This window comes from Vipera berus (genome assembly GCF_964194415.1).
Source record: "Vipera berus genome assembly, chromosome: W".
NCBI classification, from domain to species: Eukaryota; Metazoa; Chordata; class Lepidosauria; order Squamata; family Viperidae; genus Vipera; species Vipera berus.
In genome coordinates, this window is record NC_138210.1 from 35,470,734 (window position 1) to 35,614,912 (window position 144,179).

Below are 144,179 nucleotides of genomic sequence, written 5' to 3' on the forward strand. Positions count from 1 at the left end.
AAATATTAGCCAAAAATATGACAGCATCGCAAAAGGCCCTTTTAGAAGGGTTAACTGGATTCGAGATTGTTAAAAGGGTTAAATATTTGGGGGTGTATTTGTCACCCTCTAATGCAAAGTTATATAAAAATAATTATGAAAAGTTATGGGGAAAAATTCAAAAAGAATTGGAGAGTTGGGAAAAATTGCAATTGTCTTTATTGGGAAGAATTGCAGCAGTGAAAATGAATGTCTTGCTTAAATTTTTATTTTTATTTCAAATGATACCGATTCTTAAAAAAGACTCAAATTTGGAAGAATGGCAACGGGGTATCAATAAATTTGTATGGGCAGGGAAAAGGCCACGAGTTAAACTTAAGATTATGCAGGATACGCGTGAAAGAGGTGGCCTTAAAATGCCCAACCTTAAATTATATTATGAAGCTGCTGCGTTGTCAGGAATAAGTGATTGGATTAATTTGACACAAGGGAGATTATTAAATCTTGAGGGCCACGACTTGTTATTTGGCTGGCATGCATATTTACTGTATGATAAGAAGGTAGATAATGTGTTTAAAGTGCATATTTTAAGACAGGCATTGCTGAGAGTTTGGAAGAAGTATAGACATAAGTTAGACTACAAGATACCGTTGTGGGCAATTCCGAAACATGCAATAGAAAATATAAATGTAGGCTTCAAACATGATGTGACTACGTACAAGGAGATCTTAAGTTTGGAGAGGAACGTATGGTGTTTGAAGCCGTATAATCTTTTACGAGATGAGAAGATTGTTCAAACTTGGTTTCAATATGGTCAATTATGGGCCAGGTGGAAAGAAGACCAGAAAATTGGTTTCTCAATGACTGACGAAAATTTGGTAAAGCAAATTAGAAATCAGGGTCCAGCACATATCAAACGGATATATCTTGCATTGATAGAAATTGATTCAGAAACAGAACTTGTTAAAGATTGTATGATAAAGTGGGCTCAGAATATTCAAGAAGTTATCACAATGGACACTTGGGAAAAGATCTGGGTGAGAAACGTAAAATTTACACAAGCTCAAAATCTAAGAGAGAACTTTTACAAAATGTTTTATAGGTGGCATTTAGATCCTAAAAAGCTTGCAAGTATGTATCCGAACTACCAACCTAAACGTTGGAGATGTGGTGGCGAAGATGCAACGTATTTTCATATATGGTGGACCTGTAAAAAGGTTAAAGCTTTTTGGATTAAAATCTGGTGGAATATGCAGAAGATATTTAAGCAAAGGATAAAGTTTTGTCCGCAGTTGTTCTTATTGGGCATAATTACAGATACTACTGTTGTGGATACTAAGTTGATGCTGAACTTAATTACGGCAGCAAGACTTTTAGTAGGTCAATATTGGAAGAAGGAGGAACTGCCGACTATAGAAGAATGGACTCTAAAAGTCTCTGACCTGGCGGAAATGGCAAAGATTTCGGCCTATTTGAAAGACCATTCGCAACAACGTTATTTTATGGAGTGGAAAAAGTGGATTGATTATATCCAGAACAAATATGGGACCAAAAAGTTTCATTTAGCATTTGTATAAGTTTTTTTATATGATATTAGTATTGTTTGTAGTCATTTCACATGAGCTAGAGTGCGATAGACTTAATAGTTTATTGTTGTTAGCATATGGTTGTTTATGATTGTTTTTTGTTTTTATACCTTGTATTTAGCTCTGGGAAGTCGGGGGGGGTGGGGGGAAGGGGGGGAGGGATAGGGAGGGCTAGGTAGGGGTGGGCGGAGAGAGGGGGGGAGGGATTATTAAAGATAAAATGTATTGTAAAACTTTTCAATAAAAAAAAAAAGAAAAGTAAAAAGTTGAGGTTCAGTGTTAATGCTTCCTTCTACTCCTGCAACAGAGGAAGTCAGAAGTCAGTGCCTTTTCTTTTTCCCTTCTCCCCCTCACTTTTCCCTTTTTATCTCACCCTTCGCTCGCAAAAGGCCCCCCTCACTCGCACTTTGCTCACAAAAGGCTCCACTCGCTGTCACTCACTTCTCCGTCTCTTTCAAAGGCACCTCGCTTGGTCTCTCCCCCACTCACTCCATCTCTTTCAAAGGCCTCTTGCTCACTCGCTCACTTACTGCCCTGTCGCTTCCAAATGCTTCCAAATGCCATTTGCTCATTCACTCCCTCACTTACTGCCCTGTTGCTTCCAAACGCTTCCAAATGCCACTTGCTTGCTCGCTCACTTACTGCGTTTGGAAGCAACGGGGCAGTAAGTGAACGAGTGAATGAGCAAGTAGCATTTGGAAGCGTTTGGAAGCGACGGGGCAGTAAGTGAGTGAGTGAATGAGCAAGTGGCATTTGGAAGCGTTTGGAAGCGACGGGGCAGTAAGTGAGTGAGTGAATGAGCAAATGGTATTTGGAAGCATTAGGAAATGACAGGGCAGTAAGTGAGCGAGCGAGCAAGAGGCATTTGAAAGTGACAGGGCAGTAAGTGATTGAGCGAGCAAGTGGTGTTTGGAAGCGAGAGGGCAGTAAGTGAGCGAGTGAATGAGCAAATGGCATTTGGAAGCGATGGGGCAATAAGTGAGCGAGTGAATGAGCAAGTGGCATTTGGAATTGTTTGGAAGCGATGGGGCAGTAAGTGAGCAAGCAAGCAAGTGGTGTTTAGAAGCGACGGGGCAGTAAGTGAGCGAGCGAGCAAGTGGCGTTTGGAAGCGACGGGGCAGTAAGTGAGCAAGTGAATGAGCAAATGGCATTTGGAAGCGACAAGGCAGTAAGTGAGCGAGTGAATGAGCAAGTGGCGTTTGGAATTGTTTGGAAGCGATGGGGCAGTAAGTGAGCAAGCAAGCAAGTGGTGTTTAGAAGCGACGGGGCAGTAAGTGAGCGAGCGAGCAAGTGGCGTTTGGAAGCGACGGGGCAGTAAGTGAGTGAATGAGCGAGCAAGAGGCCTTTGAAAGAGATGGAGTGAGTAGGGGAGAGACCGAGCAAGGTTCCTTTGAAAGAGACGGAGGAGTGAGTGAGAGCGAGTGGAGGCTAGGGCTTCACTTAGCAAGCAGCATGTTTTCTGCAAGCCCAGTGAGCTGGGCAGGAGCCCAGGATCAGTGTCAGGCTACAGCTGATACAGCCGCCCAGAAGTGCGGATGTGTGCGTGTACTCACCCATTGTGCCACCGTTGCTGTGAGTGTTGTGCAGGCAGCTGCAGCACCACTAGTATCATGCGGGTAGCAGTATTGCCACAAATCTTGTGCAGGCAGTGTCAGCGCTGCGAGTGGCACGTGGGCTGCAGAACAATCCTCACACTGGGGCAGCGGCATGAGCCTCGTGTTGGGGCAGTATCACTGCGGGCTGCGGCACGATCCTTGCACCTGGTGACATTGCTGCGGGCCATGGCATGATCCTAGCACAGGTGGTAGCATCGCCGCCAGCTTGGCGGTGGCAGTACCACAAGCCTCACACAGATGCCACCATTGCTGAGAGTCTTGTGCGCATGCTCGCACCCCCATTTTGCCCCATTTTATGAATTTCTCTTGCCATATTTGTTTGGTGAATCCCTGCAGTTGTTAAGTTAGTCCCAGAGTTGTTTAACTGAATCTGGCTTGACTTTGCTTCTCAGAAGGTTGGAAAAGGGGATCACGTGATCTCCCTGGGACAATGCAACTTGCAAGCAGCATGTTTTCCACAAGTGAGCTGGGCAGGAGCCCAGGATCGGCGTGTGCAGCTACAGCTGACCCGCGCTTTTGGGCAGCTCTGCAGAAGTGCGTCTCAGCTGTAGCTGTAGACGCTGATCTTGGGCTCCTGCCCAGCTCATTTGCTTGCGCTTCTGGAAAACATGCTGCTTGCTAACTGAAGCTCCAGGATCAGCGCCGGGCTACAGCTGAGCCGTGCTTCTGGGTGGCTGTATCAGCTGTAGCCCCCACTACAATTAGCTAGGGCTCGCGTACCACCAGGCAGGTGTTCGTGTACCACCGGTGGTACACGTACCACCGGTTGAAAAGCCCTGCTATAGTCCATTCCATTTTTTTTGTTGTATCAGAACCCTGTAGATTTTTTCCTGTTTGTGTTAAATTGTAATTCTTTTCCTTTGTTATTTCATCAATTTGATCATACTCTTATAATTTGTAGTCTGTTATCTGGTTTATTTGTTAATTCGTTGTTATTTCCTGGGTGTTTTTTAATTGTGGATTTAGATTGGAAATATGCTTATTTAAATCATCAAAGTTCTTTTGAATTTCCTCGTGATTTCAGTCTATTGTCATTTGTATTTGTCCTAAGATTACATATATTTCCTCCTGGAAAGTATTTATGTTGCCTTGAAGTATTGCTTCTGGAGGCCCTTGATTTTCCAGGCTAAGTCCTTCAGGAGAAAATATTGAATGTGGCATCCTGTCATTTTTTGATACATATTTATTTATTTATTTATTTAGATTTATATACTGCCCTTTTCACAAGGGACTCACATAGGTGATATCCATGTTGTCTCCCTCCTTCAAATAATCTTTCATCAATGTTTTAATTCAAAAGTCAATTGATCAGTCAGTCAACATTACAGTTCAGTGTGTTAAGCCACTTTAAATCCTTCCTGTAGATTCTCCTCTAAAAGATTAGCCAAGAAGCCAAGGTTTTTCTTTTCCATAAATAGTTCTTAGATTTAAGCAACAGTCCAGGTGTTGTTGTTTTTCTTTCAGACACTTTTTAATCTTATAGCTGGCTCTTCCTTTGTTCCCAGCTGTCTTCAAGGTAATTTGCAATTCAAAGGAACAGCTTTTTCTTTATTTCTGGGCATTCTGCCAATTTCCCAGTCCTTATTGTTAGTGTTCTATTCTCTGATTGTCCACTAGATGTCAGCAGTTATTTCTTTTTTCAGTTTTTTTCCAATCAAAAAGGGGATGGAATGTCTCACCCTTATCTAAGAGACGGTTTGTGCTTGGAGCCACAAGAAGTCGAAAGTGGGAAAGACCTTGAGGAGCCCGCCAAAAAGACCAGTTACCAAAACACTATGCCACTTGTGGATTGGCTGGGATTCAAACGAACACTGGGACACTGGGGAGAGGAGTATTGAATGTTGCTTTTAATATACTGCTTCACGGGTTTTCCTCTCAGACCTCACCTTGATTCCCTGCTGTAACTAGCCGCTAATAAAAGTTCCTTTTGAGACAATGCCTGTTTCAAGAGTTCTTCTTTCTTGGTTGGCTTAGCTGAGGTAGGTCCTTACATAAGGCGAGGTCTACATAGTGCCCAGACCGGAGAGGCAGCTGCCCTACCAAGGTGGGTCGCAACCAATGTGTCCCTTCCTAACGGCAAAATGGAAGAGGGTGAGATGGAGAGCTTGAGTGGAGATATTCTTCTGGCAGACCCTGGGGAAAGCACTTCCAGGGACCTGGGAGTGGATGAACCTCTGGCAGAAGGTGATCAAGCCAGGTGGTCGCTCAGGGTCAGAAAGAAAGAAGGCTCTGAAAGTAACTCTCACATGAGGTGGAAGAAAAAAGAAAGCAAAGAAGAAAAATCCAGAGCCTACCCCTCCTGAAAAGGAGTTAGTGGATCCAAAATCGGAAATGATGAAAGCCATCTTAAACCAGACAATGAAATATGTGCGAGAGTCCTCTGAGGAGCTAAAAGCCCAGCTGAAACAGCAATCAGAATTGGAGGAAGAAGCAGAGGAAGAAGCAGGTGAAGAAGAACTAGTGGTGCCTGTGGCGGTGGCGACCACCGCTCCCCCTGCAGCAGCAGCACAACAGGCACGGCTGCCCCAAAAACCCAGAGGGGCCATACCCCAACCAGCGGAGGTGAAGCTAATTCTGAAGGGGGTGAAATTCGACGGGAAACCCAAGAAATTGGGGTTCTTCCTAGCGCAGGTATTGACGTACATGGAGATATATGGGAGAACGCTGCCTACAGATGAGGAGGAAGTCAGAGTGGTTACTCTAGCGCTAGAAGACATAGCAGCTGACTGGATGGTGACCCTCTATAACTGCAATGCTCTGGAGCTGAGAAATTTTAACTGGTTTTTGGCACCCCTCCAGTGATGTTTTGAAGACCGCCTTACAGATAAGAAAGCCTGCGAGCACATAAAGATGGTGAAGCAAGGGTGATGACCAGTAGTTGAATACACTGAGGAATTCTGGGAGTTGGCCAGCTGCTTAAACGAGGGCTTTTCAACCAGTGGTATGGGTACCACCTGTGGTACATTGGCACCTGGCAGGTGGTATGCGACCATCCTAGAAAAGTGGTAGCGGGGGAGGGGAATGAGCTGAACTGGTGGCAGCACCACACAAGCCTGAGTGAGAGATGGCGGGAGCTGCAGGGCTGTCAGGGCTCAATGGAAGCACCAAGATCAGCGCTTCTTCGGGGCTGTCAGGGCTCAGCGAAAGCGCCAGGATCAGCGCCAGGTTCCAGCTGGAGCTTGGCGCCAATCCTGGCACTTCTGCTGAGCCCAGAAATGTTGTGGAACAATTAACATTCCAACCAGAGGAGGATGGACCGTGGTTCATTTGCATGGTCAATATCAAAGAAAAGAAATCCAAGGCATATTCTATTGTAAAACTTTTAATGAGAAAACAAAAGACCTAAACTGACTACATTCTCTCATCAGGCAGAAGAGAAAAGTAAGAAGAAACTGTGAGAAACTTTTTCTAGGCATGCGCACAAAACAGTCTAAAACCATAACATAGCTGGACATAGCTGGATTCACTATGGTTACATGATAAGATAATAACACAGGTGCAGAGAGCGGAGGAAAAAATGTACAGACAGAAACGAGCTGCTGACAAAATTAAAAAAACGGCAGTGACATCTTTTGTCAGCAAAGCAGAAAATCAGATAAGGCACATCTTCTTGCGCAGATACTCGTGTTGGGCTGTAGGAAGTGGCTTGTTCAACATATCAGCAATTTGGTCATGTGTAGGCACAAAACCCTGTTTAACTACTTGTCTTATGTTTTGGTAACGGATGTTAATGTGTCTAGACCTGGAACCTGTAAAGCGATTCTCAGATATATAAACCACAGATTCGTTGTCCTCCATCACAGTGATTGGTCGAATCGGAGGTGTCCAGATATCTGTGACTAAGGCATCAAACCACGTTAGAGAATTACATGCATCTGAAACACAAGCATATTCAGCTTCAGTAGAAGAACAAGAAACAAAAGTCTGTTTACGCACATGCCAGTAAACAGGACATCCATTTAAACACATCATATAACCTGAAGTGCTTTTACGTGATATTTTATCACTTGCCCAATCAGAATCTGCATAACAACATAAATCTGCATAGTCAGTATGTGTGGGTTCTAACAATAACTTCATGTCTTTGGTGTGTTTTAGGTATCTCAATAATTTCTTAACACATGTCCAATGAAACTGTTTTGCCTTGCCTACGTGTCGTGATAGGAGATTAACACTAAGTGCAATGTCAGGTCTAGTCCAACTACTAATATATAGCAGCGACCCAATGACTGAGCGATAAAGTGTTTGATCCTCGAACTCAGGACTTGGTTCATGTGTCAAGTTGTGAAAATCGGTTTGCATGGGTGTACCCACTGGTTTAGCATCCTTCATGTTGCAGTGATGCGATAGTTGTTCAATCTTATCTTCTTGTGTAAGGCTGAACCCCTTCTGAGTTTTGGTAACTTGAACACCTAAATAAGTGTTAATATGTCCTAAAGACCTCAATGTGAAAAACTGTTGTAAAGCTTTAGCAAAACATTCACTCATCTGCTTATTTGGACCAATATAAACAATATCATCAACATAAACAAGAATTATCTCATACCTTTTATCAGAACTTTTTGTAAACACGCATTCATCTGTTTTGGACTTAATAAAGCACATTGAATTTAGTTTGTCAGAAAGACATAAGTACCACATTAAACCAGACTGTTTCAGACCATAAAGACTTTTGTGTAGAAACCAAGTATCCCTTTCTTGCTGTCGGAAACCTGGAGGACCTTTCACATAAATTTCTTCATCTAGATCAGCGTGTAGATAAGCCGTTTCAACATCAAACTGGAAAACTTCTAGACCAAGGATAGTTGCAGTGGCTAAGGCGATTTTCACACTCTCAGTCCGCACTGTGGGTGAATAGGTATTTGTGTAGTCCTCAGGATAGTGTTGAGCGAAACCCTGGGCTACAAGTCTGGCCTTGTACAACGACTCACCATTTGGCTTCTTCTTAATTCTGTAGACCCATCGAGTGCCAATAACTTTCTTGTTAGCTGGAGGGCTTGCAGGTGTAAACACTTGAAGTTTCTTTAGACTGTCCATTTCAGCCTGCATTGCCTCAAACCATTTATCTTGCTCTGATTCAGGAAGATGTTTGATCTGTGTGAACTTCTCAGGAGGAAGTGTAACATTACAAATCAAAGGTACAGGTGTTTTTGTTACTTGCCACGAATAACGTTTTGGAGGGATTCCCTTTGTGGTCCTCTTGGAACGTCTCGGAACAACCGTCCATTCTTCTTCCGTTTCGTCCTCGTCTTCATCATCGTCGCCAGCAGCAGCATCGGTGGCTTGTGAAGATGGAACAATGGTTTGAGAAGAACTCGTGGAAGGAACATTCGCCTGTGCATCTTGATCATCAGGCTGCGTGGCATCAGCAGCATCATCTCTAGGAAAAAACACTCCAGGATTGTTAGAATGAATCCTGGACCAGTCAGCATCTTCCTCAAAAATAGCAGATTGTGAAATCACTATGACATGATGAGAGTCAATATATTTGCTCCATTTTGAATTATCATCAATGCCCATAAATCTCATTCTTTTTGCTTCTTTGGGCTAAAGGAATATTGACCATAGCGTAGGAACCAAAAATATGAAGATGTGAGAGGTCAGGCTTGTGTCCATATAACATGAAATAAGGGGTCTGATTTATCACACTACTCCAAGTACGGTTGATGATATGATTAGCATATTTAATAGCTTCACCCCAGTATGGAAGACTGAGGTTAGCATCTTCAAGGAGGCAATGCATCATGGTTTGCAGAACCCCATTTCTGCATTCTGCCACTCCGTTTTGAGCTGGAGTGTAAGGAGCTGAGGTCTGGTGTAGTATGCCGTTCCTACGCATCCAGTCCTGAAAACGCTGAGACATGAATTCAGCACCACGATCACTCTGAATCCTGGCGATGCCGACTTCGAATTGGGTATAGACAAGATTGGCAAAGTCTTTAAAGATCTGAAAGGTGTCAGATTTTTCTCTCATAGGAAATACATATCCATATCTAGAGTAATTATCAACAATTGTCAAGAAATATCTTTTACCACCAATTGTTGGTGTAAAAGGACCCACTATGTCAGTGTGTACCAAATCAAAAATGCGTGTTGACAGGCATGTAGCGCGTTTTGGAATTGTTGCTGCTTTAGATTTGGCTTTCTTGCAGACAGCACAGTCCAAGAACACCTTACATCCCTTTAGATCCAAACCTCTTGCGAACTCTGGCATCTTCTTCAGAACACGGAAACTGGCATGACCCAATCTTCTCTGCCACTTATGGATACACCTGGAATGCAAAGGTTTACCTGTTAGTGAATTCTCAACATTAGCATGTTTATTAGGAACCTCAGGCTTGCTGTGAGCAACCTGTGTCTTATTTGTCCTTCTATTGGCTTTAGGAGCCTTTGGAGTAGCAACAGTATCTCTCTCTGGGATATCTCTCACTGGGCCTGTGCTCTCCCTTTTTGGAACTGGTATACTTGCCTGCTCTTGCGGCTTAGCCTTTGGCTTTAAGTAATAAACACCACCAATCAACATGGTTTCAGCAACAATATCTCCATCTTTAACTACATAACTTGCTTTTTCAAGATGATGTACCTGGAATTTTGACACCCTAGACAAGTGACTCTGACTAAGCAGACTACTATTAGCTGATGGTACGTACTAAACATCAGGAATGAATGCACCGAGCTCTTCAATATAAACAGTTCCTTTTCCCATAACCTGAACAGGATGATTTGAAAAAGAGTAAAGTTCACGAAGTTCAGGTTCAGGCTCGTGCATCTCTGTGTAAAGCTCTTTTCTGTAGGTAACATGTAATGCTGCTCCACTGTCCAAAGTCCAAAGAAGTCGTCTGTCGTACTCTGGTTGAGGCTGTGGATCGTTGGTTACGACCAATGTGGCAAGTGGAGCTTGTGGATCACACCTGGGACCACGACCACGACCTTGTCGTCCGCCTCTACCTCTTCCTCCTCTGGAATCTGTTCCTCTGGGCTGGTACATGACGGGCGCTGGAAATCGTTGGGGACAATCCCGGGTGGCATGTCCCACACGATTGCAGATGTAACATCTTGGCATCCTTGGAACGTAGGCTCTTCCACGGAAGGAACGCCTCGCTGAAGCTTTTGATGCAGGTGGTTCCCTTAAATGTGGCGCGGCTTGCATAAGTGCCTCTTCTTCAGTCAAAATTCTGCATACATGATCCACTGTGCGTTGAGCAATAGGCACTTGATTAATCTTAGAAATAGCATCTTTCCATTCATAATTCAATGAGTTAATGATAATGCTGATCATTTGAAAGTCATCAATAGGATAGCCTTTTTCACCCAGTTCTTTTCTTATTCCTTTCATTTTAGTTAAGTGTTCTCCAATATGTTCACCAGGTTTTAATCTGGAACCATGGAACTCGGACAAAAGCAAACATGTAGACTCAATGGACGTAGGCCGGTAACATGCTTCTAATTGAGCCCAAATTTGTTGGGTAGTTGCATCTTGTGAAAATGTGAGCTGCAATTCAGTGTCCATGGACATCAATAACATTGTGCATGCTCTATTATTCAAGTCCCATATGTCAGGAGGCCATGGCTCGGCAGGAGTATCATGTGGGTACCTTCTCTATGAAGCAGAAGTCCAACTTCACTGACCCATGCCCTGTAATTCTGTCCTGACCGCTTCAATTTTGAATCACCAGCCAGTGGTACAATAGAGGGTGCCTGTTGAGGAACATGCAATTGGGGTACTGGCTGTGCAGGTTGTGCGAATTGGACTCGGCCTGCAGGAAGCGCTGGTTGTGCAGGCTGTGCCATCCGGACATAACCAGCAGGGGGCACCAGTGGCCCCTGTGCCAGGGCTTGTGGCAGTTGCATTGAAGCTGCTACAGGTACTGGTGCTGGGGGTGGCTGTACCTAAGCTGCAACGCCACCCTGGCCAGCAGAAGGTGCTGGTGCTTGAGCTGCTACATTAAGTTGGCCTGCAGTTAGCACTCGCCTTTGTATTTGAGGAACCAGTGGAGGCTGCACTTGGGCTGAAGGCTGCTGTGCTCCATCTGAGACAGGAACCTGAATAGTAGCAGTATTAATAGGCATTCTAGCTGAAGCTCCCAATGAATGAGGAGGTGTGGCAGCTTGGAGCGATGCCTGATGAAGGGACATCTGTGAAAATGCATTCTGCATTCTTTGAAATGCATCTTGTAAAACAGGCTCACCAGCAGATGGTGCTATAACATTAGATTCAGGCACCATTGTATCCTCGCGTGTCATTTGACACAGCAGGCAGTCAGGCTCCCATTCATCTGACACAAGATTCCACTGTGGGCGTGCCTCTGTCTTTGAGGAAGAAGGCAAAATGGCGATCCCTTTTGGGTGCAGCTTTGCTTGTGAAGAGGGAGGCAAAATGGCTGATTCTGAAAACTCAATGCCAGCAGAGGCTCTCCCATGCTTTTTATACCATGTTGCACACAACTTTGCGTTTTGCAACTCTTGCTCAAAAACTTCAATTTGTTCATAATAACTTTGCAAAGCCTTCTCCTGCACAGTTTGCTCAGGGCTTGGAGGATAATACATCACTTCCTTCCCTAGTGAAGCCTTAGGTCTAGCACCAAATCTCTCATAATCAGCCTGATCCCCATGAGCATAGGTTACTACTGGGGCATCAGCTTGAGAGTCTGCAAAAACAGAAAACGGTGAAACTGACCTTGGCTCAGAGGCTGCTTCTCCAAGACGTGTAGCCGATGCCAACGGAGTCTGTAAACTTGAAGGGAGATCCCTCTGTGAAACGGCTGTTTCCTCCTCAGCAGACTGATAACCGGCCTTCTTCTTTCTCCTTTTCCTCGGCATATTTGCAGCAATTAATCACAGCCTCCTCAGTGCCGGACTAACTGCCTGGCTAATTGCCTATCAATAAATCTTGAAAATAAAAACAAACCATCCTCGATACCAAATGTCGCAGAACAATTAACATTCCGACCAGAGGAGGATGGACCGTGGTTCATTTGCATGGTCAATATCAAAGAAAAGAAATCCAAGGCATATTCTATTGTAAAACCTTTAATGAGAAAACAAAAGACCTAAACTGACTACATTCTCTCATCAGGCAGAAGAGAAAAGTGTAAGAAGTAATTGTGAGAAACTTTTTCTAGGCATGCGCACAAAACAGTAAGAAACCATAACATAGCTGGACATATGAGAGTCACTATGGTTACATGATAAGATAGGAACACAGCTGCAGAGAGCAGGGGAAAATGTACAGATAGAAATGAGCGAAGCTGGCAAAACTAAAAAAATGCAGTGACAAGAAGAAGCGCTGATCAGCTGGAATGTTGCAGCATCACCAGGGTCTTGTGATTTACATTCAGATGCTTGGCAACTGATTCATATTTATGGTGGTCACAGTATCCCAGGGTCATATGATGTGACCAAAACCTGTTGCAACCACCCAGCAGACAGGGGGAATAAAAAACAAACACCCCCCCACCCCACCCCCACTGCCAATCCTCAACAGAAATGCTCACAACAATGAAAACCTTGAACAGGAGAAAGAGCACCGTTGGGTGGGCAGGCAGGTGTCTTGCTTGGCTGTGGCTTGGGGGGCACATTTTTCAGTGGCTTTGTAACTTCGAACAGTCACTAAGTGAACTGTTGTAAGTCGAGGACTACCTGTACTTCATCACTTTGTTCCTTTTTTTTTTGGTCATCAGGTTTTTGACACCTTGCTAGGCGACTGGTGGTACTCGGATGTTGCCATATCCTAAAAGTGGTACAATGGGTGAAAAGGTTGAAAAGCCCTGATCTAAGCATCCCATTTTCCCAAATCTACTCTGATCCTATTTCAAAAAACACCCTTTTCTCTGTTTTAATTATTGAACATTGTGGTAATATTGTCTAGGGACCACTCTCACTTATTTACTTAATACTTTCTAGTTTTTTTGAAAAATAAAAATAAAAACAACTAAGGAGGAGTCAAGGATGTGATCTGCACTCATGATATCATAGTGGAGAAAGTCAACATCATAGAGATCCCACTTGTGTTGTCGTGACCTAAACACTCAAAAAGTGCTTGTCAGATGGATAGGTGTTATTTGCCTTGCACTGTGAGCAGTTTGAGATCCTCTAAAACAGGGGTCCCCAACCTGTGGGCCATGGCCCACTACTAGGCCATGGCCTAATTGCCACTGGGCCATATGAGTGGCCTGTCACTGTGCATGCGTCCACACCCACACTGCCCCACTTGCGTGAGGGTCGCTGAAAGGGTCGTGGGTGGTTGCAGCCCCACTCACACTAGCATCATCATGGGTGCTTGCAGTCCAACTCACACTCACATCATCACAGGCACTCATAATCCCAGTTGTACGAACCTCGTTGTGGGTGCTTGTGGCCCCACTCATACGAGTGTCACCACAAATGTCACAGGCATTCACGTGGCACACGTATGCTCACATGCGCCTGCCTCCCCCACAAAAAAAACATCCCCTTTCCCTCTCTCCCCCCCCCCACTCCGGGCCACCAACCTGGAAAGGTTGGGGAACTCTGTGTCAAGACTGATTCGCCATTTCACCTACATTTTCTCCCTCATATCTTTTTTTTATTGAAAAGTTTTACAATACATTTTTAAATACAAAAAACTCCCTCCTCCCCCTCCCCTCTCCCCAACCCTCCCCTCCCCTCCCCTCCCCTCCCCCCTCCCCGACTTCCCAGAGCTGAATACAGGGTATAGTGATACAAACATAAGCTAGAATATGCTAACAATAAAAATAAAACAATAAATTCTATCGCACTTTAACTCTCCCTAGTCATAATTATATTACTAACAGATAACAAATAACTAATAATACATCATATAAAACCACTACTTATTCAAATGCTAAATGAAACTTTTTAGTCCCATATTTATTCTGAATATATTCAATCCATCTTCTCCATTCCACAATATATCTCTGTTGCGATTGTTCTTTCAAATATGCTGAAATCTTTGCCATTTCCGCCAGGTTAGAAACTTTCAGAGTCCACTCTTCTATAGTCGGCAGTTCCTCCTTCTTTCAATATTGCGCTACTAAAAGTCTTGCTGCCGTGATTAGATTCAACATCAATTTAGTGTCTATGACAGTAAAATCTGTAATAATACCCAACAGAAATAACTGTGGAGAAAACCTTAACTTTTTCTTAAATATCTTCTGCATGGTCCACCAAATTTTAATCTAAAAAGCTTTGACTTTTTTACAAGTCCACCATATATAATAATACATTGCATCATCACAACCACACCTCCAGCATTTGGGCTGACAGTTCGGATACATACTTGCTAGTTTTTTAGGATCTAAATGCCACCTATAAAACATTTTATAAAAATTCTCTCTTACATTTTGGGCCTGTGTAAATTTTACATTTCTAACCCAAATCTTTTCCCAAGTATCCATTGTTATAACCTCCTGAAAGTTCTGGGCCCACTTTATCATACAATCTTTAACAAGTTCCGTTTCTGAGTCAATTTCTATCAATGCATTATATATCCTTCTTATATGTGCTTGACCTTCATCTCTAATTTGTTTTACCAAATTTTCATCAGTTATCGAGAAACCAACTTTCTGATCCTCTTTCCATCTTGCCTGTAACTGCCCATACTGGAACCAAGTTTGTACAATCTTTTCTTCTTTTAAAATATTATATGGCTTTAATTGCCATACATTCCTTTCTAACCTTAACATTTCCTTATATGTAGTCTCATCATGTTTAAATCCAACATTTATATTTTCTATTGCATGTTTCGGTATTGTCCAAATTGGTATCTTATAATTTAACTTATGTCTATATTTTTTCCAGACTCGCAACAGAGCATACCTTAATATATGTATCTTAAACACATTATCCACCTTCTTATTTATTTATTTATTTTTTATTTAATTATATTTTTATATCGCCCTTCTCCCGAAGGACTCAGGGTGGTGTACAGGGCAATAAATATAAAAAACAGAATATAAACGTTAAAATACAATTAAATATAATGCCCAAATTTAAAATTTAAAACAATAATTAAGAACATGTTTAAAACCCCAACCCTAACCCATCAGACCAGGTCAGATTGCTCAAATAGATAAGTTTTTAGATCGCGCCTCCCAGTACAACTCGCGCGGCTGCATTCTGCACCAGTTGAAGCCTCCGAGTGGGCTTCAAAGGCAGCCCCATGTAGAGAGCATTACAGTAGTCTAGACGAGAGGTCACGAGCGCATGAGTGACTGTACACAAGGCATCCCGGTCCAGATAGGGTCGCAACTGGCGCACCAGGCGAACCTGGGCAAAGGCCCCCCTAGTCACAGCTCCAATATGCTCTTCCAAAGAGAGCTGTGAATCTAGAAGGACCCCCAAGTTGTGTGCCCTATCTACAGGGGGTAATAGCTCACCCCCCATGGCTAGAGATGGAATAATTGGAATTTCCCGGGATGCCGGCACGAACAGCCACTCAGTCTTGTCAGGGTTGAGCCGAAGCCTGTTCCTCCCCATCCAGACCCGGACCGCCTCCAGGCAGCGGGACATCACGTCGAGGGCATCACTGGGGTGGTTTGGGGTCGAAATAAAAAGCTGGGTATCATCAGCATACTGATGATACCCAACTCCAAAACCACGAATGATCTCGCCCAGCGGCTTCATGTAGATGTTGAACAGGAGAGGCGAGAGGACCGATCCCTGAGGGACTCCACAAATGAGAGGCCTCAAGGTCAACCTCTGTCCCCCTGCCAACACCGACTGCGAACGTCCCAGAAGGTAGGAGGAGAACCACTGGAGAACTGTGCCTCCCACTCCCAACCCCCTGAAACGTCGCAGCAAGATACCATGGTCGATGGTATCAAAAGCCGCTGAGAGGTCTAAAAGGACTAGGACAGAGCAGCAACCCCTGTCCCGAGCCCTCCAGAGATCATTCACCAGTGCGACCAATGCCGTCTCCGTGCTGTACCCGGGCCTGAAGCCCGATTGGTACGGGTCTAGATAATCAGCTTCATCCAAGAACAAAGGGAGCTGTTGTGCCATACAATAGATATGCATGCCAGCCAAATGACAAGTCATAACCCTCAAGATTTAATAATCTCCCTTGTGTTAAATTAAACCAGTCACTAATTGATGATAAAGCAGCAGCCTCATAATATAATTTAAAATTAGGCATTTTAAGACCACCTCTTTCACGCGTATCTTGCATTATCTTAAATTTAACTCGTGGCTTTTTCCCTGCCCAAACAAATTTATTAATACCTTTTTGCCATTCCTCCAAAATTCTCCCTCATATCTTGACAAGATTGTGGAATGGAGGTAGGACAATAGAGATAGGCGCTCCTGGCGCGTAAATGAGAATTTGTTTAGAAACCAGAGAAATGTGGAAGAATGTAAAAAGCAGATGAAGGATTTTTTTGAAATTAATATGAACAAGGATACCTCTATGGACATGGTTTGGGATGCTAGCAAAGCTTATATGAGAGGGGTGTTAATATATATGAACAATAAATATAGACGTAATTTGGAAGTTAGAAGGAAAGAACTGGAGAATGAAATTAGGGAAAAAGAGAAGGCCCTAATTTTGAACCCATTGGATGCGAAGATTAAGGAGGTTATTAAACTGCTAAGAGGACAATTTGATAAGCTGATGGATGATCAGGTGGCAACTAACTTACGGTTTGCTAGGCATAATACTTTTTGCAATGCCAATAAACCAGGTAGGTGGCTAGCCTACAGGTTAAGGAAAAAACAAAGGGCTTCTAATATAGATAAAATTGAATACAAAGGAAAGGTTGTGTTTCAACAGGATCTTATTAAGGAAGCCTTTGTGGATTTTTATTCTAAACTATATGTTAAGGAGAAGATTAATGAAACAGACATTGATGTATATTTGAAGAATGCTAGCATCCCGGTCCTTACACAAGAACAAAAGGAGGAGATTAATCAATTGATAACAGAAGAAGAAATTTTTATAGCAATTAAGGAATTGAAGTTGGATAAAGTGCCAGGTATGGATGGTCTGACTGCGATCTACTACAAACATTTACAATTGGAGCTGATAAAGCCATTAAGGGAATTGTTTCAGACAATTCAGAGGGGGGAAAGGTGCCTCCGTCTTGGAGAACTGCTTTTATTTCTTTGATTCTGAAGGAAGATCAAGATGCTACTCAAGTAAAAAACTACAGACCAATATCACTTTTAAATACAGACTACAAGATATTTGCCAAGGTGTTAGCTAATAGACTGATGAGGGTTTTGCAACAGATGATTCATGGGGATCAAACCGGGTTTATTAGTGGTAGACAAATGAAAAATAATGTGAGGCATATAGTTGATGTGGTGGAGTTTTTGGAAAGGAACAACCAGATCCCTGCTGCGCTAATTTTTTTAGATGCTGAAAAAGCTTTTGATCAATTGAATTGGCAATTTTTGATGAAAGTTTTAGATAAAATGAATTTTGGGGATAAATTTTTACAACCAATTAGGGCATTATATCAAAAACAAACTGCCCGAATAATAGTTAATAATAGTTTGACTGAAGTATGCAATATTGAGAAGGGCACAAGACAAGGGTGTCCGTTATCACCTTTATTATTTGTTTTAACATTGGAGATATTATTGATAAAAATACGGAACTCGGAAAAAATTAAGGGTATTCAAATTAGAGATCAGGATTATAGACTGAGGGCGTTTGCAGACGATCTGGTTGTTACGGTGACTCAGCCAGAAAACTCTGTTGTGGACCTGATGGAGATAATAATGCAATATGGGAAGGTTTCTGGATTTAAGGTTAATGTACAAAAAACAAAAATTTTGGCTAAAAACATGACAACACCGCAAAAGGCCCTTTTAGAAGGATTAACTGGATTTGAGATTGTTAAAAGGGTCAAATATTTTGGGGTGTATTTGTCACCCTCAAATGCAAAGTTATATAAAAATAATTATGAAAAGTTATGGGGAAAAATTCAAAAAGAATTGGAGAGTTGGGAAAAATTGCAATTGTCTTTACTGGGAAGAATTGCAGCAGTGAAAATGAATGTCCTGCCTAAATTTTTATTTTTATTCCAAATGATACCGATTCTTAAAAAAGACTCTAATTTGGAAGAATGGCAACGGGGTATCAATAAATTTGTCTGGGCGGGGAAAAGGCCACGAGTTAAACTTAAGATTATGCAGGATACTCGTGAAAGAGGTGGACTTAAAATGCCTAATCTTAAATTATATTATGAAGCTGCTGCGTTGTCAGGAATAAGTGATTGGGTTAATTTGACACAAGGGAGATTATTAAATCTTGAGGGCCACGACTTGTTATTTGGCTGGCATGCATATTTGTTGTATGATAAGAAGGTAGATAATGTATTTAAAGTGCATATTTTAAGACAGGCATTGTTGAGAGTTTGGAAGAAGTATAGACATAAGTTAGATTGCAAGATGCCGTTGTGGGCAATTCCAAAACATGCAATAGAAAACATAAACGTAGGCTTCAAACATGATGTGACTACGTATCCGAATTATCAACCTAAATGTTGGAGATGTGGTGGTGAAGATGCAACCTATTTTCATATATGGTGGACCTGCAAAAAGGTTAAGGCTTTTTGGATAAAAATTTGGTGGAATATGCAAAAGATCTTTAAGCAAAGGATAAAGTTTTGTCCGCAATTGTTTTTGCTGGGCATAATTACAGATGCTACTGTTGTGGACATTAAGTTGATGTTGAATTTAATTACAGCTGCAAGACTCTTATTGGAAAAAGGAGGAACTGCCGACTATAGAAGAATGGACTCTAAAGGTTTCTGACCTGGCCGAAATGGCAAAGATCTCGGCTTACTTGAAAGATCATTCGCAAGAACGTTATATTATGGAGTGGAAAAAGTGGATTGATTATATTCAGAACAAATATGGGACTAAAAAGTTTCACTTAGCATTTGAATAAGTTTTCTTTTCTTTTTTCTTTTTTTTTCTTTTTATATGTAACATTAGTATTGCTTGTAGTCATTTTATATGAGCTAGAGGGCGATAGAATTAATAGTTTATTGTTTTTAGCATATGGATGTTTATGATTGTTCTTTGTTTTTATACCTTGTACTTAGCTCTGGGAAGTCGGGGGGAGGGGGAATGGGGGGGAGGGATAGGGAGGGTTAGGTAGGGGTGGGGGGAGGGGGGGATTGTTAAAGATAAAATGCACTGTAAAACTTTTCAATAAAAAAAAAGATTGTGGAATGGAGGGCAAAGGTGGGAAGGGTTGGTATTTAGGCAACTGAGGCATCTTTGAGATCTTTCCAGAATGCCACGGTCTCTAATGTAGGTTACTCACCAGGAAGCAACTCACTAGGAATTCCTCTGGCCAGTTTAAGCCAGGGCTTTTCAACCTTGGTGGAGCCTTGGTGGAGCAGTGGGCTAATGCCTCCTTAAGTAACACCAGCTGCCTGCAATTAGTGAAGGTTCGCATCCCACCAGGCTCAAGGTTGACTCAGCCTTCCATCCTTCCGAGGTAGGTAAAATGAGGACCCAGATTGTTGGGGGCAATTAAGCTGACTTTGTAATAATGCCGCTTGGGGGGGAGCAAAAGCCCTAATAAGCAGGCATATACATAGAATGAAGGCTACTGCTAAGCTTGTAAGCCGCCCTGAGTCTTCGGAGAAGGGCGGGATATAAATGGAATTAAAAAAAAAACCTTTTCACCCATTGTACCACTTTTAGGATATGGCAACATCCGAGTACCACCAGTTGCCTAGCAAGGTGTCAAAAACTTGACCAAAAAAAAGGAAAAAAAATGATGAAGTACAGGTAGTCCTTGACTTACAACAGTTCACTTAGTGACTGTTCAAAGTTACAACGGCACTGAAAAAGTGCCTCCCAAGTCACAGCCAAGCAAGACACCTGCCTGCCCACCCGATGGCGCTCTTCCTCCTGTTCAAGGTTTTCATTGTTGTGAGCATTTCTGTTGAGGACTGGCAGTGGGGGTGGGGGTGGGGTGTTTGTTTTTTATTCCCCCCATCTGCTGCGTGGTTGCAGCAGGTTTTGGTCACATCACATGACCCTGGGACACTGTGACCACCATAAATATGAATCAGTTGCCAAGCATCTGAATGTAAATCACAAGACCCTGGAGATGCTGCAAGATTCCAGCTGATTGGTGCTTCTGGGCTCAGCAGAAGCGCCAGGATAGGTGCCAAGCTCCAGCTGGAGCCTGGTGCTGATCCTGGCGCTTCTGCTGAGCCCTGACAGCCCCGAAGAAGCGCCGATCAGCTGGAAAGTGGTGTTGATCCTGCCGCTTCGACTGAGCCCTGACAGCCCTGCAGCTCCCATCATCGCTTGCTCAGGCTTGTGCGGTGCTGCCACCGGTTCAGCTCATTCCCCTCCCCTGCTACCACTTTTCTAGGATGGTCGCATACCACCTGCCAGGTGCCAATGTACCACAGGTGGTACCCGTACCACTGGTTGAAAAGCCCTGGCTTAGATTACATTCCTTTCCTCACATTGCCTGCTACTCCTTCTTGCCAACTAGCTCTCCTCATATGGACCCACAGATGATTGGGGAAGATAGTTGTTGGAGGCAACATGTCTTCTTGGTTCAGAAAGGCCCATTTGCCCTGTATTCTTCTTTCAAAAGCAAAAGAAGACACCCCAGTTTGGGGGTTAAATTATGGCTTCCATCACCCTGGAAGTGATGGAATGACATGGCCTTTAGAATGAGCTGGCTGGCCTTCTTTTGTTTCTGAAAGAAAAAAGGAAAAGGAAAAAGGACAGTTCTAGGCCAGCTGATCCTTCTGTTCAGATAGTTGCATTGCTAGAGTGGTCACTGCTGCTCTGCAGCAATAGACTGTGTTGCATAACTTGGTTTGTTAGTGTTATGAAAGACCAATCTTTCTAAACTTGGTTAGCTTTAATTTTGGTTCGGTTTTTTGTGGCTTAATATATTGTTCTTTTTTATTATGGTGAAGGTGTCATCTACATATCTGATGCATATTTTGGGTTGTATTTATGGAAGTGCTATGGCTTCTAGATGTTGCATGACAACCTCCACTATAAGTCTTGAAAGCAGTGATCCCACAAGTGTCCCTTTAATTTGTTGGTAAATTTGTCTATCAAATTGGAAGTACAGTATGTAGTTAATCAGAGGTTTATGAGATCCATAATCCTGGGTGTTTTGATCTTTGTGTATTCAGTTAAGTCAGTTGTGTTGTGAAGCAATGCGGTCATGGATTCTTTGGCTAATTCTGGATCTATAGACATGAACAGGGCTGTGACATCAAATGAGACCATGATTTCATCCTTATCTATAGTAGCAACCCTGATTGTTTAAAGACACTGTAGGGGAGAGTTAATGGAGTGTTTGGTTCTTTTTGTTAGGTGCCTAAGCCTAAGAATATGATAGGCTTTTATGCTTGTAAGTATCGACATGTCCAAATTGTGTAGCAACTATGATCCCAATCCCCACCACCAGTCATCACCCCAACCATCTCCTGGCCTTCCATGACAGAAAAGTCTAAAGAACAACTGGTGTATTTGGATCATTTCACATGCTTTATTTCAGCAGTCAAAATAATTAAAAACATCTCAAATTATTATACATAAACAAAATAGGTATAAAATCTTTGGTCAGTCATACTCCCTAGAACATCTCCTTCTTGATACAGAAAAGAATGGATTTGCTTGAACTTGAACCCACAGGATAAAAAGAAGAGTTAAGGTGACCAGAGGGATGGTGGTGAAGACCTGGATGAATGGGAAGAAAAGGAAAGCCAAAAGGGAATCTACCTGCTTTACAAGAGAACAACAGAAAATATTAAGACCTGGATAGCTTGTAGCAATGTTTTTTTTTGTCATCCTGGATTTTTTTGCTTGTTAAGAAAATTAGCACCTTTTGAAAATTCACAAGTATCTTTGGGCAGCAAGAAATTAATTCTACTTTTTCACCTTCTAATGCTTTAATTTCTATAACACTAAACAGGGCACACTTAGCAATAGAATTTGCTTGGAGCAAAAGTTGTTATAGTTTCACCACTTCAGAAATAATTCTATGGGACCTGAACATTATTAACATACAGTAGCAGACTAAAAGAATAAAAGTAAAAGTAAACACAGTTAGCACCATTCACTAAACTTCACTAAATCTGCCCTGTTCCCTGCTCCCCCACAACCTGGTGATAACATTGAAGAAAACTCCAAAACTACCCCATATTGTTGTCCATACAACAATAATATACGTTTAACATTACATTTTCTCTGCTTTCTGTATTAGTCATTTATTTTTCTTCACTTGTTCACTGACAACATATTTGTAGCTCTTAAACCTATTTTCTCCACCTGTTCTGCTTTTTAAAAAATAACCTTCAACCTTTTTTGCAGGTATACCAGGCATTATTTACTGTTAACACTTATCAAAATTGGTATTTGTGTTGAAAATCACTCATTGTCACACCTATATTTAAGGTTAATCAAATTCCTATTACCGACTGAACAAAACAGGAAAATATGTACACTTACAGTGGCTGAAAGAATAATCTTTTCTGTGGTATTGCTCTGTATAAAAACAAATAAAAATGTAAAATTGCCAGTAGAGAAAGAGGGCCTATAGGGAAATGTTTGGGGTGGGTGGATGGGTGGTTTACCTCCAGGTTAAAGGGTAAATTTATAATAATTAGGAAGAAGTTATGGGCAGGCTGTACCACTAGTTTACCATTGCTTTTTTGTTGGTTTGGAAACAACATTCCCCCCCACCCCCGAGTTGTAGTTAATATTCAGGTGTTCCTTAGTTGGTACTGATTTTTATCATTTTGTATGGTATCTCTATATATTTATTTGGAATGTGCAAATAGTGATCACAAGATATTAGATGATTTAAATAATGAAGAAAGTAAAATCAGGCCATTCTGTCTTTGGTGATTTTAATTTAAAAGGTCAAGTAAATGGATGCAATTCCTTAATTATTTTTCAAAAGTCTTTTATTTTTGCTATTTTGATTTGATACTTTTTCAGTTTTTTTAATGGAAATGAAAATAGTTTTAGAGATGATGGATAGAAAAAGACACAAATTTAAGTCCATGTGAAATTTCCTTCTTTTTTAGCTGTTTTTTATTTTATTTTTAAAACTGTCAGGTTTCCTTTGGGGTTTACAAGTAGCAGACTGGTCCAACATCAAAGCCAAATTCCTGGTCTGGAGCACCAATGTCCATGGGAGCCACATCAATGATGGGCAACCGGGAAGTTTTTGTTGTCTTATATTCAATGACTGTCTTTTTCCAACTGTTGGTGTGACTCTGTAAAGGAAATGAAAATGGAATGAAATTACAAATGCTGTATATGTTTTCTCAGGTTTCTTGGTATAAGTAAAATGTCATCTAGAGATCTGGGCTATAAAAGAACTGGAGCTTTGAAATTTAAATCTCTTAAATTTGCATAAATGGTTAGGGGAACCATCAAGCCTTCTCATCTTGCTCTATTCCTTAACTTTCAAGTGCATAGCAGCTCCCAGCCCTAAGAATCTTGGTTGAGACTTAGCTACAAGTGTGGACATTTTGCTGTTCTGTAAAGATCTAAATGGAGGCGATATCTTTTTTTTTAGACTTTTTATCCCACCCTCAAGGTAGCGAACATACCCAATACTCCTTCCCCTTCCTATTTCATTCAGAAAAGACTTGTTATTTTCCAGTCTTTGACTTGACTGTTACATAATTTCTGCCTTTTAAATCTAACATCTTCCTAGGTATTAATTCCGGATTCAAAATATGGCAAAAGCTTTAGTAACTTGATGCAGGGAGAAGAAAAAATTTCCTTTCCACACATACAACAATATATAACATATTCAGGTATTTCTGCTTAGGTCTAGGACAATTTTAAAAAGCAAGTGATGTCCTTGTGTTTTGCTTCAAGCCAGCTGCCCCAGCTAAAGGACTTGAAGACTCACTGTGCAGCCATCCTCAATGACTCCATAGGTGAAACGGCTGTTGCCCTCTGCTCTGATCTCAATTTCGTTAGAGCCCTGGAGGAGCAGCGCCTTCTTCAGGTTTCCAGTCTGTTGGTCCATGTAAGCTACACTGTTCTTGCAGTGGTAGGTGATGTTCTGAGAAGCCTCAGTAGACATAAGGCGCAAGAAGGTCAGTTGAATGGCAACATCAGCTGGGATGGATCCCTCACTACCATATTCAAACTAACAAAAGAAAAAGGTGAAATAGCATTTACCTTATCTCCTGTAGAAAAAAAACTCAGCAACATCTAGAAAACAACTTGTTTCTTAATCTGTCCTTTCTCACCTGGAAACCATCAGTCATAGTCTCTCCAAACCAGACATGTTTCTTCTCCTTAGAGTTCTTGCTGATGTACCAGTTCTTCTGAGAAATAGTGGCCTGAGTTGGGTAGACACAACTCTCTCCACTCTCCATATTACAGTAGACTTTGATGGCATCCAGATTGCAGCCTTGGTTGGGGTCAATCCAATACATGCCTATTTATGAGAAAAAAATAAATGAGTAATTTGACTGACAATGATCTTGGAAGGGACACAATTATCATTTATTTCAGCCTCTAAAGAAGACTGACTGGCTAAATATCTTCCCTGTTCCTTCCTCTCTATAGCATCTTCCTATGCTATGGGTTCTTTGTTCTCAAAAATTGTCCAAGTGGCCTCTCCATTTCCTAAAATATATGTAACATTTGATTGTGGTAGTGGTGATGGTGGGGAATATCCTTGCATGAAAATGATGCATGCAAATATGCATCTATGAAAATAATGGGCCTAAGGATTATAGGCAGGGGCATGACCATGTGCAATAAAAATAGATGTTCAGAATCAGAATAGAGCTGGAAAGGTGGAAGTCTTCTAGTTCAGCCCCCTGCTCAAGCAGGAGGTCCTATACCATTTCAGACAAGTGACTGTCAAGTCTTTTCTTAAAAAACTCCAGTGATGAAGCACCCACAATGTCTGAAGGCAAGCTGTTCCAATAGTTAATTGTTCTCACTGTTAGGAAGTTGCTCCTTAATTCCAGGTTGCTTCTCTCCTTGATTAGTTTCCATCCATTGTTTCTTGTCCTGCCCTCTGGTGCTTTGGAAAATAAATTGACCCCCTCCTCTTTGTGGCAGCTCCTCAAATACTGGAATACTGCTATCATGTCCCCCTTAGTCTTTCTTTTCTCTAGACTAGCCAAACCCAAATCCTGTAACCGTTCTTCATATGTTTTAGTCTCCAGGCCTTTAATCATCTTAGCTGCTCTTCTTTGCACTTTTTCCAAAGTCTCAACATCTTTTTTCTAATGTGGTGACCAAAACTGGATGCAGTATTCCCGGTGTGGTCTAACTAAGGCTTTATAAAGCAGTGCTAATACTTCACGTGATTTTGATTCTATGCCTCTGTTTATACAACGAAGGATTGTATTAGCTTTTTTGGCTGCTGCCGCACACTGCTAACTCATGTTTAAGTAATCGTTCACTAGGACTCCAAGGTCCCTCTCACAGTTACTGTTTTTAAGCCAGGTTTCACCTAATCTGTACTTGTAACTTTGGTTTATCCTACCCAGGTGTAAAACCTTGCTTTTCTCCACATTAAATTTCATGTTGTTGGATAGGGACCATTGTTTAAGTCTGTCAAGATCTTTTTTGATCCTGAGCTTGTCTTCTGGGGTGTTGGCTATTCCTGCCAGCTTAGTGTCATTGGCAAATTTGATGAGTTCCCCTTCTATTCTCTCATCTAAGTCATTTATGAAGATATTGAAGAGTACTGGGCCTAAGACAGAGCCTTGTGGTACCCCACTGCTTACTTCTCTCCGTGTGGATGTAGTACCATTGAGGACTACTTGCTGAATACGGTTTGTCAGCCAGCTACAAATCCATCTGGTGGTGATGTTATCTATTCCACCTTTTTCTAGCTTACCAAGCAGTAGATTGTGGTCTACTTTGTGAAATGCCTTACTGAAATCTAAGTATACTATGTCCACAGTGTTTCGCTGGTCTACTAATTTAGTCGCTTTATCAAAGAATAAAATAAGATTGGTTTGGCATGATCTGTTTTTAAGAAACTGGTGCTGGCTACTAGTTATAAATTTATTTGTTTCTAGAAGTTCACAGATCTGTTTTTTGATTATTTTTCCCACTATCTTTCCAGGTATTGATGTTAGGCTGATTGGTCTGTAGTTTCCTGGGTCTGTTTTTCCCCCCCTTTTTTTGAAGATGGGAACCACATCAGCTCTTTTCCAATCCTCTGGTAGTTCCCCAGTGCTCCAAGATTTTTTAAAGATATGATACAATGGTTCTGAGATAACATCTGCCAGCTCCTTCAGAACTCATGGTGATTTATGTTCATCAAGGTCAGACAGGTGCTCTCTTACCATTTTCTTGCTTATTTTAATTTTTATTTCTAGTCTGTCTTTTACAGTTATGTTTTTGGTATGTTGGGCTATAGTTTTTGTGTGAAGACTGATGCAAAGAATTTGTTAAGCAGCTTTGCTTTCTCTCTACTGTCTGTTACTTCCTTGCCATCTTCTCTCTTTAGTGGACTGAGTGTTTCCTTGACTTTTTTTGTTATTTATATGTTGAAATAAACTTTTTTATTATTATCTTTGACTTTTGTTGCAAGTCTTTGTTCATTCTCAGCCTTTGCTTTCCTGACTTCATCTTTGCAGTTTCAGGCTATGTGCTGATATTCTGCTTTAGGTATGTGTCCCTCTTTCCATTTCTTGTACTTATCCTTTTTGTCTTTCAGTTTATCAGAGAGATCTTTGTGCAACCATGCTGGTTTCTTCATTTTCCAGTATTAATAATCAACAGAAGAAAGAACATTCTAACTTAAGTGACTTCTCTTTTAAGAGTTGGAACGGGCAGGAAATAGGTAAGAGTTGTTAATTCATAGTAACTCTCCTGGAAAGAGAACCTCACTAAAACAAATGCAGATCATACTCTGCAGAAAGAAAACCTTCTTAATAGAATATTTTTGTGAAATTGCTGAATATTCTGCTGAAAGAAATAATTTATTCCTGATCCCTGCTGAGTCAATAGCTATGTTGTGAATAACTAGTTATGAAAACATGCAAGAAAAAGATCAGCAGTGCAAAAACAAAGAACAGCAATTCTGACAGCACAAGGCAACATGTTCAGCCACAAGGATCATTCATAGCAGTAAATACTGTTCTAGAAGCTCAGATATGACTTTTCTCACACTTACCACTCTTCCAGTCTCCATGGCACATCTTCAGGTCACGGCAACTACGGGCTGGGTTCTTACGGGTTCCTTCAGGGCTACGGATGTTCTCAATCTGGAGAGAAAGACTCTTGAGGGTAGTGTCAACTTCCAGGTCACGGTCACGCATTACATTAGCATCATCAGCTCTGTAGTATCGGCCACCATCATGTGCTTTCTCCTGAGGAGGTTGGGGCAGGAAGCTGAAGTCAAAGCCACCACTAGGTGGGCCTGGGGGACCAGGTGGTCCAGGAGGTCCAGGAGGACCCTGCAGGAGGAATATGAGGAGAAGAATAAGAATTAAAGACAAAGATCTTTTCAACTTACTGTAGGTCAGTTATGATATTTCTAGAATTATTACATACAGCAGGGCCAACATCACCAGTACGCCCACGGGGTCCAGGTGGGCCAATGGGACCAGGGAGACCATTCAGACCATCTTTGCCAGGGGAACCAGCAGATCCAGGGGGACCCTGTCAAGAAGAGAATTATTAGTGAGCATTTGGCATAAGATGGAAAAGCAAAAAAGCTAAAATAATGGCATATCCAGCTTAACACATCCAAATCTCATTTTATAACATGATGTATCTCTTTTCTTCTGAAATAATACCTGTGTGTTTGCAGAGCATTAGAATCTAATTCAATACAGAAATACATTTCTGAGATTTTCATCAACAAAATTACAGCCTCGTTTTTTCTCAAGTGGCTGTACTAGAGTTTTATGTTAACCTCATCTTGCAATAATTTCTTTCGTTGATCAGATTCAAGATATTTCAAGTTGTTCTCAGAGTTCCCTTATTCATCCTGGACAGTTATAACACACCAGATAGTGTTACAGAATAATTATGCTTACTCTTGGACCAGCAGGGCCAGAAGCACCAGAGGGACCTTGTTCACCAGGAGAGCCCTATACCAGAAAAGAAACTGTCAATTACCAAATCATCTACATGGATATCTGATTATCCTAATACAATGACAAGTGGGAAAGCTGAAGTCATGACCTTAACAATGGCTTAAAAATCAGTGAAGTGTGTCTCATAATGATTAATAAGAAATGTTGGGCTTCTTAATGGCCCATAATATCTCTCACTCTCTGGCAAATGTTGAGAACACACAGCTTCTCTCATGGACACAGGGAATCAATACATATGCAGTGTATATGTATGTATGTACATATCTGTTTGTCTGTATACAGTTTTTGTGGTCACCTAAATAAATGTTTGAATATATCACACTATGGAGGAATGCTTTTCTGCATGAAGGGAAAACATATTAACCAAATGTTTATGTTTTTGAAAGTCTGTATTTCTCTGCCAATTGGGTGGCCTCAAACTTGTGTCTATTATCAGAAAATACAATATGCAAGACATTTTGAGGCCTACTGCACTATACTGGTCTCAGAAACAGTCCTACCTGTGTTGAGCTCAAATTGGTAAATTTGAATTTATTAATTTTTAGATTGATTTGTAAAGAAGAATAGTTGATGAGGGCAGATAGTTTTGGTATTCTTTGAAAGCTGATGTCCCTATAGGACAGCTTGTAGAAGTAGTTTTAAAATCAAAATGATTTTAAAAGGCAGCATTTCCTTTTAGAAACAAATTGTAGTTTTTGTATATTATAAATGCAGCTCAATTGAGAAGTCGCATCCAAAGCAGAAAAATATACAGCCATTCCTTGCTGTCTGTGCTCAGAAACCTATCTATGTTCTAAACATTGGAGGTTTCATTTAATCATTTTCTACAAAATGACAGCATTGAGTTAAACTCCTTAATAAGATATTTGGGTTCTCATCAAGAAATTTGTTTGAATTGTGTGGGAAGAATTTATATATATATATATAACTGTTAGAAATATTATATGGGGAATCATATGTTAACTAACCCAGGTCTCCACAAAGTTACTGATCAACAGTCTCTGAAATCTTTTAAACTTACACAAACATAAAAATTAAACACTTATTTCAAGTTGTAAACACACACAAGCAAACATACAAAACTCAATTAACACAATGTAAACATAATTATAACACAGTTCAAAGGCATAGACTCAATCCACATCACTTAATTTAATCAACGTCTTCTCTCTAGGGTCAATACATACACACACACTCCTCAAGTGTCACCCTAGAATCATCATGTACACACTTCCACACCCAGGACAAGCTCCCCTATAAAGCAATCTTTCTGTATCCCATTTTCTCTGCAGCTGCCCCTAAGGCAAAGCAATTTGCTTTGCGGAATAAGCAATTCTCCTTTCCTTAAAGCTGTCTGGATTTCATTTTTATTTATTCTTGTGCAACCCCAGCTCAGCTTGGAACCCCAGATTATTCTTCTGACAATTGGAATACTCTTTTCTAAACTGTGAGTGTGAACAACTACAAAATCTGTGATTTTTTAAAAAGTCTACATTATAATACAGTAAATTACACATGAATTCAGATCTGATATTTTAAGACAAAGGGATTGACATGGAAATTGACTAACATAATGGATTAACATAGAGCCCATGATATATCCCTCCCCTTTTTTAACCAACTAGAGCTAAAAAAGATTTCAGAAACATAGAGTTGTATCTTGTTCTTGGTGAATTACAGATACTCACAGTGGGGCCAGGGGGACCCTGAAGACCAGAGAATCCTCTATGTCCCTTCATGCCTCTTTCACCTTGTTCACCAGTCTCACCCTTGTCTCCACGTGAACCTTGTGGGCCCTGGGGATAGACCAGAAGAAAGTTTAAAAAAACAGTTTTTAACAAACAAAGCAAAACCTATTAATAACATTTCTGTGTAGACATTTTGGCTATTGAAAATATTGTTTGTATTAGCATAAGGGAAAAATAAGAAATATGTGAACAACGACAAACTCAGCTACATTCATTCAGTGCTGTGCAATGGCAGGACTCTTGGAAAAACAACTAACATAATAACCAGAGTATTATGTGGTTTCTTTTAAGAAAAAGAAAAATTTTGTAACTCCAACTTACAGCAAGACCACGAGCACCACCAGGACCAGTGGGACCAGCCGGGCCAGCAGGACCCTTGAGAAGAGAAAAGAAAATGTTCACATCTTTAGTTAAGCATCTCCACTTGCCAATCCTTTCCTTGGAAATTCAGTCATTCTATGGAACTATTTCTTTTCAAGCAAGAAGAATTCTGGGATGTGAATTATATTTTATTTTACAAGGAGCAAATATATTTTTTATGAGACAATAACTTTAATTTCTCTTTTGTTTCCACAGTTACGAGTCCTTCGGGAGAAGGGCGGTATATAAATCAAATAAATATAAATATATAAATATATATAAATATAACTGGACATTTAAAGAAGAATCAATAAGATTTTTTCAATAAGAGAAGTAAGCCTGATCTTTGGAACATGAAAATCAGTTGGAAATCAGTTGTTTTGGATTAATATTCTCTTGTGCATATGAAAGCACAACTCTTGGAGCAAGAAAGGATGACTCTGGTGTTTGGAAAAAGGTTTCTCTTGCTACATTTAAAACATGATCTAAGAATGAAAAAAATGTCACTTACACTCTCACCACGCTCTCCATTCTTGCCAGCAGGGCCAACAGGGCCAGGGGCACCAGGGGCACCAGGAGCACCAGGAGCACCAGCTGGGCCAGTCTCACCACGATCACCCTATTTGGGAAAGGCAAAGGGAGACAAGAAGATCAAAGCTCATAATCAGTGTGAAGTCAGCCTTTTTTTCAAAATCATTTGAATATGATTATCTTGTAGCATTGGTCAGTTCTTGATCCTTGGTGTGTGATTCATTCAAATACCTAATAACTCACCTTGTGACCAGCAGCACCATCACGTCCAGGAGCACCTTCAGCACCGGGAGCACCCTGTGAACCAAGAAAGAAGGGAGACAGATTAAGCAAGATGGCAAGACTAAGGAGAGTTAGAGCTTGAACTTGACCACAATAGAGAATTTAGAATCCTACACTGACAAGCAACTCCAGACTCTCCAATAAAGTATTTAATTAGAATGCAGACTATATGAAATGGCTGTATTCCAACTCAAACCTTGGGATATTACTTAGGATGCTTAGGGAGAGCATCCCTCCAAGGTCTCCAGGAGAAGTCTTTTAAACAAGAGTTTTGAATGCTAAAAACTGAATTCAAGATTTTCATATATCTTATCATTAACTGTCTTTTCCTGAAGCTCCCTTGCACTGAATCAAACCATTGGCTGATTTAGCCTCCACCTGTCTGATACATTAAAGCTCTCTAAGGTCTCAAACATAGAACTTTCTTGAATTTCCTACCACTCTTTTAGTTAGAGGGCTTAGGAATTGAACTGAGGTCTTCCTGTATGACACTGAACATATGTTCTACCTCTAAGGGATGTCCCCTTCCAAAGCTACAGACTTCTAGTTTTGAAATTAATAGTAGTAGGTTTGATGAAACTAAACTTCCACACAGGAATGAAAAAGTTGAGAGCTGGAAGCATCAAACTCCCTTGGAAATATGAAGACACACCTCACGTCCAGCTTCACCAGGGGGTCCAGCCAATCCAGGGGGTCCCATTGGGCCAGGAGGACCACGTTCACCAGGGGAACCAGATGGACCTTGTTTGCCAGGCTCACCCTATGGACAGCAAAAGAGAATGCAATGCTGTGACTAACAAGAACTGCTGTTCCAAAGAGAGAAAAGAGGAACCAAATCATATAGATTATGAATGATATTCTCTAGTACTCAGTATCTGGGAAAATACTAATAAAATATGTTCAAAATTCAAGGCATGAGATACACAGTAAGATACGGCATTTTGCTGCTTGATTTGGAATTGCTTAAATCAAAATGCATTGTCAGCCAGGTAACTTGATCATGGATCTTTCATTTCTCTCCTAGTATGTTAAAACATTTGCTTCCCTTTTGTGACATCCCAAATCTCATCAAACAAAAATCTCACTCTGCCTAATGGAACAGCCAGCTCTGGGGAAGGCGCTTGTCCTTTGGATTAACACAAGGCAAGATTGTTCATTTTGCCTAAACTCTAAATCAAGCTGAATTCTGAGAGCCACACAACATGGACTTTGTCCTGTGTGAAATGTTGAATATATATTGCTTCTTCAGGTAATACTGCTACGTATCTTTTAAGTGCAGCCTCAGCATGGAGGCAGATCTACCACTAGTAGAAAACAAAACTTATCTCTGCAGCAATGCACATTAATACTATCACAAATGGGGAAACAAATCAAGCCGATTGCTATTGTGCATTGAAAGAATGTGCAGAAATAAAGAACAGCAACTGGGTTAAAAAAACACTCTTGCCTTGAGACTTCAGTTGCAATCCGAATCACTGTTCCTTGGAAATATACCCTGTATATCAACTGTGCTTTCTATACAAACACATTTAGCACAGTATTATTGAAGAAACAACATACAGGTGAAACTCGAAAAATTAGAATATCGTGCAAAAGTTCATTTATTTCAGTAATGCAACTTAAAAGGGGAAACTAATTATGAGATAGACTCATTACATGCAAAGCAAGATAGTTCAAGCCGTGATTTGTCATAATTGTGATGATTATGGCGTACAGCTCATGAAAACCCCAAATCCACAATCTCAGAAAATTAGAATATTGTGAAAAGGTGCAATATTCTAGGCTCAAAGTGTCCCACACTAATCAGCTAATTAAGCCATAACACCTGCAAAGGGTTCCTGAGCCTTTAAATGGTCTCTCAGTCTGGTTCAGTAGGAATCACAATCATGGGGAAGACTGCTGACCTGACAGTTGTGCAGAAAACCAACATTGACACCCTCCATAAGGAGGGAAAGCCTCAAAAGGTAATTGCAAAAGAAGTTGGGCGTTCCCAAAGTGCTGTATCAAAGCACATTAATAGAAAGTTATGTGGAAGGGAAAAGTGTGGAAGAAAAAGGTGCACAAGCAGCAGGGATGACTGCAGGCTGGAGAGGATTGTCAGGTCTGTTGCTCAGTGGTCCAAAGTCCTCTTTTCTGATGAGAGCAACTTTTGCATCTCATTTGAAAACCAAGGACCCAGAGTCTGGAGGAAGAATGGAGAGGCACACACTGCAAGATGCTTGAAGTCCAGTGTGAAGTTTCCACAGTCTGTGTTGATTGGGGGAACCATGTCATCTGCTGGTGTTGGTCCACTGTGCTTCATTAAGTCCAGGGTCAACGCAGCCATCTACCAGGAGATTTTGGACCACTTCATGCTTCCTTCCGCAGACGAGCTTTATGGGGATGCTGACTTCATTTTCCAGCAGGACCTGGCACCTGCCCACACTGCCAAAAGCACCAAAACCTGGTTCAATGACCATGGGATTACTGTGCTTGATTGGCCAGCAAACTCGCCTGACCTGAACCCCATAGAGAATCTATGGGGCATTGCCAAGAGAAAGATGAGAGACATGAGACCAAACAATGCAGAAGAAATAAATGAACTTTTGCACGATATTCTAATTTTTCGAGTTTCACCTGTATAAACAAAAGGAAACCTTCATTGAGTTTGCCCATATTTATTTATTTATTTATTGGTCTGAAGAAAAATCCAGTTAAATTTTTCCTTTGCCACTTGTGTTTGCAGCCCTATGTATGTGTGAACCCTCCTAGGAGACCTCAGATACTCTTTTCTTTTTTTTTAGTACTCTGCTTCTTTCTTGGAGATCAAAGTTTATGTCATAAAGCTAATGAATGAAAATGGATTAATATTACATTCCTGAAAACTCCAGATGACTGAATTGAAGAGAAGTACTCACAGTGGGACCAGGAAGTCCAGGGAATCCTCTCTCGCCTCTTTGTCCAGGAAGACCAACTACACCACGTTGTCCAGCAATACCTTGTGGGCCAGGCGTACCAGGTGCACCCTATAAAACAAAATAACAGATTTTAGAATCAAAGCATAGATTTAAGTGGACAAACAGGTTTCTTTCTTATGAGTAGCATGGTCTACCAGATTTCTCCATCTTTTTTCTTCAATGATTTATGGACTGCACATCTTCTCCTCTTCAGCTAACATAGTCATTGGTCATCAGCTTAAGGAAGGTGATGGAACTAGACCTCAATAACTAAGTAACAAGCAGTGTGTTGTCCCTTCTATGACTGGATACAAGAATCTTGGAGGGCTTACATGAATGAGAAAACTGGTGGATGCCCTGATATTTTTTAACATTACAAGTAATATTCCTTCCTAGTTTTCCAACCCATATCCTTCCTAAACATGAATCCCCATCTTCTTGATGCCTATATGTGAAATTCTCTACAGAAGAGAGACTCTTTTACTACTGAGATTTTTCATATGTCATGCTTTTTATTCAAAACAACATAAGCAAACAAACTAGTAAATATAACTATAACAAAGGTAGGAAACCATTTTTTTAAAAAGAGTAATTAAAATGTAACTAATTTGAATAATGTTTCTAACTTGGGAGGTCCCCAAGTTGTGCGTAGTTTGATTTCCAGAACTGTAAGTTTAGCAACATGGCTGTTATTACCAATTGCCATTAAAATGGTCATGGGTGGTAGGTGCATGAAAAGGCATGCTATAACCACCAGGAAAGGATACCTTTAAATGTCAGTTTCAGATAAATTTGCTTTCAAAACTGTTATTGCTAGATGTAATAATAGGGAGACTTTTCAAGGAGGAGATACCCAACTTGGCTCAAACACTTCATTTAAGAGAAGTGAATTTTAGGTTTACTTACAGTGGGTCCATCAGCACCAGGAGATCCCTTCTCACCAAGAGGACCAGGTGGGCCAGCAGGTCCAGGTTCACCAGGGCGCCCAGCAGGTCCAGACTCTCCACGGGGTCCTTTGTTTCCTTCCTTTCCACTAGGGCCAGGTGGGCCAGGAAGACCAATGTTGCCCTTTGAGGGGAAAAAAAAAGTAACAGACATATCAGTCACTGCAACATCCAGCCAAAAGGCTGAGTTGTATGCAACAATATTTTTTTAAATAAATCTTCATTAATTGAGGTGCTGTGTATGGGGATGCAATTATGCTTCCAATCAGACAGATCACTCTGGATGAGCAAAATTTTCTCTCCCTTTGGCTAATTATTTAGTTGTATGTTTCTTAAGGCCCCTTCAAGGAAACTAACTAACCACATTCTGAACAAGTGGCATGTTGAAAAAATCCAGCATTTTTAATTGACAGGCATTGATTCAATGAAATTTGAGGGTTGCATTGTGAGGGTTTTAATATTTTCCTCTTAGAGATCTTAGCCTGCCCTCTCTAACAAGAACTTCCAGAAATCTCTGGGAAATAAGGTGTATCTATATCAGTATATGTCCTAACATACATTTCCTGTCCATTCCTTCATTTTGTTGTGTATTTCTGAATTGAAACATCCACAAAATATCCATAACACTGAAGTAGGTAACCTGCATTCTATTACAAATGTTTTAATTTTTGTGCTGACCTCTTTCAGTCAGCAATTTGTAAAAAAAAGTGGGTGCAAAGCCTATTTCTAAGTAGAGTATTTTAAAGCTTCCAATTCAGAATTAAACATTAGACTGAATACTCATTGAAATTAATAGATGTTAGTCTCAAGAAAGGGAAAAAAGAAAAATAATTTGGGTATAACTCATTGGATATTAAGACCTGAATTTCTTCAGCCTTTTCTCACATTGGTAACATTTCCTCTTTATAATTAACATTATGGTCCTCATTTGCCAAAGGGCAAAAAATTCTCCTGGTGAATGATCTCACCCTGATGGCCATTTTGAGGTTTTGAGGATTTTTCCTCTTATTTATTGCCAACAATGACAAACTGTGTAGTTACTTACAGATGGACCAGGAGGTCCAACTCTTCCAGCAGCTCCAGGGAATCCAGTAGCACCCTATAAAAATAAAGAATTATTCCATTTTCAATTATCCTTTCCTACAAAAGAACACTAACACAGGTTCACTGTATACCATGTTCCAGTGAGTTTTGCAATTGTTTAAAGGGGTTTGGTTTTATTCAAAAATGTGAAAGCTGGCCTGAAAAGCTCTCTCGGACCTTTTTAGCACCTTGTCTGCATACATCACTGTTTCTTATTTACATGAAGATGCTTTTATTTCTGATGCAGTAAGTTTTTTCTGAACTGCCAACTGGGAATCCCAAATATTTCAGACAGGTAAGAGTATAGGATCTAGGTCAGGGCTTTTCAACCAGTGGTACGGGTACCACCTGTGGTACATTGGCACCTGGCAGGTGGTAAATGACCATCCTAGAAAAGTGGTAGCAGGGGAAGGGAATGAGCTGAACTGGTGCACAAGCTTGAGCGAGAGATGGCTGGAGCTGCAGGGTTGTCAGGGCTCAGCGGAAGCACCAGTGCCACTTTCCAGCTGATCGGCGCTTCTTTGGGACTGTCAGCTGGAGTTCGGCGCGGATCCTGGTGCTTTTGCTGAGCCATGAAGAAGCACCAATCATCTGGAAAGCAGCACTGATCCTGGTGCTTCTGCTGAGCCCAGAAGAAGCGCCGATCAGCTGGAATGTTGCAGCATCTCCAGGGTCTTGTGATTTACATTGAGATGCTTGGCAACTGATTCATATTTATGACGGTTACAGTGTCCCAGAGTCATGTGAAGTGACCAAAACCTGCTGCAACCACCCAGCAGACGGGGGGGGGGAATAAAAAACAAACACCCACCCCACCCCAATCCTCAACAGAAATGCTCACAACAATGGAAACCTCGGACAGAAGAAAGAGCGCCGCCGAGTGGGCAGGCAGGTATCTTGCTCAGCTGTGGCTTGGGGGGCACTTTTTTCAGTGCCATTGTAACTTTGAACAGTCCTTTTTTTTTGGTCATCAAGTTTTTGACACCTTGCTAGGCGACTGGTGGTACTCGGATATTGCCATATCCTAAAAGTGGTACAATGGGTAAAAAGGTTGAAAAGCCCTGATCTAGGTAATATACTATCAAGTAGTGCTAAGATTTGCTAGAAGGAGTTGGTGACAGGATCTAGAATAGGATTCTTTCACTATCATACTTGGTATTAAGCTGGCTAGTGAGACATTTTTAATATGGGCTGTCCTTCACTTCCCTATCAAGTAGCCAATGCCTTATATATATATATATATATATATATATATATATATATATATATATATATATATATATATATATATATATATATATATATATATATATATATATATATATATATATATATATAAAAACCATATTTATTTAAGGTCCTGTCTCAACTACTTAGTGTAGATTAAAAGCTATTAAAGAAAAGTTGCCTTTTTCTATTGTGTTCAGCAGTTCATAAGTGCTGAAAAATTTATTAATTTCCTAAATCAAATTAGAAAACCAAAGAAAATTAAGAATCAGGCTTTTTTAAAAAAAACTGTTACAATATTTTGCAGATTGAATTCTGCATTCTTCAAAACCAGGAACAATGATTTTAATCCTTAGTGAACTACCATTTTGTTGGAAGTCAGCACCCACTCATCCTGCTAGAGAAGGAAATATTTTGGGGGGATATTAAAAAGGACAGAATATTATATTTCCCCAAAGGAATAATGAAAAAACGTAGGCAAAGACAGCCCCAAGTCTCCCTCCTCCAAGCAGAAACCAAGCAGGCCAGCTTTTAGAAATGCAGATTTGATCATCCTTTCAGAAAGACTGTAGCCAGGAAGCTTGGAACTGATGGGATTAGAAAGACAAAGATCCTTAGAACCAACAACCCCTCACCCAAAAAAATCCAACACAGGACATAGCCATCATCCACAGCCCCAGGGAAGCAGGATATGACCTTTAGGACATAATAGGATTAACCCACCACCATCAGAATACCAAAAAGGACACTCAAAAGCTCAGGTCAAAGTTCATGCCACAGGAACAGGAAACAACTCCAAACACAAAAGCCCAAGAAAGTATAAAACCCACCACTCCCAGCTACATGTGGTCAGCTTTCCCAGAGCCACATTTCTGTCTGGCTCTGCTTTTCAATAAACTACAACCTTCATTCTAAAGCAGTCTCCATTTTGCTTATTCCCGGCTTGGACTGGAGCCTGATGAAGATTTTTCTTTCAACAATTTAATAATATAGCATCTGATTTAATAATACAGAAAGAACTCTTACTGACAGGGGGACCGGCGTTTCCACGAGCACCTTTGGGACCAGGAGCACCAATAGGACCCTGCAATCAATAGGGAAAGGTTAGCATGAAACTAAAGGCTGAGAGAAGGGAAAATTTTCATGGAAGGGACTGGGAAGCAGTGCAGGAGAACTTACAGCAGGGCCAGCAGAGCCAGTAGCTCCAGCAGGACCAGGAGGACCAGCATCACCTTTAGCACCAGCATCACCAGGTTCACCTTTAGCACCTGGTTGTCCATCAGCACCCTATTGGAGTAGAAATAACACAGATGGTGAAGATCAGGGAGATGGGGACAGAAACATAGTTGTATATTGATTCTATGAGATTTAATTTCCACTTTTCTATGCATTTTCCAAATATATCTAACTAAACCAACCCTTGAACCAAAGTAATTTCCTGTTGTATGGTTTTCTGGATCTTCCATAGATGATCAACCAGGGAAAGGTAATGCAGAAGGCCTAGGATGTGGGATTTGATACGTTTTAAGAAATTTGCTTGCAGATTTATATCTCTGTTACTATGGGCAGAACTGCTGATTACAACCCTTTACCCTTCAGTTACTGGCTGAAGTAGAACAAAAAAAAATCAGATGCACAAATTAAAGAACTTGCAACAAAAATCAAATTGTCTAATGTTCTTGGGAATCTCAATTGAACTGGTTCTGTGACAACTCTCCATTATCATCCAGATCATTTGCTTCTGAAAAATACTCCTAACATAGATTTAGGTGGACACAGTGACTTGCATTCTGGACTTCTATTGGTTTGTGTGAGTTCCAAAATTGTTCAGAGTATCAAACTTTATTGGGAAAATTATTTGTATTCATTCATATATATCCAGTAACTGTAATTAGGTTATACATAAGGACAAATTGACTATGATCCTAACTCTGGAATTGATTGGTTCAACTTTCTTTTCCTACCAAAGGTCATCTGTTGGTAATCTATGGCTGTTTTCTGGTTCACTTCCTATGCTCCTACAAGAATACAACAAAGTAAACTGATTTTTTTATTGAAAAGTTTTAAAATACATTTTTGAAACATATACCCCATCTACCCCACCCCTCTCCCCATCCCTCCCATCCCAACACCCCCCCCCAACTTCCCAGAGCCGAATACAGGGTATTACATCATACAATCTTACTCTAAAATATTCTAATTACTATAATTACTCTTTAAACCCTATCGCACTTTAACTCTCCTTAACCATAGAAAAGAAAAATAATATAGCCTCTAATTACAATAACTAATAACTATTCAAATGCTAAATGATACTTTGTAGTCCCATATTTGTTCTGAATAAAATCAATCCATCTTTTCCATTCCACTATATATCTCTGTTGTGAGTGATCTTTCACATATGCCAAGATTTTAGCCATTTCTGCCAAGTTCGAAACTTTCAAAGTCCATTCTTCAATAGTAGGCAGGTCCTCCTTCTTCCAGTATTGCGCTACCAAGTGTCTTGCAGCTGTTATTAAATTCAGCATCAATTTGGTTTCTATAGCAGTACAATCAGTGATAATACCCAACAAAAACAATTGTGGTAAAAATCTTATCTTTTTCTTAAAAACCTTCTGCATATTCCACCAAATTGTAATCCAAAAAGCTTTAACTTTTTACAAGTCCACCATACATGATCTCGTGCCTTCAAAACTGTATTAAGACGATATCTTATTCCAGCAAAATTCACCACAATCCCCATTGGAATCTCCCATCTGAACTGAAGCTGTTGTTTTTTCAATTCTTCTGCCAAAAAAGCAAATTCTTTCCTTTTTCTCAAAACCTTTGGGGGAATCTCTTTCAGAATCAACACCTCTTGACCAGTAATTGTAAATCTCTTATTATAAAAAATTTGGATAATCTCATTTCTTATCCTCCTCTTCGTAAAATACACCACCACATCTCTTGGCAATTTCCTCTGCCTGGCAATCCAAGAGTTAACTCTGAAGACTTTATCTATCTCCCCAAAGAATTCTTCGGGTTTAAACCCCAAAATAGGTGCCAAAGCATCCACCAGCATCTCTTGCAAGTTCTCCTGAGAATTCTCTTTCAAATCTCTGATCCTTAGGGCAAACTCCATATCTCTATACTGTATCATCAGAACCTCTTCCTCTGTTTTATCCATTTTAAATTCAGCTTCACCCATTTTAGCCTCCAACAACAAATTATTTTGTTTCACTTCTTCCACCCGTTCATTCAAAGTCTCAATACATCCTGCCAGCACCTGAAGTGCTAAGAGAATGTCCTCCCGCATTTCCTTGTTCTTCTCCTCAATAAGCTCAGCCACCTGTTCAGTTATTTTTTCAGTTATTTTTTCAGACTGAGTGGCTAAAGCCATTTTTAAGGCATCTTGCAGGTCCTTTAACGTTACAGGTGGAGAAGCTGCAGGGGATGATGTCAAAGACTGCAGTCCAGATTGCTGAACAGGTGATGTCCCTGCACTTTTAGTAACAGGGATTCTAGGAGGCTTAGAAGCCATTTTAAAGGCACTTAACTCTCCGTTCACACTTTCACTTCTCTTCTCCTTTAAGAACTAAAACCACATCATGTAAGTTCAGGCAGAGCAAATTTAAAGTCCAATTCCTCCTCAATCTCCCAGCAAACACTTTCACTATAAAAAAGTGAGAGAGGGGGAAAAAAGAAAAACCCCTTCACCTCTTATAAAAAAGGAAAAAAAAGTTCTTCCCCTCTCTCCTCCCTATTCACTCAGATACCATTTTCCCTTTCTTTTCCAAATAGTAAGCAGGACGAAAAAAGAATTGTTTTTCGAGGGTTAAAGCCTTGTACTTGCTGTTTATACGACTCCTGTCTCCGCTCTGCTGCAACAATGTTTCTAGATGTCAATCAAATCCGGCAGAAGTGGATTCAGCGTCTTGTTCTGCTAACGGCAGAAGAGTCCTCCGCTCCGGAGACTCCCAGGCTTTGGGGGGGGCCCTCACCCTTCAAGCCCCAGAACAAACGCTCTGGGGCTCTAAGGGGGCTCTGCCCCTACCTGGGAACTCCCCCTCCCCTCTTCACCCGAGGAGTGGGGTTTTCACACCACGAAGCAGCTGATTGGCGGCTGCTCAGCGGTTTAAACAGAAACGAAGGGCCGGCGGTTGATTCCAACCGTCCGCGATGCTGGAGAGCCACCCGGAAGTCCCCAACTGATTATTGAATTAATCCAAAGTCTTGGTTAACACCAGATCACACATTTATCTAATGGGCTGGATTCACATAATAAGCTAAACTACAGAAAACACCCAATCAAATCAAACACTTATTAGGTTTACCATGTTATATAAATATATCTGCTAGAATTCTAAGACTAAGCATATTGTGTGAACCACCTTCACCTCATCATAGCTTTAAGAGGATGCAAGCATTTTAATGGGGTTCCTGAGAAGTAGAAGATATTTTCCATCTTACTTACAGGCGGGCCAGCAAATCCAGCAGGCCCAACAGGGCCAGGTTCACCACGATCTCCCTGGGAAGGACAAAAAACCAAAAATGTCATGATGAAATGAAAGAAATGCAAACTTAAAAAGAAAGAGAGGATTTATTTAAGAGCTGTATAGACTGCATTTCAGGATAAGGCATCTCAAGGCAAAATGAAAAGCAAACCTAGGAAGGAAAATTACTTACAGGAGCACCACGTGCACCAGTGGGGCCAGCAGGGCCAGAGGGACCAGTTTCACCCTGGGAAAGAAGAAAAAGAGGGAAGGCTAAGCACCAGACATAGTAATAGCTTTCTATGCATTAATAGCTTGTTATAATTGTTAAGAAACAAAATTAGAATGTGCAGAATGCCTTATACAAGGCTTGCAATGCACAAAGGAAAGTGTACTGGGACCTTTAAGAAGAAAACAGTAAAAGGCAAACTAACTTGAGTTGTAACATAACAATATTTTTACTCAGACAATATAACACAAAACAAAAAAAAATTACATATAGTCCAGTTTTCAATCCAAGGTCAGTAACGAAGAATCACCATTGAATAACAGTTCAGGAGTAAACAAAGTCAAAGTCAAAAAACCTTACCAGTTAAAAGTCAAATATCAATACACACAGTAACAAGTCAGTTAGAGAAAAAACACTAGAGAGCGTGAGCAAGTCTAACATCTGAAATTCATTTATGCTGAATAGAATTAGTCACACCCTTAGGCCATTTCTATTCTTAAAGGTACACAACCATATTATATGTATTTCACCCAAACCAGGTTAGGACTTTAATTCCTAACAATAATAATTTGTTATAAATATTATAACAAATTATATTTGCTATAATGTTGAGACTCTAGAAAGAGTGCAGAGAAGAGCAACAAAGATGATTGGGGACTGGAGGCTAAAGCATGTGAAGAACAGTTGCTGGAAATGGGTATGTCTAGTTTAATGAAGAGAAGGACTAGGGGTGACATGATAGCAGTATTCCAATATTTGAGGGGCTGCCACAAAGAAGAGGGAGTCAAGCTATTCTCCAAAGCACCTGAGGGCAGGACAATAAGCAATGGATGGAAACTAATCAAGGAGAGAAGCAACCTAGAACTAAGGAGAAATTTCCTGACAGAACAATTAATCAGTGAAACAACCTGCCTCCAGAGGTTGTGAATGCTCCAACACTGGACGTTTTTAAGAAAATATTGGACAACCATTTGTCTGGAATAGTATAGGGTCTCCTGCTTGAGCAGGGGGTTGGACTAGAAGACCTCCAAGGTCCCTTCCAACTCTGTTATTCTATTAATAATGTACTGTAAGAAGGATTTCTTACAGTCAGTCTTATATTCAGTACTACCCACTGCTTGGATAAAAGTCACAAATGCCATCATTTCTAACCAGAGATTCACTGAGTTCCAATAGAAAAATACAGGTTTCCTGTTATTTGTGACTATTAAGCTAAAAGAACATAACAATGGTTAAGAGGTATCAACAGAGTTTTAAGGGACGTGGGAAGAATGGTCATATCTTTTGGGTGAGTGGGTGGATTAGCCAGTTTCTAGTCTATGTTCATTTACAAGTACAGGTGAAACTCAAAAAATTAGAATATCGTGCAAAAGTTCATTTATTTCAGTAATGCAACTTAAAAGGGGAAATTAATATATGAGATAGACTCATTACATGCAAAGCAAGATAGTTCAAGCCGTGATTTGTCATAATTGTGATGGTTATGGCGTACAGCTCATGAAAACCCCAAATCCACAATCTCAGAAAATTAGAATATTACATGCAACAAATAAAACAAGGAGTGCACATAGAACAATATTGGACCTCTAAAAAGTATAAGCATGCATATGTACTCAGTACTTGGTTTGGGCCCCTTTTGCAGCAATTACTGCCTCAGTGCAGCGTGGCATGGAAGCTATCAGCCTGTGCCACTGCTGAGGTGTTATGGAAGACCAGGATGCTTCAATAGAGGCCTTCAGCTCTTCTGCATTGTTCGGTCTCATGTCTCTCATCTTTCTCTTGGCAATGCCCCATAGATTCTCTATGGAGTTCAGGTCAGGTGACTTTGCTGGCGAATCAAGCACAGTAATCCCACGGTCATTGAACCAGCTTTTGGTGCTTTTGGCAGTGTGGGCAGGTGCCAGGTCCTGCTGGAAAATGAAGTCAGCATCCCCATAAAGTTCATCTGTGGAAGGAAGCATGAAGTGCTCCAAAATCTCCTGGTAGACGGCTGCGTTGACCCTGGACTTAATGAAGCACAGTGGACCAACACCAGCAGATGACATGGCTCCCCAAATCAACACAGACTGTGGAAACTTCACACTGGACTTCAAACATCTTGCAGTGTGTGCCTCTCCATTCTTCCTCCAGTCTCTGGGTCCTTGGTTTCCAAATGAGATGCAAAAGTTGCTCTCATCAGAAAAGAGGACTTTGGACCACTGAGCAACAGACCAGGTCTGTTTTTCTTTAGCCCAGTTAAGATGCTTCTGACGTTGTTTGTTGTTCAGGAGTGGCTTGACAAGAGGAATACGACATTTGGAGCCCATGTCCAGGATCCGTCTGTGTGTGGTGGCTCTTGATGCACTGACTCCAGCCTCAGTCCACTCCTTGTGAAAGTCCCCAACACTTTTGAATGGCCTTTTCCTGACAATCCTCTCCAGGCTGCGGTCATCCCTGCTGCTTGTGCACCTTTTTCTTCCACACTTTTCCCTTCCACATAACTTTCTATTCATGTGCTTTGATACAGCACTTGTGGAACATCCAACTTCTTTTGCAATTACCTTTTGAGGCTTTCCCTCCTTATGGAGGGTGTCAATGATGGTTTTCTGCACAACTGTCAGGTCAGCAGTCTTCCCCATGATTGTGATTCCTACTGAACCAGACTGAGAGACCATTTAAAGGCTCAGGAACCCTTTGCAGGTGTTATGGCTTAATTAGCTGATTAGAGTGGGACACTTTGAGCCTAGAATATTGCACCTTTTCACAATATTCTAATTTTCTGAGACTGTGGATTTGGGGTTTTCATGAGCTGTACTCGATAATCATCACAATTATGACAAATCACGGCTTGAACTATCTTGCTTTGCATGTAATGAGTCTATCTCATATATTAGTTTCCCCTTTTAAGTTGCATTACTGAAATAAATGAACTTTTGCACGATATTCTATTTTTCTGAGTTTCACCTGTATACTTCAAATTATTTGCATATTAATCATGTCATTTTCAAATCTATATAAAATGGCATTTTTAATCTAGGTAGTTTAAATTCATCTAATTGTAATGTAAGGTTTCCACTCAGCCCCACAAACGTCTCTGCGCTACTCAGAAATTCCAAAGAGCCGAAAGAAACTCCTGAGCCGAGGTTTCAGCAAAGAAAACAACTTTATTTTGGCCAAGACAGAGTTGGGTAACCTTCTCCGTTTGTGGCTGCTTAGAGGGACGAAGGCACACCCTGTAGAGATTTCTTCTACCTTTTATACGTTTTCAAAATAAAGAGATTCAAGTCTCTGTACCAGGAGCAAGGAAGCACAGAAAAACAAATTCCAGAATGATGACTCATATACATCAATCCAAGCTAACTCACCTTCCCCCTCCCTATCTCCTGGACCACTGAATCCCACCTTGCTCCTTTCATGTAAGCAATCTCCTGTATATTTAGCATGAGACATTTACTTTTTCAATATACGTACACAAAACACTTGCTTCTATCTATAAGGTTGCTTGCATATTAAAAAATACCGTATTTTCCGGCGTATAAGATGACTTTTTAACCCATGAAAATCTTCTCAAAATTCAGGGGTCATCTTATATGCCGGGTGTTAGGGTTGGGGCGGTTTTATTGTCCGATGTTACAGGAAAAACCAGAGGCAACACCCCTCCACACATACACACATGCAGGCAACCTCAGCAGCTCATTGATAGGGGGGAGGAAGGGGGAGGGAATCACAAAATTGCTGTCTGTTGTCGAGCCCTGCGGGCCCGACACTACACAGGGGGTCTCGTTCCAAAAACAAGCCCTGCTTCACCTACTCACCCCCCCACTGCACACGGCTCGCTTCATGACCCGGCGCTCCGACAAACAAGGGAGGAGGTCGCCCGTAATCAGCAAGCCCGACTATCAGCTGATCGTCGGTTCCTGGCTCTGCAAACCCGATGACCAGCTGCTTCACGGTGTTTGCACGTGCCTGCATCGCAGGGCTTTGCTGAGGACCCCGCAGGCACTCAGGAGGACAGCCCAGTCTGCCTTGCCATACAGGGAGCTTGGGCACTACAAAACATGCCAGCTGTTCCCTTGCCTGCCAACGGACCTGTGCCGGGACTGCATGCTATAGCCTGCGCGCTGGAGGCAAGGGCCGGCTGTTTTCCATCGGTGTCAGATGGACTGGAGCTGGGGACTGCTGGAGGGCGGCCCTGGGACGTGTGGACGAGCCCGCTGGAGCCAGATATGGATGAGGGGGGGCAGTTGGTTGGAGAGGGATAGGCACACACTGGGAGCACGTTAGCATTTTCACCCAGGTTGGGGTAGAGGGGGTTTGGAGAAGAGTCACCCAGGATACTAACAGCAGCAAGGTTTACAACGCTGAAGTTGTCGAGAGTCGGAAGCATGTGGAGGTTAAAGAAACGCAGGCAGGCTCTGGATGCCGGAAGTGTACTTTGTACATTGCTAAGCACATTGATTTGTGCTTTATATTGTAAGCTGTCCTGAGTCTTCGGAGAAGGGTGGGATATAAATGGGATTTTTTTAAAAAAAATTGCGTACTACCACGCTTGGATCGTCTTGGAGACAGGGAGGGCTGGGCAGGCAGGGAGGGAGAGCTGACCCACCCAATCCAAGCAGACTTTGTATGCAGTGGGGTAGTCTTGTACGGCGAGTATAGCCCAAACCCTATAATTTAACAGGAAAAGTAGTCGTCTTATACGCCAGAAAATACGGTATATAAAACAGCTACAAACTAACACTACTAATATCAAGCTTAAGCATAATAAAATCATAAGCACAATAAGGTCCCTTCAGTAAAATAGATTGTTAATGCATTTCTCATAAAAATATGTTTATAAACCAGCAACTACATCATAAAATATGGGTAGGTGTAATATCCAAAGAATAACTGAATTCTAGTCTGTGTATTAAAATGGAAGATGCACATTTGTGTCTCTTTGCTTGAAATAAATGAAACCACTGAGTACCCCACTGATTTAGTTTCTAGCAGGGTGAAGGTTCATTCTCTAAGCTTTTGGGTTGGTTTACAAACGTTTCGTTCCCAGGCTAGGTGTTCTGTACCAGCCTGCTACCGGCCCTGCAGAAAAGGCAGGGATAACCCCTTTACAAACGGCAAGAGGCTGGAATTACGCCTGCCAAATTTATAGCTACAAAAACAAACAAGACACGAACCAAGAAACAGGAGCTTTAAGAAACACGAACTATCCAAGCAGTTAACTTCAGCAAACCAGCCCTCCCCACACATTCCCCTTATATAGAGTTCAGGGCGTGGCTTCTCTCTGCCTCCTTCCGAGAAGCCCCATTGCCTTCCTCTGTTTACTCCTAATTGACTGCCTCCTGCGTCGGGCGTCCTTGAACAGGGCCAGCTGTGGGTCATCTTCATCCACGCTGTCAGGCTCACACAGCTGGGTCTCCATGGTGACCAAGTGGGAGGGGCCTGGCTGAGGGCTCTCATCAGCAAGATCTTCAACCCCCTCAGCAAGGTCTTCAACACCCCCTCCTCCTCCTCTGAGTCGTCCGACCCAACTGCCGAACCCACAGGCTGACCCTGAATCACAACACTAGGTAACATCTTCAGCAGAGTTTAGGGGAGTATAATGTACTCATTCTATGACACAATTTAAAGCCCATGTATATAGCACTTTAATTGGTTGTGAGGAATAGCCTTTAGAAGGGATGTTTGGTACTCTGCAATCCCATGTTATCCAGGAGAGCATTCCATTTCTATCGCCTGGTGGCAGCTAGTCCTTTTTGCAAAGCTTTCCTTGATGCTTTGCAAAGAATGACAATCCAAGCTTGACCTGAGTATAGCAGATAGTTCCTAATTCATGCACAGATCTGTGTAGATGCCAGGAAATGTACACAGTAAGTGAAACACATAGCATAGCTTCCAATGACCATACTGTAAATCAGTGGGAGTTTGGGGAGAACAACTTGGTGTAATACTTGCCTTGTCACCAGGAGCACCAGCTGGTCCAGGTGGGCCAATGGGTCCAGTCAAACCTCTAGGTCCATCTTTGCCAGGAGAACCATCAGTGCCTTTGGGACCTGGGTCACCCTAGGAAAATAGGAAAGACAAAATAAGATTATCAATACTGAAAATATCAGAAGTGTATAAGAATTGGAAAGAAGATCCTTCTGTTGATGATACGTTATCTCGCACATTTGAAATTTTGAAATAAGTAGATTTCACATCAGGCTTGATGTTAGGAATTTTCTCTAATATATCTCAAAAGCTAAATATGAAAATCATGATCCTGGATTGCCCTCTTAAGTTTTACTTCTTACTAGAAGGCCTCAGGCCAAACTGGAAGACAACAATGGCCAATCAACCTCTTAATCTGGCTTGTGCTGTATTGAGGAAAATATCTGAATGCCAATGAATGGAGGATAATATAAACTTCACTTCTTCTTTGCCTTTATAATTCTCCCAGCAGTTTATTTGTATGGTGGCATTAGAGAAGGACGATAATTTATTGATAGATGAGAAATATGGATGCAGAAGACTGTAAATTCAACTACTGTCATACTTCGTCTACAATAAAAAGAATCCCAAGTTGCAATGTTGGGAACTGATGCCTACCTTCTTTTGGGGGCTAAACACCAAGCCTGACTCAAGGCTTATCCACAGGATATAGTCAACTTATGACAGCTCATTATTTGTGTAAATTATTCAAATTGCTAATAAAGAATTTGAGAGGCTGAGATGATCATTTCGAACTTATTATGTTCTCATCAGTCAGTCATACCCTTTATCTGAGATTCGAACCTGGGATAAGCCTTGAGTCAGGCCAAAGCAGGAAAGAAAGAGTTAATTAGCAAGGTGCATTCAAAAAGCCTTGACAAATTCTTAACACATATTTCCCTTGCCTTCTAGCTAATAAAAGAGAGAAAGAACCTGTGGCTCAGGAAGTTAAAACAACTGCCTAATATATAATCAGCCCAGGTTCGAATCTCAGATAAAGGGTATGACTGACTGATGAGAACATAATAAGTTCGAAATGATCATCTCAGCCTCCCAAATTCTTTATTAGCAATTTGAATAATTTACACACACACACACACACACACACACACACACACACACACACATATATATATATATATATATATATATATATATATATATATATATATATATATATATATATATATATATATATATATATATATATATATATATATATATATATATATATATATACATATGTATGTATATATAATTCCACGGTCCTATCCAAAATCTTACTATACCTAGTCTAAATCAGACTGGCCTGATGGAATATTTATGTCACCATAACAGGTAGTGAATATCTATGTCAAGATTGTCTCTGGGTACAATCTTGAAGAAACTTAAGCCATGCATGAAGCTGGAAAGTAGATGATACTTGGAAAAGAGTGGATGTTATTTGAAAAAGGCAGAATGATTTTTCTTGTTCTCCATCTTTTTAAGCATAGTAAGATGATGACTGCCATTTTGATGATAACAGTGTTCAACAATCATGTACTTACTCTATCTCCCTTGGCACCAGGCAACCCAGCAGCACCACGTTCACCAGGCATACCCTGAAGACCGGGAGGACCTTGACCACCAGGAGCTCCAGGAGCACCAGCATCACCCTAGAATTGTATAGTCAAGGCAACAAGGAAGGCATTGATCAGGAATGGAAACCATACAGAGAGGTGCCTATCTATTCTGAATTTCCTTTTTCTTTAAAAAAAATTATATTTTTTCTTCTATCTTCAGAATTCTATTCTGAATTTCCTGTATTTTTTCACACACTTTTCTAAGACAACATTTAATTTTTCTAATGTCCACAAGGCTTATTAGGGAAAAGAAAAAATGATATTGCTCTTAGGAAAGCAGCAGTTTAGTGGGTTGATATACTCTATCATTCTGAGTACCCAAGGCCAAGGTGTGTTCATTTATCTTTTAGGTAGCCTTTTCATCTTGACTTCATTAATCTCTCACCTTAGCACCATCGTTACCAGGAGCACCATTAGCACCACGGGGTCCAGGAGGACCTGCAGGACCTTGGGCACCACGTTCACCAGGGAAACCTCTCTCGCCCTACATGAAATAGTGAGTTGATTACAAATTGATTATGGAAGTGTTATTGGACAAATCAAAGACATATAGGAACCTAGAGAGAAGATCTTTACTTACTCTTGCACCAGAAGGACCAGGAACACCGACATCACCAGGGGGACCCTGCCAGAGTAGGGAGAAACAGAAATTGTTAAAAGAGAGCCATTAAGAATGCATTCAGGTAATGTACTTAATTTGACATGGGGGTGGATAGGTGGAATGTAGTTCAGCAAGAAATGGGTTGTTCATGCTCAAGTCTGAGGGCAAGATTAGACAGTTTTTTGCTTCTTTCAATTATGAAGTTATAGAGAATTTTAAATAGAAGAGCACATATGAGAAGGTATTTATTTATTTTTATTTTATTTTATTGAATTTATATACCGCCCTTTCCCGTAGGACTCAGGGCGGTTTACAGGGTATATAAAACATTGATACAAAAATTAAGAACAATTTAAAAAGATTAAATTAAATCCCTGAAAAAATATAAAACCCCAATTAAAACCCCGATTAAAACTCAGCCTGGGCCGGAAAGCTCAAAGAGCCAGGTCTTCAGGTCTCAGCGAAATGATCGAAGGTCGGGGGTGGTCCTAAGCTCCACGGGCAGCTGGTTCCAAAGGGCAGGCGCCCCCACAGAGAAGGCCCTCCCCCTGGGTGTTATCCGCCGGCATTCTTTTACCAGCGGCACCCTGAGAAGGCCCTCCCTGTGGGAGCGCACAGGACGAAGGGAACTTGATGCTGGCAGCAGGTGTTCCTTCAGATATCCTGGACCCAAGCCATTTAAGGTAGGGGTTTGGTTTTTTTAGTGGAAGTAAGAACTCTAAAATAAAGGTGTGCTGTAGAAGAAAGAAATATCCAATATCTTCTTCCATGAAGAAGAGATTGTTTCCTTCAAAATGTTTTATTTGAAATATAAATATTCCTCTGGATAAATTCTAAAGGTGGCTTTCCTAAACTGCCAATTACTTCTTCAGAAAAATAGAAAAAATAATTGAACCCTGCATATTCTGCTGCCATATTGATCATGCACTAGGCAAAGATGAAATTTTCCAGAAACTTTATTATTTTAATCTCAAGTCTTACCCTATTGAAATCTCCAGGAAAAAAGTTATATGTGTCATGCATTAATCTGCATTTAAAATTATGATCATACCACTTCCGGCAGACTCATAGAAATAGAATAGACTCATAGTCTTATAATACACTCAGTCTCAGTAATAGACTCATAGAAAAGGTGATTTGAAAGATCTAGTCCCAGATTACAGTAATGCAGGAATCCACTGTTACAACAGTACCCCTGAAAAGTGACGATCTGTTGTTATCAATGTCCCTCACTGGATGAAAGAGTCCACCATCTTCAAGGATGGTCTGTTCCAAACCTGGGAAAACTACTAAGACTTTACAAGGGAATGGGAAGGTATAGTACAAACCTTGCATGCTTAGCAAGAATCAGATGAATATTTGTTTTTTTTAAAGAGGCTTTTCCAATCAAATAACTGTTTCATCAAAAGAACCTGAACTGGTCATAATATTGTCCTGAAGAGAAGGTAAACCCAGTGGTGGCATTCAAATATGTGAACAACCAGTTCTCTGTGTGGATGCCACTTCCGGAAATCCATTCTGGGCCTGGGCAACAAAAAAATTAGCTACCTGTTCTGCCGAACTGGTGCAAACCAGCTGAATCCCACCACTGGGTAAACCTCCACCTACTAAAATTCTCTACAACTACTAAAAGACTGTAGGAATTGGAAATTCTAAAGCAGAAACATGCTGAAGAGGCCTGATTTTCCATATGTCAGTAGATGCTTTTCAATTATTGGATGATGCATGCATCCATTTGAAAAACAAATACAAAAAAGCCCCAGTGGGGAAAATGGTAGCCATTATCTAAAGTACGGTTATTCTGGAGAATATTTGTGCTGAATTCAGACTCCAAAGTAGCCTTTTCTAAATGGAGTCCTGCAACTCAAGGGTCCTAATTTAGTTTCTCCCTGCTTTAAAGTATGTACAGACCCCATAATTCCTTCTTTATACTTCTGCACAAAGGAACACATTACATACTTGTTCACCAGGCTTTCCAGCCTCACCAGGGGCACCAGTGGGGCCAGGAAGACCCTAAAAACAGAAGTCAGAAGTGAAGAAAATATTAGCTTTGATAGAATTGGATAAGCTTGGCAATCAAATACAGCTTGTTAGTCTTGCTAGCACCTCATGAATTCTACATGCTTATATTTTACAGCAGTGTTTTTCCAACTTGGCATCTTTAAGACCTGTTGATTTCAACTCCCAGAATTCTCCAGCCATCTGAAAACACTGTTTCAGATTTCTTATAGACCTCATGATTTGAAAGGGGGAGGGATATATTTTTTGACTATTTTAGTTCAGTTCTCCTTCCACACCTTTCAGCTCCTTGTCACAAAATGATTAAATAAACCTACATCATTTGAACATCGAAAAGAAACAAAAACAATTGTATTAAATCTTTAACTAGTGTCTGCCATTCCAAATTTGGTATTTTGTTGTAGAGAGAATATACACATTTGTTTTTTGAAGTAACCCTGCTCACCTGAAAGCCAGGAGCACCAGATGGACCTTGTTCACCTCTTTCTCCAGCAGGACCCTGTAATAGAAAGGTAGGAAAGTTCAAGCCTTGATAGAATTCAAAAAGAGATAAACATTCATAATATTGTAGAAGGAGAAATCAGGAAGAAGTTCCTACTTACAGCTGGGCCTGGAGGACCTTGAGCACCAGCATCACCATCTTTGCCAGGAGCACCCTGGGAGAAACCAAGGAGGAATAAGCATTAAAACAAGCAGAGCTCAATGTTTTTAAAATAAATCTTGCATAAGAAATGGGTTGATTGAAAACCTTCCCACTTACCACATGATCAGATAATTTATCCTCCTAAAATATTCCTGCCACTTATCATTGCATGCAATACCATCTCATTTGGGGTATTGTGGATATAGTAGTGAAGGTGATGGACTGGCATGGGGGAGTCCCAGCGTTAACCCACACTCAGTCACAAAGCCTACTAGATGACTTTGAGCCAGTCCCTTTCACTAAGCCTAACCTATCCCACATCATTGTTGTGCGCAAATGTAGAAAGAGAGAGCACTATATATACTCTCTTGGTCACCTGTTGTCTGCTTTTCCAGTACTATTTATTTGACTACATGGCTTCATTCATTGCCTCTTTCTCCATTATGTAGATCCAAAACACCCTAAAACAGGACTTTGACTATAAAATGCTTAGCACACATATATAAACTCTAGTTCATTGAGATAGGGTAAAAGTAGCAGCTCACACAGCTTGCTGTAATGATCCCAAAGGAAACATTTATGTATGTGTGTATGTATATGTATGCATGTATATATGTATATTTATTTAAAAGATGTGTATGGCCGTCCATGTTATATAAAATAACTCTGGGCAGCTATTTATTGCTAGCAATTATGTAAACAAATCCTTGTACATATGTCCATCCAGATCACTGAAGTAGATCTGGATAGAGGATGAGGAACAAAATACTTACAACAGCCCCAGTGGGTCCAGGAGCACCTCTCTCACCAAGTTTGCCAGGTTCACCCTAGAAGAGGATGGGAAAAAATGGATAGAGGCTGGGAGTTATTTCAGGGAGAAAAATCAATGACTTTCATTTCACTCTTCAATATGTCTCCATGCTAGGGCAGATCTAGGATATTTGGATTTTTTTGGCTTGCTAACAAAGAATAAAGGGAGACCGATATTCTTTGTTAGCAAGCCAAAAAAAAATTTACACAAATATGAGCTGCCACTGCTGTGGCTACTGCCTGTACATGGCCTTGGGCTAGGCTGAAACAGGAAATAAGATTTGTCCCGTGTCTAGGACTAAGCAAGTGTATTCTGAATGCTTAACAAACATTTAAAACATACATACATACATCATACATACATATATATATATATATATATATATATATATATATATATATATATATATATATATATATATATACACACACACACACACACACACATATATATATATATATATATATATATATATACACACATATATATACACATATATATATATACACACATACACACACACACACACACACACACACACACATATGTATGTATGTATGTATGTATGTATGTATGTATGTATGTATGTATATATTCCTTGATAAGATTAAAAATGCGAATCCCAGGCATATTAAAATTAACAAACTAAGTGAACACTGGGATGAAATAGGAAAAACTAAAACAGTTTTTATTGTTAAAAGATCAAGCTTTCGTTGTCTAACTGCCAACGTCGTCAGGATGGAAATGCTGGGGTGGGGGGATCGCGTTTATACTGTTGGTGTCTCTGCGCTCCACTCATGGAGCGCATCACTGGTCTGTTTGTTGAGGCTAATAGAACTGACACTCAGAGAAAATCACACTCTATAGGAATGAATACGAGTCGACTCGAAAGAATATGGCCGGTTGAAACAAACAGAGCGGTGATGCACTCTATGAGTGGAGTGCAGAAACACTGATGATATAAATGCAGTCTCCCCACTCCGATGATTTCATCCTGATGACGTTGGTAGTTAGCCAATGAAAGCTTGATTTTTAATAAAACTGTTTTAGTTTTCTATCTTATCCCAGTGTTTGGATCATGGAGAAATCTCAATACCTGCACTTCTGCCTTGGGTCAAAGATTATTCTGTACAGAAACATATATTCCCTTCCCATACTGGGCTTCTGAAAGGCAACTTTCTTTTACACAAGCAAACTATTATGTAGGAATGACCTTGGGATACAAGAGAAAGAGTCACAGCCTTGGCAATGGTCAGATAAGAGGCAACTGAGTTCACAGAAGGAATGGGTGATTCTGTTAATGTAACTGTCAATGCTGCAAACATTGGATGTTTTGCTCTGACAATATAAGAGGCAGTCTTTTCCTTTAAACTGTTTTGCTTTGAATCCATGAAGCTGGGGGCGAGGGGGATCAGAATGCTAACCCGGCTACAGAAAGGAAGTGAAACTTGGCATGTTAAGCTAATTGGAGAATGTGATTTATGACATGCAATTAAGGGAGGGAATTGTGTATGATAGGATGTGTTCAGGGGAGGAGAATTCAGATTCTGGCATCCTTCCATGAGTGCCAATGCTTCATTCTCATTATTATAGACTTTTTAGAATAAACAATGCTGGAATGTTCTTTGATCTGTCTCATTAGTCGGAACCATGACAGTAACTTTACAATAAAGATAGAACTGGTACTCCTGGGTGTGCTTCTTATCTAGATTACCTAAGAGGGCTGACTCAAAAAGTATTTTTTATTATTTAGAAATTCTTCAATATCACTAGTATTCCATTTTCATTTGGAAAAACAACCTGTTTTATCAACAACTTCCTCTCTTCAATTCACAGTCTAGACCATGGGTGTCAAACTTGCTGTGTTACATGACATGTCACGGCGTATCGTGATGTATCGTGACTTTTTTCGCATTGCTGGAGCTGGGGTGGGTGCGGCCTCCACATGATGCAACCGGCCCACAGGCTGGCAGTTTGACACCCCTGGTCTAGAGTGATATTTACAATGAACTGAAGCCAAATAGATCTTGAAATAATCTATTTCATGTGTATTCAAGTGCAGTTAGTGCTTCTCTCAATAGATCTATTTATACTTCAAATAGTTTGTTACTGAATATAGAGTTGTAATCATTAAAACAATCATGAAGGCCTCTCAGAAAATTGATTAACTAGTGGGTTCTGATAATGACAGGAAGATCTGACAATCACAGAGAAAATCTATCTATATGTTCACTAACAGATGAGAATGATTTGATGACATGTAGTTAATAGTGGTAAACTGGCTCAATAGTGTCTGAAACAGTACTCAATGAGTAGTCCTTAATGGTACTACATGTACATGGCACATGTACATGTATCTACATGTACATGGCAGGAAGTAAGCAGTGGGGTACCACAAGGTTCTGTCTTAGGTCCAGGACTCTTCAATATCTTCATAAATGACTTAGATGAGGGAATAGAAGGGGAACTCATCAAATTTGCAGATAACACTAAGTTGGCAGGAATAGCCAACACCCCAGAAGACAAGCTCAGGATCAAAAAAGATCTTGACAGACTTAAAAAATGGGCCCTATCCAACAACATGAAATTTAATGTGGAGAAAAGCAAGGTTTTACACCTAGGCAGGAAAAACCAAAGGTACAAATACAGATTAGGTGAAACCTGGCTCAAAAACAGTAACTGTGAGAGGGACCTTGGAGTCCTAGTGGACAATCACTTAAACATGAGCCAGCAGTGTGTGACAGTAGCCAAAAAAGCTAATACAATCCTTGGTTGTATAAACAGAGGCATAGAATCAAAATCATGTGAAGTATTAGTACCGCTTTATAAATCCTTAGACCACACCTGGAATACTACATCCAGTTTTAGTCACCACATTACAAAAAAGATGTTGAGACTTTGGAAAAAGTGCAAAGAAGAGCAATACGATTAAGGGCCTGGAGACAAAAACATATGAAGAACGGTTGCAGGAATTGGCTATGGCCAGTCTAGAGAAAAGAAGGACTAGGCGTGACATGATAGCAGTATTCCAGTATCTGAGGGGCTGCCACAAAGAAGAGGGGGTCAACTTATTTTCTAAAGCACCAGAAGGCAAGACAAGTAACAATGGATGGAAACTAACCAAGGAGAGAAGCAATCTGGAATTAAGGAGCAACTTCCTAAAAGTGAGGACAATTAACCATTGGAACAGCTTGCCTTCAGAAGTTGTAGGGGCTTCATCACTGGAGGTTTTTAAGAAAAGACTTGACAGCTGCCTATCTGAAATGGTATAGGGTCTCCTGATTGAGCAGGGGGTTGGACTAGAAGACCTCCAAGGTCCCTTCCAACTCTATTGTGATTAATTGTCAATATAGCATATACATGTGGATTATTTGTGCAACCAGTTCTGAAATGAAATTTACTTTTATGGTAAATAAATATTTTACTGGAAAATAATCTCAGTGACATGAACCAGGAAATAAGTCAGAAGGACAAATAGAGGGAGATATAATATAGCCATCAGCTGTCCTTATTTCAGACGTAGCACTGTACAGTAGGTAGTCTTTTTTGAAAGTTGCTCCTTGAAGTATTGAAAGCTGTGGTTCTGGTGTCATTGCTTTTTCATGGGTTGAGTGCTAACTAGGCTGGTCATTTGAGGGAGAAAAGTAGATGTCATCCTTTTATTTCACCCATAAAGCATGTGATTCAGGAAGCAAATATGAAGTTCTACTTACAGCAGAGCCTTTAGGTCCAGGGAATCCCATCACACCAGCTTGACCTCTTGCACCAGGTGGACCTGCAGCTCCAGGGCGACCATCTTGACCAGCAGGGCCCTACAAAGAAAAGGAAACAATAAGCCCATTAAAAAAATGGGTTTTCTTTTGCAAAATGTAGGAGTAATCCCAGTAAGCTCTCTCAACACTTACAGCAGGTCCAGTCTTGCCATCAGGACCAGGACTACCAGGGCTACCAGTCAGACCCTAGAAAAGAAAAAAAAGGAAGAATATTTGTGAATTGGGAAAGATGGTGTGATGGGATGTAATGAGGAGGTGGGAGAGGCTGCATTCCAGAAGAGTAACAGTTAAATCAGCCCATATATCATGTGTGTGACAAAGAGAGTGAAGACAGGTCCTCCATAATAGTTCACAAAGTATATTATAAAAGCAGATAGTAGTGTCTTCAGTTTGGTAAGTTTTTGTCTATAGGAGTGAAACAAAAAAAAATTCAGCTTGGAAGAATTACCATATGTCATTTCAGGGGTTTGGGCCTGATAGATGGGGAAACTATGACTATGTTATCCTTGCCTCTACATTACACAGTCTCATTTTTATGCTATAGAAGCTTCTATAATGTCACAAAGATAGTGGGCTATAACTCTTAAATTGCACAAGTTAGACTAGACTTCGTATGCTTTAAGGCAATAAAAGTACCTGTTAAAAACTTTAAAATCCTAGTTTTCTGTTTTAAAACACACAAACTTTTATATAAGCCAGGGGTGTCAAACTCAATTTCATTGAGGGCCGCATCAGCATTGCGGTTGCCCTCAAGGGGCCGGGTGGGTATGGCCAGGGTGGGCGTGGCCTACTGGGTAGGCGTGGCTAGAGTGCATATGGCCTACTGGGTGGGCGTGGCCAGCTCTACATCGTTCGCATCAAGGGTGCCTATGGAGGCCTGGGTAGGAGTGGGACAGATCTGAGGGTCTCTGGCAGGAGGAGGGTCTCTGGGCCAGGGCCAAGGCAGTGGGGGCCGTTCCCTCACTGTTTCCAGGATGGCTTCGCGGGCCGCATGAAACCACTTTGCGGGCCGCATCCGGCCCCCGGGCCTTGTGTTTGACATGTCTGATATAAGCTTTATTTTGTAAGAATCCCTGACTGGGCATTTCTTTTGTGAAACAAATATGCCCTGCACTTTAAGGGTTTCTTCTGCAGCTTTTGTGTTCAATTGTGTTTTGACTATGTTTGTCTCTCACTTCCTTCCAATCACCTTAAATTGTGCAGGCTTTTTGAATGATCAATAAGTTTAATCCATGGTCATCCAAATGAGTAATGTTTTGATCAGAGGATGAGTCATTTTAAAAAACACCAAATGGAAAAGCATCATTGGTTTATCTTAGTATTTTTCACAAATGAAGGCAAATATATGTGTCCCAGGATAATGTTGCAGGATCCAATCAGGGTCAGTCACCAGGAAGTACAGGTAGTCCTTGACTTACAACAGTTTGTTTAGTGACCATTCAAAGTTACAATAGCACTGAAAAAAGTGCCTTATGACCATTTTTTGCAGTCACCACCTTTGCAGCATCCCCATGATCATGTGATCAAAATTCAGATGCTTGGCAACTGGTTCATATTTATGACCGTTGCTCTGTCCCAAGGACATGTGATCACCTTTTTGCGACCTTCTGACAAGCAAAGTCAATGGGGAAGCCAAATTCATTTAACAACTGGGTTACTAGCTTATTAACTGCAGTGATACACTTAACAACTGTGACAAGAAAGGTCGTAAAATGGGGCAAAACTCACTTAACAAACATTTCACTTAACAACAGAAATTTTGGGCTCAATTGTGGTTGTAAGTCGAGGACTACCTGTATTTTTAGTATTAATTCATTGTTGCTTTGAGGTTTTATGTTAGTTTGAATGGATTAATACATGGATTGATTTGATTAGGATTAGGGTATCCTAAGAGAGGATGATGATAATGGTAATATCTTAAAATATTTCCCAATGAAATAGGGACAACATGCAATAGAGTGAGTTTACAGTGACAGTTTTGTCTTGAAGTGAGAGCTAGGAAGCAATTTATTCACCATAACAGAATCTAAGAGCTAAACCATTGGTAGAGCAACTTGATTTCTAAATCCTAAATTCAGATTGCAGCTGGTATATTTGACTTCATAATCTTTTCTACATTAAAGTTTATCACTCCTGGGAAAAAATGGGGTTGTGAAAAAGGATGATTTGTGTGTGTGTCATTCACAGTGTCCTTTCAGTTCTGTTTCATTGCTGATTATTTAGGGCACGGCTGTCAAAATCACTGCGTCACATGGCATGTTGCGATGTGTCACAACTTTTTTCACATTGCCGGAGCTGGGGTGGGCGCGGCCTCCTCATGATGCAACTGGCCCGTGGGCCAGCAGTTTGACACCCCTGATTTAGGGTCTTGATTTTCCTTTTTTCTTTTTTCCAACCAACAAAGTCTCACCTGGAAAATGCATTCATATCATAATGCTAAACGGTCAATCAGATCATGTTATATGATTATACCAAACACCAATCCAAAAGGAGCCAAGGTTTTCTGGATTAGCATTGCCTTTTCATGAGTAAAAATATTTGCTCTACAGTAATTCACATATGCCCAAAAATGTAACTAAAATAGAACAATAAAACCACTGCAAGGAGCTTAATTCCTTTTAACCTAGTCCTATTTATTTCTCTGCTTCATTATCCTATGAGTGAAATAAGATAGTTAAAAATAACCTTGCTACTAATTCACTTAATTGGGGAAAGTGGATTACTTTGCATATGGTAAAATCCCGAATTACTGTTTATGACAGTGTTTCATATAATAAAGAAGAAACTAGGTGATATATCAATGTGCTTCACTACTGTAGGGCCTAAATGCTGCACAGGGGTGGACAGGGGTGGTAGAATGTGCCCCATTCCCCACTGTCTAGGAGCCCATGGGGCAGTATGTGAATATCTCCCATGGTAAGCTTGCCATTTGCTTACCTTGGCTCCAGGAAGACCAGGCTCACCAGGGCGTCCAGCTTCACCAGGAGATCCTTTATGTCCAGCAGGGCCAGGAGCTCCACGTTCACCAGGAGGTCCCTGGAAGAAGGAAAGGCATCAAGAAAAGCTACAAAGAGCAGGTAAATCCTAGCTTTCTTTCATTTCTCCCCAGTTTAAGAGGCCTCTGTGTGATATTAGGACTATGAAAAGTGTATGTAAGAAGGAAAGGATATGCCTGGTGCAGCAATGGATGGCTTCAGCTGCAGATATTATACATGTTCATGAAAACAAGATCTGAGGCAAAGCAAACCTCAAGACTCTATCAAAAGTCCAAAGCACAACCTGAGCAAGAATTGTAATACAGCCTGTAGTTTAGGCAAACTAACATGCATAAGTTTGAAATTCTCTACCTGATGTGTACTTGGAGAATTCTAATGTGAGGAAGGGACAAAACATGAGACAGAAGAAAGCAATATGGACAGGGAGGAGAAAGCATGAAAGAAATGAAAAGAGACATTGAAACTGCCTTCCAGGCAAGATATGATTATTACAAAAAAGCACAAGAAAGTCTCTGGAGATTTCAGTGAAGCAAAACGTATGGGAAAGCAGGGATCTTATTTACATTATTCTTTGGCACCCAGGAGTGATAGCAGAGTACCCAGGACTATTAGACAAGAACTAGGTGTGATAGCAGGTGTTAGCAGTCCCACTAAGAATAAGGACCCTAGAGGTTTGCAAAACAGGCTCTAATACCATTCATATGAATAAACTTTCCTACTTTTAGTTAAGTGAGGTTGGCCTCATCCCTACTGAATTGCCTCAAAACCTGGTTAGGTCATCAGGTCTGGAGGCCTAAGGGGATGGCTGAGATACTAAAGTGGCTCCATTGTTATTAACATCTGCTGTTCTCTCTTAGCCTCATGGTTTTTATTCTAAACATTTTTAAAAAATAATTGTCTTTTATTTATTAACTTTTTGCCATCTTGTTCCATGCTACCAAGAGTCACTTTTTTATAAGATAGGTGGCCCTCCCTGTATATTTGACAAAAAACTAGCCATCCCTCTTAGCTCCTATAAATCCTCACAGTACTATTCAACTGCTTCAGACAACGTTGAAGGGTTAGGGTTATAAAAAGGATGTGGCAAGGAAGACCTTCATTTTTTTTCCTGTTTCCTAGGTAATAAGAACCCTGGATATCTGAGTTTCAGTATGACACAAACTCATTGAACATGATCTTGAGCAATTTGCAGCCACAAATGTGGATACCTATACAGGTGAAACTCGAAAAATTAGAATATTCCGGGTGGCAAGGCGTCGCCGGAGGCAGCCATTCTCAGGCTGTCAGCCCCGCGGCTCCGTAGAGCTGCCGAAAACAGCGCCGATCAGCTGTTTCGGCGGCTCGGAAGCCCCCTCCTCGGGAGAAGAGGAGGGGGTGAGCGCCCAGGTAGGGGTAGAGCTCTCCGGGGCTGCAAGAACTTAAAGTTTTGGCGGCTGAAGGATTGAGCCCCCCCGAAGCCTGGGTTTGCTCCCGACTGCGAGGCGCTTCTGCTCCGGGCTTTTTGGAGCAGAACAGGGCGTCTGCAACCATCCCTGCCAGCAAGAGAGAACTTTGGAGAACTTGGATGCAGGCAGAGCGATACAGGAGACTCAGGTGAAAGTGGATTTATGATCTTTAACTCAATGGACTTTGCGGAGTTTGAAAGTGAAAGTGCGTAGCAGGCAATAGTGGGTGAAAATGGCGGCTAAATCTTCTAAAGTTCTTAGAGGCGCGGGGGTTTCTCCGGTGCAGCAGTCTTCGTTGCAAGCTTTATTGCCCCCTGCACCCGCACCTGCACCAGCCCTTACAGTTAAAGATTTGCAGAATGTGATGCAAGAGGCTATGGAAAAGCAATCGCAACAATTAGCTGAGATTATGGATGAAAAGCTGGATGAGAAGTTAACAGAAAAACTAGCTGAGGTTATGGATGAAAAGCTGGATGAGAAGCTAACAGAAATAAGGGCAGACATCTTACTTGCATTTCAAGGCATGGCTATATGTATTGAGCGTTTGGATGAAAGAGTGGAAGATCTTAGCCAAAATAATATCAGATTAGACGCAAAAATGTCAGAGACTGAGAATTTGGTGGAGAAAATTGATAGTGATACAGTATCACGAGATGGAGTTTGCTGTGAGAATCAGAGGCTTAAAAGAGGATCCTAAAGAAAATTTGAAGGAAATGGTTTCTGAGGCTTTGGAAGGGGTGCTGGGGCGACCAGCAGATGTAATTATGGAAGATATAGACAAAATTTTTCGTGTTAATTCGTGGATTGCAAGACAAAGGAAATTACCCAGAGATGTGGTGGTTTATTTTACAAAGAGAGCAATTAGAAATGAGGTTATTCAAGCCTCTTACAATACTAAATTTTCAATTGCTGAGCAAGAAGTCTTGGTTTTAAAAGAGATCCCTCCAAGAATCTTAAGGAGAAGGAAGGAATTTGCTTTTTTAGCACAAGAATTAAGGCGACGTGATATTAAGTTCAGATGGGAGATACCAGTGGGTATGGTGGTGATGCATGAAGGTACGAGACATCGTCTTACTACAGTGATGCAGGCACGTGATTTTTACAGTAATGTTTTAAAAGCAACCCCCATACCACTTTTGGAATCTACAAAGAAGAATGGCGACGGAGAGCCTCAATTATGCAGTGAGAACTTACAAGGTGCTGAAGGAACAACGCAGATAGATGAGAAAGCTACAGGAGTGGATCAAATTTCAGTATCATCGGAAGAGGCTAGAGACCAGAGGATGACGCGTGCTGCTTCGAGACGAATGAGACGAGAACAAGATCAAGACCAGCAGAAAGTCATGGGACTTCCAAAACGTACCTATAGCGAAGCTGTGGGAGGGGCGCGACCTAAGAAAGTACAGGGGATCCTGGAAGAAGCGCTCCAAAAGCTTCGGGTCGCGAAGGATGGCGACAAAGTTTCTAACTTGGAATGTTAATGGTTTAAATTCACCGCAGAAGAGAAAGAAAGTTTTTCAATATTTAAAACAATTTAAGAATGATGTTATTTGTTTACAAGAAACACATATTAGAGTTATGGACCAAAAGTACTTATTAAATTCAAGACTGGGTACACAGTTTATTGCCTCTGCAACGGACAAGAAAAATGGAGTGGTTGTTTATGTTAAGAATACCTTGACAGCGGAGTTAATTGAAGCAGATAAACAAGGTAGATATGTTATAATTGAACTGTTAATAGAAGGCAAGAAAACACTTTTGGTTGGATTATATGCTCCTAATCAACAACAAGCAGACTTATAGTTTACTACACAGCAAGATTACTCAGTTGGATTATAAATCTTTTATTTTTATGGGAGACTGGAATGGTGTTTTGGATGTACAAATGGACAAGAGTGGTTCTTTTAAAAGTGTCCCAAGTCATGCTAAACTGCCTAAATCCTTTTTTCAGATGAAGGATGATTTGGAACTGCGAGATATTTGGAGAGAAAGAAATCTACAAGAAAAGGACTATACTTTTTTTCCGATAGACATCAATCTTTTTCTAGGATTGACTTTATACTAATTACCAATGATTTCTTTTCTAGGACTAAGAAGATTAAGATTTGTCCAAGAACCATGTCTGATCATAGCCCAGTCTGGCTAGAGATAGACAAGGATAATAGAGATAGGCGCTCCTGGCGTCTAAATGAGAATCTGTTTAGAAATCAGGAAAATGTGGATGAATGTAAAAAACAGATGAAGGATTTTTTTGAAATTAATATGCATAAGGGTACTTCTATTGAAATGGTCTGGGATGCTAGTAAAGCTTACATGAGAGGTGTGTTAATATATTTGAATAACAAATATAGACGTAATTTGGAATTTAGGAGGAAGGAATTAGAGAATGAAATTAGGGGAAAAGAAAAGGCTTTAATTTTGAATCCATCGGACGTGAAGATTAAAGAGGCAATTAATTTATTAAGGGGACAGTTCGACAAGTTGATGGCTGATCAAGTGGCAACTAATCTACGGTATGTTAGACATAATACTTTTTGCAATGCCAATAAACCAGGTAGATGGTTAGCTTATTTGTTAAGGAAGAAGCAAAGGGCTTCTAATATAGATAGAATAGAACATAAGGGTAAGGTAGTGTATCAGCAGAGTCTTATTAAGAAAATTTTTGTTGATTTTTACTCTAAGTTATATGCTAGAGATAAGATTAGTGAGGTAGATATTGATGTATATTTGATGAATGCTAATATTCCTTTTCTTACACAAGAACAAAAGGAAGAGATGAATCAATTGATAACTGAGGAAGAAATTTTGTCAGCAATCAAACAATTGAAAGTGGGCAAGGCGCCAGGGACAGATGGGTTGACTGCTGTGTATTATAAAAATTTACAGTTAGAGATGGTAAAGCCATTAAGGGAATTGTTTCAGACAATTCAAATGGGAGGAGGGGTGCCTCCGTCTTGGAAAACTGCTTTTATTTCTTTGATACCGAAGGAAGATCAGGATGTCACTCAAGCAAAAAATTATAGACCAATATCACTTTTGAATACGGACTACAAGATATTTGCTAAGGTTTTAGCTAACAGATTAATGAGGGTACTGCAACAAGTAATTCATGGTGATCAAACTGGGTTTATAAGTGGTAGACAAATGAAGAACAACGTGAGGCATATAGTTGATTTGTTGGAATTTTTGGAAAGAAACAATCAGATCCCTGCAGCGTTGATCTTTTTGGATGCTGAAAAAGCTTTTGATCAATTGGATTGGCAATTTTTGTTGAAAGTATTAGATAAAATGAATTTTGGGGATAAATTTCTACAACCAATTAGGGCACTATATCAAAAGCAAACAGCCCGTATAATAGTAAATAATAGTTTGACCGAAGTATGTAACATTGAAAAGGGCACAAGGCAGGGGTGCCCGTTGTCACCTTTATTATTTGTTTTAACATTGGAGATATTACTGATTAAAATACGGGATTCGGAAAAAATTAAGGGAATTCAAATAAGAGATCAGGATTACAGATTGAGGGCGTTTGCAGATGATCTGGTTGTTACGGTGACCCAGCCTGAAGATTCAGTTGTAGAACTGATGGAGATAATAATGCAATATGGGAAAGTTTCTGGATTCAAGGTTAACATACAAAAAACTAAAATGTTGTCTAAGAATATGACAGTAGCACAAAAGGCTGCTTTAGAAGGTTTAACGGGATTTGAAATTGTCAAAAGGGTTAAATATTTGGGGGTATATTTGTCACCCTCAAATGCAAAGCTATATAAAAATAATTATGAAAAGCTATGGGGAAAAGTTCAAAAAGAATTGGACAGTTGGAAAAAACTACAATTGTCTCTATTGGGAAGAATTGCAGCAGTGAAAATGAATGTTTTACCGAAATTTCTATTTTTATTCCAAATGATACCTATTCTTAAAAAGGATTCAAACTTGGAGGAATAGCAAAAGGGTATTAATAAATTTGTTTGGGCAGGGAAAAGGCCATGAGTTAAATTTAAGATTATGCAGGATTCGCGTGAGAGAGGTGGTCTTAAAATGCCTAATTTTAAACTATATTATGAAGCTGCTGCTTTGTCAGCGATAAGTGATTGGATTAATCTAACACAAGTGAGATTATTAAATCTTGAAGGTCATGATTTGCTATTCGGTTGGCATGCATACCTATTGTATGATAAGAAGGTGGACAATGTGTTCAAGGTGCATATTTTAAGACATGCTCTGTTGCGAGTTTGGAAAAAGTATAGACATAAGCTAAATTATAAGATACCTTTATGGGCAATACCGAAACACGCAATAGAAAATATAAGTGTTGGGTTTAAACATGATGTGACCACATATAAGGAAATTTTAAGTTTGGAAAGTAATGTATGGCATTTGAAGCCGTATAATTTCTTACGAGAAGAAAAGATTGTTCAAACTTGGTTTCAGTATGGGCAATTACAGGCCAGGTGGAAAGAAGATCAGAAAATTGGTTTTTCAATGACTGATGAAAATTTCGTAAAGCAAATTAGAAATCAAGGTCAAGCACATATTAAACGGATATATCTTGCACTGATAGAAATTGATTCAGAGACAGAACTTGTTAAAGATTGTATGATAAAGTGGCCTCAGAATTTTCAAGAAGTCATTACAATGGATACTTGGGAAAAGATTTGGGTGAGAAATGTAAAATTTACGCAAGCTCAAAATTTAAGAGAGAACTTTTATAAAATGTTTTATAGGTGGCATTTAGATCCTAAAAAATTAGCAAGTATGTATCCGAACTGCCAGCCTAAATGTTGGAGGTGTGGTGGTGAAGATGCAATGTATTTTCATATATGGTGGACCTGTAAGAAGGTTAAAGCATTTTGGATTAAAATTTGGTGGAATATGCAGAAGATATTTAAGAAAAGGATAAAGTTTTGTCCGCAATTGTTTTTACTGGGTATTATTACGGACACTACTGTTGTGGACACTAAGTTGATGTTGAATTTAATTACGGCAGCAAGACTTTTAGTAGGGCAATATTGGAAGAAGGAAGAACTGCCGACTATAGAAGAATGGACTTTAAAAGTTTCCAACCTGGCGGAAATGGCAAAGATCTCAGCGTATTTGAAAGACCATTAGCAACAGAGATATATTGTGGAGTGGAAAAAATGGATTGATCATATCCAGAATAAATATGGGACTAAAAAGTTTCATTTAGCATTTGAATAAGTATTGATGTGATATTTATATTGCTTGTAGTCATTTTCTAAGAGTTAAAGTGCGATAGATTTAATAGTTTATTGTTGTTTGCATATGGTAGATTATGATTGTTTCTACTTTTATACCTTGTATTTAGCTCTGGGAAGTTGGGGAGGGGGGAGGGGGAGGGGTTGGGAAGAGGGGAGGGGGTTGGGAGGGGTTTTGTTTTGTTTTGTTATAAATAAAATGTACTTTAAAACTTTTCAATAAAAAAAAGAAAAAATAGAATATTGTGCAAAAGTTCATTTATTTCAGTAATGCAACTTAAAAGGGGAAACTAATATATGAGATAGACTCATTACATGCAAAGCAAGATAGTTCAAGCCGTGATTTGTCATAATTGTGATGATTATGGCATACAGCTCATAAAAACCCCAAATCCACAATCTCAGAAAATTAGAATATTACATGCAATCAATAAAACAAGGAGTGTACATAGAACAATATCGGACCTCTGAAAAGTATAAGCATGCATATGTACTCAGTACTTGGTTTGGGCCCCTTTTGCAGCAATTACTGCCTCAATGCGGTGTGGCATGGAAGCTATCAGCCTGTGGCACTGCTGAGGTGTTATGGAAGACCAGGATGCTTCAATAGCGGCCTTCAGCTCTTCTGCATTGTTCGGTCTCATGTCTCTCATCTTTCTCTTGGCAATGCCCCATAGATTCTCTATGGGGTTCAGGTCAGGCGAGTTTGCTGGCCAATCAAGCACAGTAATCCCACGGTCATTGAACCAGCTTTTGGTGCTTTTGGCAGTGTGCGCAGGTGCCATGTCCTGCTGGAAAATGAAGTCAGCATCCCCATAAAGCTCGTCTGCGGAAGGAAGCATGAAGTGCTCCAAAATCTCCTGGTAGACGGCTGCGTTGACCCTGGACTTAATGAAGCACAGTGGACCAACACCAGCAGATGACATGGCTCCCCAAATCAACACAGACTGTGGAAACCTCACACTGGACTTCAAGCATCTTGCAGTGTGTGCCTCGCCATTCTTCCTCCAGACTCTGGGTCCTTGGTTTCCAAATGAGATGCAAAAGTTGCTCTCATCAGAAAAGAGGACTTTAGACCACTGAGCAACAGACCAGGTCTGTTTTTCTTTAGCCCAGGTAAGACGCTTCTTACCTTGTTTGTTGTTCAGGAGCGGCTTGACAAGAGGAATACGACATTTGAAGCCCATGTCCAGGATCCGTCTGTGTGTGGTGGCTCTTGATGCACTGACTCCAGCCTCAGTCCACTCCTTGTGAAAGTCCCCAACACTTTTGAATGGCCTTTTCCTGACAATCCTCTCCAGGCTGCGGTCATCCCTGCTGCTTGTGCACCTTTTTCTTCCACACTTTTCCCTTCCACATGTGCTTTGACACAGGACTTTGGGAACATCCAACTTCTTTTGCAATTACCTTTTGAGGCTTTCCCTCCTTATGGAGGGTGTCAATGATGGTTTTCTGCACAACTGTCAGGTCAGCAGTCTTCCCCATGATTGTGATTCCTACTGAACCAGACTGAGAGACCATTTAAAGGCTCAGGAACCCTTTGCAGGAGTTGTGGCTTAATTAGCTGATTAGCGTGGGACACTTTGAGCCTAGAATATTGCACCTTTTCACAATATTCTAATTTTCTGAGATTGTGGATTTGGGGTTTTCATGAGCTGTACGCCATAATCATCACAATTATGACAAATCTGATTTTTCGAGTTTCACCTGTATATTGGTACTTCTAAACAAATTATTACTGTTTTAGATGTGGTTTCCTTTTGGCTAGCCTATACAACTTGGAAGGGTGGGGCAAAAAAAAGCAAAGGTTGTATTTTTATAATCAGAAGTCAGCTCCAGATATAGAAAAATATACAACCACTAAGATATCTAGTGTCATGTCTTATATATTAAATCTGGACAGCCCATAAGAGATCAAGGGAACCTTTAGCTATTTCTAGCAGGTATCATATTTTAAAATGTTCATTTAGTGTTCTGACTCTAGAAACATCTCCCACCAATTAACCCAAGTGCTTCTCAGTCAATAGTTGAGATACCTATTTGAGGTGGGGTGGTATTTTTACATCTCTCATAAAAAAAATAGCTCTGAGACTACAACCCACCTTGGGACCAGCAATGCCATCAGCACCAGGGAAACCACGGCTTCCAGGAGCACCCTGTGACACAGGATTAAGAAAAGAAGTGAATAGTACATACCCATTATTGCTACCTAGTAAACTACAAAGAGATCTGTCCCCTCAAAATGGCAATATGGGGTCATTTATTTGTCTGTGACTAGAAAAAGACAGTCGCAACAACTTTAATAACCAGCATTCTGCTAGAAAGGACACAAAGTTGAAAGGTAGAATCATAAACTAAATGCCAACTTCAGATTCAGGATGATATCCTTCTCTCAGGAATTATAATTCAGTTCCCTGATTAGAGTCAAAAGCACCCATTTGTCATTTTGCCTGTTGCCTTAAATTAGCACATATGTCTTTCAAATAAAGGAAAGGCTATAAAAAGCCATTGCCATGTAGAACAAAAAGCTTAATATCTCCCAGCCTATTACCAGAGGAAACAGTAATACCCTACTTTAATTTAGTTTCCTTTGAAATGTTGCAATACTCCTTGGATTATGGATAACTTTTCCCCATGAGAACATTCCTCTGACTTATTAAAATTAGTTAAATCTTCCCACCTAGCCTACTTAAATTTCATCTGTAATTTACAATAGCTTAGCAATTCCCAACCAATATTATGAACCTGTAAGACAGATGCACCTTTCTGCACATGTTCGTCCAAATTTGTCTTGGTACCCAAAGCTTAACAAATAACATTGTTACATACACGTTCACCAGCAGGTCCAGGCAATCCAGCAGGTCCTGGCTCACCATGGGATCCTCTCTTGCCTGCCTCACCAGGTGGACCAAGGGGGCCTTGCACACCAACGGGACCCTAGAAGATAAAGTCAAGGATAGAGGTAAGTTTGTGGGAAAGGTAAACTAAAATCATAGAAGAAATAAAACTACAAATGCATTTACATGAAATACTTACGGGTTCACCTTTAGCTCCAGTGTCTCCTTTGTTTCCAGGAGCACCAGGTTCACCCTAAAGTTATTAAGAAAAGACAAAAACATACAGTAACATATCTCATTCATATCTCATTCAACAGAGGATTTGTCTTATTTTATATCTTGCAAGAGAACAAGACAATATTAAGTATTTATTAACCATACAATATAGGGAAACCAGCTGGAAAATGTTTATAAATAATTGGTAATAGGGAACAGAACTAGGAGAAAGGGATCTGTGAAGATACTTCCCACCATGCTTCAGCTGATATAAGCATATGATTATGATTGTTAAGCTAGAAAAAACTGGAATAGACAACATCACCACCAGATGGATCTGTAGCTGCCTGGCAAACCATACTCAAAGAGTAGTCCTCAATGGTACTATATCCACACGGAGAGAAGTATTCAGTGGGGTACCACAAGGTTCCATCTTAGGCCCAGTACTCTTCAATATCTTCATCAATGACTTAGATGAGAGAATTGAAGAGGAACTCATCAAATTTGTAGATGACACCATACTGGCAGGAGTAGTCAACACCCCAGAAGACAAACTCAGGATCCAAAAAGATCTTGACAGACATGAACAATGGGCCCTATCCAACAAAATGAGTTTCAATGTGGAGAAAAGCAAAGTTTTACATTTAGGCAGGAAAAATCAAAGGTACAAGTACAGATTGGGCAAGACCTGGCTTAAAAACAGTAACTGTGAGAGGGACCTTGGAGTCCTAGTAGACGATCACTTAACCATGAGCCAGCAATGTGCAGCAGCAGCCAAAAAAGCCAATAAAATCCTGGGTTGTATAAACAGAGGCATAGAATCAAGATCACGCGAGGTATTAGTACCGCTTTATAAAACCCTAGTAACACCACACCTGGAATACTGCTGCCAATTTTGGTCACCATATCACAAAAAAGATGTTGAGAGTTTGGAAAAAAATCAGAGAAGAGCAACTAAGATGATCAAAGGCCTGGAGACTAAAACTGTTGTGATTCAGGGTCAGCCTGTGGGTTCGGCAGTTGGGTCGGATGACTCAGATGAGGGGGAGGAGGGGGGTGTTGAAGAACTTGCTGATGATGGCTTTGAGGCTCCGCAGAGCCCCCAGCCAGGCCCCTCCTACCTGGTGGAGACCCAGCTGTGTGAGCCTGACAGTGTGGATGAAGATGACCCACAGCTGGCCCTGTTCAAGGACGCCCGACGCAGGAGGCAGTCAAGTAGGAGCAAGCAGAGGAAGGCTGTGGGGCTTCTCGGAAGGAGGCAAAGAGAGGCCACGCCCTGAACTCTTTATAAAGGGAATGTTTGGGGAGGGCTGGTTTGCTGAAAGCAACCGCTCCGATAGTGTTTCAAAGCTCCTGTATCTTGGTATGTGTTTTGTTTGTTTTTGTAATAAATTTGGCAGACGTATTCCAGCCTCTTGCCGTTTATAAAGGGGTTGCCTTTTCTGCAAGGCCGGTAGCAGGCTGGTACAAAACAAAAACATACGAAGAATGGCTGCAGGACTTGGGTTTGGCTAGTCTAAAGAAAAGAAGAAATAGGGGAGACATGATAGCAGTATTCCAGTATTTGAGGGGCTGCCACAAAGAAGAGGGGGTCACATTGTTCACCAAAGCACCAGAGGGCAGAACAAGAAACAATGGTTGGAAACTGATCAAAGAGAGAAGCAACCTAGAATTAAGGAGAAACTTCCTGACAGTGAGGACAATTAATCAGTGGAACAGCTTACCCCCAGAAATTGTGGGCGCTCCATCACTGGAGATTTTTAAGAAGAGACTAGACAGTCACTTGTCTGAGATGGTATAGGTCCTCCTGCTTGAGCAGGGGGCTGGACTAGAAGACCTCCAAGGTCCCTTCCAGCTCTATTCTATTCTATTCTATTCTATTCTATTCTATTCTATTCTATTCTATTCTATTCTATTCTATTCTATTCTATTCTATTCTATTCTATTCTATTCTAAGGTCAATAATTTTGCAATGGTTATCTTTAAAGCCCACATTGCCATACCATCATATTTCATGTTTTTATAACTATCTCATCTGGTGAACAGATCAGATCGTTCTGAAATACTGCACATTTCAAAATGTCAAAAAACAATGTTTGCTGAAAGAGTGGTGTGATCTGGTGCCAAATTAAGAAAGCTGTTGTTCTCTCCAGCAAAATATTTAGAAACTATATTCCCTTCTGTCCTCCTCAAAGTTCACTTTTGGATAACTGGTTACATGAATTTAAATATTGCAATATTAAGCCCATGATGAAGAGGATATGATAACAGAACATTCAAAAAATATATCCTGATTAATGATATGGTAGAATGGATTCTCTGTCTCTTTTTGTGGCTAAAGAAGTTGGGATTTATGCTAATAAGCTGTTCTACGACCCATTTATCACAGGATAGCTACCTGAGAGATGTAGATATTAGTCTGTACAATATCCTTAAAAACAGAGACATCTGAAATTCATGTGGTCCAACCTAGTGTCCTCTAGGAAGGTTGGACTGTCATGCACACAATTCTCATTGTTGACCAATATATAATTCAACATATTCAGGTGACACCAGTTGATATTTGATAAGGTTAAAGGTGAAAAGCAGTTGGATGGCACTTACGCTATTACCCTTGGGACCAGGAGCACCAGCGGGACCCTGAGGTCCAGCTGCTCCACGAGCACCAGGGAAGCCAGGAGCACCAGCAATACCAGGAGCACCCTAGAAGAAAAAGCAGAGAGGTTTAGAGAAGTGGCAAATGACGATAATGACAAGAATAAAGAGAGTTCTTGGGATGAGAAGATACTTACAGATGCACCTTTGGCACCAGGTTGGCCATCAGAACCAGGATTTCCCTAAAGCAGAGGGGGGAAAAACCAAATAATTACTATATTAGTTCATTGAATGTATAAGTCACATCTTCTGTCTCCTACACTGAGACACCATGTAATAAACTGTCTTCAATATTCACCATTAATCTTGAGAATACTGAAATACTGTCCAAAAAATAAGTGAATACAGTACACGCTTTTAAGAGTGCTAAAAGTTAAACATTTTTAATGAATCAGAAGCATGGAAAAAAAAGAGGTAATTCTTACAGTGGGGCCAGCCACACCAGCAGGACCAGCTGGGCCAGGCTCACCACGAGCACCTTGTGGGCCTTCACCACCACGAGCACCTTGAGGACCAGTTTCACCCTGTGCAAGAAAAGAATGAAGATTCCTAAGACTGCAGGCCTCCCAGGGTTGATGTGCATCTTTCTCCCTAGTCAATCCCACTGCATCATGCTTAGTCTTTCCAAGACAATTTTATATCATAGTCAGTTGTATTATAACACTATCCTAGTTAATCAGACTTCATGTCCTCCCAATCAAGATATCAGGGATCTGAGGTGTTACTCTTGAGACACACATTTCAGACTTTCAAGGCCTGTTCTATGTAATGGAGGACTCTATGTAAAGCTTAAAACCTCATTCTTATATTGTTGAACATTGTTGCTACTTTTCAGTTATGCTTTCATTTTACATTATTCAACTAATATTTAAAGTTTAAGATTATTTAAAAGATAAGCCTTATCTTTTCTTGGGCTAGCAATCCCCTTTCTATATCTAAACCTGGGCTTGTGTTTAACTTCAAATGTGTCCCCCTTGATTTCTAAAACAAGGAACTCTAGAGGCTTCAGCAAAGCTAGGCAAAATGGAGGGAGCTTAAAGCAGGAACTTTTTCAAGTTCAGGCATATCATTTCTGTCCATACATCTTTCCTCCAAGGAATGCTTTGTAGCCCACTTGCTAAGAAACAGTAAGGTATGGGAGTGATAGAGCTATAGATGCCTTCATCTTTAAATAAACCTGACAGACATCTCCCCCAACTTTATTTCTTAATTTCTTTCTTAAAAATAAAGAGAAAAACTAAAAAAATCAGCAGCCAAATTGAAGGAATTTAATACTCTCATAACACAAATACATTGCAATGTTAAGGCTGTCAGGCATCTTTCAAGGCTGCTCAAAGTTGCCTTGAACCAGGAGATGGGCAGTAAATAAATTTGATGATGATGATGATGATGATGATAATAATAATAATAATAATAATAATAATAATAATAATAATAATAATAATAATAGATAGGTAGACAAAAATCCCAAATCCAGTATGAACAACCGGCTGACTGTGCAACAAATTAATTTGCAAATTGAAGTTGAGCGACTATGGAGGAAGAAATCAATGATTGTATCAATAGTAATAGGAGCCCTTGGAGCAATACCCAAAGGGCTGCCTAGATACATGGAATTCCTGAACTTATTAGACCTGAATCTCCTGAATTTGCAAAAAAACACCCTACTCGGAACTGCCTATGTACTTAGGTGCTACCTTAATAGCTGTTAGGTCCTTGGTTAGGACTTAAACCATTAAGTTTTTACCAGTCCCAGACTGTGAATCAAACTGAAGATTAAATCTTAAACAACAACAACAACCACCTTAGGACCAGCAGGACCAGGGAATCCAGGAGGACCAGTGGGACCAGTGGGACCCTATGAAAAAGAAGAAATTAAGAACATTTCCATACTGTCCCAAATTAATAGTTCTTAATGCTGCCAGATCTATATTAACTTTGGCTTTTGAAATAAGGCAAAGGAAAAATAGACTCAAGGCAAACTCTTGATTAGTAAGTAATAGAGAAGTAAAGAAGGAATATCCTCATTCAAGGCAGAAAGCTTAGCAGAACAGTCTCCATCTTCTATTAAAGGGTCTCCCCTCTCTAAGAAAAGGATCTCCAGTCATGCAATATGAAGACTTCTTAGGAGAAGCAAATTAAAGTGATACTTACTGGGGGACCTGCAGCTCCAGCAGCACCATCATTACCACGAGCACCCTGTAAAGCAAAAGAGGAGAAAGGGCATTTGAATTACCTACAAAACCACATAAGATGTGAAAGAGGATACTTGAACTGAGTGCATAAAATACTACTGTATGAATATGTAGCAATTTAAAAGTCCAGAGGAATGTGCTTACAGCTGAGCCAGCAGGGCCTGGACGTCCTCTCTCACCAGGAAGACCACGTGGGCCCTAGTTAGAAGAAACAGGGGAAAAAAGTCAGTTAAAAAAATACTTTGATCTGGATCTCATTCTTATGCCTTCATCCTTTCCATTAATTTTTATTATATTTAGCATTTATCATACTCTTCCAAAAACATGTTTCTTAACCTTAGCAACTTTAAGATGCATGGACTCCAACTCCCAGAATTCCTCAGCCAGCATGGCTAGCTGAGGAATTCTAGGAGTTTAAGTCCACTCATTTTAAAGTTACTAAGGTTGAGAAACACCAATCTACCATATTATTCTAAAAGTGTCAAGTGTTAAGTAAGTTTTAGAAGTTCACTCATTTACTGTGAAGCCATAGGGGTTGTAGAGAGCTATAGGAATTACACTGTCTTATGACTAGGACCTAACACTAACTTTTAAGACTTCTCTTTTCCCAGATATATGATGTGGTCCTTTTTTCTCACTATGTTTTCCTTTTTGTATGGATCTGCTTATAAATATATTTAAAAGCAAATGGAATGACACTGTAGACTGTATTAAAATTTGCCCTATTCAAGTACTACTAATACTCAGTTCTATTATGAATTTAGCATTCTTCCTTCTTGACAAAGTCCCTTGTATTCTTCATATCAAGTGTTTTTCCTTTATATAGGAGGTTTATTTAAGGTTGGATTCAGAAATGACTTCTGCATTGTCTTTCAGGTTTGCCTTCTCTTAACAGTAGTGTGGAAGTAGATTATCTTATTTGGTACTCTTTGGCCAGAGTACAAAAAGAAGTCCACACTGGACATCTTTAGATAAGGTAGCCTCATAATTCTCATAATACTATTCTATTCAACTACTGTCTTCTCTGTCTGGGTGTCACCCCACTAGGTAGAACAGACAAGGAAATCAACTTCACATGAAGGATAAAACTACTTTCACTGAGATTGGATGTACCTTGAATCTCGCAAATTTGATTATGCTGCCCCTCTCCTCCTTCTTATATCCCAGTGAATTAAGAAGGCATCTGCCTGAGTCACTTCTGAATGTTATCCCGTTGAACTGTTTCAGATTGTTTTGCTTAGGTAACAATTCCTGTACATCTCTGTAAAGATAATCTTCCTTCCTCTCAACAGTGCTACAATGGGTCATCAACCTTTCTGGGGTTTCACACAGAAATGCTTGCAATTTCCTGTAGATTTTGCCCCAGACATTCAATTTGCATTGTATCAAAGTACTGTGATACAATTAGACTGCTCTTTCTCCATGGTAAAATAAGTTGCTTTGGTTTATGGTATAATTTAAACAAATCCATTGTCCATCTAAATTAGTCCATTGATATACAGCCTATATCTCTTACAGCAATGGATTGAAGAATGATAAAAATATATACTCACTACTTGTCCAGGAGCACCATTTTCACCAGGGCTGCCAGGCTCACCCTAGAAGGAAAGAAAAGAATAAATGTCAATACCAGTTGTTAAAATGGAAGGAGGCAGAATTTTGTATAAAGACATGTACTTAAATTGGACACTTACCTTAGGGCCTGCTGGACCAGGATCACCTTTAGCACCATCAAGACCACTGAATCCCTAAAGAAGATGGGGATAATATACATTTATTATTAATGGATAATGAGATGGATTGAGAGAAGAGACATTAGAAAACAATAATAACATTTTACAAGATATGAGTATTACATTAGAAACATCATTTAAAAGAGTTACAGGAGTGAAATGCTAAATGACTTTGGGTACTGTGAGCCCCAGGATGGATGAACTATTAGAAACCACAAAGACATACAATGTCCAATTTTTAGAAACTGGCTAGATATTTTAAAAAAATCTGTTTAATGGACTTCTCTACTTGTGTTTTGTATGCCTTTTAAAATAGGGGACATAAAAAACTATGACGCTATAGTACATTCCTAAGTTCACTTGACTATGTGATCAATATTCATGGCCATAATGAATGCCAGAAATTATGAAGTGAAGCTTTCTGGCAATGACCACGAACACTATCAACATTTTGAAAAGTGCAATTCCTAAAAATCTTCAGAAGACATGCATATACAATCTAAGTAGTAATCTAGCTTTGGCAGACTCTGAATTGTAGAATTTCTGAATAATGTTGGATGTTGAATAATTGAAACATGCTTACTCTGTGTCCCTTCATGCCTGGGAGGCCAGCAGTTCCAGGAAGGCCACGGGCACCCTGAAAGAAATAAGCAAGACATTCATGAGAATAAAGGAAGAAAAGAATCATGGCAATTCACCTTTCATCATGTGGCCTTAACCAGGTTACCATTTCAAGACCGACCTCCTACCATGAAATTATCTATGACAATGAATTGAAAAAAGGGGTTGTTTGATTTCTAAATAAGAAATCAAATATTGCTACCAAAGTGGAGATTTCAGTACTTGAGCTTATCTTCTGTAACCCAGTCTTTCAATAGCCCTGATGCATCATGCATATATGTGAGATTTCATTTTTTTTCACAACCCACCTCACTATTAAGGCTTTGTATTCCCCTTTCTATGATCAAAAATAGATTTGTGTTTGAGCAGCTGGACAAATCATCATAACAAAACAATTGTTGGCTAACTAACCCATCATTCTTTTCTACATATAAGGACAGGACATCTTACCTGTGGGCCAGGAGGACCACGCTCACCAGGACGGCCAGGTTTTCCAGCTTCACCCTTGGAGAAAGAAGGCAGAAAAAACAACCAAGCTAGTGCTAAAACAATAATAATTAAGAAATCTGAGAGTATTTTTTGAAAAGCGACCTAAACTCTTTCATCTGCAAAAGAGTTCTTTAAGAATTGCAGAAGCCAGTCAAAAATTATGGCTTGAAGCCTGAGATCTCTGCTCTTGACAATGCAAACAGGCAGTTGAAAGAAAATATAGTGTGCAATAATGAAGAAGGTCTAGCTTGTTAAGTTACATGAACTCCACAAATACCAACTGAGGAATTAGCATCTTAGACTGCCCCTTGGATGGTTTAACACTGCAAATTTTTTATATAAGATAAATGGCAAGACCAAGGATGTAGTAAAATTAATAGTTATCTTTTGCAGAACTGCCATTCATTGCAGTGCATAATAGGAGGACCAAAGAGAACAAGAGAATGTTTCCAAGAAGAAAAATGAGCCCCCCAACTCATTTTTGTGCTTGGTTTCCACTGCTAGACTCGCATTTTTTCAGAAGACAACACAGAACTGATACATCATGAGTCAGTTGCTTCAAACTTGTAGATTCAGAGAAGCCTTTACGTTTGTCAGATTTGCTTGGAAGGTGTATATTCTATCTGTGGATAATTAGAGAAAACAAAGGGTGTTTTTATTTTCCAAAGAATGATATAGTTACTCACATCATCTCCATTCTTGCCAGGTGGACCAGCTGGACCACGAGGACCCATTGGACCCTAGATAATTTAATGAGAAAAAAGAGGCATTAAAATTAGAACAAATACATCTGTGCTCCCATTTATAACCTTGCTGATATCTTAAAGAACAGACTCAAACAGAAGCCTGTCTGTAGCACTCCTCCCCAAGATGGCTGCTGAGGAGTAAGGGGCTTTCTTTCTCTTACTCACAATCTACTGTGTTTGCTGCCAGAGCTGGTTCTTTGGCAGTCTTGCCCCCTGGATTTGAAAGGGGGCACTTAGGAATAACCCATGATGACTTTTGGATAGTTGTGGACCCACCCGGGAGGGGAAATCTTACTTTACTTTTTACTTTTATTAAATTTGTATACCGCCCTTCTCCCGAAGGACTCTTGAAGATCGCAGCTTCTTGTGAGAACAGCTGAAAAGTTAATGGGTATTTACACCTCTTCCTACCAACAGAACATTATCGTAAGAATGCCTGGGATTTTTAGGTTCACTTTTTGAATTTTGGTTTTTGTTATTATCTTTAAAGGTTATTTGGTTGGCTGAATGCTGATTTATTTCAACCCTGACTGGATTTTTTTTCTGTTTTCTTTTTTGCTTTCTTTGATTTATTGCACTATTTTTTATCAGTTTCTGCTTTTTGTATGGAAACATAGCACGTGACTTTGGATTTGTATTTTATCAATCTGCAAAAACTTTTTGGATCAAAATAGTCATAAAATATCTTCTGTTTTCTTTGCTTCCTCCCTGCTTTGAGCAACAACATATCAGATTACAGAGAGAAGGAAGAGGCTGACACCCAAGGGGGAAAACAGATTCTGGCTAGCAATATGCAATTTTTAACTGAATTTATTTCTAAAATTTATTTCTAAAACTTATAAAGTCTGTGCAAAACATTTTTAAAAAACAGACATTAAATACTTTAAACCTACAAGAAGAACTTGTTTCCAAAGTAGCAGGTTCATTGGGAAGAAATATAGACACGGAAATAAAAGAGATGGTGGAGAACATTGAGAAGAAATGTGATTTCCCAGCTGTAAACTGGCCAGGAAGAAATATAGACTCAGAAATAATAAAGTCAACTCCATACATCTTCTGGAAGCTTAACTCTGCCTTTATATAATAGCAGAGAACTCTCTAGGTGGACAAATGGCATTTTTTAAAAGGAGTTTGAAGGAGAATAGGAAATGGACTTAATACATCTAATTTAGGAACAATTTTATCCAGTGGTGGCATTCAAATATGTGAACAACCAGTTCTCTGTGTGGATGCTGCTTCCGGAAGTCCATTCTGGGCCTGGGCAACAAAAAATTAGCTACTGGTTCTGCCGAAGTGGTGCGAACTGGCTGAATCCCACCACTGATTTTATCTGGTTTTTTTTGGGGGGGGAAGATAGATTGGTTTTGGAGATTGGACTTATTGTATTCAATCAATCAGCAATTGATGGTATAAAGAAACAAATGTGGATATTTGATCCGGGACCAATAAAGTTAAATTTGGGATGATTTGGTATTGAAGCCATGGTAATTTTCTACGAGTTAATTACAATAATAGTTTGTTAACAGAAGGTTTTGGAATTTCAATGTTGTCTTTTTCTTATTATTGTTCACATTTTTTGTTACTTTTAAACTTTAATATGTTCATTATTATTACTTTTTCTACAGTGATGGAATTCAGATATGTGAACAACCGGTTCTCTGTGTGGATGCTGCTTCCGGAAGTCCATTCTGGGCTTAGGCAACAAAAAATTAGCTACCGGTTCTGCCGAAGTGGTGCGAACTGGCTGAATCCCACCACTGTTTTTCTATTAGCTATTTTGTTATTAATATTGTTTATAGATCAGAGGTCCCCAACCTTTTGGGCACCAGGGACCGGTTACGAGTAGACAGGTGTTTCCATGGACTGGAGGGGGCGTGGTTTTGTGTGCTGCCTGCATCCTGTAGATGGGGCTTTGCTTGTTTGTGCGGACTGGTTGCTGGCATGCTGTGGCCCAGTACTGGTCCACGGACTGGGGGTTGGGGACCTCTGTTATAGATGACAGGCTAACAATTTGCAAGTAGATTTAGTAGTTTAACATTACTTTGGCCTGTTTTGCAAGGGGTGGGAAACTAACATTGCTGCATTATATTAATCAGAATTCAGCTAGGGAGGATGTTATGTGTATATGTTAGTCTTTCTTTAAGACATTTTTTTCTTTTTAATGTTTTTTTGTTTGGGTGTTTTTTAATTTCTTCCTTTCTTTCTTTCTTTCTTTCTTTCTTTCTTTCTTTCTTTCTTTCTTTCTTTCTTTCTTTCTTTCTTTCTTTCTTTCTTTTTTTTTTGAATACTTTGGCATTTTGTATTTTAACCTTCTTTGAATAAACTATTTTTTTCACACAGACAAAAAAGAAGCCTGGCTATAGCATGTTTATGTTCAAAGACTACATTAGGTAATAAAAAAGACAACTTCAAGGAAAAGACTGATGACTCTTCTGGCTGACTATAATCATAATACCTCCACCATCCACCACAAAAGGCAAACATCAAACTATACTTACAGCAGAACCAGGCTCTCCAGGCTCACCGGGGGGACCTTGGAAACCTTGGGGGCCCTGGATGTTTAAAACAGGGACATATATGTTAAAAAGAAAGCAATTCAAAATAACACCCTTATTTGTTCAGGGTTGCATTATTGAGGATCCCTAAACACTTTCAGCCATGGACCTTTCATTTCTATTTTAGACTCTGGCCTTCATATCTTTAGCTCTGCAGATTACCTGGCATGAAACAATTCATTTCATCCATGAAGCCAACTGTTTTCCCACACTGTTATTTTACTGAATTTCTCTACACTCTATTTTCAATAGTCTAATATAGACTGCAAATCTGTTAGGGATATGTTGACCCAAGATCACTGTAGTTGAATGGTTGACTGTGCAGCAAATAAAAAGAAGCAAAATTTGATGTTTCTGAGAAAATGCAGAGCTGATCAAAGAGGAATTAAATACTCCTATCATACTGTACTTGGGTTAGGTTTAGTAGTAGAAGGAATTGATTTAAGAAAGTCTTGATCTTGTTTATTTATCTACAATAAGCAAGTTCTGCAGAGCAAATGATGTCTCATCTTTGTTTCTGTGAATGAATTTATATTGTGGGTTCCTAAGTTTAAAATTTTACAAGGAAGGTAGCATCTCCAATAAAGGGAAATGAAATATAATTTGTCTTCTTTCCTTGTTTTCAACTCTCTGGTTTGTCTGCAAGGTTTGTGAATAACAGGCCTTCCACAAACATTTGCTACTAACACCTCTGCACTAAAAAAATCCTCCAGTTCTGTGTGGGATTCTGCAAACTACACAAATTAAGCAGTTTTGTATTAATTTTGAATAAGTGTGGCTGATTTTCATTAATAACTGAGCAGAGTATAAAATTCTTTTTTCTGTAACATCAAGATTCTCACTTTTACAAGGCCACTGCTCTTTACAATGAAAGGAAGGAATAAAAAGATTTTGAAATGTTCCCCTTGAATGTAGTACCAAATTCACATGTCATTGTTATAGAAAGTTCATACTTAAGAAGACAGAAAATACTTACAGGAGCACCAGGAGGGCCAGGAAGGCCACGGGGACCAGCTGGACCCTAAACATCAGCAGGAAATAAATAGTCAGGATAAATGGAATTGGTACAATTTCTCCTTCACCTCAGTGGATATGTATGTTCTTGAAGTCTATATAATCATATTGCCCTGATCTTGTATGATCATTTTGAAGCCTTCATTATTGTAGATCTGTTCTATTAAGTAAGTCTGGCCTTCCTTGTATATCATTTCCTAAATTACCTTTCTTGAGACTTTTCTAAATGATCTTTTCATACCTCATGGCCTAGCTTCAATTTCTAGATTGATTTTCAGAAATGCATTTTTATCATCACTATGTTAACTGTCAAATGTAATTTGCAATCTCTCCAGGGATGGGTGAGTTGCCATCAGTTTTGCTTAATGTGAAGCATAAGGCACAATGGATTACTCCCTCTTGAGCAAAACATCTGATTGATTTTCTTCTTTTCAGAAGCTAAAAGTAGGCTGTACATTTCTGCTTCACTTAAAACCGTATTAAAGGATGAATTTAAGCTATGATTGTTCCAACTACTTTATTACAAACAAGTAGCTGGAATAATCACAGCTTAAATTTAAGCTGTTCTCCTTAACTGCAATTCTCCATTCAATTAAGACAATGTAATTAAAATCTTTATGAAGCCATTGTAACATTATGGTCTGAAATCCCATTGATTGCAATGACCTCCTTTTCATAACTAAAGTGGCTCCATTAGTTCTATAAAGTTTTATTATAAATTACACATACTATCATTATGGGCCTTAATTAAACAAGAGAAAACTCATTACTTGAATTTCCTATTTAATTCTACTGCTTTTCTGCATTACTTTTTCCTACAAAATAAATCCCACAGGTGAACCTTTGCTTCTTCACTGAACTCTTCTGATGACACCTGCATCTATATCTCCATAGGTTCACCTTCTGGTCTTAATAATAATTAAACGAAGAAGGGTCAAATCATTTACATCATATAACTTAAAGTATACATATATTATCAGGTTTCAGTGTTTTTCCTCCTCCTCCTCTTCCTCCTTCTCAATCCCTTCCCCTTCAACTAGCATTTCCTCCAAATCCTCAAGAACACCAGCACTTACCATTGGGCCAGGAACAGCAAGACCAGCACCACCAGATTTTTCATCATAACCGTAAGACATCTGAGGTACAAAGTTCTAGCAAAGAGTGAAAAGAGGACATGTTGGCAGGTGCTTAAACAAGAATGCCATATAACTAGATGGAATAACCAAGTTAATGATGCTTACTCCACCAAGACCAGGGGGGCCTGGAGGTCCAGGGAGACCAGGTTGTCCAGGGATGCCATCTTTGCCAGGGGGGCCTGGAAGTCCCTGAAAATAAAGATAGTAAGAAGTCAGATATTACTATTATGAAAGTATATTCTGCTCCATGGGCAAGATCAGAACTTGTTGAAAATTCCCTACAACTCTGCAAAATTTGGATGGGGGATAGAATAGAATAGAATAGAATAGAATAGAATAGAATAGAATAGAATAGAATAGAATAGAATAGAATAGAATAGAATAGAATAGAATAGAATAGAATAGAATAGAATAGAATAGTTGGAAGGGACCTTGTAGGTCATCTAGTCCAACCCCCTGCCCAAGCAGGAGTCCCTACACCATTTCTGACAGGTGGAAGTCCAGTCTCTTCTTGAAAGCCTCCAGTGATGAAGCACCAACAACATCTGAAGGCAGTCTGTTCCATTGGTTGATTGTACTTCAGATTTTTGTAGAGAACATGAGCTTGCAATAAACCTTTATATTCATTTGAACTGCCTGGACTTCTGATTTCCAGTGCTTGACAGGACTAAAAGTAGAATGGGGAAGTTTTTAAAATATTAAGTAATTGTGGATCCCTGATGAAGGGATCATGTATCTTTTTTAAAAAAAATCAAAAGTTAAATATTAAGACTGGCATGTAGTTTTAATTTAGGTGCTATTTTATCTTATTTTTATTTTAGAAAGTTACAGCAAGTCAATGAAATTGGAATATGCTTCCCATTGGATGAGAATGTAGCCATACATTAGTATCACTTTGCATATTTTATGGGCAGAATAGGTGTTTGTGATATAAATCATAAAAATATAGCAAGTGTGTATGAGCAATTATAGTGTAGATCAGGGGTAGGCAACATCGGCTCTTTTATGACTCATGGACTTCAACTCCCAGAATTCCTGAGTCAGCTGACTCAAAAATTCTGGGAGTTGAAGTCCATGAGTCATAAAAGAGCCGAGGTTGCCTACCCCTGGTCTAGATTATCGAAAAGTATCTCCCATATTAATCCACAGTATTACAAAATGTTTTGCCATACTTCTGAACATGGCTTTTATATTTTTATCTTTAAATCTGAACTACAATTAGCCAAACTTATAGATACCTACCCTATCTCCTCTGGGGCCTGTTTCTCCTATAGGACCCTGTCAAGTAAAATTAAAAAATAAACTTTTATTATTCAATGAATAATAAAAATGACATAGCTAAAAAGTTGAAGTTTAGATTGCAAAAATATATTTTACCTCTACAGCAGTGACTTCTGGGTAAACAGGAAGGGAGTCTTGAATACAAAATGTAAGAGAGTATTAAGAACCAGAAAATGTGACATCCAAATAGTTTAATTGTTTTTCTTAAGCTTCAAAATTTCTCCTGCCAAACATGAGTTTGTTTTAGTTTAATTAAGTTTATGGGCTAAACATGCTTATGAGATTCACAGTCTTCTGCTGGATGAATCTACCGGTAGTTAATTTCAGAAGATAATATAACATTGACACTCCTATCATTATTGGCCTAATTAGAAAAGGCTATAAGTGATTATTAATGCCAACCAGATTTCAAATTACCCACATTTCAGAAAAATACAGCACTACCCAATTTCCTTTCCATGATATGCTATTTTGCTATGCAATAATGCTTTGATATTGTAGCCTGAAAACATCTTCCCCAGGCTTCACTCTCCTCAAATCTTGCCTAGCTCTATAGATATTATTTATCTTGCCAGTTTTCTCCCTGCCCACAAATGATTTTCACAAATATTTATATTAAATCCAAATGAATACAGGTAGTCCTCAACTTACAACCACAATTGAGTCCCAAATTTCTGTTGTTCGGTGAGACATTTGACTTTTCTTGCCACAATTGTTAAATGAATCACTGCAGTTGTTAAGTTAGTAACCCAGTTGTTAAATGAATCTGGCTTCCCCATTGTCTTTGCTTGTCAGAAGGTCACAAATGATGATCACATGACCCTGGGATACTGCAATTGTCATAAATATGCATCAGTTTCCATGCTTCTGAATTTTGATCATGCGATCATGGGGCTGCTTCAAAGGTTGTAAGTGTGAAAAACAGTCATAAGTCACTTTTTTCAGCGCCACTGTAACTTTGAACAGTCACTAAACATACTGTTGTAAGTCAAAGACTACCTGTAGATTGAGATGGAAAGAGATCAGAAAGTGGACTTGGGTAAGAACAATGATTTTCCATTAGATTAATAACCTTTTGAAAAAAGATAGGTGGTGGAGAGAGAGAAACAAAAATGGGTTCCAAATGGAAAGAGGATTCATGAATGGGAAGAAATTGTTTATCAATAGTGTGTGCTTTTGGGAAACTGAATCAGGTGCAAAGGAATTCAGGGAAGGAGGCATGGAATATGTGAGCCATGTAAAGCAATCTCCACAAGAGAGGTGTGATGATCTCAGAACTTAGATGAAATATTTTGTAAGCTCTCCGATGTTAAACAGAGTAGACCTAGTCAGGCCGAGAGGAGCAATCAAAGGAGAAAAGCAAAATAAAGGATTTTTCTAATGCATTTCACTCCAAAAAGAATAAAAAACCACTATAATTATAACTCTTGATACAGAGCAAGGTGCTTTTAAAACTGAATACTTCCTTTCAAAGTAGTCTACAGTTTCAACGCTAAACTCCCCAAATCAGAAAGATATTTTACTTTGCAGCAGTAGATGGGAAATAAGAAGAAAGTAAGTAGTTTCTGGGAAATTAAAAACAAAAACAAAAACAGGAGGAGAAAAAGATCCATAGAGATTTAGGAAAATGAAATTTCCCTGAACATTGCAATAAAAGTGCAAATTATCCACAAGATGGCAGGAAAATATCCACAATTTGAGATCAGACAAGTCACCAACACTGGTATATCAATTTTCTTTCCTTCTGAAGAGGGCAAGGGTGGTGTTCAACAGGCATATTTAATCCTTTATTCCAGAAAGAGTCTGATTGGTGTTGATTCCTTTCAAGGCCACCCCAATAACCCTGTTGGAAGGCTACCTCAGAATGCCTTGGTAGCCAAAAGACAAAAGGAATTTCTTCATGGCCACTAGATGTCACCACTGGATATTGTTGACCAGAGGCAGTAAGTCCCTCTGAACCCTTCGCCATCCAAAAGGCTTTGTCTATGAAATGATGTCTAGACTTTTGTGCTTTATAGATTGCCAAAAATTTTTCCTTATGAATCATCTTGAAGCTCCCCACCACCACAAATAGTTTTGTGATGGCTTTTGCAGGCTTCTTCAGCAAGGCAGTACAAGAGGCTTACTTGCTGTACTTCCTCTGCCTCACAATCTATGTGCCTTAGCTTTCTAAGAACTTTCCAATGACTTTTCCAACATTTGCTGAATACCCCTTTCCTGTCCCTCTCCCCAAACAGCTCCCTCCCACTCCCACTCTCTGCTTTACTGAACTTGGCAAGATAGCACAAAGGTTCTAATTGGTCCAACTTGTTTTCCCGGAGGCAAAGAAAAGAGAGAAACAGGGAGACCAAAGAAAACAATGCCTAAGGCTATCCACAGCTGCTTAAGTTTGCTTTTAGGAGTGGTTCATGTTCTCCACTAAATGCTACACTGCCATGGATATAAAAGAAGTCAGGTGGAGTAAAGATTTTACTTTTCAGCCTTCCAAAGTTCTTTCTCTGCATTCAAGACAACCTTAAAAGCTTCAGGAAGGTCAAGATGCACTGACCTTTTCCTCTTAATAATAATAATAACAACAGCACTCTCAGAATTTAATATCACATGTATTTTCTTTGCCTAGATGTATTTCTCTACCTTTCAAATTATAGCACATGCAACAGGAATTACAATTACAGCATAAAAGATGACAAAATGCTAGCATCTCTCCTTGCTTTGCCACCCCAGGCTTGGTGCCCTATTTTGTAGGAAGGGTTGACTCTTGCTCTGCATTTGCTAAGTTTAAATGATTTGTGGGGAAGGGGGGGACAGTTTTATGTTCAACACAAAACAATTAAAGAATAAGAGGAAAATGCACTCCCTTCTCAGGATATGATAAAATCTTTCACTTAATATATACAGAGAGTGAAAGGAAATAAATGACTGTACATACCGTCTTCTTCATCTTTGCCTTTGGTGAGTAGAACAGTTGCTGCTATCAAAAGCAGTAACCGGGAATCCACAAAGCTGAACATGTCTAAATACTAGACATGAAAACTCTTTGTATCCTTGGTTCTGCTTTAGTGTCCAGTCATACAGGGACGGTCTGATTTATCTAATTCCACTCCAGGCCCCAGCAGAAACTTCCTACTGACTCTGTCAAGTTTTTAGGTTCCCTTTTTATATGGTCCAGTGTCCTAAAGGTGGATCCCTTCTTCCCTTGTTCCTGAGTGTTGAAGGGTGGGGGGAATCTTGGGCCAGCCCCTTAGCCAGTCAGAAAATGCATTGACAGACAGACACTCCCAAAAGTTGAGAAACAAAGTCAAGCCCCTTTCTATCTACTCTGAAAAGAATGAACCATGTTAGTCTCCAAACTAGTGAAACTTCTTACTTGGCAGTGCACTTTTCAAGAGGGAGCACTAGAAGGGGTATGAACTGACGGAATGAACATGGGGAAAAGGAAGGGAAAAGGAAAGCGGGTTCCTTGGGAAAGTAGGAGGCACAGGAAGGTTTGGAGGAAGAATGTTGCAAAAATTGAATATCCAAAGGCATGCAGTTACAGAAAATTTTATGCTGGAATTTGGAACTCCTGCATGATTTAATAAAGTATCTATGAAGGTGGGGCACCAGAGGGTGATATAGAGCAAAGCATGCATTTCTTTCTAAATATGAACAAAGCAACCTTTTAGAGATCACAGGAGCTGTCATTAAATATCCATTTATCTTTTGCTATGCTTCCATTTAAGTATGGATGAATGTTCTGCCTTCCCTCATTTCTGTCTCCTTCTCAGAATGTTTGAATAACTTATTTAATTTAAAATAGGTATAATTATGGAACTGTTTCTGCCTTTGTTAAGTTTTTTTTCTCCATTTATCCTTTAGGGGAAATATTCTATCCTGCCTCTTTTAATATTCCCCAAAATATTTCATTCTCGGGGGGGGGGGTGCTGACTTCCTACAGTACATATGGGAATGGTATATGCATATCTGTTTTTTTTCTCTGTACAGAATTATATGGATTAACTCTGTCGGAGTGTCAGGATTCGTAAGGTTAGGATAGACTGCAGCATGTCAATGCAACACAAATTAATACATTTTAAAGAACTTAAAAGTTAAAGGTTTTTTTAAATTGAAAATAAAATGTTGCTCATGACACAGTCCCTTATTTTATTAGTATGGATGTGACTGAAATGTTGAAAAATTCAGTTCCTACATCCTATTATTCTATTGATCACTTCTGCAAAATTTAAATGGAAATTGCAAAGATTCCTTGTAACAACAAAAATCATTTCAAAAACCAGATAAAAATTTAAAGAATAAGTTTTTATTATTTACTATTAGACCCATTGCAGCTTTCTTTTAAAACCCTTAAGGCATCTTCTTTTTTTAAGTAACAAAGAAAAGTTAAAAGCCTTCATCATGGTTCCTCTCCAAGCGGGGAATAAACATGGCAACTGCTTTGGGAAGAAGGTTGTAGTTTATTGCAGAGGAAAGGCAGACAGAAAGACGGATCCAACAGGAAAAGGGCCTGAGCACATGTGGGTAGTGGGTTTTTATACCCCCTGGACTCTATTGTCTGGAGTTATTTCCTGTTTCAAGCTTTGTATTTCCTTTGTCAGGTATTCTGTCCTGAGCCTAGGTGTTCCCCTCTAGGATTCTTGCTGGTTGTCTATCCCAGCCCACCTCCCTGGGGCTGGGGTATGTAGATTTTAGGAGTTCTCTTAGCTTCAACCTTCCTGAATGGTTTACATCTGCATTTCTTTAGAGTTGGTTTCTGCTTGGGGAAGGGAGACTCTTTAAGATCCTTTTAGGAAATATATTTTCCTGCCCTTTTAATATTTCCTTCTCTGGGGAGCTGACTTCCCACAATTCCCCCCTTTGTGCCATAAGTGTGAATGACACACTTACTGGCACAAGATTAAAATTGGTCTGATCAGGGATACTTGGTAAACAAACTTTAAACTGTTAATGCAAAAAGAAAAACACTAATGGAGGCAGCAGAAAAGGATTCCTGCCCATAAAGTTCTAAAAAGTCAGGGCAAAAATTAGGTGGAAAAGAAATTTATAGTTACCAATATTCTGTGCCAATTATTTTCAAATGTTGAATGTCACCTTTAGCTTCCAGTCAGGTTTGCACATTGCTCCCAAAAATCTTCACAGCCATGGTTTGCCTCAGTACCTAACCACTGGCTGCCCATTTTCAAGAGTTGTTTCCTGCCTTAGCTCTTAATTCAGTGAATCCAGGTTTGTAATTTGTAATGTCCAATTAATGTTAGCCAGTATCCAAGCAAGGCTATTCAATCCTTTAAATTGCACATAGTGAGCCCAATCTGAGTCCACCAGAGCAGGATATTCAGGGCTTAGATCTCTTTCCTGATACCTCCTCATGGCATATGAATTACAAATCACCTGAGGGGTCCTGGTTCCCTTCCCCTTGGAATTTTGCTGGAGGTTGGAGCTTTACTGAAGGTAACTAGAAGGGAGACTCAATGTGATTCTAAATGGTGTGTGTGTGTGTGTATGTAGCTACTAATACAAAAAGGCAATACAAACATTCTGGATAATTTTTTCCTCCCACCATACAGAAGTCCCAAGGTGTTCAGGACTTGCTGTGCCAACTATTCCCAAATGCCATCTCTCCATAAATACATTCAACTGGCTTATTACAATACAAATGAAGCAAGAAAGAAAACTTTACAATGAGTTTCCACCCTCCCCCCCATAGTCCAATTTTTCTTCTAAGGCTTCACGTTGGGTCCCATGGCTCCTTCCTTCAGTTTTTCACAGGTATCTGGGGGACTGGTAGAACATGGCATCTGGGTCAGCGTGTGCTCTTCTTCCAAAGGTTGGGGGGGTGTCATCTGTGCAGAGCTGAAAGACATGAGAACAAGAACTCCTCCCCCCCTTTCTGGGTGGACTCTCCCAGGAGGCAGACAAAGGCATGGAAAACAAAAGGATAAGAATTGAGAGGAATAGAATTGGGAGGGGGGGTAAAAGAAGGACATCCCCTCCTCACCCCAAAGAAAAAATATCTTGGCAAATACAGGAAGAACCCAGTAAGTAGTCTGACTCAGTGGCCGCCTGAGGCTAAATAAACAAACACTTAACACACACACTGGCCACAAAGAATGTAGAACTGGCTAACAGCAATTAGAACTGATAGAATTAGAATAGGAACAACAAAAGGTACACAACAATAAAATAATTAACACTGGATCCCTCCTGAAACAAATGTTAACACCTTTTAGACAGATTTGAGATAGAAATTAACCCAAACCCAATAATAGACACTGACCAACAAATCAGAGAAGACAAATTTAAACTCACCAAATTTAAACTCGCCAATCAGAAATGACAATTTTGGAAACCATGAAAAGGTATAAGAACTCATGCTTAGGACCATTCTGTCTCACTAGCTGGGGTTTCATGCTGAACTGTCACTCAACTTTAATCTCCGTGATCAAACCTATCTTTTCAGTACCTGGCTTCACATTCTATTTGTTCCCCTCTGTGGCTGGAAGTGCCTGAACGGGAGAATTCCTCCCAACAGTCTCATTTCTAAACTGAACATTTGTAACGTGTTAGGACTTAGGATATATTAGTCACAACGTCTGTACCTGGTCCAATGAAACAACAAAAATAATAATACAGCTTGCATCCATCAAATCTGCAATAAACGTACAGATTTTCTGGAGGAATATTTAAGCTAAACAATGGGGATATTGAGTTAATTGATACAGAACATCCCTGTCCCTGTCAATCAAAAACTACAGGGTTAGCAGTGAATGTAACAAAGATGTATGTGTGGACAAGAATGTCAACCTTGCTATCAAGCAAAATCAAAGTTTTAATAGTAAGTGCAAAAACAGGTGATAAGAAAATAAGGGGAACTCAGGCACCACACACAGGTTATGTAGAAAGTAAACACAGGGTCAATTATAAAGGACTCAAATGTCTGTACACCAATGCACAGAGTATAAACAGTAAACAGGGTGAACTAGAAGTTCAGGTAAATGAGGGCAGATATGATAATGTTACCATTATGGAAACCTGGTGGGATGAAACCCACAAATGGAATCATTTAAAGGAAACAGACCAAATAAAAGAGGTGGAGTTTCTCTCTATATAAGAAATAACTACTGTATTTTCCAGCGTATAAGACGACTTTTTAAAGCATGAAAATCTTCTCAAAAGTTGGGGGTCGTCTTATACGCCCAGTCGCCTTATACGCCGGAAAATAGTAAATCCTCGGGAGCAGAGACGTTAGTGGAAACGGACAAATCCAGCGCTCGAGAATGGTGAAAGACGGCCTCCTCATAAATAAACCGCCCACCCCACCCATACACGCCTACACCCGCCCACTCCCTTTTTCCACCCCACCCTTCCCTGACAATGCCTCCTGCCTCACCCCTGCCTCCCGGCGTCTTCCGCACGCCAGGTAAACTTCCATTGTACTCCGGGACCACCTCCTCGCGGCCTGCCATTCCTCCCACCACGACCATCACCCACCCGTGCATGGCCCCCTCCCAGCTCCAGTCCATGGACCCCTCTTCAGCCTTCACGGGCTCTGACGACGACGCGTTCCCAGCCAGGCTAGTAGGTGTAACGGGCGCAGCCTCTATGATCGCATTCTGAAGCCGCCGCTCAGCCAGACTGTCGCTGCCAAATGACCCCTCCCACATTGCGTCCAGGCTCGCTGCGACCTGGATGGGCCCGGTCCTGGGCAAGGATGCCGCGGAGCCCGCCGGCATCAGGTGACTCCCGGCAGAGGCGTCCTGCGCATGCACGCGCTGGCCAGCTGCCGGGCGATCTCTAAGGCGGCGTCGGACGGTCGGGAGATGCAGCCGACGCGCGGGAGAAGGCTGGCTCATGACAAGTCGAGGTGGGCCTGCTGGCGGGGGTGGCTCCCGTAGCGAGGAAGGCGCGTCCGTGGGGAGACGGGCGAGGCCCGTGCGCCGTGCTGCGAAGAGGGCCCCCGCTGAATGTCGCCCCATGGGTCGCGACACCTTCACCTAATTGAGAAGCAGCCCTGACTTCCTACTTACCCGTATTTTCCGGCGTATAAGACTTTAACCCATGAAAATCATCTCAAAAGTTGGGGGACGTCTTATACGCCCAGTCATCTTATACGCCGGAAAATACGGTACATCTCTACAGAAATAGAGCACAACAATGATGAAAATTCTTGAATGCATTTGGGTTAATATAAAAAGGAAAGTTGGGGAGGGGGGAGGGGGTTGGGAGGGGTTTTGTTTTGTTATAAAAAATGTATTGTAAAACTTTTCAATAAAAAAAAGGAAAGAATGACATTGCCATAGGGTGTATACTACAGGCCACCCAACCAAACAGAAGAAATAGATGAACCTTTTGCTAGTCAGCTAACTAAGGTATGTAGGAAGCATAAGCAATAGAACATAGTCAAATTAGAGTCTTGGACTTTAAGAGCTAATTTCAATAAACTTAGAGAGGGCTTGGGAGGGATTCCATGGATGAGAATCCTCAAGGGAAAAACAATTTAAAAAAGCTTGGGAAAATTTTGAAAAAAGTTTAGCACAATACCAACAAAGAAAAATAACAGCTCTCAACAGATATCAGCATGGCTCTACAAAGAACTCTCTGATAAATTGAAAGATAAAAGACAAGCATAAAAAGTGGAAAGGGGCACATAACTAAAGCAGAATATCAGCAAATAGTCCAAGCCTGCAAAGATGAAGTGAGGAAAGATAAGGCTCAGAATGAACTAAGCTTGTGACCAAAGTCAAAAATAACAAAAAACTTCTTTCAACAAGAAAAAAGAAAAAAATTAAATATAAATGAAGGATGATAAACAGACAGACAGATATCACCATTATACAATAGTAAGTCATGTTTTGCTATTTTGAGCTGGTGTAAATTATGTTTATGTCACAGCCGTCCACGCTGAAAGAACGACGACAACGTGGTACGAGTGACGACGAGGTTTTCTTTACTTCAGAAAAGCCTAGCAGATACAAAGTCAGCGTTGGGAGCTAGCCGTCCCAACGCGTCTCTTATACATTGGAGGTGATTAGCCCCACCCCTCCCCATGCAAACCAGCATCCAGCTGAGTCTGCTCAAAACCCGCCCCCTTCCCAGCTCTCCGCACGTCACCCCGCCCTTTGTGCCTGAGCTCCCACACAGACTCCAGGTGAGTGTATGCCCTTAACCCCCCTTTCGTGCTCCCCCACCCCTCCTCCGTGCTCCCCTCCACCGTCCAGCATGTCAGTGTTACAGCCCCCCTAACAGCTCCCCACAACGCCCCGCTGTCCGGGCTTCGTTCTGAGCCGCCCGACGCCCCCTCTGAGCCGCCCGACGCCCCCGCCGAGGAACAGGCGGCTGGATAATCCCAGGACGAGCTGCGGCTGCCGGTCTGACTGCCTGTGGGTCCCTTCAGCAGCTCCGTCGACGCAGACACGCCAGAAAGCCCCGGAACAGCTGCCCGTCAGTGGCATGGCCATGGGACTTGTGCAGCTGCTCGTGGTAGCTGGCGGCCGTTTGACTGCTGGATGTGCTGTTCCCGGGTGGCTCCAGCAGGAAGGTTCGGGCGGGCGGTTTGCGTGGTGTTTCCCCTGCTCCCCTCGTGATGTCGAGCCCACGGGGCTTGACAGGCGGCCCTTCCTACCAGGGCACCACCTGGAAGGCAAGAGGAAGATGTTACACAGGTACCAATATGGGCGATGTGTTCCATCCGACCCCCCCCCAGGTTTGTCTGGGTGCCTACGGTGGAACGCCCTATGCAGCCGTGGTGCTTGGACGTCCCGCTCCGCCACCCATGACGCCTCGGATGCCGGATATCCCCTCCACAATAGCAGGTACTGTACCCTTCCCCTCCGCACCCTGGAGTCAAGGATGTCCTGCACTTCGTAGTGCCCATTACGAACAGGTCCGGGGGCCCCCTTCCCCAACCCCACAAGAACGGATGCCGGTTTCAACAGACTGCCGTGAAACACCGGGTGTACCTTGCCAAGGAATTTGGGTAACCTGAGTCGTACCGTTACCGGGTTGATGACCTGGGTGACCTGGAACGGCCCTATGAATTTGGGGCCCAGTTTCTTACTTGGTATCTGTAGACGTAAATATTTGGTGGACAGATACACCCAGTCCCCGACCCAGGTTCGGGCGGGCGGTTTGCGCGGTGTTTCCCCTGCTTCCCTCGTGATGTCGAGCCTACGGGGCTTGACAGTTTAATAATTTAACACCATTCAATTAGACTTTTTTCTTTCTTTGTATAAATTTCTATAGACTCATTCTTTTATTTGTTTGTTTGACTATTTCCATCTTGCCTGATCCTAAACAAATGTGAAAGTCTAGAAAAGTTAAATCTACCACAAAATTCAAAACATTGCAAACACAATTCTGGCAAATTCAAAGAGCATTTTCATTCAGTGGAAGAGAGAAGATTCTCTATTTCTCCTGTGAAATGTGAGTTGATTTGGCCATGAAAGCCATCTGGGTGACTTTGGGCAGTCACTCTCTCTCAACCCAATCCACCTCAGTTATTGTTATGTGGAAAATAGGAAGAAGGCGGCGTGTTGGATACGTTCGCCACCTTTAGTTATTTGTAAAAATAATAAAGACAGCATACAAACAAACAAAAATAGAAGAATTGTCGGTCCTGTAAATTTGCAAGTTCTTTCCTGAGGTTTTCAGGGAACCCTACCCTGTTTTCTCTTTCTTGGCATTGGAGTTTTGACCTCAGAGGATGTGAAAACTACTCATATTTTTATATTTACTAAAATATATGGAGTCATTGTAAGTAAATTTGAAGAGAGAATGTCTTCAGAAAAGCAAATTAAAATAATTCAGTCAGCCTTTATTTTTACAAGAGAAAAGGAGAAAGTAAGCATAAATTAGAAATGTTTTCTAAACCTATTCAAAACAGTTTTGAGATCAAAACAGCCCATGTCCCTTAATAATTCTGTTTCAAGTGTGGAATAAAACAGTTTTGAGTGGCAAAAAAAATTGTGGCAAGAAGGTGACAAGCAACAGGGAGAAAGTAGAACTACTTAACTCATTTTTTCTGTGTCTTTACACAAAAGAAAAAAGTTATCAAAAACAATACATAAAAAATAGATTAGAAACAAACTAAGATAGGCAAGAAAATGGCAAGTGAGCATTTACCAGGAACAAATGGATTACACCTCAGGGTTCTCAAGGAACTGGCAGATATCTCAGAACCACTGAACTATATTTTTCAAAGACCCTGGAGCACTAGGGAACTACCAGAGGACTGGAAAAGAGCTGATATAGTTCCTTTTTTTTCTTAAAAAAAGAAGAAAGGAAAGAAAAAATAGATCCAGGAAATTACAGACCTATCAGCCTGACCTCACCTGGGCAGATTCTGGAAAAGATAATCAGACAACAAATCAATGAATACCTAGAGGCAAACAAAGTCATTACTAAAAGCCAACATGGGTTTGTCGAAACAGATCATGCTAAACAAATCTTATTGCATTCTTTGACCAAGTGACAAAATTAGTGGACCAGAGGAATGCTGTTGATACAATTTACTTGGGCTTCAGTAAGGCATTTGATGAAGTTGGCATAGGGTTTCCTGCCTGAGCAGAGGGTTGGACTAGATGACCTCCAAGGTCCCTTCCAACTTTATCATTCTTATTAAATGCAAGAGTGAAACTTTTCCAGCAGATGAACTTAAAAACATTTCCCCCTGCTAACTTTGGGCTGTTCTTAAGAGTACATAGGGAGAAAGGGAGAAGGAAAAAAAAACCACAAACAAACAAATTTTTCTTCACTCTGTTTGTTGGCCAGACAGACAGAGTGAGGGTATTTTCTTTTTGGTAGCTTATTTTAAGCAGAATTTCTAGCAGAATTTTAAAATTCTTTTCTCTTTGGATTAGAGATAGTTAACAGTCACATTTACCTCACACACAAAGACCTTGACACACATATACACACAAAGACAAGAGAACAGAAAAGGAAACAGAAGACTTAATTTTACACATCCTAGTCATTCCCACCATAAATCTCAGTTAAATTAGGGAAGGCACATATTTTTAAACGTACCACGTGGTTGCAGAGAGAGAAAGCGAGAGAAGCACTATTTCTTATTTTCCCTTTGAGTACCTTTATTTAGCCAAATTGGTTTCCCAGCAAAGCCCTAGCAAAGTCCATTTTCTTTATATATATTTTCTCTAGCTATCTCTTTTTCATACCTGCCTGAACGGATAGCTGATTCCCGTCCCAGGCCTCAAGCAAGCTTTACTGGGGAGCCTATCTCGACCCTTTAAGTAGAACCCCCCCTTGGTTCTATCAGGCTTGGCGCACTGAAGCCTCCTTGTGAGACTTCCACCTACCTCCACAGTTTTTGGGCCAAAAAGGAACCCACGGAGCACTCTGGATCCCTCACAGAGTACTGGGATGCTCCTCTAGGGATCTACCGCCACGGTTTCAGACCAAAAAGGGGTCTGTCGAGGACTCTTCTGCTCCCCTGCAGAAGGTACGGGATGCTCTTACCGCCTTTACTTTCACTTTTCCACCTCCACTGTTTGCAGACTTCAAATGTCTGGGAGGACCTCTGCTTGCTTTCCAGAGGTAAGGGACCCTCCTTGCCCGGGGCTTAATTTCCTAACTTCACTTTGCTTTGCTTTGCTTACAGGGCTTAACCAGCTAGTTGCCCAAATCCAATTCTCTCATTCCATTCCATTTTTCACTCAGTCTCTCCCTGTTAGATGTTTTGTGCCAGCCATGGCAGTTCCCCAAAAAGGTCATCAGATGGGAGCAAAGAGGCTTCTTTGCTCCCACTGGTGGGTCAGGGGTCCCCGCCCCCTGCATCCCCATTGGCGAGAGAGTTTTATGGTAAGGGAGGGGCCGAGACCCCCCATAAATACCTCTGCTCAAGGGGCTGCTCTCTGCTTGCTCTCTGTTCTCTTTGTTCTTTCTTTTGCTTGCTTGCTTATCCATGAGCTCAACCCAGGCATGGATGCCTCCATGCCAGGGATCTCTTTCTATTTACTTTATCATTAAATAAAGCTTTGAATGATTGCATCCCTGCATGATGCCTTTTACTTGGAAGCACCTTAACGAAACATCGACCTTGTGAGACCATCTTACAAGTTGGAAGCAAGAGGATGGTTTAAGGCAACGCTTCCAAGCCACGCAAGATGCCTGGATGTTCCAGCAAGAACCCATTTGAAACAGATGGCAGGAGGTCCCCGATTGTGACAAGGAGTCTTCAATCAAAGACGGCAGCCCTGCATCCAGCCCCTGACGCAAGCTCCGCTCCAGGTGAGAGCACAGATGACCTCTATTCCCCCAGAGGACCCAGCTCAGTGCCAGGGACCCCTTCGCACGCCTCCCTACATCTGAAAGCCACAGAGGGAAGCATGGAAGGCTTACAGTCTACCCAAGACTGCTCAGACGCAGCGGAAACGGCCCGGGCCCAAGACAGGCGCCGCGTGGACCAGATGACTGACCAGGAACGCAAGGAGCTGCTTCTAAAGTTCCTTGCAGCACAAAGGACGTCACAAGCCTCTCCACGGGAGATGCCAGCGCAGGAGGCCTCTGGACACCGGGTAAGTCCTTCCCCAGTGCCCACGAGGCCCCCTAACATGGCGCCGGCCACCCTGAGTGACCCCGGGACCCCGGAGCTTTTGGCGTGAAATTTCCCACCAAACTGTGACCTACAGCTTCCGGGGGCAACCGGAAGCAAGATGGTGGCCCCCAGGACACCCACATGGCCTGATATTGATAGGCCTAAGCCAAGCCTCGAGGCCCAGCAATCGATGGCATCCAGCCGAAGCAGCATGGAAACCCCCTGGTCCTCCCCACCAGAAAGCCTCAAGGCCTATGATAGCCTCAAAGCCTGCCCAGCCGAGACTGCTACAGCAGGGCTTGAAGCAGCCATCCAGGTCCTGGTTGCGGCCCTGGAAGCCAAAAAGACCGCAGCCTCAACATCGGGGGTAGCCAGCCTCCCTCGCCAACACCAGGGGGCTCCTGGAAGAGTTCCAAGGCCTCCAATCCTCTCCCCGGGGCCTAACTGCCGAGAGGGGTCTGACCTGGAGTCTCCCAGTTGCGTCCTGCAACCCCAGAGGGCCCCCAGTGAACCCCTGGGCCCTGCAGCCTACTTTTTGCCGCTGCCCAGATGCCCTGCTTGCCAGATGGTCCTCGGGGGGGCTCCGGATGAAGCCCCCTCCTCCCAGCACCATCTTCAGCCGCCTCCAGGGTCTTCAGGGCCAGCGATGGGCTTCTCAGGGCAATCCAGGCAATCCATGTGCCATCCAGCCCCCATCCTGCGATCTTCGCCCCCCGGTGAGTGTTCCAGTGCCGGGGGGGCTTCAGGAGGAATCTTCAGGGTTGCTGCGGCCTTCAGCCCCTCTTCAAGCCCAAATTCTGGCCTGCAGACCTGGACCAGGCCCTCCCTCTGCCTCATGGGCTCAAATGAATTCTGAGCATGCCCAGTCGGAGCCATCCAACTCTGAGCATGCCCAGTCGGGGCCATCCAAAAATCAGAGAAAAATACCACCATCTACCAGCAGAGGGGTCCCTCTTCCATTCACATCAATGGAAAATTCACAGATCTTTATAAATGGATTTAGAGCCAAGGAAAATTCCTTTTTATCTGCTCCTGCATTCTTAAATAAATTTGAAAAACTGCAACTTGGGGGGGAAAATTTCAGCAGTTGGAGTAAAGAAGTGTAGATGTATTTATTAGAGCAAGGGACTCTAGAGATGGTTCTGGACCCCCCACCTCTTCCCTGGGGACCCCAAGAAGAGTGGTATCATAGGAAAGCATATACCACTCTACTGAGTTCACTGGATACTAACTTGTACTCCAGCATTCCAGATGGGCTCACAGCTGGTGAAGTTTGGCGGTTATTATACAATTTATTCAACAGCGACAGCATCGGTTCTATCACCAGACTCACAACTGAGTTTTACACCACTAGACTCATATTTGGATCTAGCATGGCTGAACACCTGGGAAAATTGAAAGCACTCAGGGCAGAACTGATGTCCAGAGACTACCTTGTACCTGAGGCTAACATGGTCGCTGTCATTCTGGCTTCCCTAGACAAAAAGTGGAGCAGCTTCATTGTTTCACTGGAGGGGACAACGAAGGAAACCATGACTCTGTCCTACCTCACAGGGAGACTCATTGAGGAAGATAGGAGACGAAGAGATGGAGGAGAATACGCCAGAGTTACCACCGAGCGAACCAGCAGGAGGCACCACAGCTCACAGCAGGTTAATGCTCTACTTAAGTGTTTCATCTGTGGCTCTGAGGGGCACCTGAAGAAGGACTGCCCCCATCACCAACAAGGCCCCAAGCGTGGTCCCAATCAAGGAAGGGGCAAGGGGCAAGGTAGGGGGTGTGGCGGGGGCAAAGGTAGTGCCAAGGGCACTTTTGTGCATACTTGTCCTCTCACCCCCACCACAAAGGCTGATAGCCCCACTGACTTATGGTTACTGGACTCTGGAGCTTCATCTCACATTACCAATATGAAACAAGGGTTTAAAAGGTTAAAGAAAATTAATTCATCTGTCAAGGTGGCCAATGGTGATAAGGCTTTGGTTGTTGGGGAGGGCACTGTTTCTGTACCCAGGCTGGGAAAAGTTGAAGGGGTATTGCATGCTCCCTCCATTGCCAACAACCTATTAAGCATTATCAAATTATGTGACGATGACAGGGTGGAAGTTTTATTTCGCAAAGGGGGAGGTCATGTCACCCGGAACCAGAGGGTCATTGGAAATATTGCCATCATAAATGGTTTGCCATACTTCTCCCCTGAAAAACCACCCACAGAGGACAGTCCACCGGATGCCACCTCAGAAGGGGCCTGCGCACGGGAAAAGAGAAAGCGCAAGGCCGAAGCGGTTGCACCCAAGCCACCTCAGCCAGCCCCACAACTTTCCAAGGGCAGTGTGGACAAGAAACCCGAATCTCAGCAGGCACCTACAGCACCGCTCAAGGCAACCAGAGCCAAGAGGGTGTCAGTGGGGAAGCCGCTCCACGATAAGTGTGCCCATCTCTTACACCGAAGATTAGGTCATGCGAGCTTCCCTGTGGTTAAAAAAATGGGAGAGTTTGCTGAGGGAGTCCAGCTCAAGGATTGTGAGGTGTTCCTGGACTGTGCCATCTGTAAGAGGACAAAGAGGAAGGCTGCCCCCATCCCTAAGGTGTCACTGCGTAAGGCCCAATACCCGTACCAACTAGTACATGTTGATTTGGTTGGGCCATTCACACCATCCCTAGGGAAAAGACAGTATTTTCTCACTGCCGTTGACGATTTTTCACGATACGGCCATGTGTATACCCTCACAGAAAAATCCGAAGCCTTTGACGCCATTAAATCACTGTATGACTTTGTAGAGACCCAGTATAAGACCAAGATCGCACAACTGCAGAGCGACCGCAGGGCAGAGTTCATGTCCCAAAAATTCCAGGACTGGGTAAGGCGTAAGGGCATCCACCATTTTCTTACCGCGCCATTCACTCCCTCTCAAAATGGCGTAGCAGAGAAAAGAAATGGAATCCTGCAAACTATGATGCGTAGTCTGATTGCAGACGCTGGGGTCGCAGAATCATACTGGGCAGAGGCGGTGCACTACGCCAATTACACCTTAAACTGCACCTGGAGCAGTGCTGTGGACCAGACCCCATATTTCCTGGTCCACGGTAGGAAACCAAGTCTGGGACACTTGCGTGTGTTTGGCTCCTACGCTTGGGTGCACATCCCCAAGCAGCTGCGGAAGAAGGTGAGATCTGTCTCCCAGAGACTGAGGTTCTTGGGCTATGCTCCTGGCTCCAAGGCCTACCGTTTCCTGGGAGAAGGGGGCAGGACTGTGACTTCCCAATCTGCCTCCTTCGAAGAGGACTCCAATTGGACCCAGATCCACTCAAATGATCTGAGCCCATATATCAACTGACCCAGCAAGGACACACCGACCACGACATCACCTGAGATGACCACATACCCTGCCACCGACGAAAGTGAGGAACAAGACGAAGATGTCATCCTACCTGGATCAGATGGGGAGGATGAGCCGTCCAGTCCCAAGGGGGAAGACACGCCGTCTTCACCCCCAGCGACGCCTCAGAGACCCGCGGAAGAAAGGTGCGGTGAGTGGCAGAAGGTAAGGAGGTCAAAGCGGTCCAACAAAGGGATCCCGCCAAAGAGAATCGACATTGGGCACATCGCATCTGTCAACAGCGTTGTGGTCACCCCAAAATCCTTCTCTGACATCCAGGAGCTGCCCATCGAAGAACAGGAGAAATGGCAGCTCGCGATGGAGAAGGAAATGGAGAGCCTGAAAAAGCTCAAGGTCTTCACCCCCCAGCAACCACCAAAGGAGAGGAAGGTCATTGGCACAAGGTGGGTTTACAAGGCCAAACCACTTGCCAATGGCCTCTACCTGTATAAGGCCCGTTTGGTAGCTCAGGGGTTCGCTCAGCGCTACATGGAGGACTACGTAGAGACCTACTCTCCAACCGTCCGGGCAGAGAGCATCAAGGCCGCCCTCGTAACTGCAGCCGCTCTGCGGGAGGAAGTCTTCCAATTCGACATCCAGACGGCTTACCTCCACGCCAACTTAGACCGGCAGATCTACGTGAGGGCCCCTCCTGGCTACCACCAGGAAGGGGGAAATACATGGTTGCTCCACAAAGGGTTATATGGCCTTAAGCAGTCGGGGAAACTATGGTACGACTGCCTTAGAAAAAGTTTAGAACGAGTTGGTTTCAGTGCATCCCATGCAGATGAATGTGTTTTCACACGCAACTCCAAGGGTACCACAGAACGGGTGTTAGTTTATGTGGACGACCTACTATATGTAGGGCCTGACAAGGAAGGGTGTGATGAATTTGCCAAGGCCCTGGAGGAAAAGTTTACCCTGAAGTCTTTGGGGCGTGTTGACAAGTACTTGGGTGTGCACATCTTGGCCACTAAGGGGGGGTTCGCCCTATCTCAGAAAGAAAAGATAGAGGAGTTATTGGCCAAATGCAAAATGGCAGAATCTAACCCAACGCGTAGCCCGATACAAAGTGACTATTACAATCACACTCACAAGGACGGTCCTGAGTTCACAGATAATACGCTTTACAGATCTGTGATCGGCTCCTTGCTATATATCAGCAATTGGAGCACGCCTCACATAGCTTTAGCTGTGAATCTACTGTCCAGGCATGTGGAACACCCAAAAGAATTCCACTGTACTGCTGTTAAAAGGGTACTTAGGTACCTCAGGGGCACGACCGATGCTCTCCTTGTGCTGGAACCAGAGAAGGGGAAGACGGCCCAGCTCTCCGCTTACTCAGACGCAGACTGGGCTGGCGACACCAAGAGTAGACGGAGCACCTTTGGTTTCCTCATATTGCTAAATGGCTGTCCTATCCATTGGCATGTTAGGCAGCAAAAATTTGTTTCTTGCTCCACGGCCGAGGCTGAATATGCCAGCCTGTCAGACACGGCCAATGATTTGATTTGGTTCGATGCTCTGATAACGAGCATCTGGGCATCTCCCCCTCTGCCCATCCAAATTCAAGAGGATAATACGGCTGCAATTGCAATCTCGGGGGCAAATGCAGTGGGCTCTAGGTCCCGCCACATAGACATACGCTATAAAAATGTCAGGCAGCTTACCAAAGAGGGGTTTATGCATGTTGAGCATTGTAACACAACTGACCAGATAGCTGATCTGTTCACCAAACCTGTTCCCATTGACCGGCACAACCTTCTGTGTAAGCGTTTGTGTTTGGTCTTCTGAATGTGTTTATGCATGTCTATGACACCTGCTTGCCCCCTCACACACATTCACTGGTCCCTGTCATTGGCTGGCAAGAAGGGGAATTGTTAGATGTTTTGTGCCAGCCATGGCAGTTCCCCAAAAAGGTCATCAGATGGGAGCAAAGAGGCTTCTTTACTCCCACTGGTGGGTCAGGGGTCCCCGGCCCCTGCAGCCCCATTGGCGAGAGAGTTTTATGGTAAGGGAGGGGCCGAGACCCCCATAAATACCTCTGCTCAAGGGGCTGCTCTCTGCTTGCTCTCTGTTCTCTTTGTTATTTCTTTTGCTTGCTTGCTTATCCATGAGCTCAACCCAGGCATGGATGCCTCCATGCCAGGGATCTCTTTCTATTTACTTTATCGTTAAATAAAGCTTTGAATGATTGCATCCCTGCATGATGCCTTTTACTTGGAAGCACCTTAACGAAACATCGACCTTGTGAGACCATCTCACACTCCCTTTTCCTTAACAAAAGGTCCTGCGCTCTGGCCAAAACCCCCATACTTTCCAGGGTCTGCAACTTGAACAGATCCTTTCTGTGGCTAGGAAAGGCAGAGGGAGCAAAATCCAACTGTGATTGGGAAAAAAGGTCTTCTCACTCACACACACAGAAACATACACACATTTCTTTTAACCCCCTGGGCTTTAAAGTTAAAATTTAGAGGTACTCACCTTCACCTTCTTTCCAAAGGAGCCCTTGAGCTCAAACCCAAAACTCCCTTTACTACCCTGACTCCACATGGGCAGGGCCTGGAAAATCCATCCACAGACACAAAGGGGTCTGCTGCCAGCAGGATGGGCTTACCAGTCTCAGTCCATTGGAAAGGTTAGCTTGGAGTCCCATCCTGGGGTGCCAAATTGTTGGAAGAAAAGCCTTCATCATGGTTCCTCTCCAAGCGGGGAATAAACATGGCAACTGCTTTGGGAAGAAGGTTGTAGTTTATTGCAGAGGAAAGGCAGACAGAAAGATGGATCCAACAGGAAAAGGGCCTGAGCACATGTGGGTAGTGGGTTTTTATACCCCCTGGACTCTTGTCTGGAGTTATTTCCTGTTTCAAGCTTTGTATTTCCTTTATCAGGTATTCTGTTCTGAGCCTAGGTGTGCCCCTCTAGCCTAGGTGTGCCCCTCTAGAATTCTTGCTGGTTGTCTATCCCAGCCCACCTCCCTGGGGCTGGGGTATGTAGATTTTAGGAGTCTTCTTAGCTTCAACCTTCCTGAATGGTTTACATCTGCATTTCTATAGAGTTGGTTTCTGCTTAGGGAAGGGAGACTCTTTAAGATCCTTTTAGGAAATATATTTTCCTGCCCTTTTAATATTTCCTTCTCTGGGGAGCTGACTTCCCACATTGGCAAGGATCCATAAGTGTTCAAAAGTGCAAAGAGCTACATTGGTTGAAAAAAGAAGCAACTACTGTAACCACAGTACATAAGGTAGAGTACCATTTTTAAAAACTGCTGTTACAGGTGTGTTTAAATATGTGTGTATTTTTGCCAGCTAGGGTAAAACACACCTTCCAACTCGGGCCAAAAAGCTTCTAAATGAGGAACATCCTGAGACAAAGGATTTTGGAATAAGAGACATCAGGACAGTTACCTTTCCATGTAGAAATAAACAAAGAGTTGTATCTCTGAAGGAGTGGAGAGCTAAATAGATTTAAGAAAAGTTGCTTTAGAATTTTAGGATTTAAGATGGGTCTGTGACACAGGTCACTAACATTCTCAAAAATGATAAGTGCCTGTCAGTCATATCCATTCAACAAAAAATATTGGAATGCCAAGTGGTCTGAAACACATTCACTCTTTTAGAGGCAGACTGATAAGTCCCCCAAAGTTGCTGAAGGTCAAGTGGCACATGCATTTAATAAATTAATGAATTAATCTCAGCTGCATTGGCAACTGATCCTAATCATGATCTCAAGATGATGTAATGTGTGTTGTGATGTCACAGTGCAAGTGTTGTGATATAGATACATAGAAAACTGACAGCAGAAAAAGACCTAGTGGTCCATCATGTCTGCCCTTTGATGGCTTTTTTGGTTTTGTTTTTTTAATTTCTTTTTAATTTCTTTATTTTTAATTATTTTTAATTTTATTTTTTAATTTCTGTCAGATGATGGGCATGTGTTTATCCCAAGCTGTCCTGTCCCAGTCCACAAGCACACACATGTGGTAAGGCATTAGATGAGTTTATTCACACAACTAACCACAAACATTCCCCAAGCCCCCTCTGTGCATGTAAAGTCTTACGGGCAGTCCCATTAAATCTTTTTCCAAAGTCCTGGCTCAACAAAAGCAGCCACAGCTCCCCACAAGTTCAAGGCAATGCAGAGGCAAATGTAGCTCCAGCAGCTCCAAAGTAGGACAAAGGCCACACATCTCCAGTTTGAAGCAAGACAAAGGCAACTGTGACTCCCAATGAGTTTCATGCAGGATGAAGGCAAATGCAACTCCAAGTTCAGAGCAGTTTGATATAACCACAGCATTCCTCAATGCAGAGTTTGAGGAAGAAATTTACATGGTTCAAGCACCAGGGTATGAAAGTAAAAAGCTTGACACTGTGTATAAACTGAACAAGGCCATTTATGGGCTGAAGCAATTAGCCAGAAACTGGAACATCTGTTTAGATGTGGCATTAAAGGGTCTTGGGTTCAAGAGTTGTAAGGCTGATGGTTGCATATGAATGAACCTTTATTGTCAAAGTACAACCAAGTATACATTGAGATTGGCTGAGCCTCCCTTCGTGCCCCCACCCCCAACTTACAGTGACACAAACCCTCCATCTTATTACACCATGTGAGCTAATTGCACAACACACTGGCCTCGCAAGTCAATCATACATAAAGTTTATAAAATTATATCCCGTTCAAAAGCCTAACAGCCCATGGATAAAAGCTGTTCTTCAGCCTGTTGGTGCGACTGGCTATACTCCTATATCTCCTACCCGATGGTAGGAGAGTAAAGAGATACCATCCAGGGTGTGAGTCATCCCTGAGAATTTTCCTCACTCTTCCAAGGCAGCGAGCCCTGGCGATGTCATCCAGTGGTGTCAGGGGACAGCCCACAATGTCTTGTGCTGTGCTTACCACCCTCTGTAATGCTTTCCTATCCGTGGCTGTCAGGCCAGCATACCAAACCACAATACAGTACGAGAGGACGCAATCTATAGTAGATTGGTAAAAGAGGGTCATTAGCCGTTGTTCTTGTGAGATGGCCTCACAAGATCGATGGTTCGTTAAGGTGCTTCCAAGTAAAAAGAGCAGCACGCAGGGATGCGATCAGATTAAGCTTTATTAACGGTAGAGTAAAGAGAAAGAGTTCCCTGGCATGGAGGCATCCATGCCTGGATTGAGCTCATGGATCAGCAAGCAAGCAAGCAGAAGAGAGAACAAAGAGAGCAGAGGTTTTTATAGGGGGTCCTCAGCTCCTCCCTTACCAATTAACTCTCTCCAATGGGGCTGCAGGGGCCGGGGACCCCTGACCCACCAGTGGGAGCAAAGATGCCTCTTTGCTCCCATCTGATGACCTTTTTGGGGAACTGCCATGGCTGGCACAAAAACATCTAACAATTCCCCTTCTTGCCAGCCAATGACAGGGACCAGTGAATGTATGTGAGGGGGCGAGCAGGTGTCATAGACATGCATATACACGTTCAGAGGACCAAACACAAACGCTTACACAGACGGTTGTGCCCGTCAATGGGAACAGGTGAACAGGTCAGCTATCTGGTCAGTTGTATGACAATGCTCAACATGTATAAACCCCATTTTGGCAAGCTGCCTGACATTTTTATAGCGTATGTCTATGTGGCGGGACCTAGAGCCCACTGCATATGCCCCCGAGATTGCAATTGCAGCCGTATTATCCTCTTGAAGGATAAAGCTAGCTAAAGCTATGTCAGGCCTGCTCCAATTGCTGATATATAGCAAGGAGCCGATCACAGATCTGTAAAGCGTATTATCTGTGAACTCAGGACCGTCCTTGTGAGTGTGATTGTAATAGTCACTTTGTATCGGGCTACGCGTTGGGTTAGATTCTGCCATTTTGCATTTGGCCAATAACTCCTCAATCTTTTCTTTCTGAGATAGGGCGAACCCCCCCTTAGTGGCCAAGATGTGCACACCCAAGTACTTGTCAACACGCCCCAAAGACTTCAGGGTAAACTTTTCCCCCAGGGCCTTGGCAAATTCATCACACCCTTCCTTGTCAGGCCCTACATATAGTAGGTTGTCCACATAAACTAACACCCATTCTGTGGTACCCTTGGAGTTGCGTGTGAAAACACATTCATCTGCATGGGATGCACTGAAACCAACTCGTTCTAAACTTTTTCTAAGGCAGTCGTACCATAGTTTCCCCGACTGCTTGAGGCCATATAACCCTTTTCGGAGCAGCCATGTATTTCCCCCTTCCTGCTGGTAGCCAGGAGGGGCCCTCACGTAGATCTGCCGGTCTACGTTGGCGTGGAGGTAAGCCGTCTGGATGTCGAATTGGAAGACTTCCTCCCGCAGAGCGGCTGCAGTTACGAGGGCAGCCTTGACGCTCTCTGCCCGGACGGTTGGGGAGTAGGTCTCTACGTAGTCCTCCATGTAGCGCTGGGCGAACCCCTGAGCTACCAAACGGGCCTTATACAGGTAGAGGCCATTGGCAAGTGGTTTGGCCTTGAAAACCCACCTTGTGCCAATGACTTTCCTCTCCTTTGGTGGTTGCTGGGGGGTGAAGACCTTGAGCTTTTTCAGGCTCGCCATCTCCTGCTCCATCGTGAGCTGCCATTTCTCCTATTCTTCGATGGGCAGCTCCTGGATGTCAGAGAAGGATTTTGGGGTGACTCTGCGACCCCAGCGTCCGCAATCAGACTACGCACCATAGTTTGCAGGATTCCATTTCTTTTCTCTGCTATGCCATTCTGAGCAGGAGTGAAGGGCACTGTAAGAAAATGGTGGATGCCCTTACGCCTTACCCAGTCCTGGAATTTTCGGGACATTAACTCTGCCCCGCGGTGCTTTGGGTGCCTGCTGAGGTTCGGGTTTCTTGTCCACACTGCCCTTGAAAAGCCGTGGGGCTGGCTGAGGTGGCTTGGGTGCAATTGCTTCGGCCTTGCCCTCCTTAGATAGCCTTGGGGCTGGCCGTGGGGGCTTTCTCTCTTTCCATGCGCAGGCCCCTTCTGAGGTGGCACCTGGTGGACTGTCCTCTGTGGCTGGGTTCTCAGGGGAGAAGTATGGCAAACCATTTATGATGGCAATACTTCCAATGACCCTCTGGTTCCGGGTGACATGACCTCCCCCTTTGCGAAATAAAACTTCCACCTTGTCATCGTCACATAATTTGATAATGCTTAACAGATTGTTGGCAATGGAGGGAGCATGCAGTACCCCTTCAACATTTCCTAGTCCGGGTACAGAGACAGTGCCCTCCCAAACAACCAAAGCCTTATCACCATTGGCCACCTTGACAGATGAGTTAATTTTCTTTAACCTTTTAAACCCTTGTTTCATATTGGTAATGTGAGATGAAGCTCCAGAGTCCAGTAACCATAAGTCAGTTGGGCTATCAGCCTTTGTGGTGGGGGTGAGAGCACAAGTACGCAAAAAATTGCCCTTGGCACTACCTTTGCCCCCGCCACGCCCCCTTCCTTGCCCCTTGCTCCTTCCTTGATTGGGACCACGCTTGGAGGCTTGTTGTTGTTGGGGGCAGTCCTTCTTCAGGTGCCCCTCAGAGCCACAGATGAAACACTTAAGTAGAGCATTAACCTGCTCTGAGTTGTGATGCCTCCTGCTGGCTCGCTGGGTGGTGGCTCTGGCATATTCTCCTGCAACTCTTCGCCTCCTGTCTTCTTCAATGAGCCTCCCTGTGAAGTAGGGCAGAGTCATGACTTCCTTCGTTGTCCCCTCCAGTGAAACAATGAAACTGCTCCAATTTTTGTCCAGGGAAGCCAGAATGACGGCGACCATGTTCACCTCAGGTACAAGGTAGTCTCTGAACATCAGTTCTGCCCTGAGCGCCTTCAATTTTCCCAGGTGCTCAGCCATGTTAGCCCCAAACCTCAGCCTGGTGGTGTAAAACTCAGTTGTGAGTCTGGTGATCGAACCGATGGTGTCGCTGTTGAATAAATTGTATAATAACCGCCAAACTTCACCAGCTGTGAGCCCATCTGGAATGCTGGAGTACAAGTTAGCATCCAGTGAGCTCAGTAGAGTGGTATATGCTTTCCTATGATACCACTCTTCTTGGGGTCCCCAGGGAATAGGTGGGGGGTCCAGAACCATCTCTAGAGTTCCTTGCTCTAATAGACACATCTGCACTTCTTTATTCCAGCTGCTGAAATTTTCCCCCCCAAGGCGCAGTCTTTCAAATTTATTTGAGAATGCAGGAGCAGATGAAGAGATCTGGGAATGAAAGAGATTTTCTCCAGCTCTTTGTCCATTTCTATACATCTTAGAGCTCTCCATTGAGGTGAATGGAAGAGGGATCCCTCTGCTGGCAGGTGGTGGTATTTTTCTCTGATTTTTGGATGGCTCTGACTGAGCATGCTCAGAATTCATTTGAGCCTGGGAGGTAGAGGGAGTGGATGTATCTCTCTCTGCCTCGGGGCCAGGCCCAGGCCTGGGCCTGTAGGCCGGGATTTGGGCCTGAAGAGGGGCTGAAGGCCGCAGAAGCCCCGAAGATTCCTCCTGAAGCCCCCCCAGCACTGGAACACTCACCGGGGGGCGAAGACTGCAGGAAGGGGCCGGGATGGCACAGAGACGCCCAGGATCGCCCAGAGGAGCCCATCGCTGGTCCTGAAGACCCTGGAGGCGGCTGAAGACGGCGCTGGAGGAGGGGGCCTCGTCCGGAGGCCCCCCGAGGACCATCTGGCAAGCAGGGCGTCTGGGCGGTGGCGAAAAGTAGGCCGGAGGGCCCGGGAGTTCACTGGGGGCCCTCTGGGGTTGCAGGATGTAGCTGGGAGGCTCCAGGCCGGATGCCTCCTGGCAGTTAGGCCCTGGGGAAAGGGTTGGAGGACTCGGAGCTCCTCCGGGAGGCTCCTGGGGGTAGCAAGGGAGGCTGGCTACCCCCGATGTCGATTGCTGGGCCTTGAGGCTTGGCTGAGGCCTATCAAGCCACGTGGGTGTCCTGGGGGCCGCCATCTTGCTTCCGGTTGGCCCCGGAAGTTGCAGATCACAGTTTGGCGGGAAATTTCCCGCCAAAAGCTCCGGGCCCCGGGGTCCCCCAGGGTGGCCGGCGCCATGTTAGGGGACCTCGTGGGCACTGGGGAAGGACTTACCCGGTGTCCAGAGGCCCCCTGCGCTGGCTTGTGGCGTCCTTTGTGCTGCAAGGAGCGTTAGGAGCATCTCCCTGCATTCCCGTTCAGTCATCTGGTCCACGCTGCGCTTGGCCTGGGCCCGGGCTGCTTCCGCTGCGTCTGGGCAGTGTTGGGTGGACTGTAAGCCTTCCATGCTTCCCTCTGTGGCTTGCAGCTGTAGGGAGGCATGCGAAGGGGTCCCTGGCGCTGAGTCCAATTCTGGGTTTGTGGTATTATTTGGAGGGACTTTAATTGGATGGAAGTCCAGAAAACAAACAACTGTAGCTATTTCTACTGCGGAGGCAGAATTTATTGGTCTGTCTGAACTTTGTTCAGAGGTAACCTGGTATGTACAGCTGTTAAAGGATTTAAGTATAGAAGTTAAAGAAGCTGTAACAGTATTTGAAGATAATGCTTCTTGCATTAAAATGGCAAAAGGTGACAGAGTGAAAAGTAGAAGCAAGCATTAAGTATTGTAATGTCAGAGAAGCCATCAAAAGTAAACTAATTCGCTTGCTTCATTGTTCTTCAGATGACAATCTGTCAGATGTAATGACCAAGCCATTGGGTGGAGTACACCATGGGAAGAGTATTATTTGGTTTTATGTCTATTCCAGTCATAAAGGGAGAAGTGTCACTGTGTAAGAAATTTTATGAACTGGAATAGCCATAGCAACAAACCAGCCAATGAGAACTGTTTTTGATTAAGACACAATATTGGCTGTGTGAGGCATGTGATCCAGCCTAGGTATGGGCATGTCTTAGTCTCTCCCTGTGTCCTGATCTCCTGAGTTAGTTGTTGATGTTCAGGAAAATAAAAGCTGTCACTACCTCCATTTCTTCCCCATCTATTTGCCAGGAATTGAGAGGGCCAGATGCCATGATCTTGGTTTTCTTAATGTTTAGTTTCAACCCAACCTTTGCACTCTCCTTCTTCACTCGCAACAAGAGGCTCTTTAGTTCCTCTTCACTTTCTGCCATTAGAGTGGTATCATCTGCATATCTTAGCTTGTTGATATTTCTCCCGGCAATTTTAATTCCAACTTTTGATTCATCTAGCCCTGCCTTTCTCATGATGTGCTCTGCATATAAGTTAAACAGGCAGGGTAAAAGTATACTGTACAGCCTTGCTGGACTCCTTTCCCAATTTTGAACCAATCAGTGGTTCCATGTCCAGTTCTCACTGTTGCTTCTTGACCCGCATATAGATTTCTTAAGAGACAAATAAGATGGTCTGGTACTCCCATCTCTTTAAGAACTTGCCACAGTTTGTTATTATCCACACAATCAAAGGCTTTAGCATAGTCAATGAAGCAGAAGTAGATGTTTTTCTGGAGCTCCCTATCTTTCTCCATTATCCAGCGTATGTTGGCAATTTGATCTCTAGTTCCTCTGCCTCTTCGAAATCCTGCCTGTACTTCTGGTAGTTCTTGATCCACATACTGCTGGAGTCTAACTTGTAGGATTTTAAGCATAACTTTACTAGCATGTGAAATGAGTGCAATGGTGCGATAGTTTGAAAATTCTTCGGCACTGCCTTTCTTTGGAATTGGAATGTAAACTGCTCTTTTCCAGTCCTGTGGCCATTGTTGAGTTTTCCAAATTTGCTGGCAAATTGAGTGTAGCACTTTTACTGCATCGTCTTTTAAGATTTTGAATAGCTCAGCTGGAATACTGTCACCTCCACTAGCTTTGTTGTTGCTCAGCTTTCCTAAGGCCCATTTCACTTCACATTCTAGGATGTCTGGTACGAGGTCAGTGACCACCTTATCATGGTTATCAGGGACGTTAAGCTCGTTCTTGTATAGTTCTTCTGTGTAATTTTGCCACCTCTTCTTAATCTCTTGTGCCTCTGTTAGGTCCCTGCCACTTTGGTCCTTTATTATGCCCATTTCTGCATGAAACGTTCCCTTCATCTCTCCAATTTTCTTGAAGAGATCTCTAGTTCTCCCTATTCTATTGTTTTCTTCTATTTCTTTGCACTGTTCATTTAAGAAGGCTGTCAATGCTGCTAACATTGAATGTTATTGGGGGGACAGCAGCAATGGGGGCCCCAGCAGCCATTGAACCAACTACTAGGGTGGGGCCAGCAGCAGTGGGGGCCCCAGCAAGCAATGAGGAGCCCACCCTTCAAAGCAACCTTTGATGGGGACCCAGAGAAACTGATTTTTTTCCTCAACCAAGTACGCTCTCACTTGAATTGCTGGGGTCACACTTACCCGGACCCGGGTACGATGGTCGATGTGATTGTATCCAACCTAGAGGGAGAAGCATCTGAATGGGTGAGCAATTTATATAACAAGAAGACCCCTTAATTGGAGGACCCCCACCTTTTCCTCCTGGGGCTGAGGGAAAGATTTGAGGACCCATGCATTACCCTCAAAACAGAAGAACAAAACCATAAGATAAAGCAAGCTGGCCGGCCTGCCCTAGAGTATGTGTGGGAGTATTGAAAGATGGCATGTCGGATAGAGAGATGGCCTGAGCAATCAATAATTCATCTTTTTAGAGAAGGGTTAGACGACCACCTTTCTCAGGCATGTATCTACGGAGCTGTGCTCGACCAGATGCATGAATGGTACCAGGCAGCGGTAAAATTAGATGTCCAGCTCGCCCGCTATAAAAAGCCTCTCCCACCTGAAGCTGCACCAAAACCAGGATCCAGATGGCTACCACCCCCCAAAAAAACCCCAATGGCTACTACTGCCGAAAGACCTAGACCACCTACAGGTCCGCCAATCAAGTGCTTTCAATGTGCCCAGTTCCTTACCCGCAACAGCAGAGTAGACCAGATCCAACAATGAGGAAGAAACCCGCAGAACAGCCACCGAGAGAAAAGTCCAACTGGGTCACCCAGGAGCCCATTACCCAGGTTACGTGCCACACCCAGGAAGACGCTGGCCCACTGACCGGAACCACCCCCACTTTACCTGGTTTTGACAGTGACGATGAAGGGGAGAACGACCCGATGGTGAGTCGACGCATCATACCTTTTTTATTGCCTGCTAAACTCATAGTTTTTATTTTAATTTTTGTATATTATGTGTTGTATATAGTGTTTTAATTGCCCTGTACACCTCCCCGAGTCCTTCGGGAGAGGGGCGGAATATAAATCCAAATAATAATAATAATAATAATAATAATAATAATAATAATAATAATAATAATAATAATAATAATAATAATCCCTAAGTCAGGGGCACAAGTAGACCTGAAAGTGCTAATCGATACTGGTTGTTCCCGATGCATCATTAGCCTGTCATGTTACAGGAGAATTTAGCCCACCCAATGAGCAAGCGCACATGGCTGCCTTACGGCCACCTGGCGAGCCACTCATCCCCAGTGAGTACCAGGACCTAGTGGAGGCGTTTAGTGAGAAAGAATGCGACACCTTGCCTCCTCACCGTCCCAATGATTGTTCCATTGAACTGTTACCAGGGGCCAAACTCCCCTGACCAAGAATGTATGTTATGTCCCCCCTTGAAATGGAGGAGATGCAGCGATATGTAGATACAAACCTAGCGAAGGGGTTCATCGAGCGAGCCAAGTCAACCATGGGTGCCCCTGTGTTGTTCAAAGAGAAAAAGGATTGGTCTCATCATCTCTGCGTGGACTATAATGGCCTGAATGCTGTGAGTGTGGAAAATAGATACCCTCTCCCCCTTCTGCAAGACTTACTAACCCACCTGGTGAAGGGGAATGTCTTCACTAAATTAGACCTAAGAGAAGCTTATTACCGGGTGAGAATAAAGGAGGGGGATGAGTGGAAGACAGCCTTCAACTGCCCCTTGGGGAGCTTCCAGTTCAAAGTCATGCCATTTGGACTGCAGGGGCCCCCAGCCGTATTTATGCAGTTGATCAATGAAGTCCTACATGATCAGCAACCTGAAACAGCAAAAGAGCCACTCGGAACCGGTTCCGTCACACACACAAAAAAGTGGGAGATGCAAAATGTGCACGTGCATGCGTGCACGCACACGCATGCGCAAAACAAGGCAAAACGTGCACCACCCCGACGCCCACGCCGCATCTTGAGCCGTACGCACCTGTTGCTGCCCAGTGCCGCCAGCTTACCGGGGGTTGACTCGCAGGCCAAGACGACCGCCGAGGGCCGCGCGAAGACAAGGAAGGAAACGGCCTTTCAGAGGATCCCGCCTGGGACCCCCTCGGAGGCAACGGGCCCTTCCCCGGCCGAAGGATGCCTCGCGAGCATCTCCCACAGTGTGGCTCCCCCGAGCCGGGAGGTACCTGCGTGGCGGTGGCGGATCTCCCTGGCAATGGGCGCTGGGTCGCGGCGCCACCTTCAGCCCGGGCACACAGCTCTCCAAACCTCCGCCCCCCCATTTTGAGAGCTGCTGCCTTCATCCGCATTTCTTTCAGCCCCGAAAGAAATGCAGATGAAGGCAGCAGCTCTCCAAACCTCCGCTGCCCCGTTTGGAGAGCTGCTGCCTTCGTCCGTGTTTGACGAAGGCAGCAGCTCTCCAAACGGGGCAGCGGAGGTTTGGAGAACTGCTTCCTTCGTCCGTGTTTCTTTCGGGGCCAAAAGAAATGTGGACGAAGGTAGCAGCTCTCCAAACCTCAGCTCTCCAAACCTCCGCCGCAGCTCTCCAAACCTCAGCTCTCCAAACCTCCGCCGCAGCTCTCCAAACCTCCGCCACCCCATTCTCTCAATGGGACTTTTTTACTCCCACTTTTTTTTCAGAACTACACATGGCAGAGGAGGACTGGGAGCTGCAGGAGACAGATTAAACAGCTGCATGCAGCTCCGGAGCCACAGGTCGCTGACCCGTGATCTATACAAAGGTGTCCTAGTATACCTTCATGACATCCTGATATACAGCACGAATATGACCGACCACATAAAACTGGTCAGAGAAGTAATAAAGAAACTATTGAATGCCAAACTTTATGTCAAATTGTTGAAATGTGAATTTCACCAAACCCGATTAGATTATCTTGGCTATAGAATTTCCAATGAGGGTATCAAATGGACCCAGCCAAAGTAAAAACCATAATTGAATGGCAGCCCCCAAAGACCCGCAAACAACTCCAGAGCTTACTAGGGTTTGCCAACTTCTACTGTCAATTTATTCCCTCTTTTGCCGAGATTGCTCTACTTCTTACAGAACTACTCAAAACGGGCAAGGGAGGGGGAAAACCGTGACCTGGCCAACCGCTAGCATGGACTATGAGTTGTCAGAAAGCTTTTGAGAATTTAAAAAGAGTATTTGTGGCTGAACTGGTCCTAAAGCACCCCTGCCCAGGGGAGACCTTTGTAATTCAGGCAGATGCCAGTGACGTGGCAGTCGGAGCAGTGTTATTTCAAAAGAATAAAAGTGGGGTCCTGCAACCTTGTGCTTACACCTCAAAGAAATTTACTGAAAGTGAGAGGAGATGGACAGTCTGGGAGAAGGAGGCCTTTGCAATTAGGTGGGGGTTATTAAACTGGCGGCACTACTTAGAAGGGAGCAAGGTGCTGTTTGAAGTATGGACAGATCACAAAAATTTAGAGGCACTAAAAACTCCCCGCAAATTGTCCCCAAAACAAGTACGATGGGCACAGTACTTCAACCATTTTAACTTTACTCTAAAGTACATACCAGGAAGAAAAAACTTCCTAGCTGATGCGCTCTCCCAATTGCCAAAGTACAAAAGTGAACGCGAAGAAGTTCACGAGGCAATTATCCCCGGTCCACAAACTGCGGCCCAACTCACACCTCACAGGACCCCTAATCCTGATGACCCTGGGGTAAAGAAAATAAAGTGAGAACTCCTCACTGATCAGTGGTTTAAAGACAATCAGACATTCCTAACATGCAGGGATGGTCTGGCTTACAAGGGGGGGAAATTGTACTTGCCTGAAGCTCTTCGTCTTAATGCCCTCAAACACAGCCATTGTTCTGTACCAGCCTGCTACCGGCCCTGCAGAAAAGGCAGGGACAACCCCTTTACAAACGGCAAGAGGCTGGAATTACGCCTGCCAAATTTATAGCTACAAAAACAAACAAGACACGAACCAAGAAACAGGAGCTTTAAGAAACACAAACTATCCAAGCGGTTGCCTTCAGCAAACCAGCCCTCCCCACACATTCCCCTTATATAGAGTTCAGGGCGTGGCTTCTCTCTGCCTCCTTCCGAGGAGCCCCATTGCCTTCCTCTGTTTACTCCTAATTGACTGCCTCCTGCGTCGGGCGTCCTTGAACAGGGCCAGCTGTGGGTCATCTTCATCCACGCTGTCAGGCTCACACAGCTGGGTCTCTGTGGTGACCAAGTGGGAGGGGCCTGGCTGAGGGCTCTCATCAGCAAGATCTTCAACCCCCTCAGCAAGGTCTTCAACACCCCCCTCCTCCTCCTCTGAGTCGTCCGACCCAACTGCCGAACCCACAGGCTGACCCTGAATCACAACAGCCATGATGTCAAAGAGGCTGGACATTTTGGATATCTAAAAACTCTACATCTCACTCGCTGGCAATTTTGGTGGCCGGGACTTAAATGAGACGTAGAAAACTATGTCAAGAGCTGTACTGTATGTGCCACCAGCTGGGCCACTTGAGCTGATAACAAAGCGAGCTGCTGGGAGAGCTGGGCATTCTCCACAAGTAGCTGCTCCATAATAGTAGGGGGTGAGGGCTGAAGGCAAACTGTTCTGTCCCAGCCTATGTGAGTCCTTGTTAACTCACAAGGACAAACCCCTCTTTTAACAAGTAGGCTGGAAATGCAGGAAAAACAAACCCCTTTTATTATTATTTACAGACCTTCAAAATGTCCCAAAAGCAAAGGCAAACAGAACATGATTCCATGAAACTTGACTCCTTTGCAAATGGTTGCCTTCAGCAACCAGCACCACCCACACCTTCCCTTTTTATTATGCAGCCCCAAGGTGTGTCTTCTCAATGCCTTCTCCTCCGCCCTTGCAGCTGCCCCATTGCCTCCCTCTGTCCTACTTTTGTTGCCTGTCAGTGTTTTTGAGTGTCTATGATGTCTTCCAGCTGTGAGACCTCAGAGTCTGACTCAGCTTCCCAGCACAGCTGGGTCTCAGTCTGAGTACGAGTGGAGGGGCCAGGCCATTCATCAGATTGTTTGTCCTGGAGCTCATCAGAGCCTTCCTCTGACTCTGATGGCTTTCCAGTCCCCTCCTCCTCCTCCTCTGATTCCCCAGACTCAGCTGCTGGGTCCACTGGCTGGCACGGAATCACAACAGCACATACCTTTCACACCCAAAGAAAGATACTTCAAAGAGGATAGAATAAAACAGAGGAACTATACTGCAGAACACCATTAGGTCCCCCCTCCCCTCAATAGAATGGCAGAACCCAAAAATGAGGGCAGAAGGAAGAAATACAAAATACATTGTGGTTCTGACATTCCACCAACCCAAAAATAAGGGCAGAGGAAATACAAAATACGTTGGGGTTCTGACATGCCACCCGCCTTAAAAAAAGAGAGATCCACCTGGAGAAGAGAAAATAAGGACAGGGAGAGAAAATGAAACATAGCGGTTAGTCAAGTTTATCCAGGTAATGAGTATGAAAATGTTTGAGCAGTCTAGGGGCCTTCACATGCTTCTTGTGTACCCACTCATTCTGGGAGGCCAGGAGGTCCTTCCATGCAACTAAGTATTGGTGTTCTGTACCAGCCTGCTACCAGCCCTGCAGAAAAGGCAGGGACAACCCCTTTTACAAGAAGGCAAGAGGCTGGAACTAAGCCTGCCAAATTTATGGATACAAAAGCAAACAGAACAAGACACGAACCATGAAACAGGAGCTATTCAAGCGGTTGCCTTCAGCAAACCAGCCCTCCCACGCATTCCTTTTTTATACAGTTCAGGGCGTGGCTTCTCTCTGCCTCCTTCCGAGGTGCCCCATTGCCTTCCTCTGTTTACTCCTGATTGACTGCCTCCTGCGTCGGGCGTCCTTGAACAGGGCCAGCTGTGGGTCATCTTCATCCACGCTGTCAGGCTCACACAGCTGGGTCTGCGTCGTGACCAGGTGGGAGGGGCCTGGCTGAGGGCTCTGTGGAGCCTCAATATTATTCTCAGCAAGCTCTTCAACACCCCCCTCCTCCTCCTCTGAGTCGTCCGACCCAACTGCCGAACCCACAGGCTGACCCTGAATCACAACACTATCCCGCACCGCAGGGCCCTTCCCACGGGTCTGCCGATCCGGATGTGGTCGGGATGGAAATTGTTCATGAAAAGCGATCACCAACGCAGGGGCATGAACGGCGGTCGCGTCTTCCCAGGTGAAGTCCTTTGGTCCGTAACCTTTCCATTCAATCAGGTACTGGAAACGACCTTTCAGCCAACGGGAGTCCCTGATGCTGGCGACCTTGTACTCGGGGTGCTGTCTCCATCACGAGGTCCTGATGGGGGAGGTTCCGCTCAGCGGAGTGGACAGGCCGGTTGCTCGGGGAGCAACAGAGACCGATGAAAGACTGGGTGCACGTGAACGAGGATGATGCGTGGACGAGAGGCCAATCTTGATATACAACGCATGCATCAACTCCTGCCAGAAGCGGGCTGTAAACTGGGCCCCCCTATCAGAGACGACTCTATCAGGGAGGCCATGCAGCCGAAACACCTGCTGAATGAACATACGACTAGTGGCGCGGGCTGACGGTAAGCCGCGACAGGGGATGAAGTGCGCCATCTTGGTCAGCATGTCCACCACCACATACACTGTTGTAAAACCAGAGGATGGGGGTAAATCCGTCAGAAGGTCCATGGACACAGCCCCCCAGGGTCTTTTGGGTGTCGGCAAGGGCTGCAGTAATCCAGGCGGGGCCCCTGTCGCTGACTTGGCCTGCCTGCATGGGATGCAGGAAGTGACATAGGACTGGACGTTGTGTCGGACTCGGGGCCACCAGAAGGTACGGGAGACCAGGTTCAGGGTCTTGAACAGGCCAAAATGCCCCGCCGCCGGGTTATCGTGACACTGGCTGAGGATGAGTCCCCTGAGCGGCCCTCCCGGAACGTAGAGCCGGTCACGATAATACAAGAGTCCATCCGTGACCGTCCAAGGAGAATCTGGCCCCAACTCCTCCTTCCGCTGAGCCACCCACACCTCCTGCTGCTGTGCCTCCCGGATCCGAGCCCGTATATCAACCGGCTCGGATCCGGTAGCAGATGGTCCTGCAAGTATCCCAGGCCTAAGCCATGTAGGGCTTTAAAGGTAAGTACCAGCACCTTAAATCTCGCCCGGAAGACAACTGGTAGCCAATGCAGCTCACGCAGGAGGGGTGTAATATGGGAGTATTGGGATGCTCCCATCACTACCCGCGCGGCTGCATTCTGCACCAGCTGAAGCCTCCGGGTGGTCTTCAAGGGCAGCCCCATGTAGAGAGCATTGCAGTAATCTATCCAAGAGGTAACAAGTGCATGAGTGACCGTACGTAGGGCATCTCGGTCCAGATAGGGGCGCAACTGGCGCACCAGGCGAACCTGGGCAAATGCCCCCCTGGCCACGACTCCAATATGATCTTCAAAACTGAGTCGTGAGTCCAGGAGGACGCCTATATTGCGCGCCCTATCAACGGGAGGCAACACCTCTCCTCCCATAACCAAAGATGGAACCTCTTGGACAAGTCGAGATGCCGGTACGTAAAGCCACTCAGTCTTGGCCGGGTTGAGCTGGAGCCTGTTCTTCCCCATCCAAATCCGTACCGCTTCCAGGCAACGGGACATCACGTCGAGGGCATCACTGGCTTGGTTCGGGGTGGAGATAAAGAGCTGGGTATCATCAGCATATTGATGATACCTCACCCCAAAAGCACGGATGATCTCACCCAGCGGCTTCATATAGATGTTGAACAGGAGGGGCGAGAGCACTGACCCCTGAGGCACCCCACAATTAAGGGGCCTAGGGGTTGATCTCTGCCCTCCTGTCAACACCGTCTGCGAGCGGCCCGAGAGGTAGGAGGAGAACCACCGTAAAACGGTGCCTCCCACTCCCAACACCGCAAGACGTCGCAGCAAGATACCATGGTCGATGGTAACAAAAGCCGCTGAGAGATCTAAAAGGACCAGGACAGAGGAATAACCCCTGTCTCGGGCCCGCCAGAGATCATCCACCAGTGCGACCAATGCCGTCTCCGTTCTGTACCCGGGCCTGAAACCCGATTGGTATGGATCTAGATACTCAGTTTCCTCCAGGACCAAAGGGAGCTGCCGTGCCACCACGCTCTCAACAACCTTCGCAAGAAAGCGAAGGTTGGAGACAGGACGAAAGTTGTTTAAAATAGCTGGATCCAAGGCAGGTTTCTTGAGGAGGGGCCTTACCATCGCCTCCTTCAAGGCGGCAGGGAAGCACCCCTCACTCAAGGAAGCATTTATAACTGCCAGGAGCCAGCCTCGTGTAACCTCCCGGGCCGCATAAACCAGCCAGGAGGGACATGGGTCCAACAAACACGTGGCGGCACTTAATTTCCCCATGATCCTGTCCACTTCATCCGGAGTCACAGGATCAAACTCCTCCCAGATATTATCAGCCAAACCCATCGTTTCCCCCTCATCAGATACTGCCCAGTCGGAGTCCAAGCCAGCCCGAATCTGAGCGATTTTATCCACCAGATACTCACTAAACTCCTCGGCCCCTCCCTGCAAGGGGTCCTCTCCCGTCCCCTGATTTAAAAGGGAACGGGTCACCCTAAACAGGGCGGCCGGGCGGTTATCTGCGGATGCAATGAGGTTGGCGAAGTGAGCACGCTTCGCCACCTCCATTGCCACAAGATAAGATCTAGAAAAGAATCTTAACTGTGTCCGGTCAGACTCGGACCGAGTGGACCTCCAAATGCTCTCTAGGCCCCTTCTCCGGCGCTTCATCTCCCGCAGGTCCATGGAAAACCAAGTAGCGAGCCGGGATCTGCGCCGGGTCAGAGGCCGCAAAGGCACAACACGGTCGAGAGCCTCCGAAGCCGCCCGTTGCCAGGCATCAACTAAGGTCTCGACCGGGCTGTGGGAAAGGGAGGAAGGAATAAATCCAAGCGCCGTCTGGAACCTATCTGGGTCCATCAGGCGCCTGGGGCGGAACCACCTGGTCGGTTCCGCCTCCCAGCAGCGGGGAGTGGCATGACGGAGGCTCAGCCGCAGGAGATAATGGTCTGTCCATGAAAGGGGTTGAGATTTTCAAGCAAAGGATAAAGTTTTGTCCGCAACTCTTCTTGCTGGGAATAATTACAGATGCTACGGTTGTGGACACTAAGTTGATGTTGAATTTAATCACGGCAGCAAGACTTTTAATAGGTCAGTATTGGAAGAAAGAGGAACTGCCGACTATAGAAGAATGGACTTTAAAGGTTTCCGACCTGGCAGAGATGGCAAAGATTTCGGCTTACTTGAAAGATCACTCGCAAGAACGTTATTTTATGGAATGGAGAAAATGGGTTGAGTACATTCAGAACAAATATAGGGTTAAGAAGTTTCATGTAGCATTTGAATAAGTCTTCCTTCGTTTTTTCTCTCTTTATTTCCCTTTTTTTTCTTTCTTTTTTCTTTTCTACAGTATATATATTTGATATTATTAAGATTTGTATTATCTTGTATAAGCTAGAGAGTGATGGATTTTAGAGTTTATGGTTGTTAGTATATGGTTGCTTATGATTGGTTGTTTTTTCTATACCTTGTATTTAGCTCTGGGAAGTCGGGGGGGGAGGGGGGGAGGGGTAGGGAGGGAGGGAGAGGGGAGGGGGAGGGGGGACTGTTAAAGATAAACTGTATGTTAAAACTTTTCAATAAGAAAGGGGTTGAGATGTTGGAGTAACCCCACCCAGACCATTAAGCCACTGCCCAGAGATGAAAATAAGGTCGGGCGTGTTTCCCCCCTCGTGTGTCGGACCCTGAATAATCTGGGTCAGGTCCATGGCTATCATGGAAGCCATGAACTCTCGGGCCACCCCCGACGCACCACCCAGGGAAGGCAGGTTAAAATCTCCCAGAACGATAAGCCTGGGAAACTCAACCGCCAACCCTGAGAGAGCGTCGAGTAGTCCGGGCAGGGCTGTTGCCACGCAGCTGGGAGAAAGGTACGTGAGCAACAGACCCAACTGACCCCCAGGACCCCACCTCAGGAGAAGGGACTCACATCCGCCAATCTGCGGGGCAGTGGTCTCCCGCGGACAAAGGGCCTCCTTAATAACAACTGCCACCCCCCCGCCCATACCCTGAGCCCGAGGCTGGTGAAGCACACGGAAACCTGGTGGGCATAACTCAATCAGAGGGACCCCTCCCTCCGGGCCCAACCAGGTTTCAGTGATGCATGCCAGGTCTGCGCCTTCCTCCTCAATCAAATCCCGAATGAGGGGAGCCTTATTCACCACAGACCTGGCATTCAAATAAACCAGCCTGAGCTCAGGCACCTGTCCTCCCCCACCCCTGGAAAAGCAGGATGAGGTCAGAGGGTTGGAGCGCGCCACCGCTCGAAGATAGCGGTGGCGCGATCCCAAGTTTTGATATGGCCCTCTGTTCATCTGTCTGCCACCATTCCCAATCACCATGGGGATCAATGTCCCCACCCCATCCCCTCGGGCCCCAGGACCTTCCCCCCACCGCGGCGACCATTTACCAACCTGGATTCGGAAAGATCAAGCACAGTCCCCCCAACTTTCTGCTGGAACTTACATCCCTCCCCCCTCCCTAACCCGTTAAAAAATTTACATAAAAAATCCCTAAGCCTCCTCTTTGTGCCATGCCACCTCTCGGGATCCCAGGATCCGTCATTAAGGAATCAGCGGCACAAACCAGAGGGCCACACCTGGGAGAGGGGGGAATCTCTCAGGGCAAGCAAAGTGCCCGCGGAATAGATCATCAATAGGATGGAAAGAATAAAATAAGCTATAAGCAGGAGGGGACGAATCGGCTAAAATCAATACAACAGCCATTGATGATAAAATTACAAGGCTGGATAGTGACTCCCGAGCAAGGTCACCCTCTCACAGTGACAAAAAATCTTCTGGCATCAGGGAATGTCACCATCCAGTTCCGAACAGGTCGCAGAGAGGGAGAAGAAAAGTCCAATGACTGGGCGGTAGTAATAGTCCATTTGTCGGTGGAGGCATCATGGTTCTAATAACGAGTAGATATAGTCCAGTCTCTGGCTTCAGGTTCCAGGTCCGGCCAACCACAGCCGGGCCCTCCTGCCTCCAAACATCGTTAGGCCCCACCGCCAGTACCTCCAAAGCCACCCCGGATGGAAAATGGTAGCAATAAAGTTCAGACCAGTCATGCATCTCCATCTCCAGTTGAATTCACGACCGAAAGGCTGTAGCTAGCCACAGAATTTAAATATCGTCCAGGGAAATGGGTGGTCTCACCATGGTCTTCTTCTTCGGGCGGTATCGCCGGCAGCCTCCATCCTCCAACAAGCAGCCCCAAAGGGCCTTCACAGTGGAGGGAAAACTTGTGGCCCCTTGGTTGGCATGTCTCCAGCCCCGCGGAGCTTCCATCGGAGGGGAAAGTCCACCAACCAACCGTCAGATTGAGCACTCGGCCATCCCAGACCAAGCGCCCCTCCGCCCGGGTCACAAATGGCCATGAGAAGATCGTCCTGGCCGCCACAAGCCCTGGGCGTCTCGCCGCCCGGATAGCACCTCGAGCGGGCCCCATAAGATGTAGTTACAGTCCTCATAGGCCGAAAAGCCTCGCCGAAGCATTCCAGCTGCCATGGGTCCCGGCGCCTCGCCGCCCAGTAAAAATGCCGAACGGGCTCAGAAGGCATCGCCGTGGTCGCCGCAGGTCCCAGGCACTCCGCCGCAGGCCCCAGGCGCCCCGTCGCTCGGAGCAGCCCGGCCACTTAGGCTCCTCGCCGCCCGACTCATCTTCGGCGGCCTCAGAAATGTTGCCGCCGCCACTGCGGGTCAGGCCCGGCACACCTGGACCGGCACACCAACATCTCCCACGGCCTCGGCAAGTTATTACGGCACTGGGAACTCCCGGTGCCCAGCCGAGGCCGTGCAGCAAGCAACAGCCTCCTCAGGGCTCAGCCAGCCAGAACTCACCCTCCCGCATTCTCTAGCTCAACCGCGGCCATCTTCTCCGGAGGTAAAAAAAAATATAGTAACTCGGTGAAAAATCTCCGTGCAGGGCTTCTTCTGAATAAACGTGCCTTAGGATTGTGCTGAGCAGCGGAGCAACCAGATTTTTCACCCGATTAAAGGCAAGTGATTCTGCCCATTAAAGCGCCGCGCGGTGGTCCCTTCCTGCTCCCCGTTTACTCAAAAGTAAAATTCCTAAAGGTTTCTTTAAAACCTTTCCGACAATTGTTCGCTTCTGCGCAGCCCATTATGAAGACGCCCAGCTTTTCATTATTATTTTAATTCCCTTGGGCTCAGTTGGGCCTGTTGCTCACATACCTGGCGCCCAGCTGTGTGGCAAAAGCCCTGCCCGAGCTGCTCGATACCCTCTCAGGGTTGGCGGTGGAGTTCTCCAGGCTTATAGTTCTGGGTGACTTCAACCTGCCTTCACTGGGAGGGTCGTCTGAGTTAGCTCGAGAGTTCATGGCTTCCATGACGGCCATGGGCCTGACCCAAGTAATTCAGGGCCAGACTCATGTGGGGGGGTCACACCCTCGACCTGGGGTTCCTGTCTGGACAATCATGGGATGATCTGGGAGGGGGTTCTCCAACCATTGTTCCCCTGTCATGGTCAGATCATCATCTCCTGTGGCTGGTCTTCCGTTATGCCACCCCCCACCGCTGGGCGGAGGAACCGACCAGGTGGTTCCGCCCCAGGCGCCTAATGGACCCAGAACGGTTCCAGATGGCGCTTGGGTCTATACCCATCGCCCTCACCCACAGCCCAGTTGATGCCCTGGTTGATGCCTGGGAAAGGGCGGCCACCAGGGCACTTGACTGTGTTGTACCCTTGCGACCTCTGACCCGGCGCAGATCCCGTTGGGCTCCGTGGTTCTCTGCAGAGCTCCGGGAGATGAAGCGTCGGAGACGGGGTCTAGAGAGTGGTTGGAGGTCCAGCCGATCCGAATCTGACCGATTGCAGTTAAGAACCTTTATAAGGTCTTATCTTGCGGCGATAAGGACGACGAAGTCTAATTACTTTGCTGCCCTCATCGCGTCCGCAGATAATCTCCCGGCCGCCCTGTTTAGGGTGACTCGCTCCCTCCTTAACCAGGAGGTGAGGGAGGATCCCTTACAGGGACGAGCTGAGGAGTTTAGTCATCATCTGGCGGACAAAATCGCTCAGATCCGGACCGGTCTGGACTCTGAGTGGGCAGAGTCTGATGTGGAGGAATCGGACGGTCTTGAGCATGTTATCTGGACTGAGTTCGATCCTGTTTCCCCTGATGATGTGGACAGGATCATGGGGAGGCTGAGCACCACCACCTGTTTGTTGGATCCGTGCCCCTCCTGGCTGGTTTATGTGGCCCGGGAGGAGACACGAGGCTGGTTCCAGGCAGTAATAACTGCTTCTTTGAAGGAGGGTGTCTTCCCTGCCGCCTTGAAGGAGGCGGTGGTGAGACCCCTCCTCAAAAAGCCTACCCTGGACCCGGCTGTTTTAAATAACTATCGTCCAGTCTCCAACCTTCGCTTCTTGGCGAAGGTTGTTGAGAGTGTGGTGGCGCATCAGCTTCCTCTGTTCTTGGAGGAAACTGATTATCTAGACCCGTACCAATCGGGTTTCAGGCCCGGACACAGCACGGAGACGGCATTGGTCGCGCTGGTGAATGATCTCTGGCGGGCTCGGGACAAGGGATGTTCCTCTGTCCTAGTCCTATTAGAGCTCTCAGCGGTTTTTGATACCATCGACCATGGTATCCTACTGCGGCGTCTCAGGGGGTTGGGAGTGGGAGGCACCGTTTTACGGTGGTTCTCCTCCTATCTCCTGGGCCGCTCGCAGTCGGTGTTGACAGGAGGGCAGAGATCCACCCCGAGGCCTCTTGTTTGTGGAGTTCCTCAGGGGTCGGTTCTCTCGCCCCTCCTGTTCAACATCTATATGAAGCCGCTGGGTGAGATCATTTGTGGTTTCGGGGTGGGGTATCATCAGTACGCTGATGATACCCAACTTTTTCTTTCCACCCCGGTCCAACCCAGCGATGCCCTCGCCGTGATGTCCCGTTGCCTGGAGGCGGTCCAGGTCTGGATGGGGAGAAACAGGCTTCATCTCAATCCTGCCAAGACTGAGTGGCTGTGCATATCGGCATCTCAGGTTAACCAGACCATTCCACCTTTAACGATGGGGGGTGAGGTGTTACCCCCCGTTGATAGGGCTCGTAACTTGGGCGTCCTCCTTGATTCCCAGCTCAATTTTGAAGACCATATAGGAGCCGTGACCAGGGGGGCTTTTGCCCAGGTTCGCCTGGTGCGCCAGTTGCGACCCTACCTGGACCGAGATGCCCTACGCACAGTCACTCATGCGCTCGTGACCTCCCGTTTAGACTACTGCAAGGCTCTTTACATGGGGCTGCCCTTGAGGACCACTCGGAGGCTTCAGCTGGTGCAGAATGCAGCCGCACGAGTTGTGATGGGGGTTTCCCGATACTCCCATGTAACACCTCTACGTGAGCTGCATTGGCTTCCGGTTGCCCTCCGGGTGAGATTCAAGGTGCTGGTAATGACCTATAAAGCCCTAAATGGCTTGGGTCCGGGATATCTGAGGGAACACCTGCTGCCAGCATCAAGTTCCCTTCGTCCAGTGCGCTCCCACAGGGAGGGTCTTCTCAGGGTGCCGCCAGTAAAAGATTGCCGGCGGGTAACACCCAGGGGGAGGGCCTTCTCAGTGGGTGCGCCTGCCCTCTGGAACCAGCTGCCCATGGAGCTGAGGACTGCCCCCAACCTCCGTTCATTCCGCCGGGACCTGAAGACCTGGCTCTTCAAGCTCTCTGGCCCAGGCTGAGAATTTTAATTTTAATTTTAATTTTAATTTTAATTTTAATTTTAATTTTAATTTTAATTTTAATTTTAATTTTAATTTTAATTTTAATTTTAATTTTAATTTTAATTTTAATTTTAATTTTAATTTTAATTTTAATTTTAATTTTAATTGGGGTTTTTACTCTTTCAGGGACTGTTATAATCTTTTTAATTGTTTTTAATTTTTGTATTTCTTGTTTTAATTCCCTGTAAACCGCCCTGAGTCCTTCGGGAAAGGGCGGTATACAAATCCAATTAAATAAATAAATAAATAAATCCCCCCAGAAACCGTTTCATATAGGAGAGAAAGTATATCTCTCAACCAAATACTTAAGATTAAAACTGCCTTTTAAAAAGCTGGGGCCTAAATTTATTGGTCCTTTCCCCATTGTAAAGATTATTAACCCTGTCACAGTTGAGCTAAAGCTCCCACAACTATTGGGAAAAGTACATCCAGTTTTTCATTGCAGTTAGTTGAAACCAGTTATAGAATCGACAATGTGACCAATACCTTGAATTGCCCCAGGTCCCATTATAGTGAAGGGTGACACCCATTATGAAATAAAATGAATTTTTGACTGCAGACTGTATAAAGGGAAATTACAGTATCTAGTTCAATGGAAGGTAACCCTTTGACAGAAGCTACATGGGTGAAGAATAGAGATGTAAAGGCAGAGAGGTTAATACAAAGGTTTCATGACAAACATCCCCCAAAGCCTAGGGAACCATCAGGAAATAGAATAGAGGTTTAGCAAAACACTAATGTGTATCTATGCTTGTTAGCTGCTTAACTCATTCTTTGCATCAGTCTTCACACAAAAAGAAACTACAGCCCAACATACCAAAAAAACCACTGCAAAGGTCAAACTAGAAACAAAAATTAAAATAAGCAGGAAAATGGTAAGAGAATACCTATCCGACCTTGATGAATATAAATCACTGGGACCCGACAGATTACATCCCAGACTTCTGAAGGAGCTGGCAGATGTTATCTCAGAACCACTGCACCATATCTTTCAAAAATCGTGGAGCACTGAGGGAATACCTGAGGATTGGAAAAGGGCTGATGTGGTTCCCATCTTCAAGAAAGGAAAAAAAATGGACCCAAGAAACTACAGACCAATCAGTTTAACATCAATACCTGGGAAGATCCTAGAAAAGATAATCAAAAAATAGATCTGCAAACAACTAGAAGCAAACAAAGTTATAACTAGTAGCCAGCATGGGTTTGCTAAAAACAGTTCGTGCTAAACCAATCTTATTTCATTCTTTGATAAAGTGACTATACTAGTAGATCAGCAAAATGCTGTGGACATAGTATACTTAGATTTCAGTAAGGCATTTGATAAAGTAGACCACAACCTACTCCTTGGTAAGCTAGTAAAAGGTGGAATACACAACATCACCACCAGATGGATCTGTAGCTGGCTGACAAACCGTACTCAACGAGTAGTCTTCAATGGTACTATATCCACACGGAGAGAAATAAGCAGTGGGGTACCACAAGGTTCCATCTTAGGCCCAGTACTCTTCAATATCTTCATCAATGACTTAGATGAGGGAATTGAAGGGGAACTCATCAATTTTGCAGATAACACTAAACTGGCAGGAGTATCCAACACCCCAGAAGACAAACTCAGGATCTAAAAAGATCTTGACAAACTGGAACAATGGGCCCTATCCAACAAAATGAGTTTCAATGTGGAGAAAAGCAAAGTTTTACATTTAGGCAGGAAAAATGAAAGGTACAAGTACAGATTAGGTGAGACCTGGCTTAAAAACAGCAACTGTGAGAGGGACCTTGGAGTCCTAGTGGACGGTCACTTGACTATGAGCCAGCGGTGTGCAGCAGCTGCCAAAAAAGCTAATATAATCCTGGGTTGTAAAAACAGAGGCATAGAATCAAGATCACACAAAGTATTAGTACCACTTTATAAAACCCTAGTAAGACACCTAGCCTGTGGTCCTGTCAGAGCCCGTGCCAATATTTTGACTGTGCCAATATTATGTATCCAATAAACATGTGCTTTGAGGAAACTTCAAACCTTGGAATTCTGATATATTTGGTTTCATTAGTCGGAACCTTGACACTACGCATAATTTGTGAGACCCATCTTTCTTCTCTTTGAAAAGTACAGGGGCAGCCATCCTTGACTTCTCCTGCTGGATAAATCCCCTGGCCAAGTTCTTGTCCATAAACCCCCGTAGCTCCTCCATCTCCCTCGGTATCATGCAACACATCTTCAGCTTGGGTAATTTAGCCCCTGGTAAGATCTCAATAGCACAGTCTGTGGGGTGGTGGGGCGGGAGCATGTCTGATTCCCTTTCACTGAATGCCTCTGCTAGGTTGCGGTATTCAAAAGGAATGAGCAGCTCTAACTCCTCACTTCCCTTTAGTGTATTTGCTGGCTCCGCTTTCACTTTCCCAACTGCCAGCTTATGCCTGGCGTTTGGTGCTTTCCCTGGCTTCTGCTGGCTTGTTGCTTTCTTCTTCATTCGCCACTTGTTGCTGTCCCAATCTAGTTATGGTTTCCAGTTCTTCAACCAGGCTAAACCTAGGACCATGTTCTTGGTCATTCCAGGAGCCACAATAAAACAGGTAGTTTCTATGTGGGTCCCTGTCCTGAGGCTCACTGGCTCTGTTAGGCAAGTTGCAGGTCCCCCCCCCATAAGGGAACCATCTAACTGGGCGAACCCTATGAGCTGCCTTAGCTTCCTCAGCCTCAGTTTCTCTACTGTCTGAAGGCTAATTAGGCACCAAGTACACATTGAGACCAGAAAGGCCACTAGGGCCCCCTTACTCCTGAGGAGGGCACCAAAATCTCCACCAGTGTTGTCATAGGGATGATGGTGCCACTTACCATTGTGTCGTCTTCCCCCTTCCTGTTGCTTTCATAGAAGACCAAGCTGGGCTTATTGTGGGTCGGAGTTCCCTCCTGTCACGGCCACGTCCGCATGAAGAAGCACACAGCAACAAGCAGGAACGGGTGACAAACCAAAGATCGCTTTATTCAGCTTCAAAGGGAAATCAAGTCAGCATTGGCAGCACACTGCTCCCAACATGCATAAATAGCCAGCAGGCACAACTGCTCCTCCCCCACATCACAAGCCAACATCCGTCCATGCAGCTATATATACAATTCCCCTCCCCTTCAGTTCCTTTCTGCATCCCCGTGTGCGTGCCTTCCCCCTCATCCGGAATGCTGCTTCCACCAATGTAAGTACCCCAGACAACCCCCACCCTGAATCCCAAACACCCAACCCCATACCCGGTCTAACCTCCACAGCCCCTAAAGCACCCCGAGCCTCCTGAACCTCACCACTACACAATTGTTCCACAGCAGACCGGCCAGGAGCGCCCAGGTGTCCAGTTGCGTCTGCCTGGGTCCTAGAAAACCACCAGCCAGCGACCCAGGGCCCAGACGCCATCTGGTAACTGACAGGTGCAGCTGGTAGGGTCCCCCGTGCGTCCGTAGCTGCCAGCGTGCCTGGTGTCAGCGGGTAAGCGGCCAAAGGCGATGGAATCACCCGGGGATCAGTAGGCCCGGCTGGGGAGGCCACCTGCACAGGTGCGGCAACCAGCTGGCAGGCAGCGGAGAGTGGCGGGGCCAGCTGGGAGTCGGCAGGCCCGTCCGGAAGGCTCATCTGCACAGGCGCGACCTCCGGAAGCGACTGGAGGCCACATGCCGAATGGAGTTGTTCTGGAAGGCCTGCGGCAGCATGAACAACAGACTGCTAACGTGACGGCTCGGAGAAAGGACCCAGGCCAGCCAAGGCCTGTCGGGTAGGAGACGCCGAGCCGCTACCCTTAACGGTTCCCTCCTTGAAGTGTCGGGCCCACAGTGCTCGACAGGCAGCTCCCCCTACCAAGGCTCCACAAGAGGATGCATCTGAGAAACCGACCACCTCACCAGAGGGCTCTGCCCGTCCCCCACCTGGCTTCCCCAGATATTTGCGGTGGAATTCCCGAAACAGATGGGGCGCGTGAACATCCACCTCAGCCACCCAGGAGGCATCCGTCAAAGGGTAACCCTTCCACAAAAGTAGGTACTGTACTCTCCCTCTCCTCACCCTCGAGTCGAGGACTTCCTGTACTTCAAAGTGGTCACCATGAACCGGTCCAGGGGCCCCGTCCCCCAACCCACGAGGTGTCCCTCTGGCAGGCTTCAACAGGCTGCTGTGGAAAACCGGATGGATCTTACCCAGGAATTTCGGCAGCTGGAGCCACACCGTTACAGGGTTGATCACTTGTATCACCCGGAAAGGCCCTAGGAATTTGGGACTGAGTTTCTTACATGGTACCTAGAGCCATAGATACTTAGTGGACAAGTAAACCAGGTCTCCCACCTTGGGCGGTTCAAAGGGTCTCCATTTCCTATCAGCCTGTTCTTTGTTCATCATTGCGGCCCTCTCTAATGCCTTCTTCACTGCTCCCCACACCTCCCCCAGTTGTGTTGTGATTCAGGGTCAGCCTGTGGGTTCGGCAGTTGGGTCGGATGACTCAGAGGAGGAGGAGGGGGGTGTTGAAGACCTTGCTGAGGGGGTTGAAGATCTTGCTGATGAGAGCCCTCAGCCAGGTCCCTCCCACTTGGTCACCACGGAGACCCAGCTGTGTGAGCCTGACAGCGTGGATGAAGATGACCCACAGCTGGCCCTGTTCAAGGACGCCCGACGCAGGAGGATGTCAATTAGGAGTAAAAAGAGGAAGGCAATGGGGCTTCTCGGAAGGAGGCAGAGAGAAGCCATGCCCTGAACTCTATATAAGGGGAATGTCTGGGAGGGCTGGTTTGCTGAAGGCAACCGCTCGGATAGTACATGTTTCCTAAAGCTCCTGTTTCTTGGTTTGTCTTGTTCCGTTTGTTTTTGTGGTAATAAATTTGGCAGGCATAATTCCAGCCTCTTGCCTTCTTGAAAAAGGGGTTGTCCCTGCCTTTTCTGCAGGGCCGGTAGCAGGCTGGTACAGAACAGTTTGCCTTCAGCCTCCCACCCCTTACTAATATTATGGAGCAGCTACGTGCTGAGAATGCCCAGCTCACCCAGCAACTCACTTTGCTGGCAGCTCAGGTGGCTCAACTGCAAGCTCAGGTTCATGCTGCACCCCCACCATCACCCCCACCCAGGAGAAAATGCCAAGTTGCAATGCCGGATAAATTTACTGGCAATCCAGAACTGTTTCCTGCTTTCCTGGGACAATGCCAGCTCTTTATCAGCGTGAGAGCAGCTGATTTCCCCACTGACCGGGATAAGGTGGGGTTTGTGTTAAGCCTTCTTTCGGGTGATGCAGCTCGTTGGGGCACACCTCTGCTAGCTCAACCTAGCCCATTGTTGGACAACTTTGTGACGTGACAGTCCTGTATGTAGTCCTCGATTTCACGCTTCATATGCGGCCACCAGAATTGCCTGCGTAACAGGTGCAGGGTTTTCAGAAACCCAAAGTGCCCTGCCTGCCTGGAATCGTGACACCGATATAACACTTTTTTCCTCAGCGTCAGGGGTACATACATCCAATCCCCATGCCAGGCCAAACCGTCCCATGTTGTCAGGACGTGTGGATGGTCCCGCAACCAGTCATCCCCCTTAAGTGCTTCTCTCAGGTCATGGAGCAGGTCATCTGTTGCTATACAGGCAACCTCTCACAGTACAGCATGGAGGCATGAGTGCTTGTACCACCTCCTCCCTCTTGCTGTCATATTGTGGTAGACGCGACAACGCGTCTGCCAGGAAGTTTCATCCACCCGGGACGTATTTCAGGGTAAACTGGAATCGCTGGAAATATTGGGCCCATTGAACATGTTTAGGCGACAACCGTTGAGGCATCTGTAAGGCCTCCAGGTTCTTATGGTCAGTCCACACTTCAAATGGGTGGTTCGCCCCCTCCAGGAGATGTCGCCACGTCTCCAGAGCCCAGCGGACGGCAAAGGCCTCTTTCTCCCAGATCTGCCCAGGCTCGCTCGGTAGTGGTCAACTTCTTGGAGGCATACGCACACGGTTGGAGGGACCCATTGTTGTTTTGTTGAAGGAGGACAGCCCCCACCGCAACGTCGCTAGCGTCCGCCTGAGCAACGAACAGCAGGTTGGGATCTGGGTGCAGCAAAATGGGCTCCCTGGCAAATAGGGCTTTCAGCAACTGAAAGGCCTGCTGACACACTATGGACCACGCCAGCTTCTGCCCGGGACGCGGCCTCATCACAGACTGCCACGTGCGTAACAGGATCTGTAAGAGGCAGGGCGATCGAAGCAAAAGACGGGATGAATTGCCGGTAAAAGTTGGCAAACCCCAAGAAGCTTTGCAACTGGTGACGGGTCCGTGGTGCCTGCCACTGTTGAACAGCCTCCACCTTCTTCGGATCCATCTCCACCCCACCCGTGGATATCCTGTACCCCAAGTAATCCAACTGGGACTTGTGGAACTCACATTTTGAGAGTCGGATGGGTTCCGTCACATGGGTCATGGGTGCTCCCCCCAGAAGTGACCCATCGACCTGTGGTAACTTGAGTGGGGTGGTCAACCGCTCCATCCTGACGCCCACCTCAGACACCACTGCCTGGCTGATCAGACAATGGGTGCTTCCAGAGTCAATTAATGCCCGGTACTCCCTCTTCTGTCCCGTTTGTGGGCTTACCAACATCACCAGGATCGCAAAGGGACATACCGGTGCGCTTACCATAGGGTCCTCCTCCTGCTCCTCAGCACTATCCTAGAGCACAGGTCCGACGACTGTCGGCGTCTCCATCATCCCAGGCACTTGTCCCTGTAGCTGGTGTGCGGCTCGTGAGTGCTCTGTGGACCTCCTGGGTGTAGCACCGCATGTAGGAGGGTTGGTTGGGGCCACTCTGGGCACCGGGACCGGACACTCCACCACCCGATGGCCTGGCTGGTCACACCAGAAACACTGAATCATGGGTTGGGACACCGGAATGGGGACCTTCGATGTCGCCGCAGGGGGTTTCCATTCCTCCTCCCTTGGCTTCTCAATGGCTCTACGGTTTCTGGACACGTTTTCCATCCTTCCCCAGAATTCTTGTAGTCCTATGTCCAGCTCAACAGCCACCCGGAACCAGTCCTTCAGCCTGTTTGGAATGCCACGGACGACACACGCCCTGTGGAGAGCCCTATCGAGCCCCGCCCTAAAATGATGCACCAGCAGACGCTCTGGCCATGAGCATAGCTTACCGGCCACCCAGCAGAACTCACAGACTACTCCACTGCAGGTCTGCCGTGCTGTCGAAGACCCAACACCTCAGCCTCGGCTCGCTGGACCCGGGTGACGTCCTCGAACCGTGCTCACAGTGCCTCCAAGAAGAGGCCGACATCTCCCAGCTCTCTGCATGGTCACTGTACAAGTCAGCAGCCCAGGCCGCGGCCTCACCTTGCAGACGTGCTGTAACCGCCACCATCGCCCACTGAGATGGGTAAACCAGGGCATAGCTGTCCAAATGGCCTATGGCGTGGCCCAGGAACATCGCCAAGCGGTCGGGATGACCATCATATGTCATTGGCAGTGGTGGTGGACCCCAAACCACACCCGTCCCCTAAGGGCCCGTCTGTGGTTTCGGCCCTCCCCTATTGGTCCCGTATCTCCATGGGCCGGCCGCCTGCCAACCCAAAGCACTGGCTGCTCGTAATGTCTGCCGGGTGGAGCCTCTGTCCGTCGGCATCCAAGCACCTGAGCCGCTCTGTGCCATTGCTGTTGGGGGCTGCACCACAGGCCCTTTCCCCTGGGATGTGCTCTGGCCAGGCGGACCCTGAAGCCGGGGGCTAGCCAGCTGAAAATGGGACGGTCCTGAGTGCACAGACTGGGTTCCAGCTTGCGATCATCGTCCTGTGTCGTATTTGGGCTCTGCGGTCTGCCATGGCTCCTGACTGCCAAACTCCCCAAACCTGTCCCTGAGTACGTCCATTGTCTGGCTGCCCAGCACTGTGGAGTAGCTCCATTCCTCCCCCTCATCGTCCGTCAGATGCCGCTCCCTCCATTCCATCAGTGGACCTCTTGGCTGCATTGTCTGTCCCTGGCTGAGGTCCATGCGACCCAGGGCAGGGCTGAACCACCATTCCCCTCCACGGGCCTGGTCTCCTGCCTCCTGGGATTCATCCACAGTGGCCACCGGAGGAGGGTCCCGAACCTTGGGCCTCACCACTGGTTGGTCCTCTGCCGGCTCCACCACCTCAAGGGGTGCTGCAGCACCAGCCGGCTCTTCCTCGCCAGCCACTGGGGCAACCCTCTGCATTCCCTCTGCCATGTCTAATCCCAATCAAAAGGACAGGTAGAGGTGAACAACGGAAAGAAAATTAAGGAATGCTGACTTACTGTCACGGCCACGTCCGCATGAAGAAGCACACAGCAACAAGCAGGAACGGGTGACAAACCAAAGATCGCTTTATTCAGCTTCAAAGGGAAATCAAGTAAGTGTTGGCAGCACACTGCTCCCAATGTACATAAATAGCCAACAGGCACAACTGCTCCTCCCCCACCTCACAAGCCAACATCCGTCCATGCAGCTATATATACAATTCCCCTCCCCTTCAGTTCCTTTCTGCATCCCCGCGTGCCTGCGTTGTTCTGCCTTCCCCCTCATCCAGAATGCTGCTTCCACCAACGTAAGTACCCCAGACAACCCCCACTTTGAATCCCAAACACCCAATCCCACACCCCGGTCTAACCTCCACAGCCCCTAAAGCAACCCGAGCCTCCTGAACCTCACCACTACACAATTGTTCCACAGCAGACCGGCCAGGAGGGCCCAGGTGTCCAGTTGCGCCTGCCTGGGTCCTAGAAAACCACCAGCCAGCGACCCAGGGCCCAGACGCTGTCTGGTAACTGACAGGCGCAGCCGGTAGGGTCCTCCGTGCGTCCGTAGCTGCCAGCGCACCTGAAGTCAGTGGGTAAGCGGCCAAGGGCGATGGAATCACCCGGGGATCAGCAGGCCCAGCTGGGGAGGCCAACTGTGCAGGTGCGGCAACCAGCTGGCAGGTGGCGGAGAGTGGCGGGGCCAGCTGGGAGTCGGCAGGCCCGTCCGGAAGGCTCATCTGCGCAGGCGCGACCTCCAGAAGTGACTGGAGGCCGCGCAGCGAACGGAGTTGTTCTGGAAGGCCTGCGGCAGCATGGACAACAGGCCAGTGACGTGGCAGTTCGGAGAAAGGACCCAGGCCACCCGAGGCCTGTCGGGTAGGAGACGCCGAGCCGCTACCCTTAACAGTTCCCCCCTTGAAGTGTCGGGCCCACAGGGCTCGACACCTCCCTTTTGCTGGATTGGGTAGAGAACTCCATGGCCTGTTCAGCCACCCTCATTATCTTCCTTCAGCTTTGGTGGTGGGTTTTTTTTTTTTTTTTGCTTTGGTTGGCCTGGAACTCACAGTACAGATGCTGACCTTCCTTCCCGCAATGAAAACATGCTCCTGGGCTCCTGTGGGACTTCTCTCCCCTGGCAGTGCTTTGCTGTAGGGAACGAATGCAGGTCTCTGCATGCAAGTCTGCTGTGGGGTCCTCGAATCTGTCCTGCAATGCCTGCATGAAAGCGTCTAGGACTTGCAGCTCCAGAGCACCCTCATCAATGGAGAGACACCAGCCATCCTGCTTCATTCCCCTCCAGGCTGGGTGTAACGGGATTGACCTGGGCATACTCGGCCTGGTACATTACCCCATGGCACTCCATGTAGTTCCAGACCTGGGTGAGGAAATAGGCCAAGTTGTCGGATCGCCCATCAAACCGGACTGCTCAGGGAGGTGGCATTCAGTCCTCTCACACCAAGACATATCCAGGCAGCAACCCCATTGCTTCCAGGGATGCCTGAGAAGGGACCCTGGCTGCCGCTGGGTTTGCGTGTGCTGGCGCCTGTCCCCCCAATGGGGCGGCAGCAGGGAAGGGAGCCACTACCCCTTGGTGGGGGGCTCCCACCACCCTTGGTGGGGTTGGCAGCATCGGCTGCAGGAGGGAGGATACATGGTGGGCAATGGTCTCATGCCCCCAGTCCTGACTCCTGTCATTGCCACACTCAGTGAGGTGGCTCCCCAGGCTTCCACCCTGCTGACTCTCTCTCTCAGCTGCTCCATCAATGGACTGAGAGCTTTGGTTGGGAACTTCTATTTGGCTGGGTCATCCCCCTCGGCTGCTCACCTAGCCTTTCATTTCTCCCCCGAGTCAACATGACTCCCGGGGGAATCAGCTGATTTTCTGCTTCTGCCACCTTTCCCACATAGATCACTCACCATTCCGTGGGGCCTGGGTAGGGTCCTTCCGTCACTCTCTCCTCCTTGAGTGTGGGCTGCTGCTCCAGCTTCTCAGCCCTCTGTTTGTGGTGTGTGCTGGCTGCTTGCTTCCCGGCTTCAGCTTGGGCTGCCGTCAGGGTCTCTTAAAAATCTTCCATTTTTGCAATTTCATTTTATATATATTTTAAGTTTACTAATTTTACTAATTTATTAAGTTTACTAGTTTTACGTTTGCTAATTACTAAAAAAGATATGACACTGGAAGATGAGCCCCTCAGGTCAGAAGGTGTCCAATATGCTACTGGGGAAGAGCAGAGGCCTAGTACTAGTAGCCAGAAAGAATGAAGCGACTGGGCCAAAGACAAAAGGATGCTCAGCTGTGGATGCATCTGGTGGTGAAAGGAAAGTCCGATGCTGTAAAGATTTTTTCTCCATAGGAACCTGGAATGTAAGATCCATGAATCAAGGCAAGCTGGACATGGTCAAACAAGAGATGACAAGATTGAACATCTACATCTTAGGAATCAGTGAACTAAAATGGACAGCAATGGGTGAATTTAATTCAAATGACCATCAAGTATACTACTGCGGGCAAGAATCCCTCAGAAGAAATGGAGTAGCCTTCATAGTCAATAAAAGAGTAGGAAAAGCAATACTGGGATACAATCCCAAAAATGACAGAATGATCTCAGTTCGAATCCAAGGCAAACCATTCAATATCACAGTAGTCCAGGTCTATGCCGGAACCACTGGTGCTGAAGAGAATGACATTAACCGGTTCTATGAAGCCCTACAACACCTTATAGGACTAACACCAAAAATGATGTCCTTATCATCATGGGGGATTGGAATGCTAAAGTAGGAAGCCAAAAGATAACCGGAATAACAGGAAAGTTTGGCCTTGGAGTACAAAATGAAGCAGGGCACAGGTCTTCATCGGTGTCGGTGTCACTCCCAGTCAGTTTCTGTGGGGCTTTGGTTGGAGCTCTAGCCTCATCCCCAGAGTGGGGGTGAACTCAATGACCTCTGCTCCCTTTAAAGCTGTCTCAAGAGCCTTCAGGGATGGTTTCCCCAGCTTTTTAGTTGGCACTGTGGTGTTCTTTGGGATTGAGTGGGATGCATGACAATCTGCAGCCCAATGGCCCTCCTTTCCACACTTGAAACAGCCTGTGGTGAAGCATCTTCGTGGGGTTGATTCTCTCCCCCCTCCATTTCAGTCCATCTCTCCTCTCCACTGTGAAATGATTCTTCCAGCCCTGGTTGTAGCAGCAGGGGGAGCGGGCCAGGTCTATTTCAGCTTCCTCTTGCCAGGACATACCAGCCATGAAGTGTGCAGGGGAGGGGGCTTGAGATGCAGGCATTGTAGACATTGTTCAGCCCATCCTAGAAGCACTTGATGAGCAGGTTCTGCAGCCAATCGGTCAGTCTGCATGCCAACTCATGGAACTCTTCGGTATAAATTACCATGGATTGGCACCCCTTTTTGATGGCTTTGATCTGGGTTCGGGCTTTGTGATCGCCTAATGGATCTTTGAATCTCCTGTGGAGCACCGTCATAAAGTGGTTAAAGTTATGCAGCTTCAGTCATCATCATTGTGGAGGGCGACAATCCACTTAGCTGTGGTGCCCTCTAGTGCCAGCGTCATCATCCTCACCTTGGCTCCTTTGGTTGCTATGTCAGCCCTGTATTGCTGCATGTAGGTCCAGACATGGGCAATAAAAAATCCCAGGTCCCCCGGGTCTCCGATGAATTTCACCTCCAGAGGTGGGGGTTCAGTGGTTTCACCATCTGGGCTGGCCAGCTCATGCTGGCAAGGGGGTTGCGGCTGCTGGAGCAGCCTGCAAGGACATGCAGGCCAGGTTTTCTCATGCTCAAAGGTTCTCCACGCCCCTTCAATGCTTCCATGGCTTGCTCAATCAGCGCGCCATCAGGGTCTGAGTCACTGGGGCCTGGTTCCTCTTCAAGCTCCATGTGCAATTCTCTTTGACAGGTTCCTCTGTTTCCCCAGGTGAGGGTCACTCCTGAGAATCTTTCATCCCATTCTTCTATCTGGCCAATGCCCATCAATCACCTGGGTCTCAGTTGCTCATCGCTAACCTCTACCTTTCCTGCCCACTCCAGGGGGTCTGCCCAGCCATGGGGTCTGGCAGCTGCCTCTTCCCAGGTGTCAGCCTCCTTTTGGTAACTCTCATGAGATGACATTGGTTGTGCAGTCCCCATGGTAGCTTGGTGGCTCCAGGTTGACCAGTTTTGCAGATCTGGCCTAATGTCAGCCCTGCCCCAGCTGGCTCTCTAGGAAGGAAAGATGGTTGACTCCATCAAATGGTTACTAGGCTCTTTTACTAGAGACAGCTGGATGCAGCGAAAACAAGGCCAGATCTGAAGAAACCCCATGCAAACTGTTACATTGTTTCGAACCCTTAGCCCTTCCCCCTTTGACCAGTTCATCAGTGCCCAGTAGGATGGTAGCTGGATGTTATGAGTACAGGACACTTTGAGAAGCAGTTAACATTCCATTCCCAGGTCCTGGGCACCAAAAGTCCTTGAAGATTAAACTAGTTCACACCTCTCCTTCCTGTTTGTGCTGGTCTCCTCTCCCTTTCCCCACTTTTACAACAAGCACTCTTCCCCCCCATCCCTATCCCTCTCAGGATTGTGGCAGGCTGCAGCACAAGAGATGGGGAGGGCAGCCTGACATCTGGTTAAAGAGTAGGGAAGGAATGCCACCTCATCAATTACAGTTAGCAGTTTGGGCTCTGGAATGTGATGGGTTTGCTGGAAAAGAACATGAAGACAAAAATACAGTGTGAAAGAGGGGGCACAATAATTGTTGTGTATGCCACCTTACACCTGGTGGCATGAGTCAGGCATCCAATTGGTTCACCTGTCCGGCGGGAAAAGTAGGACACTGGGTTGGGTGTCACCTGTCTGGCAGGAAAATAGAGCCAGCGGATTGGCTGACTGTGGGGATGTGGAAAAGCTATAAGAGGGCACCTGGGGAAGAAGGACTCAGTTCCATCTTGTATTCAATAAAGATATTAACCCTGACTGCTGTCTTCTGGTCATGACACGTGGCACCCACTACAGAACAGTGGCGACGAGGGTGGGATTCCCGCGAAGCGAGTAATCAGAACCCGGGGAAGCCGGAGAGCGTCTGTCGCATAAGCCTAGCAGAAGACAGCATGCAACGCGGGAAATTTGAAAAGCCGTCATCGCCTGCCGCCGAACTAAAGACAGCGCGGAACGCAGAAAGATTCAGGAATGGCACAGCTGGGCATAGTGAGGGAAATTGACACCAGACACCCTGAAGATTGGGAAGAGCATGTGGGCCAAGTGGAAGGCTACATGCTGGTCAACGGCATCACAGATGACCATAAGGAAGCAGCTGCACTATTGTCCCTCAGCGGGCCAGCCATTTACCGGGTGGCTGTGGGGTTGTGCCAACCTGATCCAATCGCCAGCGTATCATATGCGGAGCTCACTAAGAAACTGAGAGAACACTATACGCCAAAACGTTCAGAGCTGTTCTGGAGGTGCAAATTTGAACGGAGGAACCAGAGACAGGGTGAGTCCATTACCGACTTTGTGGCCACAGTGAGAGAAGCCGCATACCACTGCAAATATGACAATCTAGATGTGCGGATACGGGACAGAGTGGTTTTGGGGCTCAGAGACGAACACCTCCAAAACAGGGTAATCACGAAGCCCACGGGGTCCCTCCAAGAAGTATTGGACGAGCTGTTAACCTATGAGGATGCCAGCCATTGCGACTCCCCCCACAATAGCAATGGTGCGAGTGGGTCAATCAACCAAGAGAGCCTTGTGGACGGTGGGGTGAGAGACTATGACTTTGAGGTGGAGATAGACGAAATTACACAAAAGGTCAAGAGAACAGCTGTTAAGAAAGACCGGTGCGACAACACAGGCAGGCAAAGGAGACCGGCACCATTCAGACCACAACAAGAGGGAAACAGCAGGCACAGAGAGATGGAACAAAAATGCGGCAGCTGCGGAGGAAACCACCCCAGAGCGGCATGCAGGTTCCGAAACGCTAAATGCAGAAACTGTGGCAAGACGGGCCACATCCAGGTCATCTGCAGGAGCCGAGTCCGGGACAGCCTACATGACCTGGAAGCATGGGTACCAGGTACTGTAACCCCTTTGAGTCTTTTAATAAATTTAAAGGCCCATTGGAAGTACTGGTAACGGAAGGGAGGAGAGCTAGCTTGGTAGGGCTCAACTGGTTTGGGGCACTAGGAATCTGGGTAGGGGGAGTTAACACGATCCAAAATAAAAACCTGGAATCTGTTTGCAGGAAATTTGCAGACGTATTCGATGGATCGTTAGGAAAATACAGGGGCTCCCCAATTAAATTTAATTTAGACCCCACAGTACTTCCCATAAGAATCAAAGCTAGGAGAGTCCCGTTCAGTCTCAAACAAAAAATTGAGAACAAACTGGACAAGTTAGTGGGCCAGGGAGTACTGGAACTGGTGGAAGGGGGACCCTGGGAGACACCCATCATTACCCCCCTCAAACCCAACGGCGAAATTAGAATCTGCGCTGATTATAAGGCGACCATTAATAAAGCTTTAAATCAGCATGCTTACCCCGTTCCGACGGTGAAGCAGGTCCTCGCCGCCATTCAGAAGGGCGCCATCTTTGCTAAACTGGATTTAACTCAAGCTTACCAACAATTGCCAGTGGCTAGAGAGTCCGCAGATGCACAAACGATCGTCACCCACAAGGGGGCGTTCCGAGTCAACAGATTGCAATTCGGCATAGCAGCAGCTCCAGGCATCTTTCTTTTTTTTTTATTGAAAAGTTTTACAGTACATTTTATTTTTACCACAACAAAACAAAACCCCTCCCAACCCCCTCCCCTCTTCCCAACCCTCCCCAACACCTCCCTCCCTCCTCCTCCCCCCTCCCCGACTTCCCAGAGCTAAATACAAGGTATAAAAATACAAACAATCCTAGTCTACCATATGCAAACAACAATAAACTATTAAATCTATCGCACTTTAACTCTTATAAAATAACTACAAGCCATATAAATATCACATCAGTACTTATTCAAATGCTAAGTGAAACTTTTTAGTCCCATATTTATTCTGAATATAATCAATCCATTTTTTCCACTCCACAATATATCTCTGTTGCGAATGGTCTTTCAAATACGCTGAGATCTTTGCCATTTCCGCCAGGTTGGAAACTTTTAAAGTCCATTCTTCTATAGTAGGCAGTTCTTCCTTCTTCCAAAATTGCCCTACTAAAAGTCTTGCTGCCGTAATTAAGTTCAACATCAACTTAATGTCCACAACAGTAGTGTCAGTAGTAATGCCCAGTAAAAACAATTGCGGACAAAACTTTATCCTTTTCTTAAATATCTTCTGCATATTCCACCAAATTTTAATCCAAAATGCTTTAACCTTTTTACAGGTCCACCATATATGAAAATACGTTGCATCTTCACCACCACACCTCCAACATTTAGGCTGGCAGTTCGGATACATACTTGCTAATTTTTTAGGATCTAAATGCCACCTATAAAACATTTTATAAAAGTTCTCTCTTAAATTTTGAGCTTGTGTAAATTTTACATTTCTCACCCAAATCTTTTCCCAAGTATCCATTGTAATGACTTCTTGAAAATTTTGAGCCCACTTTATCATACAGTCTTTAACAAGTTCTGTCTCTGAATCAATTTCTATCAGTGCAAGATATATCCGTTTGATATGTGCTTGACCTTGATCTCTAATTTGCTTTACCAAATTTTCATCAGTCATTGAAAAACCAATTTTCTGATCTTCTTTCCACCTGGCCTGTAATTGCCCATACTGAAACCAAGTTTGAACAATCTTTTCTTCTTGTAAGATATTATACGGCTTCAAATACCATACATTCCTTTCCAAACTTAAAATTTCCTTATATGTAATCACATCATGTTTAAACCCAACACTTATATTTTCTATTGCGTGTTTCGGTATTGCCCATAAAGGTATCTTATAATTTAGCTTATGTCTATACTTTTTCCAAACTCGCAACAGAGCATGTCTTAAAATATGCACCTTGAACACATTATCCACCTTCTTATCATACAATAGGTATGCATGCCAACCGAATAGCAAATCATGACTTTCAAGATTTAATAATCTCACTTGTGTTAAATTAATCCAATCACTTATCGCTGACAAAGCAGCAGCTTCATAGTATAGTTTAAGATTAGGCATTTTAAGACCACCTCTCTCACGCGTATCCTGCATAATCTTAAATTTAACTCGTGGCCTTTTACCTGCCCAGACAAATTTATTAATACCCTTTTGCTATTCCTCCAGGTTTGAATCCTTTTTTTTTTATTGAAAAGTTTTAACATACAATTTTTCCCTTAAAAAATCCCCCCTCCCCCCCCTTCTCCCTCCCCCCCTTCCTCTCCCCCCTCCCCCCCTCCCCCCCGACTTCCCAGAGCTAAATACAAGGTATATATAAAAAAAAACAATCATAAACAA

General features: G+C 43.9%; 1 protein-coding gene across 1 annotated transcript; it reads right to left on the reverse strand.

Moving 5' to 3' along the window:
* Nucleotides 1–22,943: 22,943 nt before the first annotated feature.
* LOC308676257 (uncharacterized protein) lies at nucleotides 22,944–92,562 on the reverse strand (the record flags this gene model as incomplete). Its single annotated transcript, XM_081342071.1, has 45 exons — nucleotides 22,944–23,406; nucleotides 24,054–24,296; nucleotides 24,400–24,590; nucleotides 27,300–27,582; nucleotides 27,680–27,787; nucleotides 28,168–28,221; nucleotides 29,916–30,023; nucleotides 30,847–30,954; nucleotides 31,110–31,163; nucleotides 31,801–31,908; nucleotides 34,046–34,153; nucleotides 34,991–35,152; nucleotides 36,074–36,127; nucleotides 38,369–38,422; nucleotides 38,518–38,625; nucleotides 41,792–41,845; nucleotides 42,004–42,057; nucleotides 47,971–48,078; nucleotides 49,533–49,640; nucleotides 50,010–50,091; nucleotides 50,188–50,232; nucleotides 52,168–52,221; nucleotides 52,673–52,726; nucleotides 52,830–52,883; nucleotides 53,644–53,697; nucleotides 57,428–57,493; nucleotides 60,392–60,490; nucleotides 69,217–69,270; nucleotides 69,944–70,051; nucleotides 70,151–70,204; nucleotides 72,772–72,870; nucleotides 72,960–73,004; nucleotides 73,248–73,346; nucleotides 74,977–75,021; nucleotides 75,162–75,215; nucleotides 76,574–76,615; nucleotides 76,712–76,737; nucleotides 77,334–77,387; nucleotides 77,822–77,875; nucleotides 78,547–78,600; nucleotides 81,105–81,158; nucleotides 82,138–82,182; nucleotides 83,252–83,326; nucleotides 83,422–83,500; nucleotides 91,949–92,562. The coding sequence occupies 45 exons, from the start codon at nucleotides 92,560–92,562 to the stop codon at nucleotides 23,260–23,262; spliced, it is 4,377 nt and encodes a 1,458-aa protein (XP_081198197.1). The 3' UTR covers nucleotides 22,944–23,259.
* Nucleotides 92,563–144,179: the final 51,617 nt, after the last annotated feature.